The sequence below is a fragment of the Lytechinus variegatus genome, chromosome 3 (assembly GCF_018143015.1).
Source record: "Lytechinus variegatus isolate NC3 chromosome 3, Lvar_3.0, whole genome shotgun sequence".
Classification (NCBI taxonomy): Eukaryota; Metazoa; Echinodermata; class Echinoidea; order Temnopleuroida; family Toxopneustidae; genus Lytechinus; species Lytechinus variegatus.
In genome coordinates, this window is record NC_054742.1 from 22,086,233 (window position 1) to 22,193,381 (window position 107,149).

A 107,149-nucleotide genomic window follows, 5' to 3' on the forward strand; every position below is an offset into this window, starting at 1 on the left:
AAAACTTACATTGTTGAGCTTTGTAGCACTAGGGTTTCGATTGGTCATTTTTACTCTCATGTTTTCAGCTTGAGGCTTAAAAACTAGCAATATAAAAACACTGATAAGTCAGAAAATATTCCTCTTTGACAATTTAATTAATATAAGACAAGGCAAATATCACCTGTCTTTTGACACATGATCACAATAATTATAATGTTTTATATACATTTATCTCTCTCTCATATGGCTTATACACAATCTCTAAATATTCCAGAAAATATAGATATTTGACAAATTGAGTCATATTTAACACTTGGCTTGTATAAAAATGAAAGATACACTGAAATACACTGTCTAGTTCCAAGACTCACATAATTTATGTTCTACAAAATTATATGATATGATGTTGAAGAGATGAAAAATAATTAATTTTCATTATACTTTTTTTCGTGTAAGTGCAATTGTAAGACGCTTGGTCCAGAGATGACCAATACTAATGAGACTGCCACTATCCACCATGGATGTGTTCAGATAAAATATGTAGAAAATCCTGATGAGTGTTTGAATGCTATCCAAAGAGTACATATCATATCATACTGAATTAATCACTGACATTGTTCAGAGCATTTACTGAAATGGTGCCTGAATTAAAAATTCAGAACAGATCAAGGTATGGAAAACTTCAAAAGGTGTAAAAACAATCAAGAACTCTTCATCAAGAAATTGATTGTACTTGCTGGGAACTAGGATATTTGTTGTTAGTATGTTTGCACACAATGTCATGGTAATGCATGATTCAAGAGGAGTTTGAATACACATAATACATAACATCATACCTTATGGAAAAGGTTGCTTTCTCAGCTTCAAAGGCTCTTGAATACATCTTATACATCTATCCAGTCCCTCATATGCACCTTCATTTCTTGATTTAAACAATCAACCACAGTTAACCACAGTTAAAAACAATCCAAATCTTATAACCAAATCAAATGGTGAAGGTCATAAGAGTACATGTTAGATTAAAGTCAAGTGACTAGGTTTAATTGTATCTGTCATGTAAAATTGTTTTCAGCCCACACTTATGTACTCATGTTTCAATCCTGTTCAAATCATATACTAATTGGTACCAAGAGATGCTATTTATCTGTATCTACATATCATATGCAGATAATTATTAATATGAAAGTGTAGAATATGATTAGTTGCTGACAATTCTTTGGGTGTAACAGTCTCTACAACTGAACATCTTAGAAACTCGCTCCATCCTATCACATCATACATGTAGAGGAGCACTTTCAGAAACTGCAGTATTATACAGTTATAATCTAAAATCTGATTAATTGATGTTGGCCGTAATAGAGTTTTTAGCCTTGCAAGGTATGGCCCTAAGGTGGAGGGGCTATGCTGCTATCAAGGATAAGCAGACTATTAAGAATCAGTAATGACTGCACAAAAACATTGTTAGCACTAACAGAGGCCCTGTTACAACTGGTAATGTGGCAGTGATGCGTAATGTTACAATATATTACTTACACTTGAAATATACAGTGCATATTAAAAAAAGTTTACACTTTGAAAAAGCCCTGGGAATTAAAAAATATACATGTGGTAACTTTTTCACATATAATCTTGGGTTTGGGTCTCATCTATCCAATAAAAGTAAAAGTTTTGACAGAATGTTACACTTGAGTGAGCACTGTCCATTTTTGTAAAGCTCGCAGAAATCTGTTTGCGCAGAAATGCTTGTTTTCACGCTGTGTCAAAGGGAAAGGGCGAAAACAAACTTACCCTGTGAGACATTTCTCATAAATTTCCCTCGCACTTTTAGCCAAAAGAAATAAAACAGATACATTCAAGCATTTTGTAACAATTTTGCCGCCCAAATTGAAATTACAACACTTAGTAAGCACAACCTTTACCCTTTTTTTGCCAGCTGGATCTGTGGACATAACTAAATCTGAACAAAAGTTTATATCAGACATCTCCAGCATTTTTAACTAAGTTTTTAGCATTTAAAGTGGGTTTACATTTCAATTTTCATTTAATATAAGTCTTGTTCCTCCACACTTTTCCCAAGCTTGACAATGATTAACAAAATGAAAATCAAGCCTAAGCCATTTCATGCAAATCACAGCTCAGTGTAAAGCAAATGTCGTCATGATGGCCTCGGTGTGTGGGGGTGGGGTGGGCGCAATGCACTCTTCGAAGTGCTTTGGGCAAGGAAACAAGTTTTAAAAGGTAAAAGATATCTTCAAATCAATTTTCTATCTAATTTCCACGTGTTCTTCATGATTAAGGTCTACTTTTATTCGCATAACTATTTCAAAGTTCTGTGCAAATCATTTTTCAAAAACTTTTCAAAAGTAAGTGTGCTCACTCAAGCGGAAATATTTTTCAACATTTATGTCGTCATTTGCTTAAATGGATCTGTACCAATGCTAAAATGTGGAAAAATCGTCAGGATATTACAAATATATGATTTTACAGGATTTTTTTAAGTGTAAATTTTTTTTGATACGCACTATACACTTTGACTTCACAATCTGAAAGATGTGACTGCATAGGCTTACTGTTAGCGCTCTGTTAGGCTAAAAAGTGGGGGTTGAAGACTCCCCCTGCTTCCGCTGCCCCTGTATGCTTGTGCATATTGACCTCGGCTAAGGCTGAAAAGAGCTACAACTGATAACCAAAACAGTTGTTACATTAATCAAAATTTAACTTAAGATCCTAAGATTTCACAACAGCAGAAAGCTAAACTAAAGCTTTAAAAAGAAATGCATAGTCCAGAGAAGGCAATCGTCAGGAGAGTCATGAATGTAGCAATAGTAGACTACCAGACTACTTGGGCACCTGAGGAATGCATTAAGAATGCCCTGTCCCCCATGGCAGATGACTCAGTCTGACAGTAAGGATGTGGCAGGAAAGATGTTATTAATCACTATTCCTTTTATTTGCATACTTTCTTTTCCCCTCTTGATTTTCTACATATTCTTCCTTCTTTCCCAATCATCTTTATTAACTTGATCAGCATAACCTTCAGTCAAACCATTGTACAATTTTATGCCATACATGAAACACTGCATGCAATGTACACAAAGCTTCTGGACCTTGGATATGCTCCTCACTCTTGCCAAGATAAAAGATAAAACCACTTTATAATGTGATTTTCATTTTTATTATTGAATTGGAAAATCTGTTTGTATTCACAACACATGGGATTCTGATGACTGTTGTACACAATAGCATGTATTAGCAAATCATGTGAAGTTGAAACAGTATAAGCAGTGTTCTGACACTGGGAAAAAGAGCAAACAGAAAAGAAGAGGTACTAACATCAGAGTTTCACATGGAATATCTAGTGTTATTCCTCAGCAAAAATTAGCAAAGCCTGTCACTCTGGGTATGCAAAGTTGACGTGATCAAGAAATGCTATGGCTGTAAACAGGAATTTTCAAATGCAATGAATTTCCCTTCTAGTTCTGAAGAAAATTGATGTCTGAGAATGGCTTGAAGAGACAACATGGGAAAAGAAGCAGACTTTTGGACTGGTACCCACTTACTATCATCTAAAAGTCATCTGCATTCTTACCACATACTCAATACTCATACACAGAATTGAAGGACATTTCATGTCAAGAAATTCTACAATTGACAATTAAATACAAAACAATCCTAAGTGTTAAAATCAATTTGAAGGTATATGATATAAGATATGGTAGAGATATTTCAGAAAAAAAAAAATGAGAAGGCAGTGGTAGTGCCAGTGGAATATGGATTTCCAGCAGGTGTGGTATAGCCAGTATTGTTCGGGATGATGTATTCCATGAAATAGGCGGTTGCCAAGTTGGCAAACAGGATGTTTTATAGTTGTTCGGAATTTTAATCTGTCTGATATAGACTGGCCTTCACATACACTTTGTGGTAACAGGAATGCAGCTCAAATGAACTACAGGTTCTTGGTTGTGCTCCGGAAATGTGCTCTTCAACATTCGATACAAGGGAAGACAACACCCTTGATCTTTTTCTCACCAATCACCTTTCCTTTGTCACAAAATGTTAATCTCTTCCAGGCTTAGGGAAGAATGACACTATCTTGACAGGTGTCTGACATATCTGTCAGAAGAAAGAAACTGGTGAGGCGCAAGATACATCTTTGGTAGAAGGCAAATCTAGCTGATAAGAGAAAGCAAGATAAACTTTTCCAGCAGGAGTTCCTTTGGAAGTAACCAACATCAGACTCTGTTTCTGATATGACATGACATCAAGACAGCGTTGTTGAATATCCTTCATCAGTGAGTACCCTCAAACAAGTCTTCAACCAGATACAGGTAAACCTACATTAAAACAAATATCAAGAGTTTGTCAAGAATGAAAAAAACGGAGCTACAAGAAAGTGAGAATAACAAGGAGCAACCATGACTTTCTAAGATACAAGCACCTCCAAAAAAGAGTGCAAGCAGGCTTGTAAGGTAGCATACAGTGACTACATTACCAACATTGTCAGCCCAGAATGCTTCTCAAATAAAAAAAAAAGATTTTGGAGTTTCATCACCAAAAAGAAGTGCAACAAAAGCAGTGTCTCCACCTTATTTCCTCCAATCAAGGGATGATATCTGATAGTTTGGCCAAAACTAGCCTTCTGAATAAGCAGTTCTCTTCAGTATTCAATGGAAATAAAGACACCATCAGCATACAACAGAAATGCCCCAGTCCACACAAGATCATGGAACCCACTAATGTGTAACCAGCCGGTGTTTACAAGCTCCCACACAATTTGAACACTTCTGGACCCAACATGATTCCAGCACAGCTCTTGATGGGGTTCCATGACATTTGCTTCAGCAACGATTGCTCTGCTCTGAATTCCACATGATTATCAAATGACAAACTTTAACCTTGGGTTTAATTAACACTATACCCTAGCCTAAACCTAACACAAACCCTATTACAACCCTAACCGTAATTCTCAGAAAAAATTAAACCTGGATCAATTGTCCAGGAACAAGTGTTGTGTCTCCCTTGAGGAAGCTTGCACTTAGGTTAACGCTGATCCTTGTTCACTTCTTTCAAGCATCCCTAAATCATCAAAGTACCATTTCTCAACATTGGAAGAGAGGAAATTTCATTCAAGTCTTTAAGAAGGGTGATAGATGGTTGCCACAGAACACAAGATCTGTAACGCTCACCTCGATAGTATAAAAAACCTTAGAGCACATTACATGTAGCAGCATCATGGAACACCTGGACTTGTATCATATACTATTTGATGCCCAGCATGGCTTCTGGAAAAGGAGATCATGTACAACTCAGTTAAAGCTTCAACAATTAACAGGAAAGGACAAACTGATACAATCTTGTTAGACCTTTCCACAGCATTTGACAAAGTTCCATACTAAAGGCTGCTATACAAGGTTGGATACTATGGACAAGGTTCATCTTTGGCTTGCTGACATTTTATCTTAACGCAGTCAACGAGTTGTCATTGATGGAGCAATATCAGAACCCTCACCTGTCTTCTCAGGAGATCTGCAAGGGAGTGTCATCGGTCCTATGCTCTGTCTCCTCTACATTAACAACTTGGCAGAGTATGTGACCTGGACTGTGGACTTCAGGCATACGATGAAGAACAAGGGCTGCAGTGTGCCAGGGTGTCAACAAAAAATAGCAAAGTAGCATTTGCCATCTGCAATCAACTGATGCATCACACACTTTCCAAGTATCTACATAGTGCAGAACTGTTTTTTTGTAAATTCATATGATCGTATGGATAGGTACGACTGCCATATCTCTCTAGAGGCCTACCTGTGGGTTGCGTATTACCACTTTAGAAGCAAAGGAGACAATTTCTTAAGCTCTTCTACTACACAGGGAAATGCTTCTTTCAGATGCCTTCTATGGACTTGGTTGACAGGGACCTGCAGTATTCATGACTCACGACTCTGAGGGTGAACAAAAGAGCCTGAAAACAATGTTCCTGGAAGCAACATGCTTATTGTGTATATTTTGTGTGCATCAGGTAATGTGGCACGTGATTGAGCTATTTAGTATTTCATATTACTGCCATCATTCCCTCCACCTCTGTTATAAGACTCTTGGTATCTACATTGATGCTTCCTTATCTATGTCTCTTCAAGTAAGTCTCACTCTGTAAATCTCTCAACTTCCATCTGTATAACATATGTAGAATAAGAAAAATGCTCACTAATGAAGTTTGGAACCGTTCAAAGAAAAAATATAATTTATCCTGCAAATCAATAATTGATTTCATTATACTGATAATTGATTATCTTGTAAATGAGTACATATTTGTGCTAATTTGTGCTAAAAACTAGCAATCTTTTCATGTCATCGTCCAGCAATGCATCCTCGCCTGGAACGCAGCACTGGTATCTCTTTGTGCACCCATAATTTTGTGTGTGTAATTCTGGTTATCTCATGTCATTGTGACGTCTACATTGTCTGGGAAGAGAAAGTCACCTCATGACAATGATGAGAATGAGGGCTACCTTTTATCACTAATCAAGGATGAACTAGGTAAACTCTCCAACTCCTTAAATGCTAAACTGACCATCTTGGAGCAGTTGATCGACAGTGTACGAGAGGGAAAAAGTAGCATTGTCAAATCGCTATCATTCTCAATGAAAAAATTTAGGAAATGAAGGTGAAGAAAGAAAAGACCAAAAAGGAGAACAGAGAGCTAAGGAAGCAGAACATCTCTATCCAGAAGAGGTTGACTTGCCAACTGAATGATCTTTGACCAGTACCTCTAAAGAGATAAATTTGAAGGTGCCAGGAGTACCAGAACCAGGAGAGGTTCCTGAAATGATTGCACAAACATCGCAAAACAAATCAGACCTGACATCACAGCATCCGACTTTGATGTGGTTCATCGGCTGGGTAAAAAATGAAAATGGAGAAGACAGAAAAAAAATTCAATAGGAGAACAGAGAGCTAAGGGAGCAGAACATCTCTCTCCAGATGTTCAGCAAGTTAACTTGCCAACTAAATGATCTTGACCAGTACAACAGGAGAGTAAATTTGGAGGTGTCAGGAGTACTAGAACAACCAGGAGAGGTTCCTGAAATGACCGGACTAAACATCGCAAAACACATCAGCCATTACATCATAGCATCCGACTTCGATATGGTTCATTGGCTGGTAATAAATCCCATCCCATCATCATGAGATTCACTTCCAGACATGCATGGAACATCAAGTATGATGGAAGAAAGAAGCTGAAAACCTATAGTGTATGAAGGTTATTTGTAAATTGCTGCCATTTACGTGAGAATAAGGAGATGGAAATATGGCCGATAAACAACTTGTCATAATTAGTCTAAGCTATTTAGCAAGGATAATGATTTAACCTGGAAACTGGCCTGCAAGGGACATAACAATGGAGGTGGCAGAGTCCGATAGTAGCCGTCTACAAAGAAAAGGTCAGAGTAGCAGCCAAGGTCAGAGGTTGAAGTTGGGACAGGTGCAGAGAGCAAGACGGAAAAGAAAACAAAAAGAGTTGAGGAAAGAAATCATCAGGAGGCAGAAAGAGAAGAACATTTGCAAGAAAAGAAAGGAAAAATGTTGAGAAGAGACTGAAAGAGTCTAACTTTGACACTGTTCAAAATTCCTTTCCACACTTAGAATACTCAAAAGAAAAATGTGATATTGTAAATGATGCTCTGAGTGGCAAGGTAGTTGGAAGGAAAGCCTGTTATGTATGGCACGAGGATGGAAAGGAGGTGCTGTATAATGCCAAATTAGAAAGACTAAGGAAGGGTACATAGAGAGTAGGTTATTGGTCACAGTCTGAGAACTGTGAGGATGCAACAGACTATGATATGTCAAAGTTCAAGCTTGCAAACTGATGTTCTATATGGCGATTTGGTATTTTGTTAGATAATTTGTATGGTAAATTTTCACCTTTCCCTGTTTAACACAATTTAGTTAATATTTAATGAGCAAAATCATTAATAATATATTGCTAATTAATGTTAATGACTAATTGAATATAAGATTTAGGTGTATTAATCACTTAAGTACTAGTATGTTTAACACCTCAAAGATTTCTTTCAATATGTGAAATAGCCATTTATTGATTCACATAATTAATCATTCATTAGTCATGATTAGTTATTAATTATGTATCAACAGTCTTTCCCCAAAAAATATATCAAGACAGACAAATTTGGTAGCAGATATTTCACTCTACTAATGGCAAAAATTTCAGATGGATTTCTTTATCCTGAAGAAAGTTATGACCATTTTCATTCTTCAATAGCATGTTCTCGATCACAGTTTTTGGTCGTCTACATAGGAAATGAATGCGGAGTCAATATGCAAATTTTTTAGTATAAAATTAGCATAACTTCCTTATTCTAAAACACATAGGGATGAGTAAGGTATCAAATTAAAGGTTTTTGCAAGCTCTATTCAATGAGATAAGTTTCAAGTTGTTTCCATGATTTTTATTTTTTGTAACATACCTATCAAATGGCCCTTTCCGTGTAATGGCAGCGCTGATGCCCCCTTCCTGCACCTGGGGGACCTAGGTTGGGCACTGGTGGGCCAGTCCTCCAACCGAACGGGAATGCTGGTAAGAGGGTGCCTCGACAGGGGAGGGCCAACGGGCAGCCCGCTGCTATGGGAAAGAGGAGCATTCTGGGGAGGGGGACCCTCCTGGGATATGGCTTTTATATTTGTATATAAACCATGTGTTTTTATATGTTTTGTATGGGTCTTTTAAGAACCCCAGGGAGGCATGGACCAAATACTCTACCTCCAGTGTAAATATTAGCTAGGTTGTTAGTTGTTATTACGGGTTTTTAACGTTATTATGTTATGGGTTTTCAACTTTAAAGTTTAAAGTGTTGGACAAGTTTTTAGCACAGTTGTGCCACACGTTTTGGACAATTTTGGAGTTGTTGTTTTAAAATATGTAGGACAGAATTTGCTATGCGGCTAATTACAGGTAGTAAATCATTATACTGAATTATGGAAATACAAATCTGGGACAGTAAAATGCTGGAAAAGCACTTTTTGCAATACTCAAAAGACATTGTGAACATAGAAGAATAAAGGATATATATGAAAAAGTGGACATGTTGCAGCTAGCAACATATATTTGGAAACTTTTTGCAGCGCGTTTTTAAGCTTTTGCGTGCTGCTGGTAACATTTAAATGGGCTTGTATCTGCTCATGCCCAGCTGGGAGATAAGGTCTCCTGGTTGGTGTGCTTAGGGAGTGGAAAATTTTTTCCTCCCTCTGCCTGCTGTTTTCTGGATTTGGATGGCGTCCATGGGGGGTTGGGAACTTGAGGGACCGGGTTTCCAAGAAGGGGGGGACTGTTGTAGGAAGTCACCCCACCCCATACAGGTCTGCTACCGAGAGAGGGCACCAGACCACTATAGACGCTGGAGGACGTTGGACGATTGTACTTGAAGCTGATCTTGAATGGAATACACCGGAACTGAGGAATCTCTCCAGGAAAACACTGGTGCCTTATTCCACGTATTCATAGTTTCTTGTGCCAACCTAGTGGTCAAACTAGGGGCGCGACCACTATACTACACACAAGATGTACCTTATCGCGTAGAGTATTGTGAGTTGAAATTATCAAGCAAATTTCTCTCTATTTTGTATGGTAGCCGCGATGGAAACTTGGAAACTTCCTTTCACTTTGCTTCGAATGAGAAAGGTACTCGTTACACAAGAAGGTTAATGAAAAAGATGAAAAAGAGAGAGAAGGGGGGGTCGATAAAAAACTTGAACTTTTCAGGTAGAGAGCGAGAGACAAGAGGGGAATAGTGAAAAAGAAAGGGGAGGTAATAAATTATTAGCGGGGGTGCCAATTTGAAGTTGAACGAGGGGGGAGTGCCAAATTGATGCTTGCCCTTGGGGCACCATTTTGATGTTTACCTGGGGGCGGCAAAGGGTTGTTTCATATGAGGGGGGGGGCAAACTCATGTTTAAAAGGGGCCGGGGACATGTTTTACATATCGGGTAACAAATTCATGTTTAACCGCCAAGGGCGCCAAATTGACCTTAATCTCGGGAGGGGGGGTACCAAATTTGTGACCTTTGGGCCGCCAATTAAATATTTTAATGGGGGGTGTCAAAGTTACCTTTCACATCGGGTGGGGGCGCAATCATATGGTGCCAGAAGTGGAAGAATGGAGCATCTGCAAAACGTTGCAACCACAAGAGCTCTCCCAGGTATTCACCAATAAGTTCTCTGTTGGTTGAGCCTTGAACTTGGCCTTGGCTCGCTGCCACGTCGACTCTACTCTGTTGGTTGTTACCCCTGGATCAACGAAGTTGATGGTGTGGTTGACCGTACCATGTTGATAGTTCAAGTTCGGCAGTTGCCGATATGCCGCCCACATGTCAGTCCACATGGTGCTGCCGTGTGATACCCATTATTGGATGATGGGGAGTAGTGTTGCTGCATTTTGTTGGGGCACTTCAAAAAGAAAGTCTCTTGTGGATGCTGGCTCATAGCCCCCAAGGACCCACTTCTCGGCTATAGCCCTGCTGACGTTATTTTTCCTCCTTGCGAACAGGGATTCGTCAACTTCAACCAGCATGCCAGGACCTCTGAGCTGTTCAGGGTGGTTCAAGAAATACTGAACACAGACGTCCCTGCAAAACTGTTTCCAATCCACGACGGTATGGTCGCCAATTCAAAGCTCTTTTTTAATGTTCACTTGGGACATATCCCTTGCTTTCCTGCAACTAGATGACCATATATACGTCAGGCGGAAGATTTGCCAAATTTCTAGATGACTCCTCTCAAAGAAACTTCCTTTTCTAATGTTCATTACTTTTCGGTATCCTTCAACAGGGTATCTCCAGCCAGGGACCTGGGAACGATTTTTTCAGTGGGGGTGCTGAAAGCTCTCCTCAACAGGGGGGGGGACACAATTGAGTTTTCCATAATTACACACACACCCCCCTCTAAGGGCACCTCACACAAACACACCCTCACGCACATATATGTAGATTGAATAGGTTGAATACTATATATACATATATTTTATATATATATATATATATATATATATATATATATATATATATATATATATATATATATATATATATATATATATATATGTATGTATGTATATGGCAGTCACTTCCTAGCTTTCTTATTATAAAAGAACATTGATATATAATTAGATAACTCGAGCGCGGAGCACAAACTATTTTTTTTAGGGGGGATTTATGTATTTTTTCCTGAAAATTGAACATTTTGACCAATGCTTGTGGTCCTGAACAAGATGCGTATGTAACAAAGAACTGCGAACGTGATCAGCGCGAGCAGATATTTTTCAAATACGCTCTGGCCTGATCGAAAGGGACGTGTTACTAAGTATAAGGACTGTTTGCAGTTACCCATCAAGACGATACACATATCAATCAAATAATGCGAGCGCGAAGCGCGAGCTGAAAAATTTTGACATTCCGACCTAAATACTGGACATGGCACTTTTTGTAATCATGATTAGGATAGGTATATAACTATACATTTAATGTGAGCGCGAAGCGCAAGCAAAAATAAAAATGAGATTTCAGACCTATTAACCGGACATCTTAAGCACTTTTCTAATCATGAACACGATAGGTATACAACTGTACAATTGATGCAAGCGCGAAGCGCGAGTGGAAACAAAATTGAGAATTCAGACCAAAAACAAGAAATTCTAAAGACTTTTCTAATCATGAAGAGGATAGGTATACAACTACATGTATACAATTAATGCGAGCGCGAGCGGAAATAAAATGAGATTTTATACCTAAAAACAGGACATCTTCAGCACATTTCTAATCATGAACAGAATAAGTATATAACTATACAATTAATGCGAGCGCGAAGCGCGAGCGGAAATAAAATGAGATTTCAATCCTAAAAACAGGACATCTTATAAGCACTTTTCTAATCATGAACAGGATAGGTGCACGCGCAAAGCGTGAGCAGAAACAAAATTGAGATTTTTAGACCTATAATCGGACATTCTGACTCTATTCATGTTTTCTAAATCAAGAGAGTGATGGATAATGTGATATATTATTATATTAACAATGTGAGCGCAATGCGCGAGCAGAAAATTTTTGATATTCTGATCTGAAACTCCGCATTGAATGTAATATGGTTTGAACAGATAAAGAAAAATCAGACGAACATAAGAATAAAGATTTGATCAAAATCCGACAAGGAAATCAATAAGAATCTGTTGATTCTTCTATACCAAAGAAGCACAAACAGTTGCGGCGACTCTACTGCTCTTGCCTGTTGGTTTCATGTTGTAGTTTCCGTAATTGGTCGCTTTGTTGATCAAGTTTTGATTTTAACTGACCAAGTTCATGTGATTTCTTTTCATTTTGCACCTCCAACTCCAATATCTTTGCCTCTTGTTCTTCAAGCACTGATTGAAATTTGCTGAGTTGAGTATCAACATGGTTTGGCAAAGTTATTGCATTTTAAAGATTAGCATTATTCCGGTGAAACAGTTTTAAGCATGTCAATGAGCAAACTGATGGTCTCGTATCCCCACTTGTTCTTCTGTATTTCATTATATAGAATTAGGTTTATCCAATATTTTCCCTTCAAGAACCAAAAACAGTTAAATTGACAACTGATTTAGTCAATTAGATATTCTTTGCTGCTACTTATTTCATTATAAGGGAGACATATCATTCACACAGGTTTGAAAAAATGAAACAATTTTGATTCCATGTAATAACACAAGAAACAGGATAGTGGGAATGCAACATCTTGAACCTACATGGGCGGAAATCCCAGGGGGCAGGGGGCACAATACCAAATGTCCCCCTCCTATTTTTGGTCTTTCATTATGGAAAAAATACATCACTTCACAATCTAAATAATACATGTATTTTTTAATAAATGACCTTACATTTTGGGTGAAAACCTTTTTTTTTGGGGGGGGGGGCTTGTCAAATTTTGTTAGGGTTAAAATGACCTAACATTATTTTAGGGTGAAAACCTTTTGTGTTTTTTTTTTGCTTGTCAAATTTTCCGGGCCCTGGTCTCCCCTACCTTTGGGGGCAGATTTCCGCCCATGTCAACTCACCTATTAAATATTTGTGACGACATGCATATCACCATTTACATAATATATCGCTGAAATTTAGAATTAAATAACTTGACTATTTTTTTTATCAGATTTTCATTTATTTATTTAGAAAAATGCATTTGATATAAATATTTTCAGCCCGGAGTAACCCAAAGCAAGCTGCGTATCTGAATAAACATGCGTGCGCGTGTTTAGAGATATAGACCTAGCATCTGGGCATTCTAAATACATTTTATATTATAAAGTGCGAGCAGAAAATATTTGAATAATCCGATCTGAAAAGGGGTGAATTTAAACACTATTTTAAGTACTGTGTCAGAAAATTCTGAAGGGGGGGGTCTACAAACCTTTGCTCATTTTCATTACATTTCTGTCATTTACCACTAGCTTTCCAGGAGGTGCTGCCTATGGAAGATGACACATGCAGCACCCCCAAATTTGGGGGTGCTTCATCCCAGCACCCCCGCTTCCCAGGGCCATGGGGCAGGGCGAAAAAGACTGAAACTAATTTGTATTAGAACTTGTATTGTCTGACTCGTAATTGTTTATACAAAACACGGTCGGTCGGGCGTGCGCACACTTGATTCGACACAAAACCTGAAAGTTTCATGTCCAGCCACACCCATGTTCCTCCCAGCTATCGAGTAGTGTGTACATGTAAACTATATACGTATCGCGCGCGACCACGTCTGTATCAGAACACGGGAGCTTGATTGAGTTGTGTTACAGGAGGGATGTTATTGGAATATGTGAAAGACTATGTAAATGATTTGCAATTTGTGTATGTGATAATTATGTACATTATAACATATTAAAAAAATACAGGGGGAATCTGATTTCGTTGGGGTGCTGCCTATGGAAAATAATACACGCAGCACCCCCAAGGAAATTTTTGGGGGTGCTTCAGCACCCCCAGCACCCCCGCTTCCCAGGTCCCTGTCTCCAGCAACGAATCCCGCATCCAGGGCACATCATCTCTGATGCTAATCCATACATGCAGCACCAGTCTATGGTGGCATCCCTGTTTGTATTTAAATCTGTGCCCAATCTCTGTCAACAAAAGAGACTGAAATTCGTTCAAGTCGGGCAATTCCTGAGCAGCCACCATGATTGCAGAACTTCGACTTAATTTCTCAGACAAATGAAGAAATTGTTTGGAAATATGTATTTTATCTGCCTTATATAGACTTTTTAGAGTGAAAAAAAAGGAGGTGGGGTAGGTAGAAGGTATCCACTTATTCTTCTGCATCCTTTGATGTGGCCATGATTTCCGAAAGCTTCCCGCGGCTCCTCAGATATCAACTTTCTCCATCTCCTCTTTCTCACAGGAAAGAAATAACATGACGAACATGTAGAAATAAGATACATTTATTGCGTAATACTCATAATTTTTCGTTCTTTGGATGTGCCCTTCATGCCTGTTCCTCAATGAATTATATATATCTTCTCACTCCTCAAGAGAAATGATCATTTACCTTCTCAATGTTTTTGATGTGCACAAGATTTCTGATGATGAAAAGTTTTGATTATTTCACCTTCGCTGGAAGGATGTTTGTCGAAATAAATGAGAGGATATAAAATTGCATGTTCATTAATAAAAAATATATTCTAGGCGAAGTAATGAAGAATTGAATAGGAAGGTGAATATTTAGAGTGATAAATAGATAGAAACTTAAGGAAGATATAGATAGATATTAATAGATATATGGATAGTATATAGATAGATAGGTAGATATAGATAGATTATTTATTTATATTATATATATATATATATACTTCAGGAATTCTATCCTTGAATAGAGTGCTCGATGTCCTTCACAGAAAGAGCTTTGGATATTAAACAAAAGTTCACAAGGCTGACTGGAGGTTCATCAAATTTTATTTGCAACTCTGAGTTTCACGCAACCTTACGTGAGGAGCGATCTTCAGGCAACTGATAAAACTTTTCAGTACCATTGAACAATGCATATGTCGCATAAAGCGCGTTACACCAAACACGCACATAGCGGGCGCAGTAAACTTGGTAACTAGTGCGCGCTGTGATTTTTATAATTTGAACGTTTTTCAAATGTTTTTGGAATAATCGATACCCCGCGATGAGTGGCTGATAAATTTATCAATAATTAGAGGAGATGCCATAGAATTGAAAATAATATATAATATATATATATATATATATAGGGATACCTTGTTTGGGAGACACACTGGTGTTATTAGACCTAGTTTTAGGAGACAGCAGAGTACAGGAGACATTTTCGTGTCTCCTTTACATTTCGACAGCTCATTCACGCAGTTTTAACTAGGCCGACGGCTATAATGCCTCATGAATATTCATGTAAACATTATAGCTCTATGTTCGCACCGTCCATTCTATACAAGGGTACATCAACTTAAAATAAAAGCCTGTTAATTTTGGGGGGTGTATACTTGGTGCTGTTATATCAGTACATTTCGGAGACACAAAATTTACGGGATATATCTCGCTTTCTCTATCGTATATGTTTGGGATATTCATTTCTAAGATCACATGTGATTCTAACAATGTAATAATGTGCATCTTGCTCATCATTTTTTAAAACAAAAATATATATCTGTTATGGTGTTAAAATCACCCTCTTTTTGAAAGTGATTTATTCAATATAACGATATCGCGATCTTCGCACATGCGCAGTTTAGATATCCATATATTTTGGAAAATTGTCTCCTGTTGCACGGTAGCTTCTAGCATAGGGCGCTCAGGCGCGCGAGGCCAGGCTAGACGGCCCGGCCCCCGCAGGCCAGCAGCTGGCCCGCGCCCGGTGATCTCGGATACAAGTACTGTGCACCGTGCACCCCATCGAGCTGAGCAGCATGATTCATGAGTCGCACCATGTCCACCAACATGTTTTGAGGTAGGCCTGAAATGATGTGCATATTTTGTTATTTTCAGTTTCTCATTCTTTTATACTTCTAGCCCTGCGTTTTATCTGAGCCACTAACGGTAATCCTGGGTTTTAGGGGTATAAATTATTTGCACTTACAAAGTTACATTCAATCGCTAATTTCAGCACACCACATACAACAGAGACTGTCATCATGGTCGTGTATGGATTATGGTTAGGATTAAGTATAGAGTACCAAAGTGTGACGTCATAAATTTTTATTTTTTTTTTGCATTTGAGCATTTTCATGACTATATTACGGCAGAGCACGATAAAAAACCTTCACACACCAAATTTGACGTGAATCGGTTTACAGTGGCTCAAGGTATGGCCACATGAATGCCTCATTATCCCCACTAAAATCAGTGTAAACTGGCCTGATTCATAACTGTTTAGAACCAGGCCAATTTACACTGATTTCTGTGGGGCTAAATAGGTATTCATGTGACCTCATATCGGGTCTCCATGAGCCGATTCCCATAAAATTTGGGCTGTGGATGTTTTTCCGGCATCATGCTCTATCAAGACTTTGGTATCCGAAATTCTGAAATTCCTAAAAAGTTTTTTTGTGACGAACATGTATATCGCCTCGGTGCTCCATAGGGTTGTGCCCCGGGGGGATATGTCTCATTGAAGCCTACAGGTACATCATCCGTGTAAACAAAAAAAAAGGGGGTCGTTTTTCAGCACCGGGCAGGGAACCCAGGGATCCAGTTAAGGGTATCAAAAACAGGTAAAATCAGAAAAAGGGTATATCAAAATCAGGAAAAATGTTACTTAATTAGGAGATAATGATTCAATCCTTGCATAAAATCCCTGTTAAGAGTAAAAAAAATCATTATTTCCGTCCTAATTTAATCCCCGTTTAGGGTGCTTTTCAGGAACTGATTTACGAGGATGATGTGCAGGCCTCAATGAGACATATACCCCTGGGAGTTGGGCCGGGTCAGGATGGGGGTCAGCTGGGTTGTCAGGAAGAGGTGTGCTGAAGTTAGCCATCAAATGTAAGTGCAAATAATTTATACCCCTAAAACCCAGGATCACTCCACTATAAGCATATAGCTTCATTTTCAAGCAAAAATATATAAACCTGTATTCTATTCCAATTCAGTTATATATGCAAAAGAAAGAAAATAATAGGAAATTGTATTTGAATTGAGTTTTACTGTCTCGCCTGCATAGCAAAGTGAGATTATAGGCACCGCTTTTCCGACGGCGGCGGCGTCAACATTGAAATCTTAACCAAGGTTAAGTTTTTGAAATGTTATTATAACTTAGGAAGTATATGGACCTCGTTCATGACAGTTGGACATAAGGGTAACCAAGTATCACTGACCATCCTGCACGAGTTTCAGGTCACATGATCAAGGTCAAAGGTCATTTAGGGTCAATGAACTTTGGCCATGTTTGGGGCATCAGCATTGAAATCTTAACAAAGGTTAAGTTTTTGAAATGTCATCATAACTTCAGAAGTATATGGACCTAGTTCATGAAACTCGGACATAAGGGTAACCACATATCACTGATTGTCCTGCGTGAGTTTCAAGGTCCCATGATCAAGGTCAAACGTCATTTAGGGTGAATGAACCTAGAATATTCTCATTTTAAAAAAAATATTCATCATAACTTAGGAAGTGTATAGGCCTTGTTCATGAAACTTGGACATAAGGGTAACCAAGTATCACTGATCATCCTGCATGAGTTTCCAGGTCACATGATCAAGGTCAAAGGTCATTTAGAGTTAATGAATTTAGAATATGCTCAATATAAAAAAAATATTCATCATAGCTTATGAAGTTTATTGACCTAGTTCATGAAACTTGGACATAAGGGTAACCAAGTATATAAGTACATAAGGGTAAGGGTAATCCTGCATGAGTTTCCAGATCACATGATCAAAGTCAAAGGTCATTTAGGGTCAATGAACTTGGACCATGATTAAGTTTTTTTGAAATGTCATAACTTTAAAAGTATAAAGGCCTATTTCTTGATACTTGAACAAAAGGTTATTCAAGTATTGCTGACTATCTTGCATCGGTTTCAGGTCACATGATCAAGGTCAAAGGTCATTTAGGGTAAATGAACGAACATTAACCATCAAAGTCAGCACTGCTGCTATATTGAATTGCGTAGCACAGGCGAGACTGCTAGAGGCGTTCCACGTGTCTGGATGTTCCGTCCTGTCATGCCTTTTCTGTTCTGTCCGGCACTTGACGTGAAATGTTGCCATTAAGGTTGTTAACAAACTTGTCAGTTCAGTTATTTTCCTAGATTAATTTCAGGTTAGATAATTTACTAAAACAGTGAATATTGAATAGCATGTATGAATTGCACTAATGAAGAAATGTAGATTTATTTATAGATTTTTATAAATCTTGTTTATTACATGACATACAATGTTGTACACTTTTCTTTGGAATACAGTCTTGATGCAACAGATGAGAGTGCCTTTGGGGATAGACTGGGCCAACTTGTAAACCACGGAGAAGGGAAGGAGGAGAACCCTCAAATTAAAATACTATCTATGCAGTCACATCCGAGGCCACACTTGTGCATGTTTGCTACCAAGACTATATCAAAGGGGACAGAATTTCTGTATAATTATGGTGTACAAGACCTACCTTGGAAGAAAAAGGTAAAATAAATGTTGGATAAATTTAGAGTTTGATGGAAATTACAAGACTATTAGCTGTACAGCAAATAAAAGGCAAATTTTACGTTATCATGTCGGTCTCAAGCGGGAGCTCTGCAGGCTTCCTTAAACGCACCTGACAATTTTTTTGAATTTCATAGTGTGCATCCTCCAAAATCATATTCTGGTTCAAGTCAAGAACCTCAACGAACTTGTCAATCTCAGATGCATGTTCATCAAGTCTGGACAACAAGAAAAATGGCTTTAGTGATTTTGCAAGCTTTTTTCAGCATAAAGTACAAGCAGAGTTTCAGTCCTGGCTTTAGTTTGCCTTCAGTTTCATCATAAGTGAGCGTCTGGATTGCCTCTGTCAAAGAATCAAAGTGCTGTCTACTAAACATGTCTCCAGCATGTCCCAATGTAAGATCTGCAGTCCCATGAACCTCATGTTTCTTCTTGGCTGATATGAGAAGACTTGGCAACTTCTAGACCAAGTTCAAGAAGAAACAAGAGGTTCATGGGACTGCAGATCTTACATTGGGACATGCTGGAGACATGTTTAGTAGACAGCACTTTGAGTCTTTGACAGAGGCAATCCAGACGCTCACTTATGATGAAACTGAAGGCAAACTAAAGCCAGGACTGAAACTCTGCTTGTACTTTATGCTGAAAAAAGCTTGCAAAATCACTAAAGCCATTTTTCTTGCGTCCAGGCTTGATGAACATGCATCCGAGATTGACAAGTTCGTAGAGGTTCTTGACTTGAACCAGAATTTGATTTTTGGGGATGCACACTATGAAATTCAAAAGAAACGTCAGGACGGTCAGGTGCGTTTGAGGAAGCCTGCAGAGCTCCCGCTTGAGACCGACATTGAAGCATTGAAGACATACACTCAAAAGAAACTCACAGAAATCATCTCTGATGAGTACCTGGTTTGGGATTCTCATGCATTTGTAGAGTTACGAGATCTGACTTGTTCACGATTAACATTGTGGAATGCAAGGAGGGGTGGCGAGCCCAGCAGGCTTTCAACCCAAGTATGGAAAGATGCGGAACAGATGTGTGGATACAGAAAGACAAAGTTAATGAAGTTAAAAATCCAGCCCATCGGGAACTCCTATCGTAGCTAAAGATATGCTACAAGACCGGTAAAGGAAACAATCATCTAGTACCAGTATTATTCCTAAGAGACACCGTTAGACCTGTGCAGCTACTATGTAATGAAGAAATACGGCATGCAGCAGGTATAAGACCTGACAATAAATACATCTTTGCTTGCACTCAGATGTCTCAGGACCATATTGGAGGGTGGCATGCTCTAAAGAATGTCACAGATAACATCAGCCTTTTATCAAACACTATGTTGAATGCCACCAAGAACAGGCACAGAGTATCTACAATATACGCATCCCTAGACCTGCCAGAGGCCGACCTGGAACTATTTTACAGGCATATGGGATACTCCTCTACCATCAATCAAGAAATATATCAGACCCCACTTGCCATTCAAGAAATCACCAGCGTAGGGAGTCATCTCCATCATATAGACACAGGAGGTTGGTAAACTATATACTGGCAGATTTTGCATGGGTTTAATGTACCATATTATATGTACAGCAAATTCATGATTATCCAGAGTTCAGATTTCTAACAGCAAGAAAGTAATAGAAATAAAAGCCAATTAAGATATAATTATAGTAACATTTAACAATTGAGCACCCTAATGCACATTTATATGAAAACTATTGCAAAATACTGATGGAAAATACTAGCACCATTTCATAATAAAAATCTGAAACAAACCTTATGCAGAAAACAAAAATGTTTATCAAATGTTATTAACTATTTACTTCATAAACTCTTTATTTTTGGTATATTTTTGTTGTATTTGTTTGATTGCACTATCATAAATGTGTTAATTTGTTTTCTTATATTTTCTACAGGAAAGAGGGCAAGCAAAGATGCGTCATCTACACCAGCGACCTCGTCTACACCAGCGACCTTGTCTACACCAGCGACCTCGTCTACACCAGCGACCTCGTCTACACCAGCAACCTTGTCTACACCAAAGACCTCGTCTACACCAGCAACCTTGTCTACACCGAAGACCTCGTCTACACCAAAGACCTCGTCTACACCAAAGACCTCGTCTACACCAAAGACCTCGTCTACATCAGCGACCTTGTCTACACCAGCGACCTCGAATAATAGCTCTTCAGGTAAAATGAAAGCAAAGTTTGTTTTTTATTTGCACATCAACTTAATCATAGTTTGAGTTCATTGTTTCTTGTAGAAAAAATAAGTTTGTAAAGGTTTCAGCGTATATGATGCAATGGAGATTTATATAAACAAAAATAAGTACTACATTTGTATAACAAATAACGTCAATCTAATTGATCTGCTCAGGAATGCAACACTGTATGGGAAAAGTCTAAAGCTGACCAAAATGAATTAGTTTTCCCAACAATTGTAAACACTGAAAGATTGTGTGATGTGGATACAATTTGAATCCAGCAACTGCGAGAGTACCGGTAAAGGTATATTTGGCCTTGACATTTTTTCTGCTGAAGGGACATATGTGTTTTAATCATATATGCCTGCATACAACTTGTTGCTTGATTTAATTATTCCATATTTTTAGCCCATGTGGGTAGAATGCTCAAAATTTGTTTGAAGGGGGAATTGGTCAGGCAGTCGGGATGTCAGTTGATAAATCTTGTATGGGGTAAACCTTTGTATGTGCATGATGAATAAGTTACTGGGGTGGCCCCATTTGATCCCCGTGGTTGGTGACATATTGGAAAGTGGGCAGAAGAGTATAAATGAACTAAGCAGAATGGTTCTTTATAAATAGTAAGGTTTATAATACCTTCTTCAGACCTATGCAGTACTACATATATACTTTTAATAGTCAGGTTTTATTTTGTGTATTAAAGAATTTTAAGTTTTGCCCCTGGAGGATTGCCCCACTATAGGCCCCTGATTATATTAAAAAGCATTTTATAGATCCAGTAGGATTTTATATTTTTCCCCCTTGGGGCACTCTGGGGAGATTGCCAAATTCAAGTGAGCGTCTTGTCCCTGGGGCTCTTGTTAAATATTTTCTTTCTTTTTTTTACCGTGTAGTATGAGATGGGGGTTTGAGGTTTTCAAGACATTAATCACCCTGTTTAAATTACAGTATCTTTGTCCCTTGAAATAGACTGGTAGGTGATCTGTTGTGGTTGTGTTTCATGAGATTGCAAGTTGCAACTGGAGTGTTGTGCATATAGTAAAGTATTTTCTGCTTTGCAAACATTGTCTTTCAGACACGTAGGCTAGACATGTGACCAACTGAAACATGTCTGAAGCAGTAACTATATGGCTTTATATATTATGTCATTACAGGCTGAAGGATCACTCACTGGACAAAGAAGGGAAGCCAACAGTGTAAGCAGTACTTCTCTGCTGCTATAAAACATGGGGAACCATTACCAGGTAAGCTTCTTTATGTTTGTTTAATTTCTCTTATAGGCAAAGGGTTGAAAGACTGATGTAATTTTGTTGTTATTTTAAAAGACAAATGCCCAAGTGCATCTGGATTTTTTTAAACAATACTCAAGTATTTACTTGATAGAAGCAGTAAGCAAGAATATTATCAAAGTTGGTGTGAAGGTCGAGTAGGTCATGGCAATTAACTGATTAGATTTCAAGTGAGACTACAATACCTTGGAAGGGGGGCTTATCCCCCATCTATAAGACATTCTTTGTTTAGCGGCAACTCGAGTATGACTTGATTGAATATTAGGAGATCATGTCAGACATGATATTTAACTCGTAACTCATTTGATCCCCCCCTCCCACCCTTCCACCTTGGACTGCAGCCATTTATTGATGTGGCATGTGTTAATACATGTATTATTATTTATTTTTAATCATATAGTCAAATTCAGGATATCTTTTGTTATTGTTATTGTTAATGCTTATGTGCAAAGTCTTTTCACGAGTTGTTCTTTTTCGCAGCATTTATGGATAAAATGCAATTAATTGGCACGTCTGTGGCTTTTCATGTAATCTGGAAACTAGCTCCAAATGAACTAAATTTGCAGATACGCTGATTTAATAGTAATGATATTTGTTCGAATTCAAATGTATTTGTACGGAACCTTTAAAGTGCCATCAACTTCACGACTTGGCGAGATACTTTATCTTACCATGTCGACTTCATAACCTTGTTATGTCGACATGGCGAGATATTAAGTGTACAAGGCCAGGCGAGAATCCAGATATCTCGCCATGTTCACATCATGGTAAGATAAATTATCTCGCCAAGTGGTCAAGTAAATAGCACTTTAAAGGCTCCGTATACATGTATTTGTTTTTATTTTTTCTAATTGTGTGAGTTCTGAATATCGATAAAATGCAGTGCTTAAGATGGTTAAGGCATACCAGTCGACCAGTTCATACTTAATAACCTAAGATAGTATTAAAGGCAATGTGCTCTGTACTTTAACATGACAATTTACATGTAGAATGCATTGTTCTTATTTCCATACTCAGGGAAGAGCCTGCACCGCTTTCCTTCATAAATATGAAGTAACCATGGAATGGCAGGCAGTTAGAAATAAGGTCATGAACGAGAGGAATAAAGCAAAGAAAATCTTCGAAGACAGAGAGAGGGGCTTCCTAGACTGTTAGATACATGAACGAGAGGAATAAAGCAAAGAAGATCTTCGAAGACAGAGAGAGGGGATTCCTAGACTATTAGATGCTGAAATGCATTTAATGTGTATTAAAAACAGCTGATGCGAGACCGATGAAATTTTCATAGAAGTTAGAAAATGAAATGAGCTTTATAGTTATGTACATTTAATTGAGAATGATGCTATACTTGGAACTAATTCAGCCGTATGTCAGAGGGACATTTTTTGGGGGACGCGCTGTAGAGTCAAATTGAGACCTGGTAACTGGTTATTTCATTCCAGTTCGGAGTTCCATTCTGCGCATGATCAAAAGAATTTCATTTGTACTTAAGTGAGATGGTGGTTTAATATTTGATGAAATAAGCACCAACTTCATAGAATTTTTTTTGCGGCCATTGTACCCTTCACTAGGAGAGTTGATGAACAGTTTGTGTTTTGTGTTGCATTTTTTCACATAATACATGTACCTTCACTTGTATATTTCAGTAGGTATAAATGTGGCTTCTAAATGAATATTCATGAAAAAGCTTGCACAAGGACTCATCCTTGTTTTGTTTCATTGTCAATTGAACATTAGTGTAATGATGAATGAAGTTGGTTTATTTCAGTTTACTTGTCATTGACTTAAGGTATGTACTAAATGGTTTTATGGTGTACATAGTGTAACTTGCAGTTTGAAGGGTTGATCTACATTTTTCATTCATAAGATTAGGATCAAATCAAGATGAGATATATCGTAGAAGAATGATTTAACGATGAATACTGATTTCAGTGCATGATGAAGGTTTTAAAATTAAACATGATTGGTTGCACACTGTAAGACTAAACAGTGAATTATAGTTATGCGGTCAAACTTCAAAGTCAATTCATGTTCAATAGAGTGAATTACAAAGTGTATTCATAATACTGAATAATTATGTCAGTTTGAGCGTATCTGTGCCCTTTGTACCATTTACACTTTAGCTAAAGTTTAAGCATGTTTAATGCAATTAATGTACATTATTATGATGCTTGCATTATGAGTACTATTTAAACAAAATAGTTTTTTTTAGAATTATGAAGTTACGAACAGAAGCTAGTGCTTTGCAATATAGAAACAGAACAAACTTCAGTAGCCCTTGTTTCATCTGAAAGGGGAATTGTATGAACCTCTACATTGTCTCACAAAATGTGCCCATTAAACAAACTCCTGAACTTATATTGTTGATCCTGATCTTTCTGGGGTTTTTTTTCTGGGCCACTGTGAATAAGAACAGGAAAATCAATGAAATGCAAAATAATTTCAAAGTCACACAGGCCTGTCAGGAGACTAGTCCTGAAGTAGGGATCTAAATAATGTAAACCCTCGTCCCGAGGTGCATTTGGACATGATCCTTTTTAAGTGTTTTTGAAGAGCATCAACTTGATACTACAAGGACAGATTTCTTAGACACTAAAATCATGTGATTTTATCTGATCTTTATCTGTGTATGGATCAGTGTTGTTTATTACAAGACTACATGTTTGCATCTAGTTGAACTCTTGTTATTGTTATTTCTGATATTTTAAAGCAATGACTTTTATATGATGTACATATTTAGCTACATCAGTGTTCTTTGTGACAAGAGTTCACTGTAATGTGTGGTGGTTTCATTAAGTCATTTGTATGTATTTTTAAAGCTTTTCAATGCATTAACAACACTGTTACCTAAGGATATTGTACTGTAAGACGGGGTGAATCGGGACACTTCAAAGGTTTTTGTGTTGTATCGTTTTCTTGACATGACAACCCAAAACGAATCTTGTGCAAAACTGTGTCCATCCATAATAACTTATCACAGCAAAAAATAAACCATCTTGGATATAATTTGTATTCTTTAAAATGACACTGTTCCTATTCATCCCAATGTTGGCATGAATAGGAACAATGTTGGCTGGTTATACTTCATGTTATTCATTTTATTTTATTCAGAGGGAGAAAATTGGTGTTGTGCATTAATTCAGATGTAAATAAATGTGTATAATAAATGAATTTCACAATTCTGTGTACAAGTTTTGAAGCTCCCACCAAGCCCTATCAGATCAAACGTAATCAATATAAACGAAGAAATAGACGAGAAGTAACAATTTTTTTTGTTGAAATTTTTGAACAACTTTGCATAAAAGTGCATAATGAATGAATTCCAAAATTCTGTGTAGAAGTTTTAAAGCTTCCACCAAGCCTTATCAGATAAAACGGAATCAAAATCGGTTAAGAAATGTCAAAAGAAGAAACACATGTTGACATTTTGAGCCCGAACAGACATAGACACATATGGAGCCCGTTTGTGAACTTCATTCGACGGGGTCAGCAAAACGGGAAGAGGCAACTTAATGAGCTATTCTGCAATGCCCTTCTGTGTATATATTGATACATGGTTGAAGAGTAAAATAATGCTAATATATGCTCATTTAGTGCAATAATAATTACATGTTTTAATGTTTTTATTCATGAGTAATGTAGGAAAAGTATAACAATTATAGGTTGTAGTGTTACGTAACATTAAGCACTATCCGTAGAATCCTAGAATAGACACCAAATAGACATCAAATTATGAAAATGACTAGATCAGGATTCATTTCAGAACAGAACATCTCCACATGTATGTTTTATCTTTAGTCAAGGCTCGACATTAGCGGTGGCCCGGGGCCACCAAAAATTCATCTCGGGCAACCATTATTGAAAAAATGTTAAGTTTTGGTGGCCCGAATCGGGCAACCAATAATTTTCAAAGTAGCGCAATTTTTCTCCCGATTTTGCATGCATTTATCAACCTTCTACAGTTAAAATTGCAAGCCAATTCGTCATGCGCCTTTTTTGTTAATCTACACACAAATACACACACACAAAGAGTGCATAGTCATGACAGTATGTAGGCCTACCGCTAGCATACAGTAACTATTATTCAGCCGGCCGCGCCGGCTGTCTGGCTGAGCTTTGCATGCATGAAACCAATGCAGCTAGCTAGCTGTGCACGAGCAGACTATTCAGACCCAGGGAGCTGCGATACGAAATGTTACTGCTAAGAAATCTTCCCCAGAACTTTGGAAATCTACGTCAAAGTCACATTTTACACCAATGAAATGCCCTTCTACAGTCCATATTACTGAAACCTGATTAATTGCAAGCATTAAAAGGAGGAATTATGACCTCTCTTTTGACTCAAAAAGACCGATTTCCAAATGCATTAATACACATAGGTGAGTACATCACAGTCCCATATGTGCATTTGTATGTATGTTGATATTTGGTTTATTTCGAAGCTGTGTCTCTTTGAGCCAAAAATAAATAGGCCGCTCTTTCTTTCTTGTTTACAAATGACTTCTTAAACCACTCTTAAGGAAGTAAATACTTTGGGAAGGCATTTCATTGATATGACATGTGATTTTTTTTCCATCATTTTGTCAAATATAGGGAAGGAATTGTCTCACTGTTTTTTCCAGATAACTTTTGCCATTTTATTTTTTCTTTCATTTTTTTTTCAGTGATTAAACCATTTATACCCCTTCCCATTGAAAATACCTGATTAAAGAACATGTTTCTACTGAATAATAATAATATTCCCCATTTTTTAATAATTTTGTTTTATTTTTTTTTCTTAAATTTTCTTTTGTTTTTCTCAAATTTTTTTTATGACCTGTTCTTTGTTTTTTTCTTCATTTTTTCTTTTGTTTTATGCAAAGTAAAATAACAGCAAGCACGATTTATATACAAGATGTACAAAGAATAGTGGTACGTGTTAGTGATTGCAGAATATTTCAGTTTGTTTTATTCATTTTTAATTAATGTTTTTCTTTATATTTTTCGGGCCACCAAACTTTATTAGTGGGCCACCAAAAAAAATTATTTGAAGGTTTTGGTGGCCCGAACGGGCCACCACCAAAAAAAGTTAATGTGGAGCCTTGCTTTAGTTGTGGGTAGGAGATATCTGTGAAGTCCCAGACCAAAAATGAGATGACTAGACTTTCTTTACTAGATCCAAAAGATACAGTTAAAGTTTTGTTCATGCACGAGTGGTTACGTGGTTGGGTAGAGTATGTATGTTCCAATCATATATAGAGATTTAAAGGTTATTAAGCATTATTACTTTCAGAATACAAAACAATATGAAACATTATACAACTGTCCTTATGTACCGCTGTGTCCCTATTCACCCTGTTTTACGGTAATAATAATAATAATAATCCGCTTTTTTATAGCGCTTAATCCATCGAAAAGACGTTTCTAAGCGCTTTACAGATATATTATTACCCCGGTCATCGGATTCAATCAGTCATTCCCACACACAATGTGTGCACATCCTCCACTCCCTGGGGAGTATTCCAGTCAGTCGCCTGTGAGGCGCACACAATACTGGACAAGCTACAATGACTTTCACATCCTACCGGGTACCCATTTAGCACCTGGGTCGAGAGTGGCAAAGTGTGGATTAACTAATTTTTACTAGTAAAACAATTGATGACTGTATTTGGTATATTCATACATTTCTACATTGGTACATTTTCAGGTTAACCTTCACACAAGAGTGTACATTGGTGACTGTTTCAGGTACGATATCTATTTCTTAGCGGTGTGTTGTACTATCGTAAAGAAAAAGTAGTTATGGTTTAATTAACTTAACATATTTGTATTTGTGAGATTCATCTTTAACTGGTAGTTTATTGCTGACTACCTTTGGTAGTAATGTTACCCATGGACAGTTGATTTTCCCATGGTCAAAAAGCAAGGTTTAACTTAATTTCCTGCCAGCAAGCTGCTTGTGAGGAGCTTGCAGGGAGCATGCAACTTTTGGAGTTTTATTTAATTTCAATACAAGTGCCATCATTATCATCCCAACACCCTTTTTTATGCCTCCACCCTGTAGGGTCCCCAGAAGCTGTCTAGCAGCTGGGGTCAAGAGGTCAAGAACAGTGGTCAATGAACTTTGTCAAAAAAATGTTTTTTCTACACACAGTGCATATCTGTGTTAAACAATAATTGAAGAATTTGGTAGGAAGTATATGAATAATATAAAGGATTTGGGGGGAACACAAGTGATATAGAAAATGTTAATGACAGAGGTCAGGGTGATCGCTTTAGGTAGAGGAAGGGTTTGTAGCGGGAATGCAAAGTTTACTATTCAAAGCCAAATATGCCATTTCCAGCATCTTGATACTCTGATTTATTAGAAAACTTAGAAATTGGGGGAGGGAGGCAATATTTAATATTTCTATGTCATTGTTATGCTTTTCTATTTCCAGTACATGTATTTAAAAGCATAGGTTAACATTGTTCCCCCATATCATGAGGAGGAGGGACACCCCCCCCCCTCAATTTCCATCTGTGGGTATACTACATGTACCTTAAAGATAGTGGCTCTCATTTACAGGCACAAAATGTGAGACTGGTAGAAAATGATATTTGTAGAAGTAATTACCATGTAGGAACTTTCCTGAGAAAATTAACTCCTTTTTCAAATTATAAGCAAATGTTAATTTCAATTTTTGTATATGGAATGCAACAGCTGTAACCTGTCACACACCTGTTAAAAAAATAATAAAACTAAAGATTTGCATAATATCTCTTATTAGAATGTAACAACCTACATCAGTGGCACTTGATATAAAACAGGATATTTTTCTTTCTTGTCAAATTTAATGTTTGAGTCTGACTGTAAGTGAAATCTAACTTTAAATTTAAAAAAAAATGAACAGATATTTTGATAGTGAATGCACAATTTTCACTATTTCTGGTAATCTTGTTTGTTGATTCATCCATCTGAATATACAGGTCAGCCAGCTTCGTTCATTTTTTTCATCATTTTTTATTATCGATGAACAACATTGTTAAACAGTAGCTTTAAATTCAGATTGTAGAGGAAATTGAGAGGATCTTGCATTCTTTTAAGTATATGTAGACTTGTATATGTCTGCTAATGATCAGAACAGAGGAAATTCCATTGTCTAATCTGCTTTCAAAAATGCTCTCCCCTTCTTACCTCCCTTCCTTTCCATCCCTCACCTTCCTATTTCCCATTTTCTATTTTTCTTGTCATCTCTTTATTTTCTTGCCTGATGATGTGATACATTGAAATATTTTCTTGTATATACATTGTTTATTTAATATTCAGTGTGACTGTTATTAATAATAATTATTTGCCAAATAAATTGAAATTAAAATTGAAAAATTTAAACTATTAATTTAATATTTTGCATTAAGATCTCTCCTAAATGTTATAATTTGAGATTTATTAATACCCGTATTTCAATTCATGCTTATTTCTAATTTGTGAGCATGTGCTCAATTTATATTGTTTGATTTTAGACTTGCTCAATTTCTTTTTGGTTACCTTTGTATTAAATACCTTGCTGATAAAATAACTGAATAGTTCCTGTGATTTGTTTTTGCTTGTGAATGTGACCTCCCGTTGGTGACCAGTTGAAGGTGAGAACTTTGAGTTTGTGTCCGTATGCGTTTAGGTTCCTTTTTGAAAATTTTGAAAATTAGCTCGCTGAGTGTTTGTTTGATTTTGTTGCCTCTTAATTTTTTCTTATATTTATCCATTCCTATGACGCTCATTATGATAACTATTATTTATAAAGGGGATAGTCATTATAATGGGATGAAGATGGTGAAAACTGCGATAAGGGAGCATTTGGTGAAGATGAATATTATGATAAAGGGAATGATTAGGATTAAAAAAAAATAATGACAGGGGTATTCGGGTATGATGTAGATCACGAATTATGATTATACCCTCTCATGATCTTCATCATCACCGAATACCGCGTCATAATAATCACCATATTCAGGCACCCCATCGTCAAAATTACCCGCTTATCATGATCATGATCACCAAATACACCCATCATCCTAATTGTCAAATTAACCCAATCATAATTATGAAAATAATTATCCCCTTTATCACTGAAAACCCTTTTTATCTTAATTATCACCATCTTCATCCCACCATCATAAGTATGATAATTATCCCATTTGTTATTATTATCATCAGTGTCCCTAAAGAAATTATGTAAGAGAAAACGGGAAAAAAAACTTGTGGAGATAATAGCCATTAAGCAAGGACGGACAGGGGCTTTAGGTGCACTGTCATGTCATCTGAATCTAATTTTCAAGCGTTTTGATACAAAACTGGATAAAAAACAGAGTTGATCAAAATTTAGAGGGGCGCACACCTGTTGCACCCCCGGGATCTGCCACTGCATGTCATTTTGAGTAGATTAAGGGAGAATTAAACCCTGGGAACAAATTAGCTCGTGTGAAAACAGAAAATCAAAGAAACAAATCAATGAAAGTTTGAAAAAACTTGAACTATTTTCATAAATAAGAAAGTTATGAGCATTTCAATGTTGAGATCACTTATGCTATGAACACCATCCTGTTGGCAATGCGACTAACGTGTGGTATGTCACAGTTGTACAACTCCCCAATTATTTGTCTACACATTTTACTTAAATTGCCACTTTTATCAAGTCTATCCATAGATCGGGTGTTTTTTTTTAATGGGATTGCATGTCATAGGGGTTCAATAAAATATATCATGGACAAAGAGTTTTTACTATAATAAGAATGTGCAAAAATAAATGTTTAGGGGTATATTTTCAGTGTACAAAGAGGAGAGTTATACTTCCGTGACATCACAAATCTTGGTCGCATTTATAATGGGAGGATCCCATTAGCATTAGTAATTTCGAAATTCAAATGCTCATAACTTTGTTATTGTTTGTCCAATTGTTCTCAAACTTTCACTGATCTCATTCTGTGATTTTTCTGTTTCCATACAAGCTAACTTGATCCAAGGGTTTCATTCTCCTTTAAACTTCGCATATAATGTGCGCATACCACCACACAAGAAAAAAAATGATCAAAAACAACAATGACCTAGACAAAATAATCAATAAATTTGTACTTCAAGGAGACACACAAAAAAATCTCCATTGAGTAGGCATTTCCAAGAAGTAATGCATGTCTTCACAACCCAGGAAGTTTCCAGTATGTGGAATTAAAACAAATGATAATAATGATAATGGTAATAATAATAAGACTAATACTAATAGTAATACTAATACTACTACTAATAATAATAATAACAATAATAATAAAGAAGATAATAATAATAATGTCATTATTATCATAGTTGTAAACAAAAGGTATTTACAACCATGTTAACAACAGTATATAGTATAATAACGATGATAATAATTATAATTATAATGATAATAGTAATAATAAACTAGGCCTATGTGCAATCGTTATAATGATGAGGCTTGTATGTTCAAAACTTGATAAAGCAAAACATACATATATGTATACAAGTTCTTAGTATCACAATAATTGGAAGAGTATATTAAGGATACATGTCTCCCCAATGTGTAATCTAGAGTTATTATGTCCCCCTTTTGTGGCTCAGAGAGTAATATTATATATTATAAAGGAGACATGAATTAAGAAGGTATTTCTTTTACCGAAACTGTCAAAACAGTGTGTCTTTGATGGTAACAAGTAATTAAGTATTTGAAAGACTATGTGTTGAAGATGTTTCTGCGAAATAAATACAAAATTTTTGTAATGCTTGTTTTGATTTTGTGGTACCATTTTGATATTGTCTCCAAAATATTCATTTTTATCTCATGTCTCCCCATTGATTAATCCAAAGTTACTATGTCTCCCTTTTGTTGCTCTGATAGTAATGAAATGTGAACTGTGGTAAAGGAGACAAAAATTACGACGGTATATCTTTTACTGAAAACATGTGTCTTTGAGGGTAACAAGTAATTAAGTATTTGAAAGACTACGGTTTGAAGATGTTTTCTGCGAAATAAAAACAAAATTGTGTATTCTTGTTTTAATGTTATGGTACCATTTTGCTATTGTCTCCAAAATATTCATTTTTATCACATGTCTCCCCATTGTGTAATCCAGAGTTATATATATATATATAATATATATGTAATGTATATATATATATACATATATATATTAAATTTTAAAGAGTTCAGAAACGCTTTCAAAAAGATTTATACACGCCTGATGACCCCTGCCCTTTGGTTGTTTTGGTTCGCCGTTCATTGTGATGCAACAATAAGCTTGTCTAATGTTGGTCTCCTGTTCATTGTGACGCAACAATAAGCCTGATTAGTTTTGGTGTGCGGTTTATTGTGACGTAACAAGGTTGCTTGGCAACAACATGCGGGCTACCGGAGGCGCGCCCCTGTTGCACACGGACATCACATGCACATCATGTGATCCCGGCGGCGCGGAATCGCGTCATTCTTTCGTGGCTTTTGACGAGAAAGGATGTGTGTCTAGGCTGGAACAATTTTAAATATATTTCGTGCAATTTTTTGTTAAGTTACAGTTAATAGGAACAAGTTACAGTCGTAGAACACCTTTCTGTTTTGGAAGTGATATCTCAGGCTTCATCGGAACCAGCAGCGATTAGAAACACCCGGACTGCGTCGGTTTTAATTATAACAGTTAGACAGGAAATCCCGTAATTGGCTCTTCGTGGAACTTACTTACTTAGCTGGAAGCTATTTGGCTAAATAGCTCTAGAGTATGCTGAAAGCAAAGAAGAAGACCATGAAGACGCGCAAGGAGTCGGGGCGAGGTCGACCCCGTAGGAGTCGAGAGCTTCATGTTGCTGCTGGTACTGGTAGTGTCCCTGCAGGTCAAGAAGCAGCAGGAGGCCGAGATATGTCGCAGTCCTCAGGCTCAGTGGGTCCTGATACGGCGGACCAAGGCGTGGGCCTACAATCCCAGCAAGTATCCGGTGAGTACGGCAATATAAATCTAGGCCTAAGTGACGATAATGTTAGGGCTAGACCTAGATCTAGGTCTAACGTTAGATCTAACGCTGCTGGTAGTGTCGAAACTAGTCGAATTGGTACGAATGGCTGTAGGCCAGGGACTATGTGGCCTGTTGTGGTGCAAGGGCAGGGGGAGGACCTGCGCACTGCGGTTAGCTCTCCCAGTGCGGTAAACCTTAACGCGGTGCGAGAGAACATAGCCTCAGGGGACGGTGGGGCCATTGTCGGATCCTTGGCTGAGGGCATAGATTTATCGACCTCTAGCACTCGACCCAACACAAGCATAATAAGTGAGAGTACCTTTAACGTTAGGCCTGGCGTTAGATCGGGTGTTGGATCTGATATGCGTGAGTCACAACAGGTCCCGGATTGTGATCCCCTCCCACAGCCACTGGTAAGCGTTTGCGACCCTCTAGGGGCGGATATTAGCTTAGGGTTGAAAGAAAAGATCTGGCAGGGTGATTATGTCGATCTTGTTTTGTTGCAAAAGCAAACCAGGAACAGCTTCCTTACCAATAATATCGGGCCTGGCACCACATTTCAGTTGATGCCCTCGGCGAGCGGCTTTCAGCTGCAACCTCAGACTAACGCTAGGCAGCAAAGAATTACTAGCATTGAACAGTGGACTTCGGTTTTCCTCGTTTACATATCGATCTACCTGGAGAGGCATCCAGGGAGGGAGTTGTTGAAGTACATGGATATGGTGCGGGGGGCTGCTCGTAACAATGGCGGTTACGGGTGGAGGGACTATGACGTCCAGTTTCGTCTCCGTCAGGCACGGAGCCCGGCCCGATCTTGGGTGAGTATCAATGCAGAGCTTTGGTTGTTGTTAGTTGCTGGCGGTGGGCGGAGGAGCTCTTCGTTTCTCCCATTTCAAGGAAACATGCAGCGCCCACGGTCGGGGTTCGGGGAGCACAGAAATACCTCCCGTGGACGGAGCAGTCCACCAACTGACTCCCGCGGTGCGATCGGGGGTAGATCTAGGCGCGGGGTGTGCTTTGCGTTCAACAGGGAAAACTGCTCCCGAGGACGAGGCTGCATCTTCGTCCACCGATGTTCCCGTTGTGGGGCCGATGGGCACGGGGTTAAGTCATGTTCAGTTACCTCCTCCACTGGAGCCCCCACCAGCAGTAATTAGATCCCGGGTTCAGTATGGTTTAGCCCCCACTCCAGTCAAATTGCAGGCTATGATTACTATGTTGGGTACATATCCAAATCATGCACACGCACGTCAGTTACTAAACGGTTTTCAATTCGGTTTTTCACTACATTTCGCAGGGGCTCGGGTTCCGGTTCGTGCGAGGAATCTCAGGTCGGCTCGTGACAATAAATCAGCCTTATTGAAGAAATTGCAAGTTGAAATAGAGTTAGGAAGGATAGTGGGCCCATTTGCATCTCCTCCGTTCGCCAACTTCAGGTGTTCGCCAATAGGTCTCGTGCCCAAGAAGGCCCCGGGGGAATTTCGGTTGATTCAACATTTGTCGTCTCCAAGAGGGGGGTCCGTGAACGAGGGCATTCCTCAGTCAGAATGTTCATAGGGAAGGCGGATATAAAGTCTGCCTTCCGTCTGCTGCCGGTTAGACCGGAGGACTTCGAATTGCTGGGAATGTGTGTGGATGATCAGTTCTATTTTGACCGTTGTATGCCCATGGGTTGCTCTATAGCTTGTTCGGCTTTTGAGTGTTTCAGTACTTTTTTAGAGTATTGTTCACGCCGTGTGGCAGATTTGGAGTTTATACAGCATTATCTCGATGATTTTTTCTTTGCGGGTATCCGCGGTTCGTGTCAGTGCGAACATGCCATGACCAGCTTCATGGCGGTGTGCGAGCGCTTCGGGGTGCCTATTGCTGCGGAGAAGACGGTGGGTCCAGTATCTGTTATAACTTATTTAGGTCTCGAGATTGATTCCATGGCATTTGAGGTCCGTGTTCCACAAGATAAAGTTGAAGAGTTGGTTTTTAGGTTGCGCGAGGTCTCGAAGTTGAACAAAATTTCGCTAAGGAAATTGCAGTCTATAATTGGGAGCTTAAACTTTATGTGTAGGGCGATCGCCCCCGGACGGGCGTTTATACGGAGACTGATAGATTTGACTCGGGGAGTAAAGCGTCCCTTTCACATGATTAGGCTAGGAAAGGGGGCTAAGGCAGACATGGCGGTTTGGCTGGAGTTCTTAACTCACTACAATGGTAGAGTCATGATGGGTAAGGAGGCATGGCACATTTGGTGCCTTTCCCCTCACTCGCTATGAATTCACTAAAATGATTAAGAGTTGCATGAAATTTTGGTCCCTGCCTACCGAACGTTTTTCTTCACATTCGTTTCGAATCGGGGCGGCTACGTCTGCTGCTATGTCAGGATGCACTGACGGGCAGATTGAGAGTATGGGGCGTTGGGCTTCGAACACATTCAGACGTTACATCCGAATTGACATGGTCGTATGAAGTGGCCCCAGGGAAGCGGGTCAAATTGGTTTTTGTCACTGAATCCTCGTTAGGTGCATTCATTCATTTACAAGTATACTCGAGGTTCGATAAAGTAGGCCGTACTCGAAATTAGACATAATTTTCTTGATTCCAGGCGCAATATTGATATTGCCATGTACAAATACCCATTGTATTTGTGATATGGTAAGGCTGGTGAGTTCTGGCCTTGATATATTTTTCTTTGAAGAATAATTCAAAAGATCATAAGTAAATAAGGGCAGGAATGAATAAAAGTAAACCATTCGTGACAGGAATTATTTAAAGCCTGATTTGATCAGCTTTTATTCTTTAAAGCGGCAACACCACGCCCCTTCCTCAAGTATTGTTATTATTTTGTTATCAGGGTGAGTTTCAATTTTGTTACGTGAAGTTGCCAAGTACAGGAAGATAGAGAATTTAATTCTAGATCCACTATCGACGCCAATATAGCGTTTCTTACAGTTTCAAGTTAATTACAACCTAATCCATCGATACAAATAAGTTTAATATAGCTAGAATTTTAGCGAGCTCCTTTGAATGGTAGGCACCTAGGGGCATCATTAAGCTTGGAGGTGATTATAATTTTTATGTTCATATGTTAGACACAAGATACTCCCAAAAGCTTCTTTTCATTTGCAGCACCCACAGTCTGGATCGTGGGGGACTCAATAGTGCATTGGGCGGCCCATCGAGGTCAGCAGGCGTGTGAGGAACTCTACGGTGGGGCGATGGTTACCTGGCATGGCAAAAGGGGCCTACATCTGGGAGAGACAACAGCCTTTCTGTCTTCATTGTTCCGCTGTGCGGGCTCGACGCCGTCTCATATCTTGCTTCATGTGGGGACAAACGATATTGAATCAATGGGAAAGAAAGATATCGCGAAGGACCTGAAGGATGCGTTCGAATTCGTGAGGGGCCGTGGGTGCAACATCATTTGGTCAGATATTTTACCACGGCTGCATTATAGGGGGTTTCCCGACGGACAACAGGGCCTCGTCGACCGGAAGCATCGCTCTCTGAACAGGTATGGCAAATCATTAAGTAAGAGGTTGAACGGATTTTACATAGGGCATCCGGACATAACATATACCGCTCGAGAGCTGTTTCGCCCTGATGGAGTTCATTTGTCAAATGCTGGCACATACCTTTTCTTACGGGACATCGCTAAGGGGTTCAGGGAAGCATTCAAGTAATAGTCACGCCCACCTCATATAGAGCGGGACAGGCAACGCCCCCCTTTTCTTGTTAGGGCTTTTGAAGGCCCGTCATTTTCTTTATTTGTTCAACGGATTTTGAAACTTCATGAATATTACGAAGTTTGGATAAGTAGTGACCCATATGTGAAGGGACTCATTTGAAACCTTAAGCAGTAGATGAGGATAGAATTTTGGGGTGGGTGTTTGTCATTGGCATAGTAAAACGAAAAAAATTCAAGCATGGCAAATATGTGAGAATATTGCAAGATATCCTTTCGGTTGTGAAAAAAAAAAAAAAAAAAAAAAAACATTGTTTGGGTGTATTACCCCGTTCTTGTGAATTTTCCTTTGAGGCAAACTACCTTACCTAAGAAGTGTTCTTTGGCGGCGAGCTTTTCGCTCGTTGGCGGAATTTATCGATTTGGGCCTTCATCACACTTGCATATAACTAGAAATGATATTAGCAGTCGTAATACTTGTAATTTCGACCAGGAGCCTCGCTCGATTTTACATGCGGGGAGGTATACCTGAAGGGAAGTGATGGGGGCCCGGTTGGAAAAACTTTTGCTGGAATCGTTGATGAAAGCTGGGAATGGGCGGTGCACCCTGGGTACATAAAAAACTTCCCCGTCTGATCGGGCATTCCTGACGGCTAGCAAGGGGGGGCTCGTGGCAATGCAGAGGGGACATTCGTTTGTGAGGGGGTTCTAGCCGTGGGTTAACCCTTCTCTGGCTACTTACTTGGTTTTCACATATTTTGATTCAAGGTTTATGTATGGGGTGCAGATTGCATTTATTCACATAATTCCTCATTTTTCAGCATAGATTTCAGCACTAGTTCTGTATTTGTGTTACCCTGACTTTACAATTACAATATTCATGATATGATGTGAATTCAGGTGGGTTTTACAATTACAAGATTCATGATATTAATGTGTATTCATGTATTACCATGGAAAATGAGGCATGTAAAACTGACAGTAAATAATGTTGAATAAAAGCCACGAAAAAACGCACGATTCGAATAGCTTAACGATTCTCATTTATCAGGCATGAATAAACACATATATATATATATATATATGTATAAACGAGGAGGTGTAATATACATGAATACCATGTGAGTGAAAAAAATGATACCATGATTCCTAACAAATCTCTAATTAACGCATTTAATCGTTATAACATTGCAGGGCTGGCAGAGCGAATTTAAAAGTGGGGGGGGGGCACAGGGAAAAAGGGCACATTTACAATTTTTTTTTTAAAGCATATATTCCCTAGTAGCGTAATTAGCCCCAAACAATGAGGGGCAGACGTTGCTTAAAAGCTGGGAGCAAGCAAAGCAGCAAGCAAAATTTTGTGATGGAGTTTAACATAATATTTGGAGAATAATACATATTTCACCCCTTTTCTTTCCTTTTCTTTTTTTTTTTCTTGGTCGTGAAATTCTTTGGGGTCTATTTTTTGGGGGGGGAATGAGCAAGTGCATCTCATCCCGATTCAGATGCCCCTGCAGAAAATGAAGGGTGCTAATTGTAAATACCTTACATTAACAAACTGTACATTTCGACCAAACTATAAAAAAGGGCATTTATCAAAAGTAAATAAGGGCATAGGCCCTAATCAAATGGGGCACTTGATCAGAGGTGGAAAAGGGTGCACTACAGAAGAAGAATTTCACTATGAAAAAGGGCAACTAAAGGGGGCAATAAAACAGTCTAAAGGAACCTTTTTTCATTAAAAAAAATGCAATTGTAGTCAGAAAATAAGTAAAACGAGCACTGATCGGGCATAAAATGAGCGGTTTTAAGAGAAGGGCAACTTCTCTGATACGATAATGGGCACTTATAAGAAGGCAACAGGCACTCGTTAACACATAAAACAGGTCCTTCTGAAATGAAAGGGGCACTGAACGCGTTTGTAAGGGGGCATTATTCTTGGGTAAAAAGGTTCAAAAGGCTCCCCCGGTCAACTTCAAATTGGCGCCCCAGCTGTAAATTTATTACCTCCCATTTCTTTTTTACTATTCCCCTGTCTCTCGCTCTCTACCTGAAAAGTTCAAGTCTAAGTTTTTTTCTCGACCCCCCCCTTCTCTCTCTTTTTTTCATTCCAGGCAAAGTGAAAGGAAAATTTCCAAGTTTCCATCGTGGCTACCATACAAAATAGAGAGAAATTTGCTTGATAATTTCAGCTCACAATACTCTTTGCGATAAGGAACACCTTGTGTGTGGAACAGGAACATGCAGGTAATGATTTCAATCCAATCCAAGATTAGAATCAAACGAAAATTTGAATTGTTTCAGAAAGTGGCAAAATATGATGCTGGGCACAATTTGACCTTGAAATGGGATTGAGAGATTTTTATAACATTTGCGAAGTATTGGTGGTGGTGAAATTGGCTGGTAGTCGGCCAGTGTGAAACTGCATTAGCGCCGTCATGACTGCAGAAGGGATCATAATAAGTGGAATATAGATAACTACTAGGTTGATACAAGATAATTACTGATGATGAAGAAAACTACGAAAGGAATTTATCATGACCCATCAAGCTGAGTATGCTTGGATATTCTAGGTACATTCAGATAATTAGAATATGAATCACAACAGGACAATCTACAACAACTGAAATGAATTAATTACCAAGTCTTTCATACGTAATTCAATCCACTACACTGGGTCCTCCACATAAGAAAAATATAATTGATTTCCTATAAAAAATATTATTACAAAACTTTGTCTTTTATATTTTAAAGGAGCTTTCTCTTACATCTCACTCCTCAATGTCAGTGATCTTCTAAATTGAGTAAGTACTGATTGACAAGAGGTAACATCTTCCAGTTATCTGTTACCATGGATACCACAGTGATGTTTTCCTGAAGCTGTAACTGTAGCAACAGATGCCATTGAGGTGGCAGCAGCAAGGCAAGATTTATTGTTCTTCCATCTGAAACAAGAAATATAAAAGGTTGATTATGATAAAATTACAAAACTGAATGATTGGCATAGTTGTGTTAAAGAGAGCTATACTGCAAATTATGAACTATAATTGATATTCCTTACATGTTAACTAATCCATATAATTACATGTATAAAAGGAGGTAAGTCATGAATAACTTAGTTTGGTTTGGTTTTGGTTACTTTTCATATCTCACAAAATATCAAGTACAATGCAATGTCCAACAAAAGACAGTAAATCATCAATGATGAAATAATATAATACATCACCATTATTCATAACAAATAAAACAAAGGTTATACAATTGAACATTCAGATTGGAGACAGATATATGAGGATATGAAGGGCAAAATATCAAAAAGCAGTTTGTAATTTATAGTTTCCCTATTAATAAAATTATAAGTAATTTTCAACTGGTTTATATTATGAATTTGTTACAAGAAAAGAAAGAGAAAGAGGAAGGAGAAAAAAAAACATAGGTAGTTGGACTGACGATAGTTAAGAGGAACACTAGAGAGCTAAGAAATTGTCATTAAGATATTTGTTTAAAGAATTGCAATGTTTAAAGTCGGTTAGTAGATAATTCCAAAACTTACAAGATAATGGCCTGTATTTTAAACTCTGGTTTAACTTAAAGTGTGGTGTAAAGTTTGAATTGATTATGGATAGCTACATGGGATATAAATCTCCATGTCTTGATGATCAATTTATTATCACATATGGTCCTATTTTAAACTCTGGTTTAACTTAAAGCGTGGTGTAAAGTTTGGATTGATTATGGATAGCTACATGGGATATAAATCTCCATGTCTTGATGATCAATTTATTATCACATCTGGCACTCAAAATGTTACAGGCCCGATTGACATGATAAATATAACAGTTTCCACAACAATGTGAACATAGGAATGAGGAGTCCCACTAGAAGTATAAGCAAATGATCAACACTTGCAGCTTTCCATAACTTTAGCCCATTCAGACAATGTTTTAAACTAAGCTGGAGCTCTGAATACAGGTAAATTGGTCATGCACAGCTTTGACTTAAAATATCATGAATCACATGATGAGCTCAATAATTCATATCACAACATATTAAGATCAAATATGACATATATTTATCTTTCTATCATCGGAAATATATTTTGTTGCCAAATATTATAAACTTCTTTCTTCTTACCTTGTACTTCATCTGAAATCACAATGTAATCCACTAATTGGGACTGCACTATCCTCTGTATTGATTCTGATCCTAGAGCTACAGTACAAATTGATTCAGCACTCATAGATTCTGGTCTGTTAAAAAAAAATAAAAGAGTAAAACAATTTGTATGACTGAAATCCTCTGATTGGATATGCCAATGACCCTCTACAGTCATCCATATGGGTGAGACAAGTAACCTGCAGACAATTGTTGCTTTTTCTGTTGTATGCTTCACTAATCCATTTAAAAACCCCTCCCAACCCTTTAAGGATGTTAATGGCAATATTTTCAAATCAGGCGTTAGCTCTACTGTTGAGTATATCTAGTGAAGTTACAATCAAATTTGTGAGCCACATGAAGTGTAATCATATCCACCCGATTCTATTATGATGTCATAAATGTGCATACTGGTATGCAAAATGCACACATGCTATGATCAGGGATGCCAGTAGCAAATGGTCCCAGGGCCTGAAAATTTTTTGGAAGGTAAATTATAAATGTGCACTAAATGCAGATCACAAGCGTGAAGTCACGTCCCGCTAGGGTCTGCATAAGGGCCCTGGAAGCTCTAGGTTTCTATATCATGTAAGTTGTTGCTGGTTCAATCTGAACCTATTTCAGGTATCATCTTCCCCAATATTCAGCTCAAGTTTGACATAACATAATTTATAAGAAACGATGATGTCATAATGAAGTTTACAAGAACATAGACTAACACTTCCGGAATTGGATACATGCTTCCATTCGACATGGCTAACTCATTTCTGCAGCACAGTCAATCACCACAGGGTGCACTACACATACTAAACATATTGTTATAATATACACAGGTACTATAACTCACCCCATGAAAGTCCCGATTTATAGTCCTTTTAAAAGTCATTCTTTCTTTCAAAAATGCGGAATCTGTGCAATATTTCCAGAAGCTGGGTTGCAGAAAATGTGCTAAAAATAAAGAAATCTGTGGTTTTGTTCAGAGTTCGCAGACGTTCTTGCAAATTTAGGATCGTATCTTCAAAATAACCAATCAAAAAAGAAAAAAAGACTACCGCATTGTATTTGCACAGAAATCAAGATGACGGCATGCTTTAGTGGCAGACATGGGGTCTGTGCATAATACGGGAGCGAATGCCATGCTTTGCTCTCTGAACGGCCAGCCTGAGAAAACTCGACTAGCCGGAACTTACAGTAAACAAAATGAAAAAGCCAGATTTCCAGTTATAGCTAGAGCTCTGGCATCCCTGCATGAAAAATAACTTGACAACTCAACTCTTTTTATCAGGAAGTTGAATTCCTGAGCTCACAACATGTACCATTTTCATAAATAATAAATTATAACAATAAAAGTTATTTACCCCGGGTAGCCACTTCAGTTAGAAAACTGCTCTACCCACAGGCCCTGCATAACATAATATGTTATTGTTACTCTTCTCCAATCTAAATGCTGAGCACCTAGTAAGAAGGCAGAAAGTCCCATTTTTAAAAGTCTTTGGTATGACTCGGCTAGGGATCAAACGATCCCACGTCATCCAATTCATGAGACAGGTGCTCTACCACTAAAGCCATCTTGCCCATTTATTTAAATAGGCACTGAAATATATTAATGTAATTAACTGTATTAGCTAATGAATCATCATATTTGTGTAAAATCAATCTAACCTTGTCTGCTCATCTTGTCTGATGCTCTCCCATATTTCATTGAAGAGATCAAGACGTAAAGAAGGCATGATGGGAATGGGGATGAAGAGGTCATCAAAGGTCACTTCAACAGGTTCCAATTTGCACACACAAGTTTGACCATCACTGCTACTAAACATTGCACTAGAAGAAACAAGACAACAAGTGGAATGCCTCTGGCTGTCTCACCTGCATCACGCGGTTCAATATAGCAGCAGTGCTGACTATGAATACTACTCTAACTCGCACAAGATGTTCAGTGATACATGGTTACTCTTATGTCCAAGTTTAATGAACTAGACCACTTTTTATGAACTAGACCAATAAACTTACAGAGATATGATGGTGGTTATTCAACGAAAAACCCCAACATGGCCAAAGTTCATTGACCTTACATGACCTTTGACCTTGATCATGTGACCTGAAACTCGCACAGGATGTTCAGTGATACTTGATTACTCTTATGTACAAGTTTCATGAATCAGATCCATAAACATTCAAAGTTATGATGGTAATTCAACAGATACACCCAATTCGGCCAAAGTTCATTGACCTTTGACCTTGGTCATGTGACCTGAAATGAGCACAGGATGTTCAGTGATACTTGATTACTCTAATGTCCAAGTTCAATGAACTAGACCAATAAACTTTCAAAGTTATGATGGTAATTCAACAGATACCCCCGATTCGGCCAAAGTTCATTGACCCTAAATGACCTTTGACCTTAATCATGAGACCTGAAACTTGCACAAAATGTTCAGTGATGCTTGATTACTATTATGTCCAAGTTTCATTAATCAGATCCATAAACTTTCAAAGTTATGATGGGAATTCAACAGATATCCCCAATTCGGCCAAAGTTCATTGACCCTAAATGACCTTTGACCTTGGTCATGTGACGTGAAACTCATGCAGGATGTTCAGTGATACTTGATTAACCTTATGTCCAAGTTTCATGAACTAGGTCCATATATTTTCTAAGTTATGATGACATTTCAAAAACTTAACCTCAGGTTAAGATTTCGATGTTGATTCCTCCAACATGGTCTAAGTTCATTGACCCTAAATGACCTTTGACCTTGGTCATGTGACATGAAACTCTAATAGGATGTTCAGTAATACTTGATTAACCTTATGGCCAAGTTTTATGAACTAGGTCCATATACTTTCTAAGTTATGACATCATTTCAAAAACTTAACCTCAGGTTAAGATTTGATGTTGACGCCGCCGCCGCCGCCGCCGCCGCCGTCGCCGCCGCCGTCGGAAAAGCGGCGCCTATAGTCTCACTTTGCTTCGCAGGTGAGACAAAAACAAATTATATTCATTTTCAATTAAAGATGGGTTTCATGTATATACATATCTCTTATCACTTAATTAATCAGTCATAAATGTATTTGATAAATTGATTAAAATTAATACCCATATTGAGATTAGTTTGAATAAGTAAATTGACAAGCATGCAGTATTATACGAATAGCGAATAGGGATGAGTGTGAAGGTGGGAGATTTCACATAAGGTGAAAGAAAGATGGTCTATTCAACGAGGCATTAGCCAAGTTGAATAAAGTGTCTCACACCATTGCACAAATAACAATAAATATTCGCTATTTGTGTTTGACAACGCCTCAGAAGTTAGAGGAAATACAAACAATAATCTTTTTTCTTTCCTTCATAAATCTATGAAAATAAGAATGAAAATTTTGAAAACAAAAGGAAAATCCTTTCAAAGAAGCATCTGATCTGCAGCAGCAATGCGCATTTCATCCAGTAAGCCCAGCCCTACGTGTATCGGGCCTGCATTTACAAATCACATGCAATGCGTTGAATCATATTTTTATCATAGTGACGTCACCTTTTCCTGACCCGTGCAATGGTACACTTTGGATGGTACGTGTATGTGTGAAATGGAACAAATGTTTGAAATTCAGCCTCTCATTTGCTCGAGTACAACAAACTAAGTGGGCATTGAACATAAATTTTTTTAGCATTCATTTGAAGTGGTGTAACATTTGCAGCATTATACCATTTCACTTTTAAAAACCATTGTCATTTAATTCAGGACCATTACTAATCCATTTTGACATTTTACTACAGTAAGCATATCAGCTCTTGACACGAACAAGCTAAACTGGTGATTTAACATGAAAATTAAATATCACACTTCACACTTACTGATCGTTGACCAACTTAAAACTGTAACTTATAGTAACTTAGTAGAAATTATATTAAAGAGTACCACAAGAATCAATTTGCAATTGATTATAAATTTTAAACATACAGATCATTTAAACTATATGTGTAGCTACTTATTTCTGTTGCATTAGGCACACCAGAAATAAGTTGCAAAATCATTTTTTTTGGGGGGGGGTATTTTTTACTAACAACCAATTGCAACTTTCTCGCTTTGCCCCAAGTATTATTTACCTTACAGATAAAGATGTAGGTATAGGTTCTCTGGGGTAGAGTGCTAATGTGACCATCTGACAGCCATCTTTGGGTTCAGATGAATTTTCGACTGACAGTGATGCAACAGTCATATCTTGAGAGAACAGACATGGATATGACAAAGGAAAAATAGGAATGACCTAAGTTATAAAACTTGGCCTACAAAACAAGGATTGATTCTTCAATGGATATTTCCTTTACTCTCTGTTCCACCACAACAATATTGTCATTCATTAGATAGTAAAACAGAGTACAACCTCAGTGCACAGTGGATATTGAGCTAATAGCTTACTCTAAACATTCCATCAGATTGCTCTATTATTATTGAAGTCAGGTAGAGTAATAATAGTAGCAAAAATGTATCAATTGTGAAATATTGTAGAAAAAATCCCTGACTGATAATGTAATGCGATAAATTTTGATCAAGATCATGTAAGAACAGTTCTTTAAAAATCTCCCCCCCCCATGAGGAAAGAATATGAATAAAGAAAAATCACAAACAAAGAGAAAAAAAGAACATGAAAATTTCATCAAAATAGGATTTAAAGGGGTACCCCTTGCTGAAAATAATATAATTTGAACAGATAAAGAAAAATCAGACAAACAAAACTCTGAAAATATGATCAAATTCGGACAAGGAATAACAAAGTTATGGAACTTATTTGCATTATTCCGGTGAAACAATTCTAGGCATGTCTTCATGAATATTCTATGAGCAAACCGATGATGTCAAATCTCCACTTGTTCTTTTGTATTTTATTATAAGAAATTAGGTTTTTACATATTTTTTTCCTTCAAGAACCAAAAATATTGGAATAACAACTGATAAAGTGAATTAGATATTCAATTCATTGCTGCAACTTATTTCATTATAAGAGAGATATATCATTCACACATGTATGAAAAATGAAAAAATTATGATTTCATGTAATAACATAACATAAAGGAAATTGGGAGTGTGACATCATCAGCACATCAAATGAATATTCATGACAACGTGCATACCCCTTTAAAGGGTTTAAAATAAGAAAATTATAACATATTACAGTTTCAGTCAAATTCGCAAAAATTGATATGCACATCCTGGTTGGTTATACAAATTGAATGACTTACTCACCAACCCACTATTTCTTTTGTATTGTTTTCAACATCAAATAAATAAAAATAAAATATTTCATTTTTCCTCACAGTAATGTAAAACAAGTTTTGATTACTCCTTGATCATGTGGAATAATAATTCGCATAGTAAAATGCAAAAAAAAAATTGTGAGGGTATGTCATCATCAGCTCTCTCATTTACATACTACAAGTGTATAATTGTTTCATAAAATAAGCAAAACTATAAAACAGCATTACTTTGTTTTTTTAACTGAAAATGTTTAAATCAATACCTTCTATTGACTGATATGCAGCAGGTGTATCTATATGAAGAATCACTGCATAAAGGTGTCTCATAGAATCAGGAATATCTTCCAAGAAACGTTCCTGTCATAGATGCAATAAAATACCAATTGTTTATATAAAAAATACATCACAATCTTTTAAATTAAATGGAAGAAAACTATGTCACAAACTTACTTCTTTACAAAGGTTTCATTGTTTGATAATGATTAAATATATTCGGTTTTCAATTTTGACATTCAAAGTATTGTCAATGTATTTATTATCATTGGTCTGAAGGTATAATTTGAAATGCAAGCCATTCACATGTATAAATGATATAGGGACTACAACAAATAACTTCAGCATATGCGGCACTACCAATTAAATGACCCTTGAAAAAAATAAGTAAAATAGATCTCAAAGAAAGTGTGACATTTCCATAAAAGGTTGACTTGTAAAATTTAAGCAAGTATTTATTCAAGAGAAATCAACTTACATCAAAGTGAAGATAATAATCAATGTATATGCATGTAGTACTCTCTGATGATAGTGATTGTAGAGCTTCGTGGTATTTGGTTACAGAGGAAGAAAAATCTTTACTAATGCGGTGTGATGATGTTCGTTTTCTAATTCTGACAGAGATAACACAGAAAGAAAAGAAATCACAATCAGAGATATATGGTTGCTTGGAAATAACATATTTTTTAACAGATAAAAAGCTTATTTTAGTAGTTGTGCTAAAAACTATCACTAGTCTTTAAACAAATACTGATCACTCTCACTTGGACAAATTTCTCGAGACAACAGGAAGCTGATTAAGCAAAAAATTGGCATAGGAGATGGTTTGCATGTTTTGGTCTCACAAATCTCATCAACTTAGCTTGATTAGATTTACAGAAGGTGAGGCAAAATTTACTATATTTCTGCCAATCATTATCTATTCAGTCATTTATTTCCTGAACAATAGGAGGGGTGAAGAATGTTTCTGAATAAATTTGACTCGTGCATTACTAATTTTTTGGGGAAAATAGAGAAGCAAAGGGAATGGGGAAGACAAGGAATGAGAAAGAGGGAGAACCGAGAGAAGAGTGTATTTTTACCTGGTCAATTTGAAGACTGTTTGATTTAATGTATCAACTGCTCCAGCAGGCTTAACACTAGCACTACCTGTTACTAGCCTCGTTAGATTCTGAGAATCCTCAGCTGAACCAATGGATGATAAAATCTGGCTAATCTGTTATTAAGAAAGAATGTCACTGATGTAAAAATCAAGCGTTGTAATGTTGTAGACCAAAAAGTCAATTTTTCCTCTTTATGTTTCAATTGGGTGTTGGATACAGAGTTTATTACAAATTATACAACCAACAAACTTATTAGAAAAGTATTTTAGAAAATCATAAGAATTCTCAAATTTAACTTAAAGTATGAATAATGCAACCAAATCTCATCACAGAACTATTGTTTGCCATTAATGGACAGTAGGAGATCCCTCCCCCCTCATGTGTGTACCCAATATGTTTGCTCCCAACAAGATAAGCAAATTTATAAATGTCAAAAGAAATTCTAAAACTAGATCCATATAGAACAGTTTAAAATCGGCATACCTTTTCACTTGATAGATTGGTGAGTATTGCATAGTAGAGACAAGCTCTATCCCTTATCTCTATATCCTGATGCCCAGTGAATAGAGTGTAGAGTGTGTCACCCATATCTGAAAAAGTGAAGCAAAACATACTTCTGCACATAATTTGAATTTAAAAAATACTTGGGGCTCATTTGATTGGATTCGGTTAAAATTTGTTTTGAAATCATTACCACTGCTAGGACTTACCTCCAAATGAAAAAGGAGCCACAGTAATCATCAAACCAGACTTGCAAATAATGACTTATCATCTCTAATTTGTTATTCTGTTACCATTGTCTTGCCCAAATTCACCAGGATGTGCAAAATAAATGAACTGTCATTTTACCTAAACAATGTTTCTCAAAGAATTTTTATTAAAAAAATAACCTACCAGAGTAAATACCAGCCTTGCTATGGACTTGGAGCAACTGATGACATACAGAAAGTATCTTGTTGCCTAGAAACCAGGATCCATCCTGCATCAGTGATGTTCTATGCAGTAGCATCTGGAGGTAGTCTAAGATAGGCTAAGAAAATTATTCAAATACAGAAATAAATAATTGTTGCAGTAATATAAATATATTTAGACACAGGGTGCACCTGCATTAGCTGGCATCAATAGACCACAGCCTGCCCTAACCAATACCATGCTTGTTTCAGCCCTAATATCTTATTGAATATTGTTTCAATATAAACACATTACTGTACAGAATATTAAAACATATTAATCATTGACAGAGTATTAACTGGTTCCCAACATACTGATGTTTGACTTGAAAAAGGTTAAGGCCTGAACTAAGAAGCAATGATTTTTGTGAGGTAGAACTATTGTTCCAATAAATGATGAATCTCAACATGTCAGACCATTTTGGATCTAGATTTCATAATAATTCTGGTCATAAAAGATATATGGACTGCTATGAGAGACAAGGTTGTTTCTTTTGGCTTTCAGGTGCCTAACAAGCCTGAAAAAAGCAGTATATTGTGGTCCCCTTGTAGCAGTCCATACATCTATACCATGGTCTTGTAGTTTTGTTGAGGATACTAGTATATTGACTTGTGTACAAAACCACAAACTTACTATGTATGCAAGTCAAAGCACTTTGGTGAGATATAACTATCACATCATTAGACATTTGAAGAGCTGTAATATTTTTGTTTATGGATGCATCAATTTTCTTCAATTTGTGTTCTTTGATAGCAAAAATTAATACAACCAACCCTTTATGAGGAAACTGACTATAAAAAGAATTGCTACAGAATGCAAAATGTCCTGGCTGTGATTTTAATGGAGTAGAAATTCACTATTTCTACTTTGCCTTTTCTCACTGTTAGGGCAAGAAACAGCACAGATCATACATTAATAGAATGAACTGAAACAAGGAATCGCATCAAAATTTGAAAGAGCAATATCATTAATGGATGCATAATGTATAATTAACTTTCTCATAGAGTCTCTTAAATGTGTATCTCCATTTCTGCATACATCTTTAGTATTGCCAAACAGTCTATTCAAAGTGATGTTCAGATTCTATAAATGTGCGACACAAACTGAATCCCAGATCATTCTATATTCTGCATACTTTACATCGCGTACAAGGGCATCTATGTACCCCCATTCATGTCCAAATCAAGGTGTAAAATATGTCATAACACAAACACACAAGACAGGAAAGAGGTTGCAAGAGGACAGAAGATAAAGTCTCTGACACTACACATTATGGAGAGGCAAGTTTATTAAAACCAATGCACCAAACATGCAACAAATTGGTACAGAGCCTGTATCAGACTCTGAACTGCTGTTCCCACCTCAGCCTAACAAAGTTCTCATGAAATCTCTTTATTAGAAGATAAGGATAAAACAAGTCAATGCCATGTCACTTGAACATGGCCAGACTTATCAAACTGGAAGCCTTGGTAATAACATAACTGTGAAGCACTTTAAAGACATTTGGCCTGATATGTTGAGCATTAAAGAAAAGGGGAATATCATCACTATATACCCATAAAAAGGCACTAAGGGCAACATGAGCACACTTACCTTTGGGGATATTTCAGTTTCTTGAGCTGCCCTCTGAAGAATGAGAAGATAATTTTCTAAATCAGCCTCTTTATTGTGAACATCTGATGTGACAACATGTTGAAGGAGTGTCTCAAGAAGAAGCACAGTAAAACTCCTGGTAATTCAACACAACAAATGTTGATTGATGGAGTTAGTCATAATTTCCATGCTATTTACAAATCATGAATGCAGGAAAATTCTGTTTAGAAATATTTTCTAAAGAAATATATTTCATTGAAAAGCTTTGTAACTTAATACATAATCATTTTTTTACTCAAAAGTTTATTTGATAATTTCATAGCAGAGAATTACATTTATTTGTGTCCCCTTAGTGTCAAACTACAAACAATGAATTTACTGTATACAGGTTACCATCATAAGTGGTGAAGTAATGGCAGCCATGAGCATTTGGGCTTACTGTAGACATTGACAACTTTGAAGAAATTTATCAAAACACCAAAGGTATACACTGTTTGACACTAAATTTGCATGCTAAAGTTACACAACCTACATGTTACATAAAAAGATGTAGGCATGTTTAAGTTCCATACTCTCAGAAATCAAAAGTGTTGAATTAAAGAAACAGGAAAGTATGTTACGTGCATGATCTGCCATATATGGCAAAACTCAATGTCCTCTTTCCTGCCGGCTTGCTTTCAATAGTTCACTAATTACAGTGGTAGAACTTACTTATCTGATGTAACTTTCTGCATACTCTCAATGAAGTTCACTGTGTGTGGAGTATACTTTGGGTTCTTAACAGTAACTTTAACAACAGCACTGTAAAATAAACAAACAAATATCAACAATGAATTAATAAAAAAAAACATTCCAAATGAATGAACATCGTAACTTTGAACATAAGATTTATAAAGCGCTTTCTTTGCCTTAATCGTTGAGGGGGAAAGGCCATCTAATATAAAAAGGGTTCTTGAATTTTCCTTCAAAAATAATATTTATACAGTGTTTTCTTTGTCTTAATCATCGAGGCGAAAAGCTCATGAAAAATAAAAAGGCTTTTTTTAATCAACTAGTGAATTTCCTAGTCAAAATGGATGTATATGCAAATAGGTCCACTATGTATGAGTGAATAACTTACTTCATGATTTCTTCTCTCAATACAGTCCCATAATGCCTCTGTAGCATACTGAACAGTAAGCGATACCAGGAGGTGGCTGGCCTACCCACTATTCCATATTCCAGGGACTTCCCAAGAAGATCAACACAACCCATCAAAGTAGCAGATGAGGTATCTAATGAGAACATTTTAAATACAAATGTTTGAGTGATATTCATAAAAGATGGTGACATTCATTAAATTCCCTAAGATCGAATTTAATTACATTTGAGTAATAAATTACTTCTTTTGCATTAATCTATACATAGAAAGGAAAATTATCTCCTGCCCATATACTAGCTCTATACTTTCCCTCCCTTCCCCAAACATTAAAGTTATAAACCTTATCACAGATATTTGTGTGACAACCCTAGTTTTCATTCACCTGAATAGGAAGCTTGTTTTAGAGGTACAGCATTTTGTCATCTAAATAACATTATGTGCCTATCAACAGGATCTATTACAATAAATTGTTTTCTTTGTACATCCTGATAATATGACTGCAGCTACTGCATGTAGTCTTTGCACTATTGCGCACTTGGGTAAAATCAAGACTCAAAACAGAGCACAGTAGCAAGGCTTACCATGTATAGTTGTGGGCACATAACATTGGCTAAGTAGATTGAGTTTGACAAGAGATGTATCTAAACCATCAAATATTGTAGGAAAGAAGTTTGTGTAGTGCTCAGTGAAGAGACATCCAGGGAGATGAGGTTTACAATGAGGAAAGATTGGCTAAGCAAGAAATAAAGTAAACATAAAAGCAAATTTCAGCCTTAAAGCAATAGAGTTAGCATAAATAAAAACAAAATCATTATAAAGATATTGCAAACATATTTTCTTACATTAATTTTTTTTAAACGAAGCAGTGATTTGTACCCCAGTTGAGCATTCGTGGAAGAGGTTTACAGTTTACAGGGATTTGCAAGAAGAGTACTCTTTTAAAAATGAGTGTGATCCTTAAAAGGACTGTAAGCCAGACAGAGTGGAATGTTGAGAAGCAGACAGGCTCTACTTTCAAATCTCTACTTTCTCGCCTTTCCATTTCGTCTCCATTTCTATCCACTTTTCTTATCTCAGTCCCTCCAGGACATTACAGTACGGTAAACCTCTTCCGCGATAATAATAATAATATAGGGTATTTATATTGCGCACATATCCACCTTGTTAGGTGCTCAAGGCGCTCCTATATTACTCGGCTAAGCTACGCGTTCACAGCGCACACAGCTTTTTAAGAAATTACTTCCTACCGGTACCCATTTACCTCACCTGGGTTGAGTGCAGCACACTGTGGATTAGTTTCTTAATGAAGGAAATTACGCCATGGCTGGGATTTGAACCCACGACCCTCTGTTTCAAAGTCCGAAGACTAATCCACTGGGCCACAACACTCCACAAACCACCATACTGATTGCTCATACCACCATGCAAACCTTCAAACATCACCAGTTGAGCATCTTACAAACATTGTACTAAATTAAACTCAATGCCAAACTTAAGACCGACTGCATCAATATTCTCAAAGAGAGGCCTGGCAATCAATACACTCATGAGATTGTGTTTCCTCATACAAATATTTAAAAAATAAGGGTAATTCAAAAGACTGATCAGACTCTTGTTTGGCTTTTCAGATGAGATCATGTTTAAAAAAACATACTGCTAAACTAAAATAATAGATCAAAAACACAAACAAAATAAAAGAAAGAAAATTCCTTCCCCATCCCTTCCAATAATATTTATAACAGAAAAACCCACTACAAATTTACAACATATCAACCCAAATTTGACAGAGTTATTTCTACCAACAGCAAACCTCTCTTGCTTAATACATACCTCTCTTTCTGGAAAGTGTTGTAACCACTGGTATGCAAGAAGTCGATGACCAGGAGACAGGGCAGGATGGTTGGTACAAGTAAGTAATTTACTCAATACAACACATTCCTCATCACCATTTAATATCTCAGTGGGAAATTTAGCCTAAAAAAACATTAAAAAATACAGCATAAACCTTTAAAAGTACTTTAACAAATGAATTCTGTAAAATTACAACATGAATATTATGTCTTCATTGTCTTGTCTACTTGCAAAATGTTAATGGAATACATTGATACTAATAAGGACATATTCAAGAAACATCCAAAAATACGAAGGAAGATTAAAAGCAACTAAAGAAATGTAATTATTTTGTGGCATGTTTAAAACCAAATTGACAATCGATATTTGCAATGAGTAAGTTGCAATATGGTTCTTTGGCAAAGCTATTTCACATTACATACAGTTCTATGAAAGTTTAAAAGAACCATACCTTGAGCAGTAGAACAAGATGAAATAGGATGATATCAGCTGATGATGCCCAGTTAGATACATGACCCTTGAAAATCTAGCGGTAAACGGACAAATTTTGAGTTCAACTTACAAATAAGCTATAGAAAACTATAAAACAATGAAATGGAAAAATTTTAAATCCCTCTCACTATTTCAAACTCTCTGACTTTGGGAAAACCCTGTAGTTAACTCAAGACAGCAATGAATGAAAAGCCATACGAAAACCAGATTTGGTTCATTGGTAACTGAATAGTTCATGATTGCTGATAAATTTTCAGATGACAAGATACACCATATCCACTCCCCCAATTCATATGATTCATACATCAGATAATTCATCTAGTGATAGAACATGGTCCTGTCTTACAGAGTTGTGATTGATTTGATCAACCTGAACTAGGTGGGAATCCATCATTATCCTAATTTTACTACCAAAATTTGCACTAAGTCCTTCTGTAAACAAAGAGGAGCACACCAAATAGCATACATCATATCTAGAAAAAATTTAAACAAACATTTTTAGATGTTGGCGTTGCTGGTTTTCCATAGTTGTGGTTGATCCAGATCAATTGCAACTCTTTTTAAGTCGGGGCCCAGAGATACATTACTTCATGTTGCTAATAGAAAAAACAAATATTTTATCTATCTCAGTAACCAAAAAATGTGCTAAATCTGTTCTTGGTGAAAAATAAGTTAACATATATATCTACTTATACTAGGATACCTGTCTTTTTACCCAAGTAGCACCCTACAAAATTAATTATGAAAAACATTGATGTTCTAATATAGTTTTCTCCAGAGAAGCATGTGCAGAATCTGGTAATCATTTTTTTTTTCTTCTCAGAAGCCACTTACCAAAGGATTGATACTAGGACTATGGACCAAACTTTGACCAACAAGAAGAGATGCTTGCATAGCTGATGACTGAGTCATAATAGGAAGATGATCAACAATATATGTTAGGGCCCTCTTTAGTTCACGGGTGTCCAGGTGCATTGGAAGCTGCCCAGGCTCTTTAGTGATTTTCTGCAAGGATGGAAAGATTTAATGTACTTTCCAATCAAATCACTTAAATTACAAGATGCATATTTTTTTCTAATTAAATCAGATTACAGTATTTGTAACAGAGATTTGATTAAAAATACTTTTGGTCGATAGAAAGCATTTTCTCAAAGGTTAAAGGAAACCCATTGGAATAGATAGAAAACAAATAAAACGTAACACAATCTCTTTGAAAGTTTCCAGTTAAATATTAACATACTTTTTGGTACAGAAAATATCATTAAACATGATACTTTATCATTTTGTCATCCATATGATATACAGTATATTAATTCAAAACAAAGAAAACTCTTTGAAAACGAATAAAACATTCACCTCTTTTAGTTGAAACATCTTGATGTCAAACTTTTCAGGCAAGTTCAATGGCTATTGAAGAAGAGAACAAGTTCAGAAAAATCAACATTTAAATTAAATGTTCTAACCTACATGAATTACTAGAATTATCTATGATTATCATCCAATTCTTCAAAAACAAGTAATTCACAAAAAATAAAAATCTCATACAATGTCAGTAAAACACTTTTTTAAATTTTAAGATGATTCTTTTTATACAATCCTTGGGGCAAATCCATAAAATATGTATGTCCAACCCCATATTTGTAGAACTTTCATGAAATATTCTGTCTCTGATTTCTGGTTCTTTTGCAGGCTTTAATGCTCTCAAATAACCATGACTTGGTCAGTTTATGAAGTGAAGTAAAACTGGGGGTCAGATGTACAAAAAGGTTGATTAGTTTACAGAGTTGTCCCATGCAAACTGCCCTAGAAAGTGCCAAATGGATTTCATTTTGTCTATAATCTTGTCTATAAGGAAGTACATGTATGAGTGTTTTAAAAATAAATTGTAAAACAAATGCATAAATCAGGATAATACAACAAATCTATGATTCCTAGACTATCAGGTTACATGTAATGTCATTATGAAAAAAAACAATTTGAGCATTTATTTGCATCCTACCTTCAATGGTTCCTTCCTTCTGCTCAGTAAATCACTCAAATCATTGACATTTAAGCTGCAGGAGGAAAAAGGCAGTATACTCATCATTCATATATATTTACAATTTAATATGCATAGTAGTATATGAATCACTTCTCCATTACATAAAGTACAACAGTTTGCCTCAGCTGAAATAGTCACTTTTTAATGAATGAATAACTCTCATCTCCATGCTGCTTGCCACTCGCCCTCCCTCAATATATACCTTTGAAAACTTTATTATATTTCTTTATCTATTTTATCCAATAACTGTAGAATTAAATAAGCACAAGGTAAATGCGAATATGAAATTACAAACATACATTTAATCAAATAATAGCTTTGCTACATATCTATATTCCTTTAATATTCAAACTCTGTGCCGATATATTGTAATGTCCCTAACTGACAGTAGATGCAATTTTGTTGTTGTTGCAATCACCTTTTTTGTAAAAATTCATAAATAAAAGTCTCATGTGAAATGCTCGATAATTATGCAATAGCAATGTAAATACTTTTGACACAAACCCTCCTTGATTTTCATCCTTATAACTATCTTTTGGGGCCTCCAGGCATCTACATGTTATGACAATTACCCACTTACTAATACCATCTGATAAATTACTCTCTTGGTAGGATATTGATAGGTGATGAAATATGCATAAAGGTAATACATATCTGGGGAGCTGTAAAATAAGGTCTCATTCTTGAGACTTTTTTGTTGAGCTATACTTGTACCTAAACATGTCAAGGTGAAATGAATCTGGTAACCAAAATAATGATTTTTAAAGGGAAAAAACAGCACATAGTAACAGCACATAGTAGCTTGTTGTGTTATCAAGTAAACCTTTGAGAAATCCTTCATCAGGTCTGGATATTAGTTATTTATTCTGTTCAAAACCAGACCCTTTTACTTTTTAAATTCTCTAAGTGAGCTCTCGAAAAAATCAAGAATGCACTGTTCCAAGTACATGCAATAGTCTCCCCATTAGCATCCAATGGTGTTTTACATTCAATTTTCAAATCATTTAAAAACAAAATCAAAACCATTTAACTTTCTATTTGATCCCCTATTAAACTACAATATCCAAATGGAGAACAGGATAGTTTTTCATTCTTTATCAAAGTGGTTCATGCATGGTAATAAAGAAAGGCTGCTAAAAAATGCCAAAATATACATTTGTACATAAATTAACAAGAAACGTATGGAATCTATAATCATGAAAATTATGGATTATTTTCATTGACAAATGGATAATAGCATTAGAAAGTCTGACTTTAATTACATTTGAAGCATTCAAAACTGGAATACTAAAAGAAATATGTCTTTCACATTGCCCACATGAATTTACAGAAATGAAAGGAGACTTGTAAAAAAATTATTTTCAATCAGCAAGAACCTTTTTGTTAATATTCAATCATCTTTAAAGCATTATTAATAAGATTTGATTATCATTTTCTTATTATAACACCAAACAGGCTCAAATTTTACCTATTAGGATCTTCAAGGAGTTGTTCAAGACCATTTTTCAATACCATCCCAAAAAGAGTCTGAAAAGAAAGGTTTGAAAAATCAAGTTGCTGTAGTGAATATTAAAGAAATTAAAGATGAACACCATTAGTGTGTGTAGCGATCTCAAAATGAGTTCAAACAGAATCCAATAAAATTACCACCCAAGAGTTTGTATTTATAGACAAAGAAAAGAGGTAAATGACACTTGTAGTCCAGGATAGAAGAGGCATAACCTTGTTTTTTTATATATACAATATTTTTTGATGGTTTCTTGTCAATTCGAGGGTGCTGATTACGAATCTGAATGATGCCACTCGTGTAACCTTGAGCATTTTCCGCAAATTGGCAAAATCCAATATGGCCGCCAAAATATGCAAATTACCCATGAAAATCATAAAATTGTCCGCACATTGGCTGTGAAATGCATGAAATAGTGTGGCAGGAGTGAAATACAATCTTAAAAAATAATTTTTGACAAAATATTTATCTTCCTGATATTCAAAATGGCCGCCATAGGCCATTGTTTACACTATCATGTACAATATGAATAGGGAAAACTAATTTTCACAAAAATGAGCACTAAACTGCAAAAATCGCGATGTATGAAGAAGTAATATATGGAAATCATCATTACTAATGAGATATATTATACAATTAATGCACATTTATGAGTGTGTTATGACGATGCAGCACACTCGAGGGTATTTACAATTATGCGAAAGCAAGAGGCGCTTGCGCCGAGTGCTTTTGCATAATATTGTGAATACCCGAGAGTTGCTCGCATCGTCACTAACATCACGAATCTTAAAATGTGCATTGTTTTATAACACGGGTCGGCAAAATGAATTTTTCATGGAAATCTTGTTCAAATCCCTCCAACTTGTGTACGATCGCACAGACGAAGAGATCACAAGACTGTCAATTATGACATCACAGGCGCGTATCTACTATGCGCGCCTAAGTAAGCGCATCAAAATCCTAGCCAGCCTCTTTTACTGAACGCGTATCAGTTTTTACGTGCTATTGCACAGTGCTGCACGAAAAATGCACGACTGGAAGGTTGCGCATAATTAAAGCATGAACACGTGACTTGAATACGCACTCACCATTGGCTACATCCTTGAACCCGTTTTATAATACTTATTATGTCAAATATGGGAAAATTGCAGTATTTTGATATCTAAAATAGCCGCCACTGGCCCAAACAGTATTGCGTACAATGGCAATGGGGGCCAAAAAATTCTCAATAGTGATCACTAAAATGCTTATTATGAAGATTATACAGTTGGAATACTGACTATAAACATAATTATTAACGGAATATATTACTAATATGCCATGTATGTGGTGAATGTTGTATTCTGATATTCAAAATGGCTGCCAAAGGCCCTAAAAGTATTATACAGAAATGAGAAATGGGAGAAAAGAAATCACAAGAGTGAGCGCTAAAATGCATATATATGTGATAAATTAATTGGATACTGTCTAAAAACTTATTTTCTTACGAAATATATCATTCAGGTTTTAAGTTTGTGTTAAATATTGTATTTCGACTTTCAAAATGGCCGCCATCGACATTAACCGTATTATGTACAATGCAAGGTGGGAATCCAATATTCACAGGAGTAAGTACCATAAATGCACGTAATAGTGATCTATGAGTAAAATATTGTCTGAAAGCATAATTTGTATTAAGATATATCATTTATTCTGCCAGTTAGGTGATAAATACGGTTATTTTTAAGTTAAAATGGCCGCTACAGTCCCTTACAGTATTATACACAATATGAATGGGAACAAATCATTTGAACAGAATTTGGCTTTGCTTGGTCAAATGGTGATGTATGAGTGGAATGTTGTCTGAAAACATGATTTATAACAAAATATATCATATCTTATGTAATTTAGGTGATAAATACTGTATTTCAACATTCAAAATGGCTGCCGTATGCCCTTTTTGTGAACATGATTTGTCTCCACCCAAAATGTATATTATACGATAAGTGCCTATGGTGGCCATTTTCAATTTAAAAATGCAGCATTTATCACCTTAATTACACAACATTATGATATCTCTAGTTAGAAACCATGGTTTTAGACAATTATTCACCTTTACATGTACATCACAATTCACAATTATATGCAATATTTAGAGTCAAGCAAAGCCAAATTCTGTCAAAATTATATGTCCCATGCTACAATGTACACAATACTTTTAGGACCTATGGCAGCCATTTTGGATTTCAAAGTACACCATTTATTACCTACACCATGTCCACGACCAATATGTGATGTATTTAGTTAGAAATAATGTTTAAGACAATATATTTACCCATACATGACAGTTATATGCATTTTATGATTCTCACTCTTGTGAAAATTAGTTTCCCTATTCACATGTTATTTAGTTAGGGCTTGTAGAGGTTATTTTGAATGTCAAAATACAGTATTTATCACCTATATGAAAGAAGAAATGCGATGATTAAAAAAAATGTTTCCAAACAACGTTTTACTCATACAACAGGATTATATGTATGTCATCCAAATTCGTACAAAATTATATGTCCCAATTCACATTGTAGATAATACTGTTAGGGCCTATAGGGGCCATTTTTAATTTCATAATACAGTATTTATCTCATGTATGACAAAAGAAATGATATGTCTTGCTATAAAACATGTTGTCAGACAATATTATACTCGTAGATCACAATTACATGCATTTTATGTTTCCTACTCGTGTTAAAATTAGTTTCTCTATTCGCATTGTACATGATGAATATAGGGGCTATGGCGGCCATTTTGAATTTCAAAATACAGCATTTACCACATAAATGGCATATTTACAACTATGTTTTTAGTCAGTATTTCAATCGTTTATCTTAATAATATGCATTTTAATGCTCAATCTTCTCATTTTTTGGCCCCGGCCATTGCCATTGTACATAATACTCTTTGGGCCAGTGGCGGCTATTTTAGATATCGAAATACAGCAATGTTCCCATATTTGACATAATAAGTAATATATCTCATTAGTAATGATGATTTGCATATATTACTTCGTTCATACATCGCGATTTTTGCAGTTTAGTGCTCATTTTTGTGAAAAATAGTTTTCCCTATTCATATTGTACATGATAGTGTATACAATGGCCTATGGCGGCCATTTTGAATTTCAGGAAGATAAATATTTTGTCAAAAATTATTTTTTAAGATTGTATTTCACTCCTGCCACAAAATTTCATGCATTTCACAGCCAATGTGCGGACAATTTTATGAATTTCATGGGTAATTTGCATATTTTGGCGGCCATATTGGATTTTGCCAATTTGCGGAAAATGCTCAAGGTTACACGAGTGGCATCATTCAGATTCGTAATCAGCACCCTCGAATTGACAAGAAACCATCAAAAAATATTGTATGTATAAAAAACAAGGTTTGGTCAATTTCCTATGGGGCCTATCCTGGACTATTGGGTAAAATGTGTGATTGCTGAAAAAATTAGCAAAATAATCACAGAATTCCATCAAATGTCAGGTATTTTTCCAAGCAATATCAACACACTATCCCACATATGCTTTCCTTTAATTCAAGCTACGGTATCCATACTGCACCATTTATACTCATTATTATTGTTATCAGGCGCATACGCAAGGGGGGGGGTTTAGGGGGTTCAAACCCCCCCCCCCCTTTTCGTTTCCTTTTTTTTCCCTTTTTTTTTTTTTTGCTTGTCTCCCCAGAGGTCGGTCTGGTAGACACACGGTACCCCTACATAATAATGTATGACGCAAGAAATTGTAAGGACAAAAAGAGGGCGGATTCCCCCCCCCCCCCGCTCAGCGGTGACCTTTTTCCGGAAAAACATGTAACATGTGTCGGAGCTATATGCTACAGCTAGAAATTTACGCGCGTCGCTAGCTATGCATGCGCGACTACATGTGGTCCACCCCGGCCTGGCGCGGGAAAACTGTATGGGAACAATAAAAAGAGTTTACAGCTTTCTTAATACTGCCAAGCGTCAAGCTGTACTGAAAAAAAGTGTAGAAACAATGAAAGCAGGGTCTCCTAAACAACGTGTGGAGAAACTTAAACAACTGTGCCACACAAGATGGATAGCCAGACATGATTTGGTACTAACATTTTTAGAGTTGCTTCTTCCAGTAGCAGATTCACTGGAGTCTATTTCAGAGTGGGAAGACAGAGTCTCCGCTACAAATGCTTCCCAACTTCTTTGCGCTATTAGGCATTCAGAGTTTATAATATCACTTCACTTAACTGCAGAAGTCTTTTCAAAGAGCCTGCCCCTTTGCAGAGACTTACAGAAAGAAGCGACTGATCTTGCTGCTGCGATGTCATCCGCACAAATACTAGTACAAGCTCTAGTGGAGATGTGAAGCAAAGCAGACATAGACTTTAACGACATATTTCTACGGGCTACCAAGACATGTGATGCCATCGGAGTGACTATCAATCTTCCGAGACTTGCAGGAAGACAAGCACAACGATGTAACATACAAACAAACTCACCAGAAGAGTTCTTCCGAATTGCTGTCTTCCTACCATTTGTGGACCATTTCCTAAGCGAACTAAATAGCAGGTTCTTAAGTCACAAGACCCTCCTTACAAGCTTCATGTGCTTGTTGCCGTAAACCCAAAAATGCACTGGAAGCACTCATTCGATGTGATCCCATTGACTTGCCCTCTATACATACCCTGCTCAAACTTCTTGCAACCCTCTGTCTCAACAAGCTCCAGTGAAAGGTATGCTTTTCATTTTAATTCAATAATTCTTAATTTATATCATATGTCTGTCTTTAATATGAAGGGATAGGCCATAGGGTATCTTTTGTGAGCACAAGTTACGTTTATCAGAAAAAGAGAGCTTGCATTTCCCAGGTATCAAATAACGGGAATTTAACTGTGCCACCAGCCTTTTGCTTTTGTCCCACGGCACTGTATAAAAGATGCACATTTGTAAAGAGTGTCATAACCGTTAAAAAAAAATGAAAAAAAGAAATGATTTATTTCGAGTTTTTACTTTGGAATAGTCATGATTTCATCTTTTGACATGGTTTGTAGGTTTGATGAGTTTTTTGGATTTCAAATAATTGGTCTGAATTGCTACGATGTAATTGAACATCATGGTCTTCATTCTTCAAAAAGAAAACAATAACATACTCGCAATTTTAAACATTCTGCTCTTTAAGATATTCTGACTGTCGATTGACATTTGTTTTTAAATAAAAGCTAATACTTTTCGGTTTGCGTGCTCATGATATAAAAACATGGAACGAGAAAGTTACATGATAAACATTGAACTATTAATGTAAGCAGTATTATGCCTATGCAGTTAAAGTGAATGAATGCACATTTCTTTTATTTTTTCTTTTGCAGATCGTTTTCAACAATGAAAAGAATAAAAACATATCTCAGGAATACTATGGGTCAAGATCGCCTTAACGGCTTAGCATTGCTTAACATCCATCGTTAGATCTCCATCAATACCGATGAGATATTAAGTCGGCTTGCCGAAGAGGCACCAAGACAAATTAACTTGAGAATCTAGAGTAAGTATTTCATATTCATTGTTTTCATTAATTTGTTTGCATACATTTTTTGTTTTGCGTGCTTGTCTCACCGGAGGTCAGTCTGGTCAAGGAGTTATCTGGCAAGCGCCTGATAACTCCTTGGTCTGGTTACGGACAGTTCCCCAACCCAATAATGCATATGACAGCAATAATGAACAGAATCTCATGTTTCCGACGAAAAACACAGAAAAAATTTCCGCTCGCTTCGCTCGCTCCATTTTATTATATCTTTTATTTCCGCATGTCGCCGACATGATCACGGTATCGCCATTAACAAGGCCATACATGATTATCATGATGTATACTTATGAATACAAGTGAACCAAGACAAAGACATACGTTTTCTTACAAAATATGTTTTACCAATATGAAAACCAAAATGACAGAAAACGCTAAAATGTCAGTTAGCTCGCTCCGCTCGCTCGTAATAATTTATGAAATTCCATAAGTATCTAGTCTCCTGTTCAAGGCCGTATTATGAGTGTTACGAATAGAAGGACATGTAGCATCGACTAATACTTGATTTACTAACAAACTATTGACAAGAAATGTATGTTTTGACGGGAAAACGCGAAAATTTCGGCTCGCTCACTCCGCTCGCTCGTAATCATTTATGAAATTTCTTAAGTTTCTAGTCTCTTGATCAAGGCCATATCATGAGACTTACGAGCAGAAGTCATCAACTAATATGTAATCATTACCAACAAGCTATTGAGAAGAATTGTATGTTTTGACAGAAAAACTCAAAAATTTCGGTTCGCTCGTAATTATTCATGACATTTCTCAAGTTTCTAGTGTTCTGATCAAGGCCATATCATGAGTGCTACGATCCTAAGGACATGTAGCATCGACTATGATGCCAACAAACTATTGACAAAAAGGTTATGTTTTCAACGCAAAAACAAGAACATTTTTGCTCGCTCGCGGGTCATGACCGCACTGTTACATACCCCATCCCCACTTAAATGTTATTGTCTTATTTGCAGCGCTGAAAAAAAAAAGAAAAATAAAATCATCACCTCCCCCCGCTCATCACTTTTTAGAGACTGGGCGGGAGATTTAAAAAAAACAACAAGTGGAATGCCTCTGGCCGTCTCACCTGCATCACGCGGTTCAATATAGCAGCAGTGCTGACTTTGAATACTACTCTAACTCGCACAAGGTGTTCAGTGATACATGGTTACTCTTATGTCCACTTTTTATGAACTAGACCAATAAACTTACAGAGATATGATGGTTATTCAACAAAAAACCCCAACATGGCCAAAGTTCATTGACCTTACATGACCTTTGACCTTGATAATGTGACCTGAAACTCGAACAGGATATTCAGTGATCCTTGTTTACTCTTATGTCTAAGTTTCAAAAGTCAGATCAATAAACTTGCAAAGTTATGATGGTAATTCAACAGATACACCCAATTCGGCCAAAGTTCATTGACCTTTGACCTTGGTCATGTGACCTGAAAGGCGCACAGGATGTTCAGTGATACTTGATTACCCTAATGTCCAAGTTTAATGAACTAGACCAATAAACTTTCAGAGTTATGATGGTAATTCAACAGATACCCCCGATTCGGCCAAAGTTCATTGACCCTAAATGACCTTTGACCTTAATCATGAGACCTGAAACTTGCACAAAATGTTCAGTGATGCTTGATTACTATTATGTCCAAGTTTCATGAATCAGATCCATAAACGTTCAAGGTTATGATGGGAATTCAACAGATATCCCCAATTCGGCCAAAGTTCATTGACCCTAAATGACTTTTGACCTTGGTCATGTGACATGAAACTCATGCAGGATGTTCAGTGATACTTGATTAACCTTATGTCCAAGTTTCATGAACTAGGTCTATATATTTTCTAAGTTATGATGACATTTCAAAAACTTAACCTCAGGTTAAGGTTTCGATGTTGATTCCTCCAACATGGTCTAAGTTCATTGACCCTAAATGACCTTTGACCTTGGTCATGTGACATGAAACTCTAATAGGATGTTCAGTAATACTTGATTAACCTTATGGCCAAGTTTTATTAACTAGGTCCATATACTTTCTAAGTTATGACATCATTTCAAAAACTTAACCTCAGGTTAAGATTTGATGTTGACGCCGCCGCCGTCGCCGTCGCCGTCGGAAAAGCGGCGCCTATAGTCTCACTTTGCTTCGCAGGTGAGACAAAAAATCAGTTCGAAAACCCCCCCTTTCAAAAATCCTGCGTACGCACCTGATTGTTATATAGATGTTATCCAAGAACTGTTGCATTTTTATTAGCTTATCTAATTTGAAGTTAGGGGACAAAACTGATTATTATAAGTGTTGATTTTAATTGTACAAAAATGCAAAATTGCAAAATCAGCAAGTAAAGGGTTAATGGTCGTCAGAATTATGGTTCTGAGCAAAGATTTCAAGATTTTACAAAGATACGTTTACATTAATATACCAGATCTAGATATATGATAATATGGTGAAATTAACCTTGTTTTGAATACTTTCTCATGAAATAATTGTTAGCTGCAACTACTTTCTCTTACCTTTAATTCATTCCATTTATCAACAATTCATGGGTCTATGTAACTATACATTGATTTGTTGGTACTGTAACTTAAAGAAAAATGAGTTAATGTCCTTAAATAGTTTTAATGTAATTTATTATCAAATTTTTCACATCTTTTGTTGAGTTGATAATAAATTGGGTTCTAATATACTGCGATTTGTCAGATATGATATTCCTTGTCCTCCACAATTACCTCATCTACATGTAATTGACATAAAATTTAGACCTCATCTTTACATCATATTTTGGCATGAAAATTGGATTCTTCAGTAGAAGATAAAAATAATAAAAACATCTTTATTTGATTGAAGATACTGGTAAATATTTTATTAGGTCACTTACGCCTATTTTAGACTTTCTGTTTTTCATAAAGCATTCTCAGCTTCTGTAATCGTATGATTCATTTCGGAAAACAACCTCATTTTACATTTGGCCCTATCAATAGAGACAGAACTCCTAATCTGATACAAAATTATATGAAAAGAAAAAGTTATACAAAAATCTGCATACCTGTATATACTATGACAATTATCATTCCATCTTTTTTTCAGTTATAATGAACATTTTCAAAATCCAGAAATTCTAATAAAATCTCCATTCACTTCTAACATAAACATTAATAAGAAAAGAAATCCCAACATACACTACATGGATACAAACACACACACACACACACACACACAAATCTGATCAAATAATTTACCATCCTGAATGGGTTGACAATAGATAAATGAGATCAGTTAGAAATGAATCTATAAACACTAACCATGTAGCTTTGACAGATACATGAATTCTCAAGTTGGCACATGGCATAAAAATGATCCACTTTTCTGGAAAGTAAACCCTGTAAAAAAAAAGAGAAAACAATAGATACGTGTAGATGCATTTTTCATCAACATTACATCTAAATGAATCAGACTTTTAAAGGTCAAGTCCACCTCAGAAAAATGTTGATTTGAATCAATAGAGAAAAATCAGTCAAGCACAATGCTGAAAATTTCATCAAAATCGAATGTAAAATAAGAAAGTTAGGACATCTCAAAGTTTCACTTATTTCTAACAAATAGTTATGTGAACGAGCCAGTTACATCCAAATGAGAGAGTCAATGATGTCACTCACTCACTATTCCTTTTGTTTATTATTATTCGAATTATACAATATTTCAATTTTTACGAATTTGACAATTACGACCTCCTTGCCTGAAGCACAAAATGTTAAAATAATGGAATTCCACGTGTTCAGGGAAGAATGAAACTTCATTTCACATGATAATGATGAGAAAATAAAAATGTTTCATATTTCATATAATAAAATACAAAAGAAATAGTGAGTGAGTGATGTTATCAGTTCCTCATTTGCATACCGACCGAGATGTGCATATAACTGTTTTGTGAAAAGAAGCGAAACTTTAAAATGCCATAACTTTCTTATTTTACATCCAATTTTGATGAAATTTTCAGTGTTATGCTTGTTGAATTTTTCTCTTTTTATTAAAATCAAGTTTTTGTTGGGGTGGACTAGTCCTTTAAAAAGTGATTAAAAGGTGGGTGTTCAGTCTGAATCCTTACCATCTTTGACAGACAATTTTTACCTTTATTTTTGTTAAGATCTTTCTTACAGGGCAAAGCAAATTCTTACCAAGTGAGAATATTCACTGAATAATGTTTCCTTGCACGGATACATAATTGATGTACATAGGATAATAATTGTATCTTTTTGACAAACTAAACATCTTCTATGATGGATTTTTCAAAGTGCATCAATATCAAACAGCTAACAAATATATAATCAGGATTGAATACTCTGGTAAAATCAAAACCTACAGTTCATTCAAAATCTACTTGCATATATCAAAAAGTTCAGTTAACATCATCCCTGAGACACATTAATTAAACAGTATGCACACATAATTACCCTTACCGGATGTATTGTTTCAATTTCCTTGAGGCACTCACAAGCAATGCCGCGAAGAACCCTATCCTTGGTACCATTAACCTTAGAAACAACATCTAGGAGAATATCAACAACTTGGAGAAAGTTCCTTGAATGTTCCTCCTAGTAAAAGAGCACAGATTGAGCAAGACCTAGTAACTCAATATCAAAATCACAATTAATACTTAATGTACAAAGATATACTTTTATTAAAAAATCAGTACACAGCATTTTTAGTTGAATCGAATGGACATAATTATTCACTATCTATTTTCAGTGAAGGGGTTATTCTTTAAAAACAAATCATATTTCAACATATTCCATGTAGTAAACAAATTTCATTTTAATTTTTATTAATCTGTAAATTCCAACTTCATATTGTCTTAATTTTGATAAACAAAACAAAACAATTTTATGTTGAAATTCAACCAGTTAAACGTTCAAATCAATGAAATAATCTTTATTCAAAATCAAATAAGTCTCGAAAAAACCTCCCTGCTGAGGATACCAAGCCTGAAAGAATAATATGCAATATAACTTTTTGTTTCACTATTTTCCTGGAGTCAATTTTCCACTCTGCATTACACAAATTAAATTTATAGCAAATAAGCATAAGTGCAATGGTGCAAGATTTAGCATAAGGTAAAAGAAAGATGCTCTAGCATTTTTTTTTGTTTCACCGAATGCGAAGTTTTCCAACAATGCACGAATAAGAATATTCACTATTTGTGTTGTACAACACCTCGGACGTTAGCGAAATTATGTACAATAATTGATTTTTTCCCCTATGTTTATCCATGAAAATGAGATAGAGTTATTGAAAGCAAAAAGCAAAATCCTACCAACGTGCATCGAATCTGCAGCAGCAATGCGTATTTAGCCAGTAAGCCCTACACGTACTATTGCACTTGCATTTACAAAGCGCAAAGCATTGAATCCTTATTCTGATAGCGACATTACCTTGTTACTGGCTGTGCAAAGGTATATATTGGATGGTACGTTTGCAACGGTACAGATGTTTGATAGTCAGCCCCCCCCCCATTTACTTGCGTACAACACGCTAAAAGTAGGCATTGTACAATATGCTTTGTTAATAACGTCCCTTTGGTATAAAATAGCAAGACTGTACTTAATCACTTTTAATGGCTACCCACTATGTAAGATATCCATTCTTACTCACCAGTTGATTGCAATCCAGCATGATTGTTGTTATAGCAACAAGAAGCTGACCCTTGAAGAGCACTGATGTATCATGATGAAGCTGTTGATAGATATTGGTCAGTGATCCTACTACTTGTTCCACACTAAGCAACAACAAAAAAAGAAATTACTTCAAAGTTTAGCTGTGCGTAAGATTTAATGAGATTTCTAAATTGTGTAGAAGTTTGAAATCACCACAATACAGTATGTAGTGTGCTCTATAAGAACGTATATTGAAAATAAATCAGGTAAAAAAAGTTCAAAGTAGAAGCATTTTGAAATAATTCATGACAGACAACAAAGAAAAGACACCACATCTTACGCTAATCTGATCATTAAAACCCCCAGCTGGATAAGCAAAAAAATTGTTAAATGTCATGGTCATGAGATGGCATTATAGTAGAAACTGGCTCAAAGTGATCAGGAACATTGAAAAATTAAGATTTAAGAATCATCAGAATTATCAAAAATCAACTCCTCTTTGGTTCAAGAAATTGTATGCACAGCACATTGGTAAAAAAATGTATGTGACTACGTACATGTACAAATTGTTCTGCAATTTTTAACAATGTATGGGTATCTCAGCTCAGAAAGAACCCTTTTCAGTGGACTTTTGTCTGTCATGTTCTTCTTTAACATCTTTTTTTAAGAAAGCTATTTTTCCAAAAAATGAATTCTTCAATTTCCATTTGACATCTGTGAGATACAGAATTAAAATTTACAGGCATCAAATGTATTGTCTGTAATCCAACAGAACTGTTTAAAAGCTCTGTTTATTGAGGCTAGAATAGAGAAAAGAAATGAATCTACTCACCTGTCAGGGTACAAAAGAAGTACTGACGTGTGCTCTTGGAGGACACCAAGCAGCATAACTTTCACATTTTCGCTCAGGTCTTCTGAAAAGAGAGCCTATTAATGGGGATAAAAATCAGTTTGTGAAGTCTGAACTTTAACAATTCCAGCAAAACAGACAAGACATTCAGTTTGAAAGGCAAAGCACCACTTTAACATAATATTTCAAATACCGATATTCAAATAAAACATGATCAAAGTTCATTGGCCCCAAAATGACCTTTGACTGTAATCATGAGACATGAAACTAAGGTAAAATGATTAGTGATACTTCATTACCATTAAGTCCAAGGTTCATCAACTAAGTCGATATACTTTTAAAGTTATGACAATTCAAGAATTTACACCTGGTTTAGATTTCAATGTTATTCTAAAATGTGCCTACATTCTCGCTAGGCTATGCAGGCGAGACAAAAAGGTGATTCTGATAATCGCTTCTGTTTACATGCTAAAAACTTAAATTCTTTATGTACATATTACCATCTTTTGAAAGATCAGACTTTATTTCCTCAATTAAGCCCAGTTATTCTTAAAAATTTCTTTGGGTGTTATTGTCAATTCGATACCAAAAGGGAAAGTTAATTTTGCACACATGATTATTTTTCATACTTTGTAAGGGTAAAGATATTTATATATAGTACTGACTGGCTTTGACGGAGATAACATACCAGCATATATTGTATGAGTCTAGATTAAGTTAAACTGAAGTTTTGCATTTACGAGCCTGCTGAAGGGTATTGATGAAAACATGGCAATGTGACCTTGACCTTTGACCTTTTTACCTCAAAATCAATAGGCTTCCTGGGATCCATGCTAGTAATATACACACTAAATTATATGAGCCTAGGTTAGGTTAAGTTACACTGAAGTTATCACATTTACAAGGACTTCAGAAGGGTGAGATGAAAATATGTCAGTGTGACCTTGACCTTCGACCTTGCGACCTCAAAATCAATAGTAGGCACCAAACGTGATACCATAATACGTCCCGTCTAGGACGGGCATAATAAAAAACTGCCAGAGTTGTTGAACTTTCATGCACAATTGTACAAACTCCATTAATCAAAATTTTTACCTTAAATATATGTGATATCTAAACTACTATAAACAATTACTGATTTCACTCTAAAAAGCTCATAACTAAAAAAATGGAAATAAAAAATAATTGGAAAATTCACCCCACCGACAAGCCTTGTCATCATCTTTGTGTGTTAGCTTGGGTGCCAACTTTCTACAAATGCACTATCCAATATGTGCTATTCTGTACTTTTTGCATAATTTACTACAGAGAAAGTCTACGACGTACCAATCCCTTTGAAAATAAAGTCAAATTACAATGGAAAGCCGACACATTTTTGTCGAAAGTTAGTGGACTGTCTGGGACAGCATCAAAATCTCTTGACTCTGGACTAGGGGTGATATTCACTCTTGAAAAAAAATAGACATACTTAAGCAAGTGAGCGTGGCAACCAAGCCTGAGGGAGCGAACCGACCGAGGGGGGGGGGAGGATGTGGAAGCTAGGGGGTATCCCCCCTCCCACAGTAGGGAATTTTTGCATTTTGGGACTTTAAATGGTGCAATTTTGTGCATATCTGGAGGGGAAATTTGGGCTTAAAAGATTTAGTCTTACACAAGACCATATCATTCACATCTGCTTTTAGATCTAGAGTCTATAACAAACAAATCACAGGATATAGATCTATAACAAAAATGCACAGGTCCAACAGAGATTCATTGTAGATCTATCCAATTTGGCGAAATAATAATCCTATAGTGTTAGGGGATTAGGAGTAATTAAGCAGATAATAGACAACGTCACACGGCGGGAATATTTGCACCCATCACCAATGCAGTACACAATACACTACACATACCGGTACTCTAGCTACATACTCACGCCACTCAAGCAGATCACTCCATACTCAAACCCCCGCACAGCACAGACGTGTCGTGATCGAGCGAGAGGGTTCAATATACAAGTGAATAAGGTAAGACTTTTTCCCTGTGTGAAGTGTACTTGACCTAGTGAGTGTGTATGACTGTAAGTGTTTCGGCCCCTCCACAATATTGGCGACGAGGATAAAAGTGATTTTTAATTTATTTTCGGCAAAACATTTTCTTTACTTCGCCATAGCCGGCGCCGATAGCAGAATCTGCGCTGGCTGTGGCCGAATATAAAAAAGCCGCCGCCATCTTGAATTTTTTAGGTTTTTGATTAATTTCAGCTGTTTGACTCTGTTTCGTCCAAAATATTAAATAACACAACAAATAACATATTATTTTAGTTTGAGATTTTATTTTTTGGTGGAAAAAGCTTGATATTTAGTTCCGTAAATTTACTTTACTTTTTTTACCGATCGGCACTGGCAGCAAGCCCTGAAGGAATTCAGCGGCTAGCTTGACAGGAGCCAATCGGATTATTTTTGGGACAAACAATATTCGTGTACTATTTAGGGTAAATATCCATTCATTTTGTTTAACCATATATTTAAATCTTCCCTCGTTAGGATATTTTTTTCCGGGCCACCGAGAGTGATATGAATTTGATGAATTTTTGATTGAGTTTGAGTGTGTACTAATTGGGTAGTGAATTTGCGACGTGAGTGAACTGAGCTGTGTACCGTATGTGGTGTGAATGGATAGCTGAATATTATTGAATGACGTTGTGAGTTGATTATTTTATTACAAGCCTGAATTTGCTTTTCTCCTTTGACCGCTGCGCTGCTGCTGCTGCTGTTGTTAGTATTATTTTTTTGTAATTATATTTCTGGGTGTTTTTTGGAGAAAACACCAGAAATCTGTTGCTGCTGCTGCTGTTGAATTGTTAGGAATTTATTATTTTTTTGGTCACGTCTCAGGAGATCAGGAAATTCAGTCTTGTAATAAATATTTTGTTATTGCTGCTGCTGTTGTATTGAATAGTTTATTGTTAGCTGCTGCTGCCGTTGTATTGTTATTTCATTGCTGTGCTGTTGGATTGTTGCCGCTGCTGCTGTTGAGTGAATGCTGTGAGCTGTGCTGCTGACATTCAAATTAATAAATTATAAATTGTATAATTAAATAAATTGTGTATATAATTAGATATTCTTTGTATATAGAACTATTCATTATTCCAAGTGTACTTGTAAATATTAACTTTCGTACAAAAAAATATATATATATACATACATATATAATTTGATAAAAATTTATTTATTTGAAATTATTTCTATATTTTACATATCCTTCTTTGAAAAAGTGAGCGTTGAATTGTTTCCATGTTTTCGTTTTTCTCTCCTAAAAATTAAATCATACAGGAATTTTTTTTTAGGCAAGGTAGCCTTTGGATTTTAATTTGATTACATTCTCAGGTCAGGTTATTCTGAGGTTAGAACTGTTAATTTCTCTTCCATATTTTTTTATTAAAAAGTTAAATTTGTCCCAGATTTATTTTGATTTTATCCGCAAGACAAACTAGTCTGTAGGATAATTTTTGGTTAATTACAGTTCAATTTGGGAATTTAATTTGTCCCAAATTTATTTTCAATTGACTATTGAGATTCCTTTTTGTTACTGATTAATATTATTTCCTTACATCAAGATGGCGAGCAACATTTCAAGAATCAAAATCAACTTTTGTTCGTCTGAGGAATTGATGACTTTGCCTGGAGTGGGTATGGCCACCGCCAACCGCATTCTACACGCGAGGGAGGCGGCCGACCTTACTCCAGAGACATTCTTGTCGATACCTCATATACCGAAGGCAGAACTGTTAGTTTACGCCTTTGATTATGAGCCAACAACAACGGCTCATAATGTGGACCGCAGAGAAGTGCGCTCCGAAGGAGATGAGCCTTCTACGAGCGTTCCACTTATACCATCTAAGGAGCCCCCCGTAAGCCAGGCGTTTGAGGCTTGGCCACAGCACACCCGTGCACATAGCACACAGGGTGCTGTAGGCCAGTCTTCTCAGACACAGGCCGGGGAGGCCTCCTCATTTTTCACAGGGGGGAGGCCAGGTGGCGCTTATACTCAGCAGCCCTCGGGGCTAATCAATTTGGGTATTCAGGATGGAACGATGGCCTGTTCCCACCACAGGGTCCCCACCAAGTTACCCCACCAGGACCCCAGTTCCAGTGTGGTCCTCATGCCCAAGTAGATTTCCATGGTCAGGCTCCCAGTACTCAGGGTGGCCGACCAGCAATGTTAAACCAAACTACCCAGACACCTCCCCATAACTACCCACAGGCCGTTCCACAATTTACTCGAGCGCAGTACGAGGAAATGTATGGCGTGATGTTTAGGATGATGCAGATGATGCCATTCGGAGGAATTGGACAACCAGCTCCTCCATACTGCAACCCTGCTGCCGCCTACGGTGGGTATTGCCCGCCATGGGCTGGAGGCAGATATCCGCCACACTATCCTAACACTGTGGCCCCGCAAACCTCTCCCCAAGGACCATGTGACTTGCAACATGGGGGTAGTAACCCTGTGTATCAAGGCGCTGGACCCCAAGGAGATGGACATGGAGGCTCAGTGTTCAATGAACATGGAAACACCACAAGGCCATCAGTAAGTCCGGGATACTTGGGGCTGCCAACAAGAAATCAGCCGCCCCGCGTCACCAGACTTACTTCGGCATCAAGACCTGTGGTACCGGACTATGATGACAGAAGGCCCCCTTCTAGACCAACCTCTTTGCCGAAGACTATTTCGTTCGACGGCAAGGGAAGTTGGGCGGCCTTCTATTCAAAGTTTCAACTTTATTCCGAAAGACATGGCATGTCTGATGCAGACAAGAAATATCAGCTGTGTCTGGCGTTGGAGGCCGAAGCCAGTAAGTTCATGGCCCTTATCCAGGAGGGCAATCCAAATATCGCCTTCCCTGACTTGGTTACCAAGTTGGAGAAGCGGTTTGCTCTCCAGGAGGAGCCGGAAGTTATTCGGATGCAATTCCAATCGGCTTTTCAACGCTCGGAGGAAGACATCATCAAGTGGGCAGATAGGCTTATGACCCTTGCAGGTCAGGCCTTCGTAGGCCTACCTGACAAGTTCGTCCAAGAACTTGTCGTGGCAAGGTTCTGCCAAGGTGCCCAAGACAAAGATGCAGGGCATCATGTCCTGACTTCTCGGCCTGGGACATTAGATGAAGCCATGACCAAGTACAAATGGTTTCAGTTTACCCAGAAGACCATGCATAAGCATGGCCCTAGGCTGAGGAACGAGGTAAGGCAGCTCTCTGTAGGAGAAGACAATAATGACCTCAGGGTACAGGAGTCGTCTCCTCCGGAAGCTGCCACCAAAGGAACTTCTAGCCTTGAGGCTAGAATCAGTGCTCTGGAGGCTCAGAATGTAATGTGGGCCTCCAAGATGGATTCGATGGTTGTTGCAATCACTGATCTGTCTAGGAGTACTAAAGAACTTTTGTCGGTGTCAAGAGGCCAGCCGGGTTACTCCTCCGGCCGTGCCCCTGTCACACCTGACAGACCAAAGTATACCTCTGGTTGGACTCTGGGTACATCAGACAGGCCGAGGTATACCTCTAGTAGAACGCCGGATCGGACAGAGGGAGGCAGAAGGTCATCTTCGGTCCTTCCACCAACCGATCGGCAGCGAAACTTCACAGGCTGCTTCAACTGTGGGGAAGAAGGCCATTTTAGTAGGGCCTGCCCCAGAGGGAGATCTCCTGCTCAGAACAGACAACTTAGGGCTGTTGCCTTCGAGGAGGAGGGAAATGGACAGGGATCGGAGGAGATGGGGAATCCCCGATCCGATCACAGATCCCCACCTCCACCATCCCCATTCCATTAAAGGACAGCCTAATGCCACAAGACCATGGTAGCACACGGGCACCGGACGCGCAAGCAAGTCCAGGGAGCCCGAAATTCTCCGAGGTATTAGATGTCCCTTGGAGGAATCCACCATGGCCACCAGACATTTCCGGTGAGGTTAATGATCAAGAGGTTGAAGTAGTCATTTGTAGAATTGTGTCTACTTCAACATTGAGTGTTGAGTTGACAGTTGGCAAAGAGCCCATTACATCTGTTTTGGACACTGCGGCAGCTGTCACCATTATATCAGATAGCCTATTCAATCGCCTCCAGCCTCGGCCGCCCATCCTTAAGCGTGTAATCCTTAAGGGGGCTGGCCGAGACATGACAATGGACGGCGTGGTGGTAGGGCCTATCAATATCAAGCTGGGTACCCAAGTACTCAGCGAGAAGATTTATGTAGCTCCGATAGCAGATGAGATGTTGTTTGGCGTTGACTTGTTACGAAAACACAATGCCAATATCAGCATCCCAAATGCTATCTTAACTATAAATGGTGAAGACCTACCAATCATACAACGAGAAGATTCTTAAAACGGTTATATGATTGGGTAGGCTTATAAGTCTTAATTGTAGGACCTGACGTAGAACCTTCAGAATGTGTCCCATTGTGGATACTCATGAATCGGATCTACTCTTCACCTTCTTGATCCCTGGAGCCGCTTTATAGAGGGGCTGGCCCCATGGGAACAGGAGTTGAGAAGGTTTCTACTTCAAAAGAAATAGATTGGTACACTTGTCGATTGAGTAGACAAGGATGTGCCATATTAAAATCAAACACAAGGGGTCCCAAATGTGGCAGTTGAATCTTTCCCTGTAATGGAAATATCCTTCAACAAGGCCAATTCATTTGAGATCTGAATAGTTGACCCGGCTGAGGTGGCAGAGAAACCGCCTTTGGACAGACAAGAAAGCGTCGGCTGAAGAGACTGTTTTTCCTCCCGCCAGAGGGAAAGTTTTTGTGGACAAACAGGGAACTCTTCTGCCTTTATAGAGAAGGAGTCATCTTGATGGAGAAGGATGAGCGTGATGTCATGATTCCTGAATCACTAAGACATTACATCATCCGGCTTAGTCATGATCCTCCTTCAGCAGGGCATGCTGGGATCTGTAGCTCTCAGTACTACCGATACGGCATGTCGAAAGACAATCACATCTGCATATAACCAGGTGTGAAATTTGTGAAACAAGAAAGCGACCCGTTCCTGGAGGCATCCCATGAAACTTCATGGGAGCGCCTCCTCGGAACGTGTCCATCTTGAATTTACTATCAATCCTGGTTATGACAGATTAAAGCAAAGGAGCTCTATTGCCTCGAACAACGGGGCAATGCTACTCCCTTGCACCTGTCTCTGCCTGCCACTGTGCAAATTCATTTATTTTAAAGGATCTGTATTTCAATGCAATATATACCATAACTATGAAATTAATGCCTATAATATGTATAATTACCCAATTAATTTGTATGCACCCCTTATTGTTTCTATATTAATAAAAATCGATAAGTTAGTTGGTTGATCACACCCTTTATGCACATATGTATATATTCTTTGATTTACATATTTGTTTCTTTTACTAAGGTACACAGATAAGCGTAGTGAGCTTATTTAAATTATATCAAGGCAGAGACAAGGTAAGAATATTTTTTATGATTTGGTAATGATGTATTTGGTAATGATGTATATATTGATGATGTAAATATTTGTGTTATACTTACGTTCATGATCAAATAAAGAATAAGAAAAGAAAAAAGAAAAAGATCACGAAACAGATCACAGAGAAAGAAAAGAAAAAGATCACAAAAGAAAATAAAAAGATTACAGAAGAAAAAAAAAAAGAGAGGTCACAGACCCCCCAAAAAAAAATCAAGGAGAAAAGAAACAGAAAACGAAAGAAGAAAAGAAAAAAAAAAGAGATCAAAGAATAAGAAAAAAAAAAAGAAAGAAAAAGATACACAAAAAAAAGAGAAAAAAAAATATGAACGTTGATGTATATTTTATGTATAGGGTTAAGTTGAGTATACCTTCTGTTAAGTATATTAAGTTATGTTAAGTTGTATAGGAAATATGCCCCCCAATTTTTTTAGGGTGGGGGGAAGTATAGTGTTAGGGGATTAGGAGTAATTAAGCAGATAATAGACAACGTCACACGATCACCGGACCGGCGGGAATATTTGCACCCATCACCAATGCAGTACACAATACACTACACATACCGGTACTCTAGCTACATACTCACGCCACTCAAGCAGATCACTCCATACTCAAACCCCCGCACAGCACAGACGTGTCGTGATCGAGCGAGAGGGTTCAATATACAAGTGAATAAGGTAAGACTTTTTCCCTGTGTGAAGTGTACTTGACCTAGTGAGTGTGTATGACTGTAAGTGTTTCGGCCCCTCCACAATAATCCAAAAAGAAAATTAGTGCTGAAGAAATCCAGAACAAAAGGTCCATCAATGAGGTGAAATCCGTCACAAGGCATGCAACAGTCATGACAATTTGCGTGATCCTCCTTTGTGTTCATTAATACGAAGCCGATGCTAAAATTAAAAGAAAAAAAACTTGCAAAGGCCGAAGCTCAGCTCAGTCGTCGTGACCAAGAGAACAATTCATTTGCATGTCAATATCCATGACCAAGATCACAATAAATAATGAAAGTTTGATAATAATAATAATACATATCATTAATAATATGTATGATTTATATAGTATCTTTTCCATTTTGAATTGAAGCTTTTAATTTGATGCTTGCAACTGCACTAATTCTCCTTGAAAGAAAACTCACAAGGTTACCAATCAACGATATTCGTATCGCGACCAGCGAATGAACACTTGCACACACACGAAAAAACGGTCCTTGGAAAGACCCTTTCGTGCAATCGGCCCCAGGGGCCGTTTCTCAACACAGTCATAAGTCTAACTTCTTGACTAAATCGGAGATAGTGAGCTACTTGTCCGTGTAAGTGTTTCACGAAGCCGTCTTTACCAAGATCGGGTACAACAACCTCACTAAATATTTATGACACCTCCGAACCTGTCATAACTTCTTTCTTAATGACGTATGGCATCACGTGGGTAGACTATTACATGCAAAAGTGCCTAGAATTTTGCAATTATAATCTTACATAATCAATCATAGAGGTTGAAATTACATCACAAAAACATAACAAGTGGGTTAATGCATTCAATGTTAATTGTAATACAATGAAACTATGAAAACTGTTGGTAAGACACCACAAAACCATTCATTTTGAAGTAGTAAAATGATTTAATCAATAAAGATTCTACCACGTCAGGCCATCCATAATTGAACTCGTATTTGTTGTTTTCAGACCCCTATTAACCGTTGGGTAAATTCTATCTCTAATCCATGCATACAATTTGTCAAATATCGTATGTTTTGATATCAATGATTAAAAATGTTTCATTGAACTACATTTTGATGACGTTTGGAATGGAAAAAGACCGTATAATTGCTATCATTTTGCAAAGAAAACCGTTAAGGATTACTTTCGTAAACTATCAAAATTGGATATCCCAAGGATACCCATCTCAACGTCCACAAGTGATTTTTTAGTCATGAAATGAATTATTCATACTTTAATTTTCTCTGTAATTGAATGATCCAGTCTTCATGGTCTAAGTAGGTACGATGCTTAATTCACCTGTGCTATTATTTTGAAAAGATTTATTCCCAATTTATCACAATATTTGCAACTTTGTCATAATTTTTCTTTTTGAAAATTATGCTATTTCGTGACTAAGCCTAAGGCTACGTCTCGTCTGCTCTTTTTACCGATAGTATCGATATAAAGGTATTCTAGTTAGGAAGCCTTTCGAGAAACGGGTTTAGTAAGATTGGAACTAACTCCGTGGTTGGTGGATAAAGATATGACTAACTTGTCAATGTGTTGAGAAACGGGCCCAAGGGCTCCCGCCCGGCCCTGGCCGCGGGCGGGAGCTCCCTGGGCCTGGGACGGCTGGGTTAGGTACCGTATACCGGACCGCTACAAGACAAGATTAAATATTACGGTACCTGCAGAATATCTAATAAGAAGTCATCTTCCCTTGTGTCATTGTGGGCGAAAAATGTGCTTGGATTCCTCCTCAAGGCAGCAATATCTTTCAACCATTTCTCCTTTTCTGAAAATCCTGCCATCACAGGAATTTGGTGGTGAAAAGCCCTAAACTTTTACGAAAGCTTGCACGACCGTATACATACATACGGTACAGGCAGTCGGATTTCCTGACCGGCTCGGCCGGCCGGCCGGGGCGGCCAGTCAAGCCTGCCGTCCGCCACCGGTCACAAATTGAATTCGGGCGATACTGTATACAGTAACGGTATACATGCATGTTACATGGTTTGGGATTCGATTCCGGATAACTAATATGATTTTTTCCCGGGGGGGGGGGGCAAGTGTAAGGAGTCTAAAATGTTCAGGGGAGCAGCTATTTAGCGTGAAGGGCAAGATTCATTTTTTGAAAATCTGAAAAACAAAACAAAGCAATTGAACAAATATAACATAAAAAAAACTAGCTGCGAGCCAACTTTATATCATTACCAGCTAGATCCCTCGGAGAGGACCTTAAGCCGTTGGTCCCCTGGTTGCTTGCTCACAGGCATTCGTGCTTTCTTAGCAGTCAGGCAAAAACCTCGGAATATATATATATAAATTAACAAATAATGCTGAAGATAATGCTTTCATTGCCAATAAAGTTTTTCTTGTTCACTGCTTGTTCACTCGAATTTTTCGACGGTCCTCCGTCTTCTTCAGGAGTTTATACCGGAAGTTTTTATATATATATATATATAGATGATCAGATGACAAGATCTTCGATTCATGATCATATCATCTCTTCTCAAAGATGTAGACATGATGAGATAGAAGATCTTAATTGTCATCTGATCATCTCTTCTACAAGATGTCAACATGACGAGCATAGGCGGCGGAAGCGGGGGGGAGGCAGGTCCCCCCCAAAAAATTTGAGGTTTTTAGTTGATAGCCTTTTTTTTGTTGCTTGTCATTTTTTTATCCTGCGTCCCACCCCTAAATTCTGGTGAACCCCCTTAAAATGTCTCTTGCCCCCCTAAAATTTAGGTTGATGGCCCTTTTTTTTTGCTTGTCAATTTCAGGTAGACCCCCCCCCCTAATTTTTTGGCTTCCGCCGCCAATGATGACGAGATCCGTGATCTTGTCATCAGATCATCTCTTCTAAAAGATGTCGACATGACGAGATTCGGGATCTTGTCATCTGATCATCTCTATACAAGATGTCGACATGACGAGCATAGGCGGCGGAAGCGGGGGGGGGGGGGGAGGCAGGTCCCCCAAAAAAATTTGAGGTTTTTAGTTTATAGCTTTTTTTTTGTTGCTTGTCAATTTTTTATCCTGCGTCCCACCCCTAAATTCTGGTGAACCCCCTTAAAATGTCTCTTGCCCCCCTAAAATTTAGGTTGATGGCCCTTTTTTTTTGCTTGTCAATTTCAGGTAGACCCCCCCCTAATTGTTTGGCTTCCGCCGCCAATGATGACGAGATCCGTGATCTTGTCATCAGATCATCTCTTCTAAAAGATGTCGGCATGACGAGATCCGGGATCTTGTCATCTGATCATCTCTGCTGAAAGATGTGGACTTGATGAGATCCAGGAACTCGTCATCTGATCTTTTGCTATGATGATGTCGACCTCCCAATTATCTCAACATCTCGGTGACACTTTTAAGCTTCCATACATTGTATATCTAGAGCTGTTTTTGTCAGTTATGGTAACTCGCGCAGGAGATCGGCAGGACAGCGTTTTGCTCGGAAAACGACAATTTGGTATATAGGCCTATAGCCAATTACCTAGGGCTGAGGACATTTCACCAATCAGGTAATGAACAGAGACACGAATCGTCATCATCAAATTCTAATAATTTCATTAATGATCTTTATTGGGTTTTCCTCAAACCTTCACCAATATTTTTTATTTTGCTATTTTACAGCAAACTTTTTGTCCCCTTAATTTAACATTTTGTTCGATCCTTTAATTAAATCTTAAATCATCATGCATGGCTCTTACAAACACTGTGGATATTAAATCGAGCGAGAGTCTATAGTTTGTCAGTTCATGAAGTTTGATTTGAGTGTCATATGATGAACAACTGTTATATAATTTTTTTACATGTTTGCTTAGAATGAGAACAAATTGATTATTGTATTATTTGATTAATACAAAGAGAGTATATTGTACAACATGTCAAAAGTCAAAACCGTCAATTATAATTTCATTCGAATTCACACGTGAACGGAGATTGAGTCATGTACATTATTTTTGATAGACCTGGAGCTGATGAAGCGATTATTTTCTTCCAAGCATTTCTACTTGGAGGTGGCACATTTTACAACGTAAGATGATACAAAAGAAGTAATTTGAGTAATCAAAATTGAGTTATTTCAATTTGAACTCATATCAAAAGTTGTGTCCATTATTTGCACATGAAATATTCTTTACACTATAAATAGTAAAGGTGCGAATATACATATGAATAAATTGTGACGTTTTGTTTATGCTTTGGGAAAATATGACAGGGCTTTTAGCCGATGACTATTTTGTTAAATCATGCATGAAGGTAGAAAGAAAATACCTCAGTATGGAGTGTGCAGAGGATACATGGAGGAATCTAAAAACATCAGTACAGAGTATACAGAAATTATCATGTTATTGTGTAATTAAACAAAATTTCGCAATAGATATCAACATGTAAAGATATTATATAGTGCACGTCATTTATTAATCAGTTTTAAATCGTTCACAAGAAATTTGTGACAAATGTGTTTGCATTTGAATTTTCATTAGCTTTAATTTGATACCAAACTTGACATATATGTATTTCGCAAAATGTGAAATTCATAATTAAGAGGTATGTAAGAAAAAGTGGGCGTGGCCTATAACGTCAATTTTGAAAAAAAAAATGCCCAAGGGTGCCCTTGAGGTAAACACCCTATACTACAACTTTCAGCGAAAAAATGCATATATACCCAGCTTGACGGTCATGCAATAATTTTGATCATATCTACCCAACTAATGGATTCTAAAGAAAAGTCCACGCACCAGAGTATCGAATGCAATTCTTCTGAGGATATATAGCATCATGTGAAGCAAAACATTTTTTTTTCATTATAAAGAATTTTACTTGCATACATTCTTATTTATTGTGTACATATACGTATATTGTCTTTCAGCAAAACAGAATTACAGTGGCAAAATGAGTTCACAGAAGGATGGCAGAGGATATTTGCCCTCATGATTTTCAAGATGTTTTGTAGGGGCAAGATGACTTACAAGTGACGTCATTTTTTCTCCATTTAATGATATGGTTATTATATATTTACATTCACCCGTTCCCCTCCCTTACAATATTTTCCTTCTTCGACCATTTTTAAATATATTTTTCTTCCTCTTTTTGGTTTCATAATTAAGGTGGTCCCTTCCTGTTGCTCCGTTCTTAAAGGAATAGAAGATATAGAATATCATATTGAGTAATGTATTGTCTATAACTAACCCAAGGTATACAAACTATTGTATAAGAAGCAAATTCATGCTACAATACTGAAACATGAATAATGAATTGATGGAATGGAAAGAATTATGAAGCTAATCATATTACCAATCTAATGTCTTTTTATTACTGGCATATCAGTAGGCTATAGGTTTTAATATCGTATTAGACTGACATCTGACGGCTGTCGTTACCAGCTTCTTGATTATTCATTAATGCAACCACCTTATTATTGTTTTTAATTTTCTTCAATCAAAATGTGTATTTATGCTACAAAGCCTTCATTTCTAAACATTCAATCATACATTTTGATGGGTGGTTATTGATGAATGATATTTGATATTGGTAGAAAGTGGAAAGTTTGATAAAGATAACAAACCGATTAAGAGATATACAAATCTAAAATGAGAAAAATGATCATAATTCTTAATACTTTATTAATTCATCTTCATGAAATAAGTTAAATATTACATGTCTCTCTGTAATATTTTTTTAAAATGTATTCTTACTAGTATCATCCATCTGCTGTCTGAACGTCCGTATGGAATAGTTAATATGCGAAATATATGAGTTGTCAAAATTTGTCATGCTTGTAAATGTTAGAGAATTATGCATTCCTAGCTCTTTTTTGTATTCCTCGACTTTATTAATTGATTATACTTCGACTTTATGCTGTGTATCGTAATGTAAATAACATCCAACTAAGTTTATTTCGCGATGACTATTTGTTGATAATTATTTAGAATTTGATAATTTGTTTCATGTGTATATTTCGTTTATTATCACCGGCACCATCATCATCAACAACATCAACATCATCATCACCATCATCATCATCATCACCATTGTCAATACCATTTTCCTATCAACTCAATGTATATATGTGCAATAATTGATAATAATTAATATTCTAAACAACTAATCAAAGGCAGTTGAAAGCATTTGGTAATACGTACATGTATATGCGTATGTATAAAACACATACTTTGTTTATTATGTTTTTACAACTCTAATCAAATTTGTTTTTATAAAGTATTCAGTTAAGTCCAGAAAAAACCGATTTACTAAAGCATTTTGATTATCACTTCGGTATACCAACGCCATCATCTATATCTTCATCGTCGCTAACACAATAATTTTGCTTACCAATTTCGCTTAGCATTTTTGGTCATAAAAGATAATCTCAACAAAGTTTGAGAAGAAGCTATCACCTTTTGGCTGTTATTTGTCCCTTATTAGACTATCTTAATAAAACTTAAAATTGATATACGCCAGTGGAATAATTTTACAGTAGCGGTGCATTTAAAAAAAAAAGAATTGATGATAATCTATCATCATGCATGCATACGTGTAAAATACTTGCCATGGTATTGAATAGCGCAATGTATACGAACTATGTTTTGTTGGTATAATGTACCAATTGATTAAATAAAATTGATTATATTTTTGTATTTTACTATTTTTCCTATTTCCATGAATGTCTTATTTTCACAACTAGTTGAAGCAGGATAAATAATAATTTTGAATTGGTGAATGAGTTGACAAATGATACTCCATAAAAGTGTGGTCTAAGTTAACCCAGGTTTAACTAAACCATTGCCATGATCAGAATATTCAGAGTGCATCATTAACGTATAATCTTATATAGTACCTATCCAAAGATAAAGAGTTTCCTCTGCTCTTTAAAACCTTGAAATGAGAAAGAAATTAAAAAAAATGGAATACTTGCATACTTCCATTCATTCCTTAATCTGAAAAAGATGGAATGTATATCACACATCATTTTAAACCAGAGTGTACAATATCTTTTTGATTGTTTTGTGAAAGGATACACACATGAAGACTATCCTAATGCATATAATGATCTTGATACAAATATTTCAGAAAAAAAGACAAAAAGAAATGTCAATGAAATTTTAAACAATCATAATAGAAGCTAGAAAGATAAAATGTTTTGATTCACATAACATCATTTGCTTTATTATACCTACAAAACTTAAAAATTAGTTATTACTTATACGTGATAAAATTGGTTTCATTGATGGATATATACATATATATATATATATAGCGGAAGAAATTTTCCAAAAGCCTCGTAACACTGGCGGTCATTCATAGTGGTGAGGGTCAATATAGAGGAAAAATGACTATACGAAGTGGTCGTTGCTCCTTGCTCACAGATATGTTGACACCTATACATGTATACATTTATAACACCTACACTACAGACGCCCAAGCATGACACTACATCCATGACATCCTTGCCCTCGCTCTCAGTCCTGAGGAAGATCATGCATTGATCGAAAGCTTGATTAAATGGAGAAGCAAGGAGCAACGACCACTTCGTAGTCATTTTTCCTCGATATATATATATATATATATATATATATGGAAAACTTGTTCCAACATGCACTCTCATTTCTTCTGTTATGGAACTGCTTTATACTTTCATTTCACTTGCGCTATTAGTTTGGTATGTAACGGAGATAACTTTATATACAACATTGCAATCATGCATTATATTGCCACAATAATTATGGTTTCATAGTAAAAATACACTTTGGAGGAAATCCGCCATCGTAGAAAACACCTTTCTGTCTGGAAGTATTTTTTATTCCCTTCTCCTTTTCCGCTTTCGAATTAATCAGCCCAAACGAGCTACTTTAAGATAACTGGTGTATTGGGTCAGTTGGTAGAGTGTCCGTCTCACAACCGGGAGGTCGGGGCTTCAAACAGCACCGGCCGCGTCAGACCAAAACACGTTAAAAGATGGGTGTTGCTGCTACGCTGTTTGGAGTTCATCGATTAAATGGACAAAGCCTCGTCGATCTGGCGCTACACCGCGGCTGACGGGCCCACGATCAATTGGGCAAAGCAAATTTTTCGGAGTATAATATTATTTCATGTCTATTTCGAACAATAACATATGGATAATGACTAGCTTCTTTGTTTATTTCAGAATAAACCTTATAACCGTAACTATTACAATGAAATTAGAATTGACCAATAAGGTAGTGATATTTATCATAATGTCGATAAAAGCGTGTAAACCTATCAGCTGTCCTCCTCTGTGCCTTTTGTTTAAAGTTCAAGTCCACCCCAGAAAAAATTGAATAAATAGAAAAAAAATCAAACTACCATGACACTCAAAATTTCCTCAAAATCGGATGTAAAAATAAGAAAGTTATGAGTTGCACTTATTTTTCACAAAACAGTGTTTATGCACAACTCAGTAACATGCAAATGAAACAGACGACGATGTCCCGTACTATTTCTTTTTTTTTATTGTTTGAATTATACAAGATATTATTTCTTACGATTTGACTATAAGGACCAATTTGACTGAACCATTTGATATCAAATGGTTTCTGATTCCACATGTTCAGGGAGGAATTAATCGTCGTTTCACTTAGAAATGAGGAGAAAATTAGAATATTTCATATTCATATATAATAAAATACAAAAGAGATAGTGAGTGGATGACGTCTTATGTCTCCTCATTTGCATACCGTGCAGGATGTGCATATAACTGTTTTATGAAATTAATCGAAACTTTAAAATATCCCAACTTTATTATTATACATCCGATTTTGATAAAATAGCTTGTTTGATGTTTCTCTTTTATTCAAATTAACTTTTTGTTGGGTCGGACTTGTCCTTTAAACACAGCAAGTGGTACGATGACTGTGTAAATTTTTATTGGTGCAGATACCAGTCGCCAATATAGACCGTCATACTTGATTCATGTCGTCAGTGATCTTCCACAAAGTGAGAGAACTGGATCTTGAGTGGGTTGGTATTCTGTGTTGACCTTCACACCATATGGGATAAGGGTCATTTTGGATAATGGACTAGGGTTGAATTAAGTGAAAAGAAGTTACGTTGCATGATACGTCATTATTTAAGAAGAAACAATGAAACACCTATTTTTAATCCTTTTTTGATGTCTTCCAAGTGGTTATCTCAGCAGGCATGGGTGTCGATCACGGGGGGGATGGGGGAGATATATCCCCCCCAATATTTCAAGTGGGGGGATGGCCTGTACTATCATCCCCCAATAATTTAGGGTAGAAAAATTATAATAATGATGATGAAAAAATGAAAAGTTTGATCATGATGATTATAGTATGTCATCAATCAGTTTGTTTCCCTCGCAATTTGTGTATATTGCTATGAAATAAAAACATTCTTTTTCAGGACTATTAAACAGATGGGTGGAGGTTCAAGATGAAAATGAATGAAACGTTTATGTATCTGATATTTTTTAACACATGACATAAAAGGACCCCAACGAAAATCAACTTTTGTGGATAGGGTGTTCTATCCCACCACTGGTGAATAAATTAATTTAAATAAATCATTAATTCAAAAGGGTGGAAAAATAAACGGAAGTAAAAGGGTGGCAAGCAGTGGCGTAGACAGGTCCTTAGACCTGGGGGGGATGATCCCTAGCTGGGTCATATATATATATATATTATATATATATATATATATATATATATATATATATATATATATATATATATATATATATATATAATTAATATATAAATATAAAGAATGAAGGAGATAACGTACTCGATAAAAACAAAATATCATGGGCCAAAGCAGACGAGTTAAAGATAACAAAATAACACGATCTGCCTCATGGATTATCTCGTGTGTCTTTTAATCACTTTGCTTTCAGCAATAAACAGGGCATCCAGTAATAAACAAACTTCCTTGCACAATTTTCATGGCAGTAATCTTTTGTTTGATTAATGACAATGAGTAAAGATGATCATAAGAGAAAGGATGTCTAGTTATCATCTTGGTCATGACAGTCCTGCTAAACGTGATCTAGAATAACTAGTATTCCTTATTTTACTAGTATAGTAGTATACTCTTTTAAAAGTAGCGATATTGTTAATGATCAAACGAATGAATCAACAACTAAAGGAATAAACAAATAAACAGTCAAATAACTAAAAAAATATCAATTACAATTATAGTAATAGGGGTAAAATAAAAAAGCTCAACATTATATTTCTTATCCACGTGCAGATATGCGGACACTAAAATGATAAGCACACTCTGTTTAAAATTACCATGATTACAAAGGCTTGATTGAATTAAGTATGGAAATGAAATAAACCTCACCGGGTTGTCGGAAGTAAACTGTATAGATAATTTTTATCGCGTAAATGCGCGAGATGATTATGTTTTTTGTCAAAGGTCCGACAATGAACACGCTGAGGGTCGAGTTAGGCTTGTTCTGTGATCTTAGACCATAAATTAATCTTATCCATGGATTGATTCAATCTGCCTTCGTGAATTAAGGCATGTCTATATATTGGATGATTCTACCTTCTTTGAAAAGCGCAAAGTACTCTGAAAAAATTAGTGAAATAGTTCACTCTTTAAGGAGTGAATATATGAAAGAGTGAATATTGAGTGAAAAAAACCTCGGATATCACTGAGGCCATCCAAAATTTGCACTTTCATTCCAAAATCATTCATTTACTAATTCACTCCTTAGAGACTGAAAATTTTCACCTTTCCTTTGCAAAGAAGGGGTTGAGGACATGGCCAGCAGGGAAAAGGGTCAGTGTATGTGTATAGGTAATTTCTTATTAATTCGTTTGAACAGTGTTAATGTGTTATGAAAGCAATTGCTCTGAAAGGGAGTGATTAAGCGACACTTTCTTAAATCTGTAATGAAATATTTTGAACTTATCTCCTTTGCAAATACATAATTATTATAAGGAAATGTACTTGGTGAAACTCTGAATAACGATCCTTAAATGTATATGACGACGCAAGACAGTTGTTATTACTTAAAACTTGCAAGTTGTAAATGCATATAAGATGATTGACTCTGAATAAAAGTCAAATTTTTATCATGTTTGTCATTGCTGTACTTAATGATTATTACTGCTATTATTATTGATTGATTTTAACTAGCATTCATTGCTTTATTACTGTATAGTTTTGCTTCTTCCCCCACAGAAACCTGGGGGGGATGATTGTACACACCATCCCCCCCACCTAAAATTCTGGGGGGATGCATCCCCCCATCCCCCCGCTATCTACGCCCCTGGTGGCAAGATAAATAAAGGAATGACGGTAAGCCCGATGGCGCACGAGAAGCCACACAGATTGTAATTTGTGCTAGTCTTAATTGGTCCGAATCTGCATTTTATCATCATGCATTAAGAAGAATAAAGATACTGCCAGTCAGGTTAGATTTAAGAGAGAAGTTGTATACACAGAGGCGTCGATCGGGGGGGGGGGGAAGGGGGCGATCGCCCCACCAATGAAAATATTGGGGGCAAAACGATATGTTTGCCCCCTCCCCCAATAATTCCGCATGTGCAACCAAAAAATAAAATAAGATTGTAATGCTACACTGAAATCAGCAATGCGAGATTGAGATACCAACTCGATTTTGATTTAAAATCGTGCTCAAAATGTCTGCTTTTCAGATTGGAATATAAAAATTTTCAGCTCGCGCTTCGTGCTCGCATCATGTACCAAAAACCCATACTTTTCATGATTATATAGGTGAATAGAATGTCCCGTTTTCAATTCTAAACCTCAAAAGAACTTTGATTTTGCAATAATCTTTTGTTGGATATATATCTTCCATTAAAGTGTCTTTTTTTCCAGATCAAAATATCAAAATTTTCAGCTCGCGCTCGCATCTATTGTTCCATCTTAATCATTGGTACCAAAAATGCTTAGAATATCAAGCTTTCAGGTCAGAATATAAAGAAATTTCAGCTCGCTCTCTAGTGAGATACATGTATCGACCCTCCTCATGAGTTACTACAAACAAACCTAAACAGGTACATTTTTCCTGTTTTCATGACATACTAAAAAAATTTAGCTCGCGCTTCGCGCTCGCATTGTTGGTGAAGGTGAGATATGTGTCTCTTTCTCATGTTATATATATATATAGGCCTATGTGTGTGGGGGTGTGTGGGTGAGTTTGTTCGTTTTTTGTGATCGAGCGCCATTTGGAACGTTGATTCATAATTTTGCCTCCCCCCATCTGAAAAATGGATCGACGCCCCTGTGTATACATCATGCTCAATAAACAGATCACTATGTACATGGTCCAGTCAATTTTTGTCATTTTTTCCTCGGTATGAGTTTAGAATAGGCTTACTTGTAACACAAATTGAATTTAAAAAAAAATTATACAAGTATAGTACACTACAACAATGAAGGAATTTCCAAGAACACCATGCATATCAACCACTCTCAAATGTCCTAACTTGTGATTTTAGTGGGGGTAATGTTGAAATATCCCCATCCACAAGAACATTTGTGTCAATCATCCCCCCCAACCAAGAATACCGATCGACACCCATGTCAGCAGGGGTCATCTCTTTGAGGGCATAGTACGTATGATCGGTCAAATTTTCAAAATGTTTTCGTTTTTCATTCATAGAAAGAAATAATTTATAACAATGGTTAAGAAAGAATTCAATGACCACTAGATTGTGTAGGCCTATATATCAAACAAGGCAAGAATCTCCCCTCAGTCCCGAAAAAGCTTGAAACTAAATAAAGCTTAACACAAGATTCAACAAATACGATAACTTAATAATCCCTATTTAAATATGTTTTTTTTAATGTAATTCAAACGTAAATCAAAAGATTTTTTCCTTACTCAGGTGAGATGCCGTAGTCTTATCAACCGGTATAGCAGAAATTGAACTGTAGTCTCCTATACATACTTAAGCCGGTCAGGGCAAGTTTGTCCCACAGAGCTTGTGACTTAGTGTTTATTTGGATTGGTCTGTGCGTTGTGTCAGGGTGAGTGTGTGAGGGTGTGGATTGGTGTGTGGGTGTGTGTGTGTATGTATGTATGTATGTATGTATGTATGTATGTATGTATGTATGTATATATATATATATATATATATATATATATATATATATATATATAGGTCTATGTGTGTGTGGTTTCTTTTGTTTTGTGTGGCCTTTGGAACGTTGATTCATGATTTTGCCCCCCCCATCTAAAAAAGGATCGACGCCCCTAGGCATGCTAGGGAAACTGCTCTACGAGAGGATAGATATCGATTGTTTCTATGATATTTACTTCAAATCCCTACTATTATCGAGAGACCCGTCTGTTTTTTATATCAATACACAACATGCAAACAAGTGTTTATCAAATTTTGAGCGAAATATAAATTCGAACTGATAATTCGCTCGTGTAAGGTACATGTTGGCCAGATTTTGACGGTCGAAAAACGGGACACTTCGAGATCGGATGTTTATGAACCCAGGACTACTGCCCTATAGCAATTATGTGGAACTGGAATTTCACGATTTAGGGGCCCCCTAATTAGGCTTTTCTCAAAACGGGTTCCCAAATTTTCTTTTGCAGAATGAAGATAGATATCAAAGGTCACTGTGTGTAGATGTAGCAAGCTAGTAAAGCACATCACACTCTACGATTATTTCTATGATGACCCATGTTTATTAAATTGGCCATTGCGAGTGAGCAAGTTTTCGGTATATTTGAGATTGTATGGCGTCTTGAAGGGTGTAGACAAATTAGATAATTTGAATGTTGCTAGATATTGATTCATCTAATATTATCACGAATGTGCAAAGCGATTGTCATCAGTCGCTTAAAAACCATAAGGATTCAAATCTAAGAATAAGAAAAGTGGCACTTATAAAGAACAAGTATTACACTTTGGATAAAAAAGGGAGTAAGTGATAGGATGATACTTTTTTTTGCGTCCCGATATTCCCTAGAGGATATACACCACGCACATTTTAAACCCCCATTTACGTCAGTCATGTCAGCATAACCCTGTTTTAATTGCCATGAATTTTCAAGTAATGATATTGTAAAATTCAGTGGAATCACATAGCTGAAAATAATTCATTACAATGATAATTTTGACATGCAGTAGATACAGGCCACGCATGAAGATTTTAGAATAAAGTCACCGAGTTTTCCTTTTTGTATTGTCTACACAACTAAAAAAAAAATTGTAATGCTAAATTATGTTTACATAAATGGGTCAAAAATTGTGAAATAAGGGACAATAAATTGGCGTTCCGGGCAGGGTCGTACCGAACGCGGGACAACAAATTGGTGAAATCCGGGACTGGCCCTGAAAATCCGTGACATTTGGTCACCGTACTCTTATATTTTGTCATGGTGAGTTGATATTAATTCATTCAGGAATTTTACGAACAGATTTGTCAGTAATTGTTGGAAATTAAACAAGTTCACGTCTCACAAAAGAAACAAAAATTGCAAATTTCAAAACTGCAAACGAGTGCATTAAAACTTTCATCTTAACGTTGACATTTCATACAAGCAACTGAAGTATATGGAAAGCAGTTTCACAAAGAAAAGGGATGGGGAAACGCTAATACCTCATCAATGTCAAAGACAAATACAGCTGTCTGATTCATATTTTTAATTGTAATTGTTCATTTAAATCAGCAACTATTGAGAGAGAGATGGAAAGAGAGAGAAAATTACCAACACAACGAACCAATGAGTAATGTTTATGGGGGGAATGAATGATGTGAACCAGTTTAATCTATCCTTCACATTCAATGATTCGATATATTTGACACCCGTCCTAACAAAGTGTGTATTCTACCATCATTCCCAACTCCGTGCTAGCGTCTGACTATCTTTCACAGCTATTTTCTATAAAGACAGTGTGAATAAAACACGTTTGCAGATAGTTGACATAGTTTGAAAGTTTCTGTTTCAACAGTGGGAAGCGGATTGTGTAGTACAATAAAATCAAGGGACGATCAGAATGACGAAGAGAATTGTGGCGTTGGTGATTATTGTCGTAGTAGGAGCAGATATTATGAGCCAAGGTAAGTTGAAGGTTTACCAAACATTATTAGTATCATCACGAAATTGATTCAAATAATTCAACCAAAACGTGTCGATTTATTTTTGGCCAATGTTTGGAAGAATTTAACCATCAAACGAGAAAGAAATGATAGTTGACCCCGCACTGACCAAAGAACAGCTAGTTGGTTTAAATAATAGCAATTAAAGAAAAAATGGTAAACTTGCACCAATATAGAGCTATTTGTAATACAAAGAAGGTGTAATCATCAACCGTCATGGTATCAATATCTTAATCGCAATATATTGGCAGTATGTATATTTGGTACCCGGCTTTTTGGCCGTGCATGTAGATGAATGCACTCCCACTCATAGCTCCGTCTGGTAAATTACCTTCCTAATAATTAAGATCAGCTAACAGTAATTTCTCATTTGTGTAGAATAGATTTCTGTAGGCATCATATTAGAAAATGCATTTTGACTGATCTCAAACTCACACTCTCCATTCTACCTGGATAAATTTCAATAGTTCTATATGTTGTCAAATTAAAGTAGAAGTAGTCTAAAAGGGAATTTTCACTAAGTGGATTTAGTGATAATTATTTCTAAAAGAAATATGGGATGACAAGTTGAAGTGTATGGGATTGTTATTTTCACTGAAGATATGCCTACGTTATGGATTGCAGATCCATAATTTTAGAGTTATACTGCGACATTAAATTGCACCAAGATGTACCGCATAGAAACCTCACAGAAAAAAACAGATTTGAATTAAAAATGCCACATCAAAAAATAAAAAACAAATAAAAAAACACATTTGAAATCATTCAATAAAATGCATAGGCCTAGATTTAGAATATGACAAACTTCAATTACGAATGACAATATAGAATTTACAAATATGAAATTATTTGCATAAAACAACAGGTGGAAAGTTTACTTCTTTTCTGAATCTATATGTCCTGTGATAATGTAAAAATAATTTAACTAAACACCATTTAAATCAAATTTATATGTTTCCTTTTGTTCATATGTTAGTGATTGATATCCATATTTTCATTTATCATACAAAAAAATAATTCCCGTAGAAACATACGTATGTTTCATTTCATATTAGTTCAGATTCAGGATTTTAGGAGCAAATCAATACAAAACAGAAAATTCATAAAATCAACCACAAACAAAAACAATTTTTGAAATAATATCATCCTTTGTTCTTTTAAACAAATTCTTTGTACGTGATTTCCTTGCCCCCCCCCTTACTTAAAAAATGCAAATACAGGAAGAGCGCAGCCTGGACAAGAGAATCTCCATCATCAGCGAAAAAGAGAAGGTAACCCTCCTGGGGAAATGCGGCTTCCATTCAGCTTGCTCGAAGCCGATGACAACGGACTAATTATTGACGATAACAATAGCGAGGGGGAATTCGCTCTTAATCGGATCAAGAGGCAGTACAAAGGAGATGATAGTAGTGATGATAGTGATGATGATGATCCATATAAAAGCGATTAGTATTATTTGATAAGTTCAAATACTTCATTACTATTCTCTAACGTCAGTTAATGTCCCATAGCTAGATGATTAAAATATAATGACTGTTTTAAGACAATCAGAAGTGTATATAAAATTGATCCAGCAATCATTAGCCAAGCCACAATGAAATTAGATCTGAAGATACCGAAAATGTTTAAGTCTTAAAATGTTTGATTTTTTATCCCTGTATGCTAAGACAAGTTGCAAGAAATACATAGGCCAAAGACTATTTACAAAGATAAAACAAATCTTATCAATATCTTCTGAAGATATGAAGTCATTCTACCAGGGAAGAGTTTCTTAGGTCTTTTCAATTGATTTATTTTATTACCAGCATAAAAATGATAAAATCCTTGCAACTGATTGCGTGAAGGAAATAGCATCATGCTATCGATGAGTCGCCTCGTGAAATGCTCACATATGTACCGACAGATGTAAGGATTTGTTTTTGTTGGTTTTCTTTATATTTGTCATCTACGTCTTTCTGTATACTTAAATCCCTATCAGTAAGTTGTACCCAATAGGGCGGATCTAGTATTTTTCCCGGGGGGGGGGGGGTAAATCAGAAGGACCATCACCATTACATTTTTTATTGATGTTTTTCTGGTACTTACTAACTCAACGGAGACCATAAAATGCACTTCATGATAATGTCTTTTTAAACCAAGTAACAGTTTAGTACAACAGCTATCATGACTGCGTTTGATTATCAACTCAGTAACTTATCAGACCAAAAAATCTACTCTGAAAAATTTTATTATAAATGATATGGTAAGCAAGCTACGTACTTTTGTAAAAAATTTCATGGGGATATAAATGCGTAAACATAAACACATTAATCATTGTTACAACTATAGCTTAAATTTTTAATATACTGACCTGCAAAAGTACTCGTTTGCAGTGACTGTTGAATAGAATACATCTCCGCCAATCAAATAATGCGAGCGTTAAGCGCGAGGTGAATAAATTTTAATTTCACCACCTGAAAACCGGATATTCTAAACACATTTTGTAACCATAGATGTGATGTATATATATATATATATATATATATATATATATATGCCTAAGTTATCGATTCGAGCTCGAAGCGCGAGTCGAAATTTGATTTTAAGACTGTTGTTATCATGAGCAATATGCGTATCTCAATAAAAAATTCATGCGACAGCAAGGATGAGCTGAAATAATTAATATTCAGACCTGAACAGAATTCTGCTAATGACTATTTGCAGTGACTCATGAAAATGAAATATATCTCATCAATAATGCGAGCTGATTTTTGTTGAGACTTTGATCGAAAACTGGAAAGAGTAACTGCTTTCTGCAATCATAAATAGGATGGGTTTCTAATCAAAAGAAATTTTGCGAGCGCGAAGCGCGAGCTAATATTTTATACTAGGATTCAATCCTCGAAAGGACATTCAAAGCAATGTAACCATGAACAAGATGGGTGTATAATATTTAAAGCGAGTGCAAAGAGCGAGCTGAAATTTGCGGATTTCCAGACATGGAAAATGAATGATTTTAAATCGTGAACAAGATATATATCTCAACAATCGCTAAAAATTTCTATTTTTCGACCGGAAAACCTTGATAATCATGCACATTAATATGTTTTTACTAGGGGGACCAAGTGCCTGTGCCATATGATGTATGTATGGTTGAAATATGTTTTTATCAGCAGAATTGTCCAAACATAAGACCCCCTCATCATAAACTTTATCTCTGTGATTATGCGTAGAGCATACAGCCGTACACAATATTAGTGTGACTCTGTTATTCTCGAGCAATCGTCTCACCTACATAGGCCTAGATGTACGTTAAAATGATTTGTACAATATTGGTGGTGACAGTGAAGTACAATATACAATGAAATGTAATTGGGTCGATATTGGTCTGTCAAACTAGCAAAACAGTGACAAGGTACGGATTCTTTTAGTAGTAGATGAAGCCCATCATTTCTGCTTCAACTTTATTAAACCTTGATCAAACGGTGGTATAAAATGGATAGCCAAATGTTGTTATATTTCAAAATTCATTTAATTTTGTTTTTCTTGCTTCAATTTCCCATTGTTTCATTTGCATAAAGCGTCCAAAGTATGAGTTTCAGTATGGTTGGTCAGGTGAGGTATAAAAATCGGGTTATAATTAAGTTATAGACCTGGCAGCATGTAATTCATGTTGTGTTGATGTCGATTTATACGATAATTTTCCTATAATACTATTTATCACTGTATACCACTATCTTTTTTGAGATATTATTTTCCTTACTGCTACTATCATTGTCGTTTTAATTGTATGCCATAAATTGATATTATGATGACCGAAATATACATTGATATTATTATCATAATTTTATCATTGATATTACTAATAGTAATTGTCCCTGTTGTTATTATAATTATAACTGTTACGTCAAGATTTTCATCAGAATTAACAATAAAATATTATTCATTGTGATTACCATTTTCAGAGTAACCCAAAACCATCTATAGTTGCTGTCCAAAGTGTGCCAATTTATCTTCAATTCATGAAGGAATATTCAATGAGTACTATATAAATTCTGAATACGATAACAATTTGATGATTTCCCTTTGTCATTGATTATTTGTTCACATTGACGTAAATAATTTATTTACGAATCATGATTATATCTTCATCATTCTGTGACTGTGAGGGTCGATGATGTAGATTGTAGAATAAGTGATCTGTAAAGGTTGCTGAGCACGGTGTGTGTGAATGTTTGATTTCCAGGTCATTTAACTCTTAATATCATGATTGTTTTCAAATTCTATTTGGTTATTGAATTTAATTCATTTTATTTTGCGTTTAAAAATATGCAAAATCAAGAATATACAAACATGACATAGTATTGAAATGAGACATTATACAAATGACGTATCATACTTTAAAGATTAATGCAAAATAATTCGTTTTATACACACATATTAGGAAAATTGGATGCCCATGAAAGCAGTAGGCTTGTAGGGTTGGGTCACCCAGAAAATTTCTGATCAGTACAAAAGATATATAGAATACATAATACAGTTATACGGATTACGGAGTACTAAATGGATAAAACTTCTATCAACTATATCTACGATACTTTACCAACTCAATAACTAATAACTTTTATAACTAATTACCCACCAACTATATGAACGTATGTTAAGAACAGTTATGTACATATCAATAAGCTTTAATAAAGGAGTTGCCTTTTTAACTGTTGTTTGGATGGAGATAGGGTTTCTAACATCCATTGGCAAAGAATGCTAAATGCTAAATGTCTGGACCTGTGCGGCGAATAGACTGATATGCTGTGGTTGTGAATGAATTTGCTAAATGAAAATTGAGTTAATTTCTTGTGTCATAGGAATGAATAACACGATTTAGTAAAAAAAGATGGTATGTAAATGGTTGGGCAATATATTCTGTGTTTATACATGAATCCCGATTTGCAATTTATTAATATCGTAAATTTTTAAAAGACCAAGATTTTTTTAATATAGTATTTGTGTGTGCTAGTTAATAAGATTTTGTGCATAGTCTAACAGCTTTCTTTTGGAGTAATTATATCGAGTCTAGGTGTGTTTTGTTCCCAGTTCCCCAAGCAATGCTGCCATTTGATAAATATGATAAAATAAATGATTTATAACTTGCGGGATTATTTCAATTTCGAGTTGACTTCATGATTTTCTATAACATACTGACTTAATAATTGATTACTTTATCTGATTCCGTTTCTTCTGATTGCAAAGTCATATATTAACTTGATGATACCATGTTACTATAAGTCATACCTATATGATTTGTTTCGTTGACTAATCATACTGGAATGATTATTGTTTATACTTTTAACAAATCAATCATAAGTAAAAACCGAAATGACGAAAACTTGACTACCCGGATATCCGTTAAAGACCAACTTATCATCAGTGGGTTGACATTTTATCGGTTTGGCGTCTTTCACATGATCAATCAGAGCTTCATTGAATAAATCTAATTTTCATCATACCGACTTCATTGGTACGAACTAAGAAAAAAGATATATAATTCCACTGTTTAACCACAACACTGCTATTTCCTTTTGAAGGCAATTTTGCAACCCAAGAAGCTTTTGAGTCCGTACAGTTGCATCCTACAGGGAAAGTGTAAAATTGCACATGCAGGGAAAACATTCATACATTCTAAAGTTGCAGTAGTTAGTGGGTGTTTGCCGTCTCAGAATGTTTGAATGGGTATAGCTATTATAATAGATGATTGACAAAGTATTATGTAATTGATTTCCCTATAGGTGTACCTATCTCGCACCTGTACTGTCTTATAGCTATTATCATCATTATGTATATTCAAGAGCTATTATGAGGTTTATACTTGACATCGTATATATCATGGAAATTTTTAACACCTCCATGATTGTACATGTATTACAATGATTACAGTGGACACAAATTTCCACAAATTATATATTTTAGTATAGATACCGTATTTGATTTTTTTAAACTATGTTTAATGAGGGAGAATTGAAAGAAGAAAATAAGATAACAGTCCAGAAATACATAGAAGGAACTGGTCTTACAAATAATTAAAAAGTGTTTCAAATACACCTCAGTAAAGTGCAAAATGTGACCCTAGCGTTTATCAATGAAAGCGACCACCATCTGACCATGCATGCCATGGCGTCTTGAAAACTGCTAAAAACAAGACTAAAATACGAGGTGTTATCATGGCATTTTTATTATTTGATAATCAATTCTTTGTCTACAAATCGGTATGGAAGTTATTCAAATGGCTCCAATTTGCATATTATTAAAGAGATCGTCAACAGCTGGACTTGTGAAGTACTAGCGCGTATTTCCCACGGTATTGTTGGTATACTCCTGAAGGTCAGGCAATGCTGACGGTTACGAGGTGAACGTGATGGTTGTAGGGTATAATGGCGTCCTCCCTGCGACCAGGAAAGTAATTTAGTCAAATGATCATTAAGAACTGATATACATTGAGAATAATAAACATGAAAAGAATGCATTTCCGTATACAAACTATATGCCTAACAATGACCACGCTCTCAATTGGTTTACGTTGAATTTAATAGGAAGAAAGAATACCATTATTTTGAATATATACACAGTATTATCTTTAATTGAGTAATAAGGAACATCAATTTAATTGACTCCTCCTTACTTTAAAAATTCCTGTTTATACAACAGTGTTAACATCAATTCTTGATGACGAACAATTACTAGTAAAAAAAAATCAATGATGGGGTTATATACGTTTATACACACAATATAGTATACGCAGTATACAGGCGTTTAGTGATTGGTCACACTTGGAAAACACCTCCAGAGAAAAATCGATCTTTACCAGTTTCCGCTCACAAAACACTGCAAATGGTATATTGTGTCCAGCAACAGTTTATGAAAATTGTAAAGCAGCTTCATTTCATTTTTTACTTGTCCTGCGAATTGATGATATTTCCAAGATGAACTGTTTGTTGTATTTCTTCATCGGAGCTCTGTGCCTTAATCAAGGTGAGATGTGTGGTACTTTTGGTATTATTGCAATTTTCCATCTATTTCACACAATACCACTTGTTTTTGTTATATTTATTTCAAAATACACGAATTTATATGAATTGCGATTACAATATTACTTTTACAACTACATTCTTTATTATTTTTTTATTCTAATTTTTAGAAATGGTATCTTCTGTTATTTTATTTACATTTTGCCTCCGACGAAGATTCTGCTATAGGAGCGAAAGCTTAGGCCCTTTTTGACTCTCTAAGTTATTTTATTTAATTGAAACGATAACCAAAGAGCGAGATCGGTGTTGTCGTACTAGTTTAATAATGGTGAATTAATTTGTTTTAATTTCATACTAACAGCAGGCTAAGCCAGCGTTTGCGATTTACATGTAAATTGTTTATTATCATGACTGGTCAAAACATCTTTTTAAACCAATTCTCTATAAATATATTTGGAATAGTTGTAGCCCATCCATATGCCCATTGAAATATCTCTGCGTTATTTATATTCGTTTTCCTTTTTAATTTGGAAAGTATCATTGCTATGAAAATCTCCATAGAGTAATTAAAATGCTGGCATTATTTTTTTTTCTAAGCGTGTGAATATGCTTACTGTAAAATGTCGTTATCATTATATTACCACAGTCCTACACAGTGAGGACTTAGCGTTATTAGCACACACAGGCTTGTGATGAGGCCACCATAAATTTTAACACCGACTATGGTACTGCACGTAAAACTTTGTTCGTTTACTCATGTAAGATTGAAGATTATTGTTCTCACAATCTACAGCGACGTGGTGGAGGGTTTCCGTATCAATATTTTTTTTCAATGTTTCATACAATAATAAAAGATTGAAGAATTTGGTGCGAGACATTTTCAGCTCCCTCATTCATATACAGTCAGAATTTGATGATATTTTCAAGGCTGTTCTTCCGATCATCCCGGCTTACTTGCGAATTTTGAACAAGTCTAAAAGCCTAACTCCCATTATATAGGTGATTTCAAGTTTGGTTTTTGCGTTGGTTCTGTTGATAAACGCGGGAAATCATACAGTCTTCCCTAACCTACTTGTACCATAAAGATATGATGATCAGGGTTAACTTACCAACTTACCATTATTAGATCAAATTAACTTTTATGTTGTGTTGGCGTGACGATCCACCCAACGCCGGCACCAAAATGCCAGCACTGAACTAAAAATCGCTGGGAACATGGCGTCACATGAGCTTCATGTTTGCTCGCCAAAGTTATGTCAAGACTGGGAAAACAAAAATGTATAAAGACAGAAATAAAGAGGTGTATAATTGGTACAATTCATCCCATTATGCCCAACACAGGCTTTGCTCAGAGTACTAATCTCAATGAGGGGGAAGCTCCAGGAGTTGCTAAACGTTCTATTGATGATGGTCCACAAAGCAGTCCACACATCATCCATAGGCGAGATGACGGTGGATCCAAGCCTAGCAACCCCCTTAATCCTCTTCCTGGTGGTGGAGGCCAAACAAATGCACTTCCTCATAGGCGCTCCGTAGACGATGTCTTGGCCCATGGCGATATCATGCCAATTCCTCACGTCATTCATAAGAGGCAAGAAGAGTCATCCAAGGAAGGATATGAAATACTTGACAATGAAACTCCCCCACCTCCACGAACAAGAGGAAAGAAGTAAAGATGAATCGTTTCTGGAGTCGCTAATCTGGTGGGATTGCCAATTAAGTTGTTGGGTTCAACGAAATGCAGTACAGAGAAATGAAAAGTAGATGATATAATTTTGCTTAGAAAAATATACAAGAGAAAGCATGCAAAACTTGTAATATTTCACAAGGCGCCATACAGAATCACAAATAGTTTAAGAATTATTATTTTGAAAATAAATTTGTTTTAGAAATTTTAGTCTTGAACCTAATCACTATATTACCTCTTTGGTTTAACTGCAATAAAATCACAATTACATCATTATTAACGTGAAAGCAAATATAATACAACATACTAAATTTAGCTTATAAATAATGTTTGCACCCAGTTCTAATTGTTTTGCAATTATTTGCACTATTTCAAATTTTTCAATCATTTTGATGGACAAACTTTATATCAAACGATCATACGTTAGATACAGCACACCGATTGGATGTGATAACTAGATTCGGTGGATCGAATGTTTGAAGTTTGCCTGGATGTTAGCATCAGCCACAACAGTTCTTGAAAGAACATGGTGACACTGGTGTTTGTTTTAAACTTAGATGGTAAATAATATTAGTTTTAACAAATGATATAATATTGTGGTATAGCACGTTCACTCAATATGCCATCTTGTCGTTCAGCCCGGGCGTTCGGCAACATGATTCACACTCTCAAAATCACCATCGTATATTCATCAAATCAACCATTGTGCATTTTATTCATTTCAGACTGTAAAATATATTCTAAGAGTAAAAGAGATATTTGGACACCTGGTCTTGATATACCGTATTTTATTATTTTGTAATGGGCCAACATAAGCCTTCAAACCTTGTTTGCTTCCATGTTCACTAGGTAATTATCAATATTATCACAACTATAATGATTAATCAATGAATAGGTGAAAGACAAATAAAAGCGACCAGACACATACTAATATTATCTTGTATTTTTAAAGTTCAGATTATGAAGAGAGATGGAGGACGAGGGGAGCGTGGGTTGATGAGTATCATAGGGTGAAAGAGAGAGAGAGAAAAATAAGAGAACAGCAAATATAAGAATAGAACTGAATCAGGGTAGGTCTATGATAAAATAAAAGTGTATATGGGGTTCGAGAAAAGCTGTGTGTGTGTGTGTGGGTGTGTGTGTGTGTGTATTTGAGTGTATGTGTGATAGCAGGAGTGCCATGAGGTGATAGAGATAGTATTCGTTTGTCATTATTTTGTGTGATGACTGAGTTTGTTCAGAATTGTATATTTATCATTGTGTAAGTCTCGAGACAATCTTAACGTCCCCACTCTGAATATGTGACCAGGGGGTCGTTTCATAAAGCTGTTTGTAAGTTAAATGTCAAGTCCACCTCATAAAAATGTTGATTTGAATCAATAGAGAAAAATCAGACAAGCATAATGCTGAAAATTTCATCAAAATCGGATGTAAAACAAGAAAGTTATGACATTTTAAATACATATTTGCTTATTTTTCTCAAAGTAGTTGTATGCACAATTTAGTCACATGCAAATGAGAGAATCGATGATGTCCCTCACTATTTCTGTTGTTTTTTATTGTTCGAATTATACATTATTTCATTTTCTGCAGATTTGACAATAAGGACCAACTTGACTGAACCATTAAATGTTAAGCAATGGTAATTCAACATTTTCTTGGAGAAATAAAACTTTGTTTCGCAGGACAATGAGGAGAAAATTTGAATATTTCATATTTCATATATACAAAAGAAATAGTGAGTGAGTGTTGTCATCAGTTCCCTCATTTACATACCGACCAGGATGTGCATATAACTGTTTTGTGAATCATTTTTTTGGGGGGTGGACCTGTCCTTTAATAGTGACTTTAAAAACGACTGGTGATCCTTGTAGTAAAAATGTTCATTTGGGATTATTTAGCGAGTAAGAAAGGTTCAACAGGCGTTCTGACAACCACATGGGCTTGAACTAACCCATGCATGCAGTAATTCGGTATTTGCCCATGTTGGATTACAGGCGTACAACGCCTATATAGTTAAAAAGAGTTAAAAGACAATTTGACCCTGTTCGACTTATCATGAAATATGTAAATCGGAGATTAAGGAATCCGAAAAGCAGTGATAAAAACACGACGTTAATATGTACAACTGTTATTAAAGCACTCATACATACAAGAGTTTAGACGGAAGGCCACCGATCAGGGCGGCCCATTAAATTCCCCCTTCGTCTTAGTGGCCCCCCCCCCCCTCCTCTGCGTCCTATTACTGAAGAAGGAGGGATAACTAGATTGTCTTCGTTTCATCTAAACTGCAACGGCTAGTGCTATGCAATGAAACAATAATATGTCAGACGTGACTTTCATAAAATGCGCGAAGCTTTCCAAACTACGTTATACAGTGCGTATCAAAAAAAGTTTACACTTCGAAAAAGCTCTGGGAATGAAAAAAATATACAACATGTGGGTACTTTTTCACATACAATCTTGGGTTTTGGTTTAATCTATCCAATGAAAGTAAAAGTTTTGACATAATGTTACACTTGAGTGAGCACTGTCCATTTCTGTAAAGCTCGCAGAAATCTGTTTGTGCAGAAATGCTTGTTTTCACGCTGCAGTGTCGAGGGGAAAGGGCGAAATAAAACTTACCCTTCGAAACATATCTCATACATTTCCCTTGCACTTTTAGTCAATTGAAATAAAACGGATACATTTAGGCGTTTTGTAAAAATTTTGCCACCCAAATTGAAAGTTCAACACTAAGTAAGCACAACATTTACCCTTTTTGTGCCAGCTGGATATGAGGGCATAACTGAATCTGAACAAAAGTTTATACCAGACATCTCCAACATTTCTTCACGAAGTTTTTATCATTTAAAGTGGGTTTACATTTCATTTTTCATCTAATACTCTTTTCTTCACCCTTTTCCCAAGCTTGACAATGATTAAAAAATATAAATCAAGCCTAAGCCGTTTCATGTAAATCACAGTTCAGTGTAAAGTAAATATCATCACGATGGCCTCGCTGTGTGGGGTGGGGCGCAATGCACTCTTCGAAGTGTTTTGGGAAAGGAAACATTTTTGAAAAGGTAAATGATATCTACAAATCAATTGTACTAGCTAAATTCCATGTTTCTTCATGATTAAGGTCTAGTTTTATTCGCATATAGCTATTTCAAAGCTCTGCGCAAATCATTTTTCACAAATAAGGAGTGTTCATTCAAGCGGAAATATTTTTAGACAGTTATATCGTTTATATTTGCTTAAATGGGTCTGTACCAATGTTAAAATGTGAAAAAATCTTCCGGATATTACAAATATATAATTTTACAGGATTTTTTTTCTAGGTGTTAATTTTTTTTGATACGCACTCTATTACCAAGTACTTTTCGTTGCGAAAAGAGTAAAGTATTTACAAATATACATCAACCTCATGTTTCAAGACTAGAATGGTGTAAATTCACATTTTAAATCACGGTGTGTATACACTGAAAGTATATATTTACATGTAAAGTCTACATTTTTATGTGTGGAGTGGAATAAAAAAAACTGACAACAAATATTTAGAATTACACAATTTTTAAGAAGAAGAGGTATTTACAGAAAAAAAACTAGTATGTTAGGATATTTCCAGCAATTTTCAGAAAAGGTCTACTACTTAAAACTAGTGGATAGTTTTACAAGAAATTCGTAAATTTTTATACCCCATATACAAATTTATGTAATTTTGTACAATATAAGAATATAAATGGGCTCGAGAAGGTGAAGGAACTACCTTTGGGTTATTTTAAGAACAAATTTTCGAAAAGTGCTCATTACAAATTCACATAAAAATTTCACTTACTTCATACCATTGTGTTACAATGTGAAAATAATCTTCACGGTCTAACTTTACTAGGAAATGAAATGAAAGCAGTGGTAACTTTTGAAAGATAACCCAAGTGAACGATGAAATATATTTATACTGTATATAACATTTATATGTATATATATATATATATATGTATGTATTGTAGCCGAACCGACTTTCTATCCCGACGAGCTGGTTCGTTCCGGCTGCAATATATAACCAGTTGGTGTAAAGTCCGTCTTCTTCACTTCTGACTCTATAGTAACTTAGATTTAATCTCATGGATTTAACATCTCCGTCATTCCGTATCGTCATTATCTCAATCATTCCAGTAATCAGTAACCCCGTAATTTCAGTGTTTCGATATCTCACTAATAGTACTTTCAGTATCCTCGCTCATCTCAGTATTTTCAGTATTCTCAGTATAGGTAAATTCAGTATTTTTCGTATATCTCCGTAAAGTCAGTATTTTCCGTATTTCGGCAAAGTCAGTATTTTCCGTACTCTCACTATTTTCAGTCTGTACTTCTGCTTTTCCAACCAGGCATACTTGTATTGTAGCTTCGTACAACAAAATAACGACAAGCAGGAAACGAGGCATTCAGTTCTTTCAACTTTACTGAAGAGAAATCAAGCTCATCCTGTCACAGCAGCTATAGGTTCCAATACAAATTGAACAAAACTTTGTTCTGAATTCTCTCATTACCAAGCATATCGCCTGGCTTATAATCGAGCATGGAGCTTGATTATGCTCAACGAATTCAGGAGGGAGATTGTCAGGCCATAAAATTTAATCATCTTTTAAAACTAGTTAAAGTCATGAAATACATCTTTTTAACAGCAGCTATTGTGTTTGTCACTACTATTTATACCCGAACAGTGAGGAACAATTTAAAGTACATATAATAATACAGTTGTAAACATCGTAAGAAAATTACAAACGATTACTGAATTTCCCTATTCAACTATATACATGAATTAAAAATTTTCTACGCTCATCAACGTTCCAAAAACCATGCTAAAGATTAAAGGACAAGTCCACCCCAACAAAAACTTAATTTGAATAAAAAGAGAAAAATTCAACAAGCATAACACTGAAAATTTCATCAAAATCGGATGTAAAATAAGAAAGTTATGACATTTCAAAATTTCGCTTCATTTCACAAAAACAGTTATATGAACGAGCCAGCTACATCCAAATGAGAGATGTCATTCACTCACTATTTCTTTTGTTTTTTATTGTTTGAAATATGAAATATTTTGATTTTCTCGTCATTGTCATGTGAAATGAAGTTTCATTCCTCCCTGAACACGTGGAATTCCATTATTTTAACATTTTGTGCTTCAGGCAAGGAGGTCCCAATCGTCAAATTCGTAAAAATTGAAATATTGTATAATTCAAACAATAAAAAACAAAAGAAATAGTGAGTGAGTGACATCATCAACTCTCTCATTTGGATGTAACTGGCTCGTTCATATAACTATTTTGTTAAAAATAAGCGACACTTTGAAATGTCATAACTTTCTTATTTTACATCCGATTTTGATGAAATCTTCAGCATTGTGCTTGTCTGATTTTTCCCTATTGATTCAAATTAACATTTTTCTGAGGTGGACTTGACCTTTAAATAAACGTTTTATTTCGTTACAATATTTATATACTATACATACTGCTCTCCAACTTCTCCATCACCTCAGCCGGCGATACCGCACACCTGCTTTGTCTTCGAACATCCATTTCTTCTGAACTTCTACACCAACAATCCCACTTCTGACACCACGTGTAGCAGAACCGACTTTCTATTTTGACGAGCTGGTTCGTCTCGGCTGCAATATACAACCAGTTGGTTTAAGGTCCGTCTTCTTCACTTCTGACTCTTTGCTCCTTCTCAGTAACTTAGATTATATGTCATGGATTTCAACCTCTCCGTCATTCCGTATCTCCATTATCTTAATCATTCCAGTAATCATCTCCGTAATCTCAGTATTTAGGAATCTCAGTATTTTCAGTGCTCTCAGTATCCTCACTCATCTCAGTATTTTCAGTATTCTCAGTAATGTCAGTATTTTTAGTATTCTCAGTAATCAGGCGCGTAGCCAGGGGGGCGGT

General features: G+C 36.3%; 3 protein-coding genes and 1 pseudogene across 5 annotated transcripts; 3 read left to right on the forward strand and 1 right to left on the reverse strand.

Annotated features, from left to right (window-relative positions):
• The first annotated feature begins 19,088 nt into the window (after positions 1–19,088).
• On the forward strand, positions 19,089–25,271 carry LOC121411983 (annotated as a pseudogene).
• Positions 20,193–79,307, reverse strand: LOC121410508 (AP-5 complex subunit beta-1-like). 2 transcript variants are annotated; one of them, XM_041602654.1, is made up of 25 exons: positions 79,127–79,307; positions 69,237–69,331; positions 68,403–68,526; positions 67,211–67,345; positions 66,056–66,133; positions 57,123–57,181; positions 55,613–55,667; positions 54,970–55,020; positions 54,448–54,618; positions 53,573–53,647; positions 53,101–53,244; positions 51,852–52,002; positions 51,250–51,403; positions 50,841–50,930; positions 50,130–50,265; positions 48,480–48,615; positions 48,069–48,175; positions 47,565–47,698; positions 46,961–47,096; positions 46,473–46,566; positions 45,061–45,175; positions 42,618–42,779; positions 40,935–41,050; positions 39,569–39,745; positions 20,193–20,846 (listed from the first exon to the last, which is right to left on the reverse strand). In XM_041602654.1, exons 1-24 carry the CDS (start codon positions 79,247–79,249, stop codon positions 39,585–39,587), a joined length of 2,802 nt encoding a protein of 933 aa, XP_041458588.1. In that variant the 5' UTR covers positions 79,250–79,307; the 3' UTR covers positions 20,193–20,846; positions 39,569–39,584. The 2 variants fall into 2 exon arrangements, with proteins under 2 accessions (XP_041458588.1, XP_041458587.1); XM_041602653.1 differs by lacking the exon at positions 20,193–20,846 and having other exon boundaries at positions 37,156–39,745.
• On the forward strand, positions 27,707–35,360 carry LOC121410509. 2 transcript variants are annotated; one of them, XM_041602656.1, is made up of 2 exons: positions 27,707–34,117; positions 35,145–35,360. In XM_041602656.1, exons 1-2 carry the CDS (start codon positions 32,893–32,895, stop codon positions 35,159–35,161), a joined length of 1,242 nt encoding a protein of 413 aa, XP_041458590.1. In that variant the 5' UTR covers positions 27,707–32,892; the 3' UTR covers positions 35,162–35,360. The 2 variants fall into 2 exon arrangements, with proteins under 2 accessions (XP_041458590.1, XP_041458589.1); XM_041602655.1 differs by lacking the exon at positions 35,145–35,360 and having other exon boundaries at positions 27,707–34,672.
• A 20,059-nt stretch (positions 79,308–99,366) lies between the features above and the next one.
• LOC121412189 lies at positions 99,367–102,140 on the forward strand. Its single transcript, XM_041605094.1, has 2 exons — positions 99,367–99,530; positions 100,868–102,140. Exons 1-2 carry the CDS (start codon positions 99,482–99,484, stop codon positions 101,197–101,199), a joined length of 381 nt encoding a protein of 126 aa, XP_041461028.1. The 5' UTR covers positions 99,367–99,481; the 3' UTR covers positions 101,200–102,140.
• Positions 102,141–107,149: the final 5,009 nt, after the last annotated feature.

Bases quoted from the DNA above. Each gene is read 5' to 3' on its own strand.
- LOC121410509 (XM_041602655.1), top strand. From the start codon at position 32,893: ATGCTGAAAGCAAAGAAGAAGACCATGAAGACGCGCAAGGAGTCGGGG.
- LOC121410508 (XM_041602654.1), bottom strand. From the start codon at position 79,249: ATGGCAGGATTTTCAGAAAAGGAGAAATGGTTGAAAGATATTGCTGCC. The intron at 54,619-54,969 runs GTGAATGTTTTA...CCATCCTTGCAG, and splicing joins AGATGTTTCAACTAAAAGAG to AAAATCACTAAAGAGCCTGG. The intron at 47,699-48,068 runs GTATGCCGATTT...TCTTAATAACAG, and splicing joins CCAATCTATCAAGTGAAAAG to ATTAGCCAGATTTTATCATC.
- LOC121412189 (XM_041605094.1), top strand. From the start codon at position 99,482: ATGAACTGTTTGTTGTATTTCTTCATCGGAGCTCTGTGCCTTAATCAA. The intron at 99,531-100,867 runs GTGAGATGTGTG...TGCCCAACACAG, and splicing joins AGCTCTGTGCCTTAATCAAG to GCTTTGCTCAGAGTACTAAT.